The following is a 144179-nucleotide window of genomic DNA, read 5'->3' on the forward strand; positions in this document are numbered from 1 at the left end:
ATTGCCTTGTTGATTATCCCATTATAAATCTGAAAAACATATATATGTATAATGTGAAAATTTCATATACATAAATAAAGATCCAAATCTACATTTAAACCATATGGGGCAATCGTATTGAGAAAATGAATCCAGTGTACCTCTCTTTTCCTAAGGGCAAGTTCACGATCCCCCTTCTTCTATTTCTTTCAATGCCTTCTAATACCATAAATTTTAATTGTGAAATGCTATGTTCAAATTCCACAAAGTGTCGAGCAAGTGGCAGCTGTATTAGTTTATCTCTGATTGAGTATTTATGTCTTGCGATTCTATCCTTTACTTTCTGTGTAGTTTGACCAATATAAACTAATCCACATGGACACTTAATAGCATACACTACAAATGATAATTGACATGTGTAGTGTCCCTTAATGGAAATATTAAAGCCTTTGTGGGGATGTGTAAAGTATTTGCCCTTAGTCATGGAATTACATTGAGTACATGATAAACAGGGATAAGATCCTACATTTTTTGTTCCCAAAAATGTTGTTTTTGGTACAGTTATGGAAGATTGATCCGATTTAAATAATAGGTCACGTACTGTTCTGCCCTTCCTATACGATGACATAGGCAAACTCCAAAATTCTTAAACCATAGGATAACTGGTTCTAAGTAAGTTCCAATGTTTTTTAATTACATTAGAAACTGTGTGTGAGAAGGGATGGTATTGCATAAAGAAAGGAATTCTTAGTTTTTTTGGGGTTCTAGTAATGTTCAGATTGCACTGTTCTCTTTTAACCAGCGCTTCAGGATATCTTCTACTTATAAGTTTCACTTCCATTTCATCCAGTCTCTGACGACAGCGCAGCGGGTCACTAACTATCCACTGAACCCTCATCAGCTGACTTTTTGGAATGGAATTAAACACATTAGGGGGATGGAAGCTAGTACAACAATTTTGATCAGTAGTTTTAATATAAAGATCACTCATGATCTTAATATTTTCGATCCTCTACATAGTGTCAAGAAAAGAGATTTCAGTTTTACCAATTTCAATATTAAATTTGAGACTGGGGATCAGGTAGTTAATATATCTGTCAAATAGAAAAAGGGTTTCAAAGTCTCCTCCCCACACTGCGAAAATATTGTCCACAAATCTGTACCACCCCTGACAGTGTTTAAGGAACATATCATTGATAAATATATATGATGTCTCTATCATGTTCATGAACGAGTTGGCATATGGGGGTGCCACATTAGAACCCCTCGCTGCCCCTCTCAGCTGTAAAAAATGAGTATCCTTGAAAAGGAAATCATTTTCATCAAGCGCAATTTTGAGTAAATCAAGTAAAAACTCAATATGTTGCTTTTCATATGGACCAACAACAGTCGACATGCCTCAATCCCTAATTCATGAGGGATTATTGTATACAAACTAGAGACGTCCCATGTAACTAAGATGGAGTCGGCCGACAGCTTGATATTCTGAATTTTGGTTAAAAAATCAGAAGTATCTCTTATATATGATTTAGTGTGCAAAAGTAGCGGTGTTAAACATCTATCTAAATACTGTCCTAGCGGATCTGTTACTGATCCCATCTCAGATACAATGGGATGTCCCGGAGAATTGGTGGAATCCTTATGGAGCTTTGGCAGAACGTATATCACCGGTGTAATGGGATGTTCATAGTTTAAGAAATCAGCAGTTTCATTATCAATGATCTTATTTCTTATTGCAGTAGTCAAAACATCTTTGATTCTTTTTTGTACTTTAAACACTGGACATGTATCCAATTTCCTATAGGTGCTAGTATCCCCAAGTTGTTTCATCACTTCAGACTCATACTTAGAGGTGTCCATTACTACAATAGCTCCCCCCTTGTCGGCTGGTTTAATTGTTATATCGTGCCAGGCCGACAAGAAGTTCAATGCTACAATTTCATCTTTATCCAAATTCTTAGGTGTATGGTGCCTTTTGTTTTTATCACTTAAAATTTTTTTATATCATTGTCCACCTTTTAAATGAACACCTCAACCATGAAGCACGAAGTAGGAGGTACTTTAACATTCTTTGGTTTTAAACCCACGTTTTTAATAGATAACACTAGGTACTCTTTACCCGTAACATTAGGTTGACTGGAAAAATATGCCTTAAACCTTAATCGTCTATAAAACCTATAGAGGTCCTGTTTCAAAACAAAATCATTCGTTTTTTCTTTAGGACAAAAACCTAATCCCTTATTTAACACACTCAATTCAGTCTTAGTTAAAGCAATTGAAGATATATTATGTACCACATCATCTTTCATCGTCTGCAATTTTGACGTCTGGTAGTCACACCTCTGGCTGTACTTTTTCTTTGATTTTCTACCTCTTCTCCTGGTCCAGACTCGGCCATAGTTTAGGTATAAAGTAGTGGATACATTGGTTGATGATCCAGTGGATGTGGCAGATGAAGATGAATTAGTAAACTGTTTCCGCTGTCCTTTTCTATATGTTTTGGTGCGATAGTAGTTAGGATCAGACCAATTATAGACACGGTCATTATTATAGTCCTCATGGTCTCGTTCTAATTCTGTTCTTTTGCGTAATTGGATGTTTCTACAAAAACCATCCAGTTTCTCGTCATTCACCTTTTTAAAATCTGATAATTCTTCTTGATTGGAGCATTGTTCCAGTTGTTTCTCCAACTCCAAAATCTCTTGTTGCACAGTAATTCTTTCCTGTTGTAAAAATTATACTGTAAGTGTCATAATATCAAAAGAACATTTGTTTAAGATTTGTGCAAATTTAGTTTTGAAGTCCATATTTTGAGAAAATAACGTCGGGATCAGTCGGACTCTTAATCCCCTCGGTATCATCTGCATTTTGTAATATTCAGCCAATGTTACCTCATGTAGTTCCATTGTAATGGCTCTTTGGGTAAGTTTCTCCATTTTTAATGATACCGTTCTCATTACTAAAATCTTGTATATAGTCCCTTATCATCCCCTCCAAGAGTTTACATACTATTGATGTTAGGCTAACTGGTCACAGGGATGTATTTTGGGCCCTTTTTAATTATTGGTGCTATATTGGCTTTTCTCCAATCAGCTGATACCATTCCAGTCAGTAGACTGTGAAAATTAGGAACAACGGTCTGGCAATCACTTAACTGAGTTACCTAAGTACCCTTGGATACAAGCCATCTGGTCCCGGTGATTTATTAATGTGAAGTTTCTCAAGTCTAATTTTAATTCTGTCCTCTGTTAACCATGGAGGTGCTTCCTGTGTTGTGTCATGAGGATAAACACTGCAGTTTTGGTTACTGAAGCTCCCTGATTCCCTCATGAAGACTGAGGAGAAGAATAAATTCAATACCTTCGCCATCTCCCCATCCTTTGTAACCAGATGTCCTTCCTCATTCTTTATGGGGCCAATATGGTCTGTCCTCCCTTTTTTACTGTTTATATACTTAAAGAATTTCTTGGGATTTTTTTTGCTCTCCTCCTCTGTGTCTTTCATGTTCTATCTTAGCTGTCCTAATCACACCTTTACATTTCTTGTTATATTCTTTATAAAGTCTGAATGCTGATGATGATCCCTCAACCTTGAATTTTTTGAAGGCCTTCTCCTTTATATGCATTTTTACATTGGAGTTAAGCCATCCAGGACTTTTGTTCGCTCTTTTAAATTTATTACCCAATGGGATGCATTGGCTAATGCCTTTATTTAATATGCTCTTAAAGCAAACCCATCTCTCCTCCGTGTTTTTTGTTCTTAATATTTTATCCCATTTTTTGCCTTTTAGCAAGGTTTGTAATTTAGGGAAGTTGGCTCTTTTGAAATTCAGTGTCTTTGTATCCCCTTTATCTTTCCTATTTCTGTGATTTATACTAAAACTAATTGACCTGTGATCGTTGTTACCTAAATTGCCCCGTATTTCCACATCCATGATCAGGTCTGTATTGTTGGTAATCAGTAGATCCAGTAATGCTTTATTTCTAGTTGGTGCGTCTACCATCTGACCCATAAAATTGTCCTGCAAGACTTTAAGGAACTGGCCAGCCTTAAATGAATGCGCGGTTCCCTCCGCCCAGTCTATGTCTGGATAATTAAAATCCCCCACTATGATAACACTTCCCATCCTTGCTGCTAATCCAAATTGTGATAAGAGATTTGTCGCCACCTCCTCCTTCAAGTTAGGGGGCCTATAGCATGCTCCCAGTATTATTTTCCCCTTAGCTTCATCCCTTTGGAGCTCTACCCATAAGGATTCCACCTCCTCCCTAGCTCCCTCAGTGATGTCATCTCTCACATTCACTTGTACATTATTCTTGATATATAGGCATACCCCTCCCCCTTTTTTACATTCTCTATCCTTGCGGTAAAGGGTATACCCTTGAATGTTTGCCAGCCAATCATGAGAGCTGTTGAACCAGGTCTCTGAAATTCCCACAAAATCCAAATCCTCCCCATAGTGAGGAAGGGGAGATAATGCCTGTTCACAACGGAATGCAACTGCGAATCAGATGTGTTCCCATAGAAGAATATGTTCCTTCAATTTGCACCGCACTGCCTAGAAAATGCACACATTTTTTGGGCAATGTGGACATATGTGAACCAGATGCATTCAAACTAATAGATTTTAAAATGTTATGCAAATTGGAGGTGGTATAAGCCACTTCCAATTCGCATTGGTGTGAACCCAGCCTAACGCCGTATATTTCATTGCATTACTGCAAGTTTAATACCATATAGTTCTGTGCGTTACTGCAAGTTTAATGCCATATATTTCTGTGTGTTACTGCAAGTTTAACGTCGTATATTTCATTGTGTTACTGCAAGTTTAAACACTTAAGGACCTAGCCTATTTTTCAGACTCGCTGTTTACAAGTTAAAATAATTTATTTTGCTTGAAAATTATTTAGAAACAAATACATATAATGTTTAGGGGTTCTAACACCCTAGAGAATAAAATGGCAGCCATTGCAATACTCTCTGGCACTGGTACTTGCGTAGCGATCCTACAAGCGCATTGTTTTTGGAAAAAATACACTTTTTTAAATAAAAAAATTAGACAACAGTAAAGTTAGCCCAATTTTTTTTAGATTGTAAAGATAATGTTTCACTGAGTAAATTGACACCCATCATGTCACGCTTCAAAATTGCACCCGCATGTGGAATGGCAACTTTTAACCTTAAAAATCTCCATAGGTGACGTTTAAAAGTTTTTACAGGCTACCATTGTTGAGGTACAGAGGAGCTCTAGGCTAGAATTATTGCTCTTGCTATAACTATCACGGTGATACCTCACATGTTTGTTTTGAACACTGTTTTCATATATGGGCGCTATTCAAGTATGCGTTTGCTTCTGCGCACAAGCTCGTCGGGACAGAGTGCTTTATATATATATATTTTTATTTTACTTTTTTTTTTTTTTTTTACACTGTCCTTTAAAAAAAAAATGGGGTTACTTTTATTACTATTACAAGGAATGTAAACATCACTTGTAAAAGAAAAAAAGCATCACAGGAGCTCTCAAATATGAGATCTGGGGTCAAAAAGATCTCAGATCTCATATTTACACTAAAATGCAATAAAAAAATAAATGTAATTTAAAAAAATTAAAAAAGTCTCCATTAAGAGCATTGCCAGTCAATGCTATGGAGTCAAGTGGGAGCCATCTTACCCTCACTCAGCAGCCAGGCTTCCAGGAGAGTGGACACGATTGTCTCTGCCACTACCGGTGGCTCAGGTAAGAAACCGCTGCCACTTACTGCAAGTTTAATGCCATATAGTTCTTTGCCTTACTGCAAGTTTAACACTGTATATTTCATTGCATTACTGCAAGTTTAACACCATATAGTTCTGTGTGTTACTGCAAAATTAACGCTGTTTATTTCATTGCATTACTGCAAGTTTAATGCTGTATATTTCATTGCATTACTGCAAGTTTAATGACATATAGTTCTGTGCGTTACTGCAAGTTTAATGCCATATATTTTTGTGAGTTACTGCAAGTTTAATGCCATATATTTCAGTGAATTACCTTCTGTTTAACGCAGTATAGTTCAGAGCGTTACTGAAAGTTTAACGCTGTATATTTCAGTGTGTTAGTGCACATTTAACATAGTCTATTTCTGGTTATTTTCTGCACGTTTGACGCAGTATATTGCAGTATATTATAGTGTATCCGTGGAGTGGTCCAAGTGAAACTGGTCTAAGTGGTGAGTTAAAACCAAAGTTAGAGGAACTGGTCTAAGTGATGAGCTAAAACCAGAGTTAGTGGAACTGGTCTAAGTGGTGAGTTAAAACCAGAGTTAGTGGAACTGGTCTAAGTGGTGAGTTAAAACCAGAGTTAGTGGAACTGGTCTAAGTGGTGAGTTGAAACCAGAGTTTAAAACAGGAGGTTATAACAGGGGTCATAGTACCTGTGTAGTGTGAGTACCTGAGTGTTGTCTGAGTAGTGTGTGTGGATCGTTAGTACTTGTGTATTGTGTACTGTATACTTGAGTATTGCGAGTGCATGTAGGTCTGCGACTGTTCTGCGATTGCACGTAGGTCTGTGAGTAACTGTGTATTGTCTTGTTGTGTACCTGTGTACCTGTGTATTGTCTTGAGTATTAGTGCCAGGAAGCTAGCTGTTAGGTAATTTGGACAGGGTAAAATCCCCAATCCTCACTAAATTTAACAGGTACGATGCCCGGCGGGTGTGGAAAGGCGACTCTTTGTATATCTTGCTGCATGTATGCGTTACTTGATCATCCGTTAGAGGGCGAATACTGCTGTGCAAAATGTAAGCACATTGTTTCCCTGGAAGCCCAGGTTCTGAATCTGGGGAAGCAACTGTCAGCACTGTGAAGTCCCTCCATACTAAAGGAGAGCCAGGAATGTACACGGCAGGTGCCAGCAGGGGCTAGCACAGAGGCGGGTGGAGACAAAGAGGTGCAGGCACTAGCAAAGAGTAGATGGGTGACAGTCAGGAGGGGTAGAGGGGGAAGTTCCAGGGAGGCCGATCCAGGACTGGAGCATCCCAATAAGTACGCTACTTTGAGTGACATTGGTGAAACCAGTCAGGGACCAGCACTGCTGGAGCTGAGGGACTCTCCTAGCTGCTGGGGGGAAGAACTCCTCCAGTGAGAGTGGGGGGGGGCAGCAAAGGGAAAGGAAAGACAGATTCTGGTGGTAGGGGACTCAATTCTTAGAAGGACAGAGAGGGCAATCTGTAACCAAGACCTGAAGCGCCGAACAGTATGTTGTCTACCGGGCGCTCGGGTTCGGCACTTCGCGGATCTTGTGGACAGATTACTGGGAGGGGCTGGGGAAGATCCGGCTGTCATGGTGCACGTTGGCACCAATGACAAAGTCAGAGGCAGATGGAGTGTCCTAAAGAATGATTTTAGGGACTTAGGAGCTAAATTGAGGAAAAGGACCTCCAAGGTAGTATTCTCAGGAATACTACTGGTACATCGAGCCACGCCAGAAAGGCAGAGGGAGATTAGGGAAGTAAACAAGTGGCTGAAGAGCTGGTGTAGTAAGGAGGGGTTTGGGTTCCTGGAGGACTGGGCCGACTTCTCAGTTGGTAACCGGTACTATAGAAGGGACAGACTGCACCTCAATGAGGAGTGTGCAGATCTGCTGGGAATGAAGATGGCCAAAAAGTTAGCGGGGTTTTTAAACTAGGCGATGGGGGAGGGTCCAGAGGCAGAGATAGCCAGCACGGAAGATATTCCAGAGGGTAGTATTGGGGGCATTAGTGGTAGGTTAACCAAAGCACAAAAACACAAGGTGAGTATAGTAGCAAGTCCTAGTTGCAATCTGGAAATACCCAATATGATGACAATATGCGACCGGTCTAAACTATGTGGCATGTTCACCAATGCCAAGAGCATGATGGACAAGATGGGTGAACTAGAGATACTGTTGTACGAGGAGGATTTGGATTTTGTAGGAATTTCAAGGGGCCTGGTTCAACAGCTCTCATGATTGGCTGGCAAACATTCAAGGGTATACCCTATACCGCAAGGATAGAGAGGGTAAAAAAGGGGGAGGGGTATGCCTATATATCAAGAATAATGTACAAGTGAATGTGAGAGATGACATCACTGAGGGAGATAGAGAGGAGGTGGAATCCTTATGGGTAGAGCTCCAGAGGGATGAAGCTAAGGGGAAAATAATACTGGGAGTATGGTATAGGCCCTCTAACCTGAGGGAGGAAGTAGAGAGAAAGATCTCCTATCACAATTTGGATTAGCAGCAAGGATGGGAAGTGTTATCATAATGGGGATTTTTATTATCCAGACATAGACTGGGCGGAGGGAACCACGCATTCGTTTAAGGCTCGCCAGTTCCTTAATGTTTTGCAGGACAATTTTATGGGTCAGATGGTAGACGCACCAACTAGAAATGAAACATTACTGGATCTACTGATTACCAACAATACAGACCTGATCACGGATGTGGAAATACGGGGCAATTTAGGTAACAGCGATCACAGGTCAATTAATTTCAGTATAAATCACACAAATAGGAAATATAAAGGGAATACAAAGACACTGAATTTCAAAAAAGCCAACTTCCCTAAACTACAAACCTTGCTAAAAGGCATAAATTGGGATAAAATATTAGGAACAAAGAATACGGAGGAGAGATGGGTTTGCTTTAAGAGCATATTAAATAAGGGCATTAGCCAATGTGTCCCATTGGGTAATAAATTTAAAAGAGCGAACAAAAGTCCTGGATGGCTTAACTCCAATGTAAAAATGCATATAAAAACAAAGGAGAAGGCCTTCAAAAAATACAAGGTTGAGGGATCATCCTCAGCATTCACACTTTATAAAGAATGCAACAAGAAATGTAAGGGTGCAATTAGGACAGCTAAGATAGAACATGAAAGACACATAGCGGAGGAGAGCAAAAAAAAAATCCCAAGAAATTCTTTAAGTATGTAAACAGTAAAAAAGGGAGGACAGACCATATTGGCCCCATAAAGAATGAGGAAGGACATCTGGTTACAAAGGATGGGGAGATGGCAAAAGGTATTGAATTTATTCTTCTCCTCAGTCTTCACAAGTGAATCGGGGGGCTTCAGTAACCAAAACTGCAGTGTTTATCCTCATGACACAACACAGGAAGCACCTCCATGGCTAACAGAGGACAGAATTAAAATTAGACTTGAGAAACTTAACATTAATAAATCACCGGGACCAGATGGCTTGCATCCGAGGGTACTTAGGGAACTCAGTCAAGTGATTTCCAGACCGTTGTTCCTAATTTTTACAGATAGTCTACTGACTGGAATGGTACCAGCTGATTGGAGGAAAAGCCAATGAAGCACCAATATTTAAAAAGGGCCCAAAATACATCCCCGTGACCAGTTAGCCTAACATCAATAGTATGTAAACTCTTGGAGGGGATGATAAGGGACTATATACAAGATTTTAGTAATAAGAACGGTATCATTAGCAGTAATCAGCATGGATTCATGAAGAATCGTTCTTGCCAAACCAATCTATTAACCTTCTATTAGGAGGTAAGTTGCCATCTTGAAGGCCCGTGGTATATCTGGATTTTGCAAAAGCATTTGACACAGTTCCCCATAAACATTTACTGTACAAAATAAGGTCCTTTGGCATGGACCATAAAGGTGAGTACATGGATTGAAAACTGGCTACAAGGGCGAGTTTAGAGGGTGGAGATAAATGGGGAGTACTCAGAATGGTCAGGGGTGGGTAGTGGGGTTCCCCAGGGTTCTGTGCTGGGACCAATCCTATTTAATTTGTTCATTAACGATCTGGAGGATGGGATAAACAGTTCAATCTCAGTATTTGCAGACGATACTAAGCTAAGCAGGGCAATAACTTCTCTGCAGGATGTGGAAACCTTGCAAAAAGACCTGAACAAATTAATGGGGTGGGCGACTACATGGCAAATGAGGTTCAATGTAGAAAAATGTAAAATAATGCATTTGGGTAGCAAAAATATGAATGCAATCTATACACTGGGGGGCAGAACCTCTGGGGGAATCTAGGATGTAAAAGGACCTGGGGGTCCTAGTAGATGATAGGCTCAGCAATGGCATGCAACGCCAAGCTGCTGCTAACAAAGCAAACAGAATATTGGCATGCATTAAAAAGGGGATCAACTCCAGAGATAAAACAATAATTCTCCCACTCTACAAGGCTCTGGTCCGGCAGCACCTGGAGTATGCTGTCCAGTTCTGGGCACCATTCCTTAGGAAGGATCTACTGGAAATGGAGCAAGTACAAAGAATGGCAACAAAACTAATAAAGGGTCTGGAGGATCTTAGTTATGAGGAAAGGTTGCGAGCACTGAACTTATTCTCTCTGGAGAAGAGACGCTTGAGAGGGGATATGATTTCAATATACAAATACCGTACAGGTGACCCCACAATAGGGATAAAACTTTTTCGCAGAAGAGAGTTTAACAAGACTCGTGGCCACTCATTAAAATTAGAAGAAAAGAGGTTTAACCTTAAACTACGTAGAGGGTTCTTTACTGTAAGAGCGGCAAGGATGTGGAATTCCCTTCCACAGGCGGTGGTCTCAACGGGGAGCATTGATAGCTTCAAGAAGCTATTAGATAAGCACCTGAATGACCGCAACATACAGGGATATATAATGTAATACTGACACATAATCACACACATAGGTTGGACTTGATGGACTTGTTTCTTTTTTCAACCTCACCTACTATGTAACTATGTAACTATGTAACTACAAGTGTGTCTGTGTAATGAGTACTCAGATTAAAGTGCACAAAACACCACTTTCCATTGATTAGAGTGCATCCACGTGCACATTTCCACATCTTTGATACATTTTGTCAATAAGCACCACCCCCATCATGTCTGGGGGACAACAAGGAGAGGCAGACATTACCATGGCACCATAAGAGGGGCAGCAGCGTATGTGTCCACAGGCAAAGGTAGATGTGGTTATTCCTCAGGCAGGGCATCATTTCCTCTGTTTAGTGATGTTGCTTGTGCTTTCCAGCCACAGCTTGCAGAGGATGTGGTGGATGGGCCTACTAAACTATCCAAGCAGAGACTAGAGTGCAGTCCCCTGCAGCTGCCAGAGTGGCTATTCCTGGCTCCTTGTCCACAGCTATTTCTGCCATAGCCCCAGCACCAGGCATGGAAGAGTCAGCTGAGTTATTTGAACACAGCGTAATGAGGATGGAGGAGATGATGAATTGATGATGATGAGGTCACTGACACAACCTGGATGCCAGACAGAGCAGAGGAGGAAAGTGAGGGTGAGGCACAACCTCAACGAGGCAGCCACCATGGAAGAGCAAAGAGCAGCCATCCTATTTCATCACATCATGGATCTGTTATCTCCTGGCCCACTTCCCACAGCTCAGCTGTCAGGGCCTTTTTTAGTACACATGCAGCCGACTGCACTGTTGCTTTTTTCAAACTTTGCCTCAAGCACATCAAGAGTGGCAAAAACACCAGCAAATTGGGTACCACATGCGTGACAAGGCATTTAATCTCTCACCACTCAGCCCATTGGAAAGAGCACCTAAAAGCCACACAAATGGGTCACAAATCTATCCCTCCTCCTTACTCACCTCAGTTGACCCCTGCTATACCTCATGACTTCTCTGCAGCCTTCACTGACAGGGATGATGGTATAGCGCAGGGTGTCCCAGGTCCTTGCAGCACATCTGCCAGCAGCACACCACCATCTGTAGACTATAGCCGGCAAATTTATCTGCCCCATCTGCTGCAGCAGAAAAAAAATACAGTCACTGCCACCCACATGCCCAGCATCTAAATGTAAGCTTGTCAAAGCTTCTGGCTCTACAACTTCTGCCTTTTTGTCTGGTCGATTCTGCCGCCTTCTGTGAATTTGCAGAATGTGCTGTATCACAATGGCAGGTTCCCTATTTATTTTCACATAAGGCCATTCCAGCTCTCTAAAATAATGTGGAAGGCAATGTTGTGACATCATTGGGCAACACACTCAGCTGTAAAGTCCACATTACTGCTGACATGTGGTCCAGTAAGCATGGGCAGGGATGAGATATTTTGTTCACAGCACACTAGATAACTCTGCTTAACTTGGAAGGATGCAGGAAAGGGGTCAGTGCTGCAGCTTGTTGTGCCTCATGTCTCCATACAACTGGTGATGATGCAAGATTTGTCTGCTCTAAGCCATCCTCCTTCTCCTCCATGCCCTCCTCTGCTGAGTCCTATAAACCTCAAGTACCCCCTAAGCATTCAAAGGGCTATTCAATGAGTCAGGCTAAAAGGTGCCATGCAGTGCTTCAGCTAGTGTGTCTAGGGGACAAGAACCATACCAGAGCAGAGATTCTTGCAGCTATGCAGGGACAGGCCCAGAGGTGGTTCACACTATGCCAGCTGGAGCCAGGAATGGTGGTGTGCGATAATGGCACAAAACTCCTATCCGCCCTTAGACAGAGAAAGTTGACACATATGCCATGCTTGTGTTTCCTAAATAGGTACCCAGGTTTGGAAGATCTGCTAAAGCAGGCCAGAAGAGTCTGTAGCCATTTCAGGCGATCATACACAGCCAGTGCTGGGTTGGCTGAAATTCAGCGCAAATTCCACCTGCCTGTAAACCGCCTGATTTGTGACATGCCCACAAGTTGGAACTTGACTTTGGCAATGCTGCACATGCAGCAGAGGGCTGTCAATGAGTACCTGTGTCAGTATAGCACAATGACAGGCTCAGGCCGGCAAGGCTTATTTAACCCCACACCAATGGCTGCTCATAAAGGATGGTGAGCCATGAAAATGCATGCATCAGTGACACAATCTCTGTTTTGTTCCTGCTGGAGCAGACTTTGCATGGCATTATGAACAGGGCACTCGAGGCAGAGCAATGGGATGAAGAGGAGGACTTCATTTCCTCTCAAGGCCCACTTTATGCAGACACCATTGTTCCTATGCTACAGAACACACAAGAGGGGAGAGAGGAGGAGGAGGAGCAGGAGGAGGAGGATTCTGGCAGTTTGGGAGGCATTGAAGCAGAGGAAGACATACGTCAAGCAGTAAGAGATGTTTTCCATCCCCAGAACCCTTGGGAGTAGTACGTGGCTGGGAGGAGGCAGTTCCAGATACTGTAATCCTGAGTGACCCAGAGGAGTCTGCTTCTCATGCCTCTGCAAATTGTGGTGCATGGGCTCCCTCATGCCTCAAAGCCTGCAAAAGGACCCAAGAATACCTGGCATAAAGGAGAAGGATCACTATTGGTTGGCAACCCTCCTTGATGACCATTACAAGGGAAAAGAACTCATCCTGTCCCTGCAGAGCGTGCAGAAGATGAAATCTCCTGAGGACACCTTAAAGAGGAGTTTATCCAATGCTTTTCCTGACTCTGATAGGTTACAGTGTCATGGAAAACGTAGTTTTTAAGCTTTTATTGGTCAAGAGAGAAGTGAAGGTGGAGAAGTGATGCATTTCTCAATTTTTTTATTCCTCGCCACCCAGGGCTGTCAGCTTCCTCATCCCCTTTGGCAGCATCTGCATCACATTGTGGATGACTATCTAAGGACTAAAACAGAGATGGAGAGCTTTCCAGTCGATGATCCACCGGCTTACTGGGTCACGAGAATAGACCACTGACCAGAACTTGCCCAGTATGCAATTGAGCTGCTGGGCTACCCTGCAGCCAGCGTGCTTCCTGAATGGGCATTTAGTAATGCTGGAGATTTTGTTACTGATAATAGAACACGTCTGTCCACAGACTCCATGGACCGTCTGACTTTTATCAAACTGAATCAGTCCTGGATTACCAACAGCTATGAATCCCATGATGCCGATGTCGCCGATTAAGTGTTTTTGGGATGTGGAATCTCTGCAGGACTTCTAGGCTGCCTAACGCTGTGGGTGTTGATTTTATCTGGACAAATATTTTTGGTGTAGGCTTCATGGGCGCAATTAACACCCAAAGGCAGATTTTTTCGCACCTGTTTGACAGGTGCTTATCATTGCAATTTTTGACAGCAAGGCCAATTCTTGCTTTCATCAAGAGTACCTCTATAGGGCTATGGTGTGAAGGCACCACGACATCCAAAGACCAATTTTTCCACACCTGTTGGACATATGCTTATCATTGCCATTTTTGACAGAAACGCCAATTCTTGCTTTCATCAAGAGTACCTCAATAGGGTTACGGTGTGAAAGCGCCATTGACCCCCAAAGACCAATTTTTCTGCACCTGTTTGATAGGTGCATATAATTGCCATTTGACAGCAAGGCAAATTCTTGCTTTCATCAAGAGCACATCCTATAGGGTCACAGTGTTAAGGCACCATCGACACCCAAAGCTCAATTTTTCGGCACCCATTACTTCTATCCAAAGTCTGTGGAAAACACATAAGAATTTATCCAAAAAATCTCTAATCTTGTTCCCAGTGCACTACATTGTTGCTTCATCATACAGACTGGATCTCCAAGCCGTTGCTTACAAAATAAAGAAAGCTTGCAGGGAAAATGTAATTTTTGTAGAGTGCTGTGCAAACTGTTGGCTCTATATAAATCCTGTATAATAATAATCATTTTTGTGGCTTTATAAATGCAATTATTGCTATAGCAGCTTCTATTCACAGTACAGATGTGTCACTTTACAGGTAGACTAAGGCACTATATTGAAAGGAATTTTTCATTTTTATGCTTTCACTTTAAGCATCAATAAATTTCTGCTCATTTAAAAATGAGGTTCTTTACAAACTTTATTTTCATTAATACATGTCCCCCAGGGCAGTACCCAGACCCCCATAACCATTGTATGCCCAATTACTTGCATATAAGCTTTCAAAATGTGCACTTTTGATTTCTCATGTTCGGGTCCCATAGACTTCAATGGGGTTCGTTATTCGGTTCCGAACTTTTGCGATGTTCAAAACTTCTGGTGCGAACCAAACAGGGGTTCATTCAGCCCATCCCTATTGCAAACTGATCTCCTTTCACAGATTAAACAAGCCTCTGTGGGTGTTTCCAGTCCTCCTAGAGCCGCATTGGTGCCTAAAGAAGGATTGCTGTGGCAAGAAGATAAAATATACCATACCAGAAAGTGTGCAAGTGTCTGTTTTGAAGCCATTTTCGTGGTCGAGGACCGACTATCCAAAATGGCCCATTGCCATAGAGAATGCTCGGGTTTTTGTCAAAGGACTTCTGAGCCTGCATGGGGTCCCTGCAAATATAATCTCTGATCGGGGTGCAATTCATTTCACGCTTCTGGAGAGCCTTATGTGAAGTCTTGAAAATCAAATTATCCTTATCCTCTGCTTATCACCCACAGACCAATGAACAGACAAAGAGAACCAATTAGACACTTGAAAAGTACATCAGATGTTTAACATCATTCATCCAGGATGATTGGGCATCATTACTACCATTGGCAGAGTTTTCATATAACAATGCCAGCCATTTACTACTGGCCATTCCCCAGTATTTGACAACTATGGCTTTCATCTGTCTTTTTTGCCGGACTTTGTTCCTGAATCAGGGCTGGCCCAAGATATTGTGCTGCATGGGTAAAGAGTGACACGCAACAGTACCTTGTCTAAATGCAAAATGATATGACATACCATTATGTTCAATTCCAAGGGGTGGGCTAGGGTGGTATAGGGATGGGCTAGGGCAGTATAGGGGTAGGCTAGGGCAGTATATAGATAGGCTAGAGTAGTATATGGACAGGCTACGGTAGTATATAGACAGGCTAGGGTAGTATATGGACAGGCTAGGGTAGTATATGGATAGGCTTGGGTAGTATATGGACAGGCTAGGGTAGTATATAGACAGGCTAAGGTAATATATAGACAGGCTAGTGTAGTATATAGAAAAACTATGGCAGTATAGGGGTGGGCTAAGGTAGTATAAGGGCAGGGGGGGCAGTTGTCATCATGACGCACAAAACTGCTGGAAAAAATCTTGGTCGTCAATTTGCTGGACAAATAGAAGAGAAGGAGAGTCAGCTATGGTTCAATTTGCTTCCCCTCTCAAATTGCTGTCTGGGTCCAATGGACCCACTGGCACCCATGGTAGGGGCGGCCTGCCCTGAATCTACAGTTCCAGCTGTTCAGAGCATGGGGGACTTCCTCAGCTGTAATAATAAATTACTACAAGAAGCAATGTCTAAAGCCCAGGCAGATAACAAGAAAGCTTTTGACAGGAAGAGAAGGGGGGAACTGAATCTCTAGATGTGTGACCGAGTGTTGCTGTCTACATCAAACCTCACGTTGCCTTGTCCTTTGAAGAAACTTGCACCCAAGTTCGTGGGGCCATTTCGGAGAAGAAGAAACTTAACAAGGTATCATAGGAATTATCATTACCAGACTCGCTTAAAATTAACCTGGTATTCCATGTCTCGCTTTTTAAAAACCTACAGTGCCAGATTCCCTCCCAGAGGTTCTGGGCCACCTGAACCTGTACTTGTTAATTGGGATGAGGAATATGAAATAGAAGTTATTCTGGATTGTAGGAAAAGGAGAAATCAGCTACAGTACTTAAATACATGGAAGAATTACAGGCCAGAGAAGAACTCATGGGAACCTGAACAAAAAGTCCATGCCAAGGAACTTATCCATGCTTTCTTCCTCAGCCACCCACAGAAAGAAAGCCAATTGGGCATCCGGGGGTGGACCATAAGGAGGGGGCAATGCCAGGGACGTGCTGGCCATAGCACAGTAGAAGTTCCAAGGCAAAGGCAAATATGCATGCTCGGTCGGGCAGGTGCCTGTCTTTTTGGGCACAGATGTACGAATATGCGAATATCTATGCGCATGTGCACGCATGGGTCTAATATGGACTAGAGGGCGAACCCCACACCGTTTTTTGTAACTTTTTTTTATTATTCAGCTGTCAGTGGGGAAGCCCATTGACAGCTGATGATCCATCAGTTGTTAAGGACGCCTGATTTCATGTCCCGATCCTTAACAACCAGCTTTTATTGCTTCCTGATTGCCACCCAAGAGGGAAAGGAGTGACAAATTCCATTATCGGCTCGTCATTAGGGTGGCTGTGTCAGTTTCATTCTGGGACACTGTATTGTTGGCCTGGAATAAAGGCGCCTGGGCCCCGGGACAGACCTGTAAAATGCGGGGCTGTCCTGGGCAATCCGGGACACTTGGTCACGCTATGTCCAACCCCAGCTAAAGTCAAAAATCTGTCTTGCGGTCAGCTTCTATCTTTCATCTTCAAAGCTTAACTAAACAATTTGACTAAACATTGATTGCCATGCACAGATACTCCATATTCTGGCTGCTCCAATTTTTATGAATTCCTCCCTTAATGTCATATTATCAGCTTTCACTGATGGCTGTAATCATTTATGTAATAACACATTTACTGGGGGTTACAGAGAGCTCGGGCTTGTGGCGGCCCTCCCACTTTTTATTATGTTTCAATTGACATGTATTTAGTTTAGTCTTCTGAAGATGAAGTTCAGCCATTTTGTATCAAACAGCACAACAGTGTCTGTCGGTTTCCATACATTAATAACGTTTAGTGAGATGTTATATGTAAGATCTGATTTTTGGTTATTTTCTTGAAAAGATTATACTTATCTGATCAGCCTGTTTGGTTGTTGGTAGAGCCTGCAGCATGATGTGCCTCAACGTGTGCCACAGGCTCCTTTAGCAACAGAAGCGAGACTAGTTTCTTCATACTCTGCATATAATTTGTGGCTGCAGAACATGTGATTTGCTGCACAACATGTAACAAATAGCTGAAGAACTGTTTAATAAATATTGTACGTATTAGAAGTAAAAAAAAAATAATAATAATAATAATACATTTACTTTTGCATCTTTATCTTGTTTGGTGAAAAAAGGCCACTAAAATCTGCTTATAGATCTCTTGTAGACAGCTCAGATAACAATTTCTGGTTGTTGCTCTCCAAAAAAGACATCAAAACATTTTCTAAGGTGTTCATCTGTTCATTTAGATGTTAAAGGTTACACATTATTTATACAGATGGTTTTCTTTCTTTCAAGATTAGTTATGGAGCCAGAGACACCTCACTAAGTAATAAAAAGATCTATCCAAACTTTTTCCGGACAGTTCCAGATGATGAAATGCAATATGTGGCCATAGCAAAGTTACTGGAAAGGTTGAAGTGGAACTGGGTCGGGATCCTTACATCTGATGATGAATACGGAGAGAGGGAGATCCAACAACTCAGCAAACATTTATCTAATCATGGAATTTGTATTGAATTCAAGATTCTGGTGTCTAAAAAAAATTAGAATAAAATTCCTCCAGAGCTGCAGACCTCAACTACAGAAGTTCTTATTATTTGTGGCTCACTTAGTATGACTTACTACACATTTTTGCTGAACAGTGTCACTTATTACATGGAGAAAACATTTATTCTACCAGATTCTTGGTCAATGAGTGAAGTGTTTTTTTATTTCTGCAACTGCAGCTTGGTGTTTACGTACCCCCATTTCTTCATAAAGGGGTTGCTGGAATATTTTGATAGTTTTAATCCATCCAGCCGCCCAAATGACCCACTGATGGAGGATATTTTCATAACTGAATGTAGATGCTTTTCAAAAAACCAAATGAAAAATTTCCTTATTCCACTAACAACTAGATATCCTCTTAGGAACTGCAGTTTGGAGAAACTTTCAACTGGTTTATATTTTCCTGATGAGAAAACATCTTATAGAGTGTGTATTGCAGTCTTCATTTTGGCTCAAGCATTACATGACATGGATTTCACCTTTAAAATAAGTTACAAAAAACCTGAAATAAGTCCACACACACTAAAGTATAAGGTGAGCATATCTTTTTAAAATAGTTCAGTTTAGTTTTAGAACACAATGTTCCCAGACACATCTTCCAAGACAAAAATTATCTCCAGTTTAGGTTTGTGTTTAGCTTAGAGGTATTTAGCCCTTTCAAAGTTGGAGCAGTTTTTTTTATTTTTTTTTATTTTTACACATGTTTAAAAAATAATTTTAGGCCTGAAGATTATGTAAAACCCCCAGACAGTATATTTTCTGAAAGCAGATACCCTGCAGAAACAATGCTTGCAGTTTCATTTTTTTCTGTCACATGATATTAGTGCAATGGTTTACTGCTCTTGCCCCTAGATATTCCTGCACCATATAATGCAGACACTGGCGTTGGTTGCTTGAACCTATCAGACCTTGGCGATGAGGACTGAAAAATTGTTTAAACGCATTGGTCAGCCGGCCACCTTCTCCACCGCTCTTCCCCTGACTGAAAGAAGCCTCAGAAACATGTTGTCCAGCACCAGGAAATGGTAACTTCCCAGGGTCTGTAAATGCGTTACACAAACTTTCCCTCACGGCCTCCTGAAGATGTTTCATCCTCTGCGAAGTCAGGATGAGTTCTGCAACTTTAATGTAGATCAAGAAGGGATGCCAGGCAGTAATGATCCCTCTCCATGATACCACAAATTCTAGGGTCCTTTGGCAGGATTTGCAGAATCAGGGAGGTCATGCAGCGTAAGTTGCAGAGGCATTAGTTTCCGAGTCCTCTGGGTCACTAAGGATGACATTATCTCCTAAGGATGACATATCTCCTCCCAGCCACATACAACTCCTTGGGTTTCTGGGAATGAAAAACATCCCTTGAAGAATGCTGCGTGTTATACTCTACATCCATGCTGACACAATCCTCCTCCTTCTCTTCTTCCTCTGTGTTTGTCGGCCCCACAGGAATGCTATCTGGATAAAGGGGCATTGAGGAAAGGAAGTCCTCCTCTTCCTCCCGCTGTTCTGCCACAAGTACCCTGTCCATGATTCCACAAAGCGTGTGCTCCAGCAGGAAGACTAGATGAACCCCAAAAAACGGCTGAAAGATCTGAGTACAGAAAAAAAGAGTCCATTTTATGGCAATAAACTCATAACTTTCATATCCATATACCTAATTTCCATACAATCTAATTTACTGGACAAATAGTATACTAATTAATAAAAAAGAAATATTTCAAAATGAAGATAAGCACACTATGAAACAGCGCCATCTAGTGGCACTATTTCATATTCCAGTGCTCACACATGTAAACATGTTAAAAATAAAACCTAAAAAATTTTTAATTATAAATAACAGGATTTTTTACTTACCATAAAATCTGTTTCTCTGAGTTCATTGATAGACACAGCCTTCTTTATTCAGAATGGTAGGGTTATATCATCTCCGCAAGAGTATGACTAGGCAGAACAAAAAATCAACCCCTGGCTACACCCATGGGCTGTCCTCCGTCAGTATATAACCCCCTCCCTGCTCTAGGTATTCAGTTTAGTAGCAAGCAGTAATAGAAGTATCAAATAACTCCATAGAGGGGTGGGTGCTGTGTCTGTCAATGAACTCAGAGAAATGGATTTTACGATAAGTAAAAAATCCTATTTTCTCATTCATTCATTGACAGACACAGCCTTCTTTATTCAGAATGGTAGGGACGTCCCAAAGCAGTGCTGAACATGAGGGGTGGATCAGCGAAAAATCCCAAGGCTAACACAAAAGCCAACCAGGTAACATGAGCTTCATACAGGACAAGCTGAAACCCAACCTGAACGTTACCCCTTCAAGAGGGATTAGACCCTCCTAACAGCAGCCTGCAAAAAGCTTGTGGCCAAAAAAGGCACCCGCATATGCCAACCCATCCACTTTGTAGAACTTGTGAAAAATGTGCCATGAACGCCTGAAGACAGAAGGCCCAAGACGCACTAGGCACCCGAGAAGAATGCGCCATAACAGGAAAAGCAGGAACCCAATTCCTGACAGAATAGCCCAGAGTAATCTGTCTGATCCATCCAGAAGAAGGTCGCAGAAGAAGCAGACAGCCCCTTTCTTGTCCTGTCCATAAGTACAGAGAGCCTGACCTCCAAAAGACTCAGTGGCTGGCAATTACAACCGAATCCCCCAAACCATATCCCGGGCAGATAAGGCAAATTCCTTGGGATGTGTTGCCAGGGACACAAGAAAGGAAACACAATGTCCTTGTTCAAACGGAAACCCAGGGACGGAACTATAGACAAGGGCGAAGCACCGCCTAAACCTGGGTAAGGTGAATGAGAAGATAACGCCAACCTTTTAGACACCCTGTGAGCAGAGGTGAAGCCACCAAGAGGCCACTTTCCGAGTAAGCAATGGAATCTCCAGATATTTTGAGAGAGGGAGAGAGTGAGCAGCTCCTGGAGAACCGAAAACACCAAGTTCAGATGCCACGGTGGTAGAAAAAAATGTACCGGTGGAAACAGACGTCTAACCCCTTGAATAAAGGTACGCACCAGGGAGCGCGAGACCAGGGATGCTGAAGACGACCACCCAGGCTGACACCTGGCTCTCGATGGTACTCGAGGTTCATTCCTGCTAAACCCCCCATAAATGGGGGTCGGAATTGGAGCCACCTAGAAAGAACAAGGATGAATGCTCGGTGCTTCACACCAGGATATATGCTCTCTCCACACCCGGAGGTTAAAACCTCCTAAGCCATCAACAGTGTCGGAACTGCCGCACCTGGCTCAACACAGCCAGGCCGTTAAAACCAGTGACTCTAAGGCAGGATGGAAGAACGGCCCTGGGACCATAGATCCTTCCTGAGAGGCAGTCGACAAGGAACCCTGGCGCAACCGGTCGGCGTACCCAGACCGACTGGACTCATCCGGGCATAATAGAATGAACCCCCACAGCTGTGATCCTGCATAAAAGCCACAACAGAAGCTGGAGAGGAGGAAAGGCATAGGGAAACATCACTGGCCCTATGTGCCACCAGAGCTGCCAGAGTAACCCGTGACCTTACCAGAAACCTTGGTACCATCCAGTTGAACCAGGACACCAAGAGAACTACCTCATGAGTGTCCCAGCGGGAACAAACCCGAAACACGGCCCGGTGAAGGGCCCATCCATGGTCCAACCCTCGCCAACTGAGGTATCCGCCTGTCAGCATTCCACTCCTGGGATGCATACACCGGAAAAGGGCCAGACAAAACATTTTGCCCATCGGGGAATACTGGCAACAGCCAGGGCTGCCACAGCCTATTTGACCCACCCTGACGAAGGGCATAAGCCATCGTGGTTGCCTTGTCCGACTAGAACCGTACTGGGAGCTCCCAAAGTCCATCCGTCCATGATCCAGACTTAGCCTGATCATTCAAAGTTCAAGGATATTACCTGGTAGTCTGGATTCCACCAGCGTACAATGACCCTGAGCAGAGCTCAGTTCCAGGACATCCTACCCGGAAAAACTGGCATTGGTGGTCACCCTGTTTAATACAAGTGGAGAAAGGATTTATCCCACCGAAGAACCGGAGACTGAGCCACCAGTCCAGGGAACCCTGGTTTCCTAACTCAGCCGAATCCGATTGTCCCGAGACATCGGGCATTTGTCTCATGCCAGGATCTCCCCGAAGGGAGCTTGTATGGAACTGTGCAAATGGAATCGTTTGAAAAAGAAACTCTCAGACCCAACACCCACACGCAGGTCCGCAGAGCGGCTACCTGCTGGATAGAAAAATAAAAAATGCAGCATGCAACCTCTGGAGTTTGTCCAAGAGAAGAAAACACGCTGGCCAGAGCTAAAGCTCGGGCATAGATAATCCGACGTTCTGGAAGGGCCCAAGCAGACTTCAGATAGTATAGATGCCTACTGAAATCAGTCAAGGTCTGTATAGAAACTACATTGCCCTTCGGGGTAGCCGAGGAGTGGCAGAAGAAGATCGTCCAGGCAGCCAGGACTACAAACCCCCACAGATGCAACAACGCCCGATCCGGGGCCAACACCTTGCAAATACCCAAGGAGTTGTGGACAGACTATGTGTTGATCATGCGCCGCACCCACAGCAAAACGGAGGAAGTGCTCGAGTCAGGCACATAACGGAATGCGTAAACAAGCATTCATGATGTCGATAGAAACCAGAAGGTCCCCATGATGAAGAGGTGCTACCGCCGTTCTAACGGGCTACATCCTGACCTTCTGTACCCACACAAGGCAGGTCAGGGCCTTAAACTGTTCCTGACATGAGAACCGTGACAACCACACTCTGCAGCAATGGAGCTTGCACATCCCCCGCGGAGAACAGCAAGCGGTGCGGCAGTAGATGCCCATTGGAAGTATTGACATCCAGGGTAGCCCCAAAAATACCTGTCTAAGCATCACTGAGGAGACCTTAGAAGCTCAGCAACCAGGGGAACTACGGCCAAGAGGCGTAGCTGACATACTGCAGTGCCTAGACCATATGTCCAGCAATGCAGCAAAGGCAGGGCAATTCCCAAATGGGTACCTCACAGCAAGCGTTTTCTTTTTTTAGAAACTCAAATGCACTCTAGAACCTCCCAGTCTTCAAGGACAATATTGTCAAGATAAGAGGGAAAAGGGAACGTTTTTGCCGCGCAAGATGGCTTATGAGGTATTGGCTCTCCGCCGCAGCCACCGCTGCATTCCCGATCTTGAAAGGTTCTTGCACAGATGTAATAAGTGTGATAAACAGTGCTTTTTCGTGCCCTACTGCAGTCATCCTCACTCCGTGACAAGGTAGGGAGCGTGGCCACCACCCTGCAAGGTGGGCCACATCCTCACATCCTCAGAGCCAGATAGGAGACAGAGGGGGGAGGGGAGGGCAGGGGTGCCATATACTAGGCTATATGCCTAAGCGCTACCCCAAAAACATTGGGGGAGGGGGCCACCAACTGGAACCCCCCGCCCGAGGTCCACATATGTGATATCAACTGAGGCCCCTCACAGGGTGCACAGACCAAGGCCCCTTTACAGGGGGCACAAAACAGAGCCACTCACAAGGGGCACAGACCGGGGTCCCTCACAGAGGGCAAATACCGGGGCCCCTCACAGTGGGGCGCAGACCAGGGGGCCCTCACAGGGGGCAAAAAAATACTGGAGCCCCTTACAGGGGGCAAATACCAGGGCCCCTCACTGGGGGCACAGACCGGGGCCCCTCACAAATCTTATTTAGGGCATTATCAAACTGTTAACAAGATAGGCCAAAATTCTGTTGCTATTGGCTACCTCCAACCTAACCTTCTCAAGGTCACAAAGGTTGACTTTGAGAAGGTTAGGTCAGAGGTAGCCAATAGCAACAAAGGTGAACTGATAGAACAAGCTAGGAGAAAGGAGAAGAAATTTGAGTTGGCCTTCATTACTGGTTTCAATCTGGACTACTAAAAAGTTGAATAGTCTTTAAAGAAGTTCTGGCCTATCTTGTTGAGGGATAATACCCTTAATAAGATTTTGCCCCGTAAGCCATCCTTCATATACAGGAGAGCCCCAGGTCTTAGGAATATGATGGCCAAAAATGTGGTAGAGCCTCCTAAGATTAGAAAGAAAACCTTCCTTGACACCACAGGTTTTTACAGATGTCGAAGGTGTAAATTTTGCAGAACCACCGCAGATAAAAAAAGAAAAACAGATGTTTTTGTTGGGAGTAATGGCAAGGAGTACAAGATAGACAAATTTATATCCTGCAACACGAGATTTGTGGTATACTCCTCACGTGCCCTTGTGGTTTGGTATATGTGGGGAGAACCACAAGATGTCTGTATAAAAGAATTAATGAACATGTCACCAATATTGCAAACGGGTTCAGAAAACATAGTGTATCAAATCACTTCAGAACTAACCATCAGCAAAACCCATCTCTTTTAAAGTTTTATAGGATAGACAATGTAGTACCCCATTGGAGAGGAGGAGATATGAGGACCTATGTCTCCCAAGCTGAAACCCGCTGGATTTTGGAGCTAAGGTGTCTGATGCCTGCTGGGTTAAACACTGAGATAGATTTAAATTGTTTTTTAACTGATTTTTAATTTATACCACATACTATCTCTTCTGACTCATATCACTTAATATATCTCTTAGATTGTAAGCTCTAAGGAGCAGGACCCTCTGAATCCTACTGTATTAAAGTGTTTTGTATTTGTACTGTCTACCCTCAAGTTGTAAAGCGCTAAGTAAACTGTTGGCGCTATATAAATCCTGTATAATAATAATAATAATATTAATAATTATTTAATATTTTATATTGCACCATGAGAAGATTCCTAAGAGATTAGCTTATTTGATTTTTTTATAATTATATTTGTTATTGAATATAATAGTGGATATATATGTGTATGTTCTTTAAAAATAGCAGATATTTATAATTACATTTTTTTTTAGGTTTTATTTTTAACACGTTTACATGTGTGAGCACTGGAATATGAAATAGTGCCATTAGATGTTTTATAGTGTGCTCACTGATCGTATTTTAAATTATCTCCATTTTGAAATATTTCTTTTTTATTAATTAGTATATTATTTGTCCAGTAAATTAGATTGTATGGAAATTAGGTATATGGATATGAAAGTTATGAGTTGATTGCCATAAAATGGACTCTTTTTTTCTGTACTCAGATCTTTCAGCCATTTTTTGGGGTTCATATTCATGCTATTTTCTCCCATTTTTAATATTAAATGTATTTGTTTATAAATTGTATATTAATTGTCAGGCCAGTAAGGATAAGACAGAGGCTGGTCTTTTTGTATAATCTAGAGATCTATATAGAAATTTATGTTCCACTCCGTGTACGATTGCCACTGACCAATGGCGTCAAACTATATAGTATATAGGCTCCAGTGTATCATGGCGGTGGCTCCATTTTCCTGATGATGTGCGCTAGAGCATGAAATGCATCGAAATTGAGGCTTGATACACATGATACAGGAGCTCTCCACCTCCACTTTCAGCTGAGACGCACACCGTGCTTCCTGCATCACATACCGCGTGACAGATCGGCCCCTGCCTCATCCCCCAGCTGCGCTGCTATTCACTGTATCTTACATATTCATGTAAGTGCTTTTTAATTAAACACAGTATTATACTATTATTGCCTCTCTGTGGGTCGTTTATGGGGGAGCCAAATTTCACAGATTTAATGGAAATAAGCTATGGATATGCACTTCAGAGTGTAACAGTTTGAGAAATTTACCATTTATCATTCATGATTGAATTGAAGTCCAATTAATTTCTGGAAACGTTTGATTGGAGATGCATGTATCTTGGAAGATCCTAGCTAAATGAGGAAGGATCCTTTCTATTATATGCCTGGTGGTCACTCTGTGGCCAATGATATCTGGTGAGCACATTTTATAGGTCACTTTGGGTGAAGCACTTCGGTCCCTTCAAGATTTAGGCACACTGCACTTTAAAGCTGAGGTCCGTTTTTTTTTTTTTAAGTAAGAATTCACATGACATTTTTATTTAGACAGAATTTCTACATCCTGAAGTTCAGCTTTAGACATGGGTGATCCACTTACTAAGACAAAGATAAAAAGAAAGTGAAAGGATCAGAGACCTAGTGCATTACATCATAAAAATTATTCCAATAAAATCACAAATATTGCACTCACAGATAGAACAGGCAAAGCAGTAAGTGGCCAAGATATTCTATAGGATTATCTCACTATCTATGGCCAGCTCCTGTTTAGGTGTACAAGCATTGGCAAAATCACACAATTCATTTTTTTTTTTTGTTTTTTCTTCAATAATTCTTTATTTTCTTTTTCAACATAGTGAACAAGTTATATGTTTGTTACAATAAGTCAGATGTTCCGAATGAAGCAAATAAAACCGAAACTAACAAAGTAGAGTTAGGTAATGTAGAGATATTCCTACAAGTTAAACTAAACAGTCGGGAATCAAGTAGATGGGGGTGAATAGGAGAATAAATAGGAGATACAAGAATGGAAGGAAGTTACAGCAGGGATAGTACATCATGTGGTTACAGTACATTTTGGATGCATGAGCCAGGTATGCCATTCATACAGAAACTTTTCCATTCTTAGATTTTTCCTAGCAACTAATCTCTCCATTTCACATTGAAGGTTTAAATCTGTAAGTGTGTTGGTAATGGATGGGGAGTCTGTGGGTTTCCAGAGTTTGGTGATGTTTATTTTTGCCACGAGTAGTAGATGGACTATTACTACTTGTGTCTTGGGTGAGAATTTTTCTATTCCAAGGTGTAATAATGCTAGCGAGGGATCAGGGGTCATTGGGACCTGCGATATGATAGAGATTAAGGCAAATATTTGTTTCCAGAATGAGCTCAGGGATCTGCAGAACCACAGGACGTGTGCTATAGTACCAGCACTTCCACATGACCTCCAGCAGGTAGGAGGATGACCAGGGAAGAATTTAGAGAGATGGTAGGGTGTGAGATACCATTTGTGTATTGTATTTTGGTATGATTCCCAGTGATTAGAGCAGTGGGAGGCTGTAAAGGTGTGTTTAAAGGCACATGTCCACATGTCGGGGATGACAGTAATGTTTAATTCTTCTGCCCATTTTGAGAGAGATGGTTTTTGGGAGTAGGGCCGGTTGTCGTTAAGTGCAGAGTACATTTTAGAGATGCCATGTTTTGGGTATGTTGTGTGTGCGTAGAAGTTGTGGATTGGTTCAGGGATTTTGGCCGTAATAGAAATTTTAGACCGTTGAAGAAAGTGGGAGATCCTCAGGTATGTATAGGCTTCCGTGTGGGGGAGGTTGTATTCAGTTTGGAGGTTCGTAAAGGTTTTTAGAGTGTTGTTTGTGTTGTAGAGGTCTGAAATATTAGTTATCTTTTGTTTCTGCCATTTTAACAGGTTTAGATTTGGTAATTGCAACATTAGTGTTCTGAGAGGGATTTGTATTATATGACACGAGTGGTCTAAGGTGGTCGTCTGGGTGAGTTTTTTCCAGACTGTCAGAGAGGCCGTAATTGACAGGGGAGTAGGCAGTGTGTGTGGAGGAAAGCCCGCCAAGGGGACAAGGAGCATATCACACAGTGTATTTGGTTTGAAAGTCAATGTTTCTATGATTGACCAGGATTTATTGGGATTCGGGTGCTACCAGTAGTAGAGCTGGTCCAGGAATGAAGCATAGTAATAGGTTTGTATGTGGGGAAGGCTTACCCCTCCTTTTTTGTGGTGTCTAGTTAAGATGTAATGAGTGCATCTGGGTGGTTTAGTTTCCCATATATATCTGGAAAGTTGTTTTTGTATGGAAGTAAAGAAGGAATGGGGAACAGGTAAGATTACTGTGCGAAATAGGTAGATTAGCTTGGGGAGAATTAGCATTTTAAAGGAGGCGATCCTTCCTAGTTTAGATAGGCCTGTTTTTTGGAAGGCACGGTAGTTAAGGTCATAGGGTTGAGGTAGTGAGGGGGCTAATTTTATTCCTAAGTATGGGATTGAGTACTTCGTCCAAGAATAAGGAAGAGATCCTTCCAGGAGGGACTGTTGTGTGTGTGTTAGATTTAGCGGGAGGATCAGAGACTTAGAGGAATTGATTTTGTAGAAGGAGGCGGAGCTAAATTGAGTAATGATGTCTTGAATTGCAGGCATGGATTGGGCTGGGTTTGTGATCAAAAGTATGACATCATCGGCAAAAAGGCTTATTTTGTGTTCAACGTCATTGTGTTTAATGCCTGAGATGTGCTTGTCCCCTCTAATCTTTGCCGCAAGGGGTTCCATAATTAGAGCAAAAATGAGAGGGAAGAGCGGGCAGCCTTGGCGAGTGCCGTTGGAGATCTCGAATGGTTTAGACAGGGTTCCATCAGTTAAGACCCTAGCCGTTGGGTTTGAGTAAAGTGAGAGTATGGCCTTTTGGAACCACCCAGTGATTCCAAATTTGGATAGCACTGCCCTCAGAAATCCCCAGTGGACACTGTCAAATGCCTTCTTTGCATCCAGAGATAGAAGCAGAGAAGGCGTTCGTGTGTGGGTAACCTGGTGAATCAAATCAATGACTCTTCTAGAAGCATCCGGTGCCTGCCTCTCCGGCATAAAGCCAACTTGGTCCGTGTGCACTAGAGAGGGGAGACATTTCGACAATCTAGAAGCAATCGCCTTAGCAAATATTTTCACGTCCATGTTGAGGAACAAAATGGGTCTGTAATTGGTAGTGGAGGTAGGGTCTTTCTTTGGTTTGGGGATGGTGGTGATGATTGAACGCAGCATGTCAAGCAGTATAGAACCAGAGGTGGCAGCAGAGTTGAAGAGGTCAGTGAGGTGAGGGGTGACGAGTTTGTCAAATGTTTCGTAGAATTCGTTAGCGTAGCCATCTTCCCCAGGTGACTTATGGAGAGGGAGTGTTTTGATGGCTGTTAGGACTTCTGCGTCCGAGAATGGTTGGGAAAGGCCTTCTAGTTGTATATGGGTTATACGCGGAAGATCAATAGTGGATAGGAAATTTTGTATGCATTGGTCAGTTGGTTGAAGAGTAGCTGTGTCAGTTGAAAGGTTGTAGAGAGAAGAGTAATAGTCGCTAAAGGCGTTAGCGTTATCCTGTGGATTTGTCAGGAGTCGTTTGGTGGTGGGATGGTGAAGGGAAGATATTTTATGTTTAAAGCATTGAGCCTTAACCTGTCGGGCTAGTAAGGCTCCAGCTTTATTGCCTAAGGCATAGTATTTGGCTTTAGTAAATTTAAGGTTGTTTTCAAATTTAAAGAGTAGAAGTGAGCAGAGTTTTTGTCGCTGCTCTAAGAGCTCACTGGCTAGTTTGTGGGAGGGATTCAGTTTGTTTTGGTTTTCAAGAAGGGTAATTTGGGAAAGGACCCCGTCAACTTGCTTAGACCTCTGGTTTTTAAAATTACTATGGAGTTTAATTAGGGCGCCACGCATGTAGGCTTTATATGCCGACCAAAGTACAAACCTATCAATGTCCGGTTGATTGTTCGTTTGGAAATAGGAGAGGTGTTCGATATTGAGTTTTTGAACTATGCTAGGATCAGAGATGAGGGAGGCGTCAAGTCTCCATAGTCGGTGTGTTCTAGGTCTGCAGTTTCCCACAGTAAGGGAGATGGGTGCATGGTCCGACCATGTTATGGTTCCAATTTCAGAGTTAGTCATCCTGGAGGGTGAGTTTGTCAACAAGGAAGAAGTCAATACGGGAGTAGGAAAGTTGAGAAGAGGAGAAGTAGGAAAAGTCACACTCATTGCTGTGGTGGCATTTCCACGGATCGTAGAGATCATTTGCTTGGAGGAAGGGGTTCAGAACAGATTGATGGTTTCTAGTCGCGGAGGTAGTATCCAATGTGGAATTTCCAATTACATTGAAGTCACCTCCAAAAAGAAGCCTCCCCTTTCGGAGTCGTAGTATTTTTTTGTAGAGTTGTTTGTGGTATCGTATTTGCTGTTTGTTTGGTCCATAGACGTTGACCAGAGTGCAGGTGATTTGATTAATGTCACATAAGAGGATCAGGAAACGGCCATGGGGGTCTGCGATGGGTTGATGTAGTTTAAATTGTAGTGTATTCAGTATGGCAGTGAGGACTAGGGATGAGCTTCGAGTTCGAGTCAAACTCATGTTCGACTCGAACATTGGCTGTTCGCAAGTTCGCTGAACAGCGAACAATTAGGGGTGTTCGCGGCAAATTCGAATGCCGCGGAACACCCTTTAAAAGTCTATGGGAGAAATCAAAAGTGCTAATTTTAAAGGCTAATATGCAAGTTATTGTCATAAAAAGTGTTTGGGGACCCAGGTCCTGCCCCAGGGGACATGGATCAATGCAAAAAAAAGTTTTAAAAAATGGCCGTTTTTTCAGGAGCAGTGATTTTAATAATGCTTAAAGTCAAACAATAAAAGTGTAATATCCCTTTAAATTTCGTACCTAGGGGGTGTCTATAGTATGCCTGTAAAGGGGCGCATGTTTCCTGTGTTTAGAACAGTCTGACAGCAAAATGACATTTTAAAGGTAAAAACTCATTTAAAACTACCCGCGGCTATTGCATTGCCGACAATACACATTTCAGTTCATTGATAAAAACGGCATGGGAATTCCCCAAAGGGGAACCCCGAACCAAAATTTAAAAAAAAAATGACATAGGAGTCCCCCTAAATTCCATAAAAGGCCCTTCAGGTCTGATATGGATATTAAGGGGAACCCCGGCCAAAATTAAAAAAAAAAATGACGTGGGGTTCCCCCTAAATTCCATACCAGACCCTTCAGGTCTGGTATGGATTTTAAGGGGAACCCCGCGCCAAAAAAAAAAAAAAACGGCGTGGGGTTCCCCCAAAAATCCATACCAGACCCTTATCCGAGCATGCAACCTGGCAGGCCGCAGGAAAAGAGGGGGGGACGAGAGTGCGCCCCCCCTCCTGAACCGTACCAGGCCACATGCCCTCAACATTGGGAGGGTGCTTTGGGGTAGCCCCCCAAAACACCTTGTCCTCATGTTGATGAGGACAAGGGCCTCATCCCCACAACCCTGGCCGGTGGTTGTGGGGGTCTGCGGGCGGAGGGCTTATCGGAATCTGGAAGCCCCCTTTAACAAGGGGACCACCAGATCCTGGCCCCCCCCGTGTGAAATGGTAAGGGGGTACTTACCCCTACCATTTCACTAAAAAACTGTCAAAAATGTTAAAAATGACAAGAGACAGTTTTTGACAATTCCTTTATTTAAATGCTTCTTCTTTCTTCTATCTTCCTTCATCTTCTGGTTCTTCTGGTTCTTCTGGCTCTTCTGGTTCTTCCTCCGGCGTTCTCGTCCAACATCTCCTCCGCGGCGTCTTCTATCTTCTTCTCCTCGGGCCGCTCCGCACCCATGGCATGGGGGGGAGGCTCCCGCTCTTCTCTTCTTCTTTTCTTCTCTTCTTCTCTTCTTCATTTTCTTCTCCGGGCCGCTCCGCACCCATGCTGGCATGGAGGGAGGCTCCCGCTGTGTGACGGCGCTCCTCGTCTGACAGTTCTTAAATAATGGGGGGCGGGGCCACCCGGTGACCCCGCCCCCCTCTGACGCACGGTGACTTGACGGGACTTCCCTGTGATGTCACGGGGAATGCCACAGAGAAGTCCCGTCAAGTCACCGTGCGTCAGAGGGGGGCGGGGTCACCGGGTGGCCCCGCCCCCCGTTATTTAAGAACTGTCAGACGAGGAGTGCCGTCACACAGCGGGAGCCTCCCTCCATGCCAGCATGGATGCGGAGCGGCCCGGAGAAGAAAATGAAGAAGAGAAGAAGAGAAGAAGAGAAGAAAAGAAGAAGAGAAGAGCGGGAGCCTTCCCCCCATGCCATGGGTGCAGAGCGGCCTGAGGAGAAGAAGATAGAAGACGCCGCAGAGGAGATGCTGGACGAGAACGCTGGAGGAAGAACCAGAAGAACCAGAAGATGAAGGAAGAAAGAAGAAGCATTTAAATAAAGGAATTGTCAAAAACTGTCTCTTGTCATTTTTAACATTTTTGACAGTTTTTTAGTGAAATGGTAGGGGTAAGTACCCCCTTACCATTTCACACAGGGGGGGGGCCGGGATCTGGGGGTCCCCTTGTTAAAGGGGGCTTCCAGATTCCGATAAGCCCCCCGCCCGCAGACCCCCACAACCACCGGCCAGGGTTGTGGGGATGAGACCCTTGTCCTCATCAACATGGGGACAAGGTGTTTTGGGGGGCTACCCCAAAGCACCCTCCCAATGTTGAGGGCATGTGGCCTGGTACGGTTCAGGAGGGGGGCGCACTCTCGTCCCCCCCTCTTTTCCTGCGGCCTGCCAGGTTGCGTGCTCGGATAAGGGTCTGGTATGGATTTTTGGGGGGACCCCACGCCGTTTTTTTTTTTTTTTTGGTGCGGGGTTCCCCTTAAAATCCATACCAGACCTGAAGGGTCTGGTATGGAATTTAGGGGGAACCCCACGTCATTTTATTTTTAAATTTTGTCCAGGGTTCCCCTTAATATCCATATCAGACCTGAAGGGCCTTTTATGGAATTTAGGGGGACTCCTACTCATTTTTTTTTTAAATTTTGGTTCGGGGTTCCCCTTTGGGGAATTCCCATGCCGTTTTTATCAATGAACTGAAATGTGTATTGTCGACAATGCAATAGCCGCGGGTAGTTTTAAATGAGTTTTTTCCTTCAAAATGTCATTTTGCTGTCAGACTGTTCTAAACACAGGAAACATGCGCCCCTTTACAGGCATACTATAGACACCCCCTAGGTACGAAATTTAAAGGGATATTACACTTTTATTGTTTGACTTTAAGCATTATTAAAATCACTGCTCCTGAAAAAACGGCCGTTTTTAAAACTTTTTTTTTGCATTGATCCATGTCCCCTGGGGCAGGACCCGGGTCCCCAAACACTTTTTATGACAATAACTTGCATATTAGCCTTTAAAATTAGCACTTTTGATTATTCATGTTCGTGTCCCATAGACTTTAACGGTGTTCGCGTGTTCGAACAAACTTTTTTCCTGTTCGCATGTTCTGGTGCGAACCGAACAGAGGGGTGTTCGGCTCATCCCTAGTGAGGACCCTGTTTTTCTTCTTCAGGCCTGAAGCTGAGAAGACTTGGTAGTAGTTTTTCAGGATGAATCTGGGAGTTTTAGCAGAGGCAAAATGGGTCTCTTGTACTAAGAGGATATCGGCTTTTTGGGTGTTGGCTTCTTTGAGAAGTGCAGATCTTTTCTGTGGGGAGTTTAAGCCCCTGGCATTGATAGAAACTATTTTGAAAGCCATTCTGGGGGATTAAAGTTAGGGTGGATTGATCCCAGGTGAAGGTGGCAATTGGTTGGTGTGGATCAAATCGCTAGCCTTGCTCTAAGTGGTGTGGACAATGTGATTTGTCGTTTGTGTAAAGAAATAGAGACCCGGGTGTAGCTTGGCGGAAAGGTTAGTGGGGATGTGCTGGTGCTGGGTTAAGGTGAAAGGTCTTTGATTAAAAAGGGAGAGTCCAGTAACAAAGGTGCCTTGGACTCAATGTGCAGAAAATACTGCAAACAGATGGTGGGGGAAAGAGAACTTATTTCCACAACGTGGGACAGGGATCTCTTAACCACTTCAGCCCCGGAAGGTTTTACCCCCTTCCTGACCAGAGCACTTTTTACAATTCGGCACTGCGTCGCTTTAACTGCTAATTGCGCGGTCATGCAATGCTGTACCCAAACAAAATTTGCGTCCTTTTCTTCCCACAAATAGAGCTTTCTTTTGATGGTATTTGATCACCTCTGCCGTTTTTATTTTTTGCGTTATAAACAGAAAAAGACCGAAAATTTTGAAAAAAAATGATATTTTCTACTTTTTGTTATAAAAAAAATCCAATAAACTCAATTTTAGTCATACATTTAGGCCAAAATGTATTCGGCCACATGTCTTTGGTAAAAAAAAGTCAATAAGCGTATATTTATTGGTTTGCGCAAAAGTTATAGCGTCTACAAACTAGGGTACATTTTCTGGAATTTACACAGCTTTTATTTTATGACTGCCTATGTCATTTCATGAGGTGCTAAAATGGCAGGGCAGTACAAACCCCCCCCAAATGACCCCATTTTGGAAAGTAGACACCCCAAGGAAATTGCTGAGAGGCATGTTGAACCCATTGAATATTTATTTTTTTTGTCCCAAGTGATTGAATAATGACAAAAAAAAAAAAAAAATTACAAAAAGTTGTCACTAAATGATATATTGCTCACACAGGCCATGGGCATATGTGGAATTGCACCCCAAAATACATTTAGCTGCTTCTCCTGAGTACGGGGATACCACATGTGTGGGACTTTTTGGGAGCCTAGCCGCATACGGGGCCCCGAAAACCAAGCACCGCCTTCAGGATTTCAAAGGGCATAAATTTTTGATTTCACTCCTGACTACCTATCACAGTTTTGAAGGCCATAAAATGCCAAGATGGCACAAACCCCCCCAAATGACCCCATTTTGGAAAGTAGACACCCCAAGCTATTTGCTGAGAGGCATGTTGAGTCCATGGAATATTTTATTTTTTGACACAAGTTGCGGGAATGTGACAATTTTTTTTTTTTTTTGCACAAAGTTGTCACTAAATGATATATTGCTCACACAGGCCATGGGCATATGTGGAATTGCACCCCAAAATACATTCTGCTGATTCTCCTGAGTACGGGGATACCACATGTGTGGGACTTTTTGGGAGCCTAGCCGCGTACGGAGCCCCGATATCCAAGCACCGCCTTCAGGATTTCTAAGGGCATAAAGTTGTGATTTCACTCCTCACTACCTATCACATTTTTGAAGGCCATACAATGCCCAGATGGCACAAACCCCCCCCAAATTACCCCATTTTGGAAAGTAGACACCCCAAGATATTTGCTGAGAGGCATGTTGAGTCCATGGAATATTGTTTTTTTTGACACAAGTTGCGGGAAAGTGACAATTTTTTTTTTTTTTTTGCACAAAGTTGTCACTAAATGATATATTGCTCAAACATGCCATGGACATATGTGGAATTGCACCCCAAAATACATTCTGCTGCTTCTCCTGAGTACGGGGATACCACATGAGTGGCACTTTTTGGGTGCCTAGCTTCATACGGGGCCCCAAAATCCAATCACCGCCTTCAGGATTTCTAAGAGCGTTAATTTTTGATTTCACTCCTCACTACCCATCACAGTTTTGAAGGCCATAAAATGCCAAGATAGCACAAAACCCCCCAAAATGACCCCATTTTGGAAAGTAGACACCCCAAGCTATTTGCTGAGAGGCATGGTGGGTATTTTGCAGCTCTCATTTGTTTTTGAAAATGAAGAAAGACAAGAAAAACATATTTTTTTTCAAAACTTTTTTCAAAAGTTTGTGACAAAAAGTGAGGTCTGCAAAATACTCACTATACCTCTCAGCAAATAGCTTTGGGTGTCTATTTTCCAAAATGGGGTCATTGGGGGGGTTTGTGCCATCTGGGCATTCCATGGCCTCCGAAACTGTGATAGGCAGTGAAGAGTGAAATCAAAAATTTACGCCCTTAGAAAGCCTGAAGGCGGTGCTTGGTTTTCGGGGTCCCGTACGCGGCTAGGCTCCCAAAAAGTCTCACACATGTGGTGTCCCCGTACTCAGGAGAAGCAACAGAACGCATTTTGGGGTGTAATTTCACACATTCCCATGGCATGTTTGAGCAATATATCATTTAGTGACAACTTTGTGCAAAAAAAAAAAAAAAAAAATTGTCTTTTTCCCGCAACTTGTGTCACAATATAAAATATTCCATGGACTCGACATGCCTCTCAGCAAATAGCTTGGGGTGTCTACTTTCCAAAATGGGGTCATTTGGGGGGTTTTCAACTGTCCTGGCATTTTATGCACAACATTTAGAAGCTTATGTCACAGATCACCCACTCTTCTAACCACTTGAAGACAAAGCCCTTTCTGACACTTTTTGTTTACATGAAAAAATTATTTTTTTTTGCAAGAAAATTACTTTGAACCCCCAAACATTATATATTTTTTTAAAGCAAATGCCCTACAGATTAAAATGGTGGGTGTTTCATTTTTTTTTTTTCACACAGTATTTGCGCAGCGATTTTTCAAACGCATTTTTGGGGGAAAAAACACACTTTAAAAATTTTAATGCACTAAGACACACTATATTGCCCAAATGTTTGATGAAATAAAAAATATGATCTTAGGCCGAGTACATGGATACCAAACATGACATGCTTTAAAATTGCGCACAAACGTGCAGTGGCGACAAACTAAATACATTTTTAAAAGCCTTTAAAAGCCTTTACAGGTTACCACTTTAGAGTTACAGAGGAGGTCTACTGCTAAAATTACTGCCCTCGATCTGACCTTCGCGGTGATACCTCACATGCATGGGGAAATTGCTGTTTACATTTGACGCCAGACCGACGCTTGCGTTCGCCTTTGCAAGAGAGCAGGGGGGGACAGGGGTGCTTTTTTTTTTTTTTTTTTTTTTTCTTTATTAATTTTTTGATTTTTTATCTTATTTTTAAACTGTTCCTTTCATTTTTATTTTTTTTTATCATTTTTATTGTTATCTCAGGGAATGTAAATATTCCCTAGGATAGCAATCGGTAGTGACAGGTACTCTTTTTTGAAAAAATTGGGGTCTATTAGACCCTAGATCTCTCCTCTGCCCTCAAAGCATCTGACCACACCAAGATCAGTGTGATAAAATGCTTTCCCAATTTCCCAATGGCGCTGTTTACATCCGGCAAAATCTAAGTCATGAAATGCTCGTAGCTTCTGGTTTCTTAGGCCATAGAGATGATTGGAGCCATTCTGGTCTCTGATCAGCTCTATGGTCAGCTGGCCGAATCACCGGCTGCATTCTCAGGTTCCCTGTTGGGCCAGGAGAGCCAGAGAAAAACATGGAAGACGGTGGGGGGGGGAATCCCTCCCACTGCTTGTAAAAGCAGTCTAGAGGCTAATTAGCCGCTAGGATTGCTTTTACATGAAAGCCGACCGCTGGCTGAAAAGAATGATACCAAGATGATACCTAAACCTGCAGGCATCATTCTGGTATAACCACTCAAAGTCCAGCAACATACCAGTACGTTGCTGGTCCTTGTATTGTAAACTTTTTTTTCATGCAGTCTGTGGGCTGAACGAAAAAAAGATATTGATCGGTGGGTATGCCCACCATTAGAATACCTCCCTTCATCCGCCCACTTCTAATGATGGGCATACATGCACCATTTATATATGCCGAAGCATGGGGGCATCCTCCCGCAAAAGGCAGGAGCAAATTGCTCCTCCACCCACTGCTGCCTCCACGCTTCGGCATATATGCTGAAGTATGTAACTGTGGTGGTGAAATCACCTCCGACAGCGCTGGAGTCACGGCTTTATATATCGTGGGAGCAAACGCTATTGCTGTCAAGATAAATAAATCCGCGCTGCAACTAAATGGCGTACCTGCTAAGCAAATGATGGTTAACAAAAAACAAAGTAACATTACAGTATAACAGTAATACTTACCATACCTGCAAAGCAAATACAAAAAAAAAACATAGTAAAAAATAAAACATTTAACGCAACCTGTGCCTACCTAAAATATATATATGCCGAAGCATGAGGGCATCCTCCCGCAAAAGGCAGGAGCAAATTGCTCCTCCACCCACTGCTTCCCCCACGCTTTGGCATATATGCTGAAGTATGTAACTGTGGTGGTGAAATTACCTCCGACAGCGCTGGAGTCACGGCTTTATATATCGTGGGAGCAAACGCTGTTGCTGTCAAGATAAATAAATCCGCGCTGCAACTGAATGGCGTACCTGCTAAGCAAATGATGGTTAACAAAAAAACAAAGTAACATTACAGTATAACAGTAATACTTACCATACCTGCAAAGCAAATACAAAAAAAACCAGAGTAAAAAATAAAACATTTAACGCAACCTGTGCCTACCTAAAATATATATATGCCGAAGCATGGGGGCATCCTCCCGCAAAAGGCAGGAGCAAATTGCTCCTCCACCCACTGCTGCCCCCACGCTTCGGCATATATGCTGAAGTATGTAACTGTGGTGGTGAAATCACCTCCGACAGCGCTGGAGTCACGGCTTTATATATCGTGGGAGCAAACGCTGTTGCTGTCAAGATAAATAAATCCGCTCTGCAGCTGAATGGCGTACCTGAAAACAAAAAAGTGGTTAACAATAAAAAAACAAAGTATAAAAAAATTGCATACCTATAAAGCAAACATGATAAAAACATAACAATAAAACATTGCAGTATAGAATACAATAAAAAAGAGCAGAACAATAGAGAGAGAATAGAGAGAGAGAACAATAAATCGACAACTATTTTTGTTTTTTTTAATTTATATTTTTTTTGTATTTTTATTTATTTTTTTTTTTTTTTTAACACTTTTTTAGTAACTTTAACTTTTAACTGTAACTGTACCAGGTTTGGGTCTCTCAAAATGCGATGGCATCTTGGGAGACCCTGTGTTAGTGTGCCTAGTCTGTGCCGTGCTGAACCCTACGCTAATACTCCACTAGTGTATGGTAGCGTTCAAAACATTCACCAATGCATAGACCAGGATTGTCAGGACAGGAGGGACAACAATACCGGGTGTCACGCCTAAATCCGCGCTTGCTGCAGACACGACATCTTTTTTGGGGGGCTCGTTGGGTAGAGATACTCTGAAGGACATAAGGAAAATGCCTCCCATGCAGCCGGCTTACTGCATTTGGATTGGGAAGGTGAGGTGGAGCACCATCTGGAAACAGAAGGGCTCTGACGATCTCTTCCTGGAATTTAAGGAAGGATCCAGTCCATCCTGAAGCTCTGTATAGCACATGAGCATTCAGCAAAGCCAATTGAAATAAATAAACAGACACTTTTTTGTACCAGCGTCTGGCCTTACGGGCAACTAGGTACGGCGCCAACAACTGGTCGTTGAGGTCCACCCCTCCCATATTAAGGTTGTATTCGTGGACACAGAGGGGTTTCTCCACAACACCAGTCGCCGTAGTAATTTGGGTCGTCGTGTCTGCATGAAGGGAGGTAAGAACGAAAACATTCTTATTGTCCCTCCACTTCATAGCGAGCAAATTATTATACTGCAAGCAGGCTCTCTCCCCCAGCCTAAGACGGGACTCTACAAGCCGCTGAGGAAAGCCCCGGCGATTAGGTCGCACGGTGCCACATGCTCCAATCTGATGATCAAACAAGTGACTAAAAAGTGGCACGCTCGTATAATAATTGTCCACGTACAAGTGGTACCCCTTTCCGAATAAGGGTGACACCAAGTCCCACACTATCTTGCCAGCGCTTCCTATGTAGTCAGGGCAGTTTATCGGCTCTACGTGACTATCTTTGCCCTCGTAAACCATAAATCTACATGTATAGCCTGTGGCCCTGTCACAGAGCTTATACATCTTGACCCCGTATCTGGCACGCTTGCTGGGAAGGTACTGTTTGAATGACAAGCGGCCAGAAAACTTAATCAGGGACTCATCAACGCAGACAACTTGATGGGGAGTAAACAAGTCTGCAAAACGTTGGTTGAAGTGGTTTACGAGGTGCCGAATTTTGTACAGCCGATCGTATGCAGGGTCTCCACGAGGACGACAGAGTTCATTGTCGTTGAAGTGCATGAAGCGCAAAATCTGCTTGTATCGTGCCCTGGTCATGGAGGCAGAGAACACGGGCATATGGTGAATTGGGTCAGTGGACCAATATGACCGCAACTCACTCTTTTTGGTTATGCCCATGAGGAGGGAAAGGCCCAGAAAGATCTTAAATTCGGAGACCGTAATTGGTCTCCAATCTCTGGCAAGGGAGGACTGGGGAATAGTGGCGATGTGTTGACCAGCGTACAAATTGCTTTGGTCCACAATAGATCTATAGAGATCTTCAGTGAAAAACAGCGAATAAAAATCCAGTGGCGTAAAGTCAACTGTTTCCACCTGAATTCCGGGTTGGCCAGTGAAAGGGGGAAGTACGGGTGCTGCAGAAGTGGTGGGTTCCCAATTCGGATTGGCGAATGCAGCAGGAAGGGCACTATGGGCACGATGGGCCTGTGTTCGTCTTCTTCTTGGTGGCAGCGGGACACTACTTGTGCTTGCCACCTCGCCAGCTTGAACTGCACTTATGGGACTCGCCACGTCACCACGTGATACTGCAGTGCTGAATGTACGACCAGGGTGTACTAGGCCGCTGGTGCTTGCCAGTTCACCAGAAGGAGTAGCGGCACTAGTACTTCTCTGCTCCATACAAGAGCCCTGCGGTTCTTGCACTTCAAGGACAGAAGAAGATTGGGGTCTGGTACGCCTGACCCTAGCAGGGACTACAACTCCGTCGCCAGAGCTATCTGTCATGGAGCCGCTTGTCCTCTACAGGTTCATATTCTGAGCCTGAACTTGACAGATGAGTGACTTCCTCTTCACTATCTGTCATACTCAGAAACGTGTAGGCCTCTTCACTAGTGTACCTTCGATTTGCCATTTTGGCCTCTAAATTTAGGGGTACACTAGTGAGACTCACAGGCAAAAAAGCTCCTGACTGTTAGCGACTGATTCAAAACGCTACCAAAAAACTGTTAGCGATCGCAGGGATCAGGCCTGACTCTGCGAACGCTGCAGTTATGTGTGCTTAGTGTTTTGTAAGTGTCAGTTATCGATCGATACTGCACTTGGGTGGGCTGGGCCGAGGGGCAAAACGCAGGTGCTAGCAGGTATCTGGGCTGATCCCACTAACACTGTGTTTCAGGGAACCCTAAACTGCTGTCCGTTCGTTTAGAATGTGATGACGTATGACGGGACTAGAAAAAGGAAGTTCAATAGCCAGTAGCCAACAGCTGCCCTTGTGTCGTTCTTGGGTCGTCGGACTAGCATACAGACAAGCGGTTTTCCCGATAACTGAGTCCGTCGGAAGGCTTTGAAACTTGTTTGATTTCTAGGTCCATTGGAATTTAAAAAAAAAAAGGTCTGATGAAGCCCACACACAATCGCAATGTCCGACGGAATGATTCTGTCTGACCTTTTCTGCCGGAAAGTCCGGTCGTGTGTACACGGCATAACAGATCACAATGTATTGTGTGTGTTATGTTTTGTACTTTTTTGAATTTTTCGCTGGTTCTGCCCCCATACGTTGCAATGATCGCAGGGAACGGAACCCGGAACACTGATGCATCGGGCGGAGGATCCGACCAGAGGATACGCTGGGAGGTCATTGCGGGATCCTAGAGACAAGGTAAGTAACTGTACAAGCATAATGCGGTGTAATCCTGAGTGTGGCTCGGGGTTACCGCTTTTGGTACTGAAAGTTAACCCCAAGCCACACTCAGGATTACCGCCTGGGGGGTTACATTTTCAATAGATAATGCTTTAAAGGCTAAGTTCACCTTTTGGAAAATGTTACATGGCACATCCATATTTTGGGTGTAACATGCTCCAGCACATGTTCCTTAACCCCTCACCAGTGGGTAGGGGGATCCTCTCCCCTCCCCTGCAACCGCAGCCACATTTAAAATCAGCATGGCTGTGCAGGGCTCCTTTCACACAGCCATGTCATTGATTCAGAAGAATCTGTGAATTAGCAAATGACAAGTCCTGTATGGCATCGTGGCAGGCATAATTGTAGTATCAAGGGACTGCAAGTGTGCTGATCAGTGCACTCATAGTACATTCACAAGTCCTCCAGTTTTCTAACAAAAAGCATTTCTTCATTGCACCACACTCAGACCTGGGCAGGAAGCAATATATACAGTATAATGACCCAGCAGAGATCAGAATTCATACACTGCTCAGTTTATTTCCAGGTACAGCATAAGTCAGGTTATAGCCGGGCCCGCCCACCGGGCCCGGGTCATTACCAATCAAGGCTAGGCTAAACACCTTCCCAATGTATATGCATATTATTCATAACATATCTCGTCTGACAATGTACAGACAGTTCTTTAACAGTAAACAGGTTATTACATCACTTTGGGGGTTATTTATGAAAGGCAAATCCACTTTGCACTACAAGTTCAAACTACAAGTGCAAAGTGCACTTAAAATTGCACTGAAAGTGCACTTGGAAGTGCAGTCACTGTAGATCCGAGGGGGACATGCAAGGAAAATAAAAAACAGCATTTTAGCTTGCACATGATTGGATGATAAAATCAATAGCTTCCCCTCATTTCAGATCTACCCCTCAGATTTACCGGAACTGATGCATTTGGGCTAGGTTTGGGTCTTTGAGCTGGCACCTCAGATCTCTCTCATGGTGTTCACTGGAACTCTCAGGCCTTGGGTTGACATCATGGCTCCTCCTCTTAGGCATTCTCAGGAACATTTCCCCAGCAGGAGTCCCCTTTCAACCTTAAAAAGGTAGGGGGCATCATACCAGGATCTCTGATCTGACAATATACAGACAGTTCTTTAACAGTAAACAGTTTATTACATCATTTTGTCCCAGACTCTAACTTGCGGTTAGCAAAACATGCAACAAGACTAATGCTGCATACACGCTATCGGAAATTCGGCCAGCAAAAGACAGATGAGAGCTTTTTGTCAGAAAATGCGGAATTTTGCTGGTCAAATTCCAGCCAGCAAAAGATTGAGAGCATGTTCTTAATTTTTCGGTCGGAAAAAGTTCCTATCCGAAAACGCGATCGTCTGTAGCAATTCTGACGTGCAAAATTGCTACGCATGCTCGGAAACAATTTGACGCATGCTCGGAAGCATTGAACCTCATTTTCTTGGCTCGTCATAGTGTTGTACGTCACTGCGTTCTTGACGGTCGGAAGTTCAGCAAACTTTTGCGTGACCGTGTGTATGCAAGGCAAGCTTGAGCGGAATTCCGTCCGAAAAGCCATCATATCTTTTTCCGATGAGAATTCCGATCGTGTGTACGCGGCATTAGTCTTTTTCTTAGACTTGTTTCCTACTTTTAACTACAGAAGCAATAATATATTTATAGGAGTATTCTAGCCTTAGATTTCAATTATAGCACAAAACAATGTAAATATTGGTGGGGGGGGGGTTACAAGATTCTTTCAGTATATAAAGTGTAGTAAAATTGAATCTTTTGTGCGAAGGCATTCCTGCCATCTGTGTTTATTTTTGTATGTGTGTGTGTATGTGGGGGTGGGGGGTTCATATTTTTTTTTTAATTGTGAAACAATTGAGACCCCTATAATCAATACAAGGTCTCAGTTCACCACTCTTCTTCTTCACAAAGAAGAAACCAGCACCAGCAGGAAACCTCGAGAAAGTGTGCCTGCAACATACTCCTCCATGGCCTTATCCTCCAAGACCGACAAAGGGTAAACCCGGCCACGAGGGGGTATGGCCCCAGGTTGAAGGTCAATTGCGCAATCATATTACCAGTGTGGAGGCAAACTACCGGCTTGACCTTTGTCAAAGACATCGCTAAAATCGAGGTACTCCTCCAGCAGGGAGGAGAGTGAAGAGGTGCACAGGACTTTGGCTATCTTCTGGAAGCATGTCTCACTGCATTGTGGTGACCAGGAGAGATCCTCAGCATGGAGCCAATCAAAAGAGGGGTTGTGCCTCTATAACCCAGGATAACCAATAACCAGCGGAAACTTAACGGTTAACTCAACGGAACTGTCACATGAGTTACATGGGCAGGCTGTAGAGCTCTCCCATCAAGAGCCTCAATGGGAAGTGGAGTGTCACGCAGCTGCAGCGGAATCAAGTGCTTTGATACAAAGGCAGCATCAATGAACAGGCCTGCAGCCCCAGAGTCGATTAGAGCCTGTATCTCGACGGACGACTCAGCCCAAGAAAGGGTGACCAAAACTAGGGGCTTATCCTTCTGGATAACTGGGGATGAAACAACGCCACCTAATGTCTGTCTGTGACAGGACCTCAAGGTTCGGGCATTCCCTGGACAGTTAGGACAAGGCTTCAAAAAGTGACCTACCTGGCCACAATAAAGGCACAATCTCTCCCTCCTCTTAAAGGTTCTCTCATCCACAGAGAGACGCATGGAACCCAAGTGCAAGGGTTCACCTTCACCGACCGACTCGGTACCAAGAGGCATGGGAGGTGAGGGAGTCACGGGTGGAACTGCAAAGCTCAGAGACAAATGTTCAGAAGGCTTCCACAAGCGCTCCTTGAAAGAGAGTCTTTCTCTGAGTCTGGAGTCAATGAGGATGGCAAACATGATCAACTTCTCCAGCTCAGGGGGTATATCTCGGGCTGATATCTCATCCTTGATAGTTTCCGAGAGACCATAAGAAAAAGCAGCCATGAGGGCCTCATTGTTCCATGGAACCTCTGCTGCCAGAGTACGGAATTCAATGGCGTAGTCGGCAACAGTTCTTGTACTCTGTTTGATGGATATATAAGGGACTTGCCGGCAGAAGCGGAGCGTGCAGGAACATCAAATACCCTTTTAAATGAAGCCACGAACTCAGGGTAGCTCAGGTCAAGGCTCTCTCAGAAAGCAAAGATATCACAAAACCTACTTTGCTTCTGTATGTGGGAAACGCCTGGGGCAGCATCTCAAAGTATATCTCAGCCTGGTTGAGAAACCCTCTGCATTGGATTGGATCGCCCCCAAATCACTGGGGAAGCAGAGCGGAACCAGACATGCCTCTTATAGAGGTAATACTCGAGGCAGGTGCCTGAACAGAGACTGGCGCAGCAGCAGGGTTGGCCTGCAACATAGATTGTACTGGGGCGGCCACAGTGGGAGATTCCAGGTAAGCTGTGTGACTCAGGAGCATTTGTAATGCCATGGCAAACTGATCTATGTGGTGATCCAGTTCATTTAATCTGGAAACAATATTACCAACAAGTGGATTGACTGAATCTTCTGAATTCATGGCCTTCGCCTACTGTCAGAAACCATGAAATCAGGCCGAGACAGAAGTACAGTTAAATCATTCTTGTTTAATAATAAAAGTAAAAAGAACAAACGTAGTCAAAACATAGCCAAAGTTCAGTAACCGGAATGGATAGTCAGCCAAGCCAGAAATCAGGGATCAATGTAATGGAACAGCAAGCAGGATCTGGAGCCAGAAGGGATGTCAGCAAGCAAGTCTTGAACAGGATCGCAGGAGATTTCTGTGATGTGACCAAGGCGAAGGCAGAACTCCTCTGGACTGAACAGATGAAGTAGGCAGAAATGTTGAGCAGGATATCATCAACAGCTGAGTAACTGTGGAGAGATAGGAGCTGGCAATTAGCCAACAGCTGAGTGGCCATCTCAGAGAAGAAAGCCCAACCCTGACAGCTCCATGTGAAAGGGGTCTTACCAGGAGCGGCCAGTCCATTAGGAGCGCTGGGGCGCTGCCCCTCTGCAGGGTGCCGGACTCATACGTTTGCATGAGTTTTTTTTAAGCTACAATATTAGAGTCTGAGGCTCTAATTGGCTTGAGAAAGGTTGGGCTTGGGGCACAGAGCATTGCACCCCGAACTCACCCACTTGTGACAATAGGGGCGTCCCCGTAGAGGGATGAGTGCAGGTGGATCTGGGGAATCTTACTATGTCTGTGTCTGTGTCTATGTCTGATACATTGTAACACACTTGGGGTTACAATGATCAGCTGTCAGTGGATATAGCAGCGATCGCTGCCTATATCCATTGTACAGGGGGGTTGGTAAACATGTTTCAACTTCACCCCCATCTGCACTGCTCCACCCCTCCCCGCCACGATCCCCAGCCTGACAGATCACTGAGACCTGTGCAGGGAGAAGATACAAGCAGCGGGAGGGAAAGGAGATATGCTGCTCAGAGCAGCCATGGATCAGCGGTACGGGGGCAGTTGGGGGGGTGTTCTGACTGGCGGGGGGGACACATCTGGGTCCCCCCAAACCCCATGCAGCACCTGAATCAGCGGGAGCGACAGAGGAGGGATGCTGGCTAATGATGGTGGTTGCGGGGATCTGGTTTGCTGGGGGGGGTCAGATCGGGTGGGGGGGATCAGTGCTGGGGGGAAGAAGGCCGGGTGAAGGGGATAGTAAAGGAAGGGGGCAGTTTAAGATGAAAGGAAGCAGAGGGAGGGGGAGTGGCAGGTGACAGGGAAGCGGCGGCATGGGTGGGGGGGCAGTCATATTTAGGGTTAATAACTCTTATCAGCGGGTTGTAATCTGCTGATCAGAGTTATAGAATTGTTCAGCAGAATCTGCTGAACAATTCTGATATAAAACAAGTAGGAGAAAGAGATTCCCCCAAAGAAGGCAAAGAACCCAAACACAATCTGCAAAAACAATAAATTTATTGAACTACAAAACACCACACAAAAATACAAAAATTGGGCAAAATAGGGAATATATCACAGACCAAGTTAAAACAGATAACGTTATCATTAAAAACAACGGAGCCACGGCCAATCATACCCCATACACACACCAATCACCACAGCAGATTCCTACTATTTTGGGCAATATCGTGTGAAATAAAGTCCTTAGTCAATCCAGATACTGGTAGTATGATGGTATGAGGGTAAGGGTGGATGAGTGAATAATAATAACTTAGGAACTAATTCAGCACATCATGAAAATTATGACAGTCCGGGAACTAGACCCATATCGCAGGTATAACAGCAGAAAAGGTGACCGGCAGTATATACTGAAGGTTATTTTTGTGGACACAGGACATACAGGTGAAGCAGCTATGTTTGGAGAAAGTAGCGGGGGGAGCAATAACAGCTCAGGCTGTACTATGAGTATAAATCGGAGTGATACTTCTCTCACCAATTAGATGGCTCAGCAGCTCTTGAGATCGTAGGCTCTACCCCCAGGTGATAACTGTAGATGTCAGTCCAACAACCGCTTGCCGTCAGGTAGGAGATGTCCCGCTATGTCCAACGCCTACCGTCAGATGCTGTAAGCCGGCCGTCAGCTGTTAGTTCCCGGTCAAACATTCAAACACCCTGAGCGCGCGGCTCCGAGGTGACGTGCTGACGTCACGTACTGACGCATTTCACCAGCCAATCACCGCTGGTTTCTTCAGAGCAAAGGAGGGGTCCGTGGACGGAGGTTAAGTAGGCTGGATAATAGGGGATGTAATTACATCTAACGACCACCAGATGTCGTACACGGTTACCACTCATCGCAGACATTTCAGCAAAACGACATATCGCAATTGGCTTTACATGATCAGCTGTGATCTGTGCAATACACTGCACTTCAAATATACCAAGTTACAGTTCAGAAATCATTTAGTGAGGATAGGAGGTAAATAAGAGAGAGCAAAGGGAATGTATATATACAAACAAATAAAAACAAAAAACAAAAAACAAAAAAACAAAAAACAAAAGGCAGTAAATATTAAGCCAGCAGGGGACCATTATCCAAGGGCTAGGAGAAGTAGGGGTGATATAAGCTTATGGTCATTTAAGTGACCATAAGCTTATAGGAGAGGGAGAAATTAGGTCTGTACGCCGTAAGTGCAGGCACTTCTGTAGGTCCGTACAGCGTATGGACTTGGCAGTGAAAGGGTTAAGCATTATTAAAATCACTGCTCCTAAAAAAACAGCCTTTTTTAAAACTTTTTTTTGCATTTTTTTTGATTTTTCATGTTCGTGTCTCATAGACTTTAACAGTGTTCACACAAATTTTTTGCCTGTTCGCAAGTTGTGGTGCGAATTGAACGGGGGGGGGGGTTTGGGTCATCCCTAAATACTAATCCTTCAGCCAAGGTATACATCTCTAATGTGGTATCTGACAAATTTAAGTACCCACCAGGGCTGTCCTCTTTCCTTCCTTTTATTTTCTCTTATGATGGAACCCCTGGCGGATGTTTTTAGGTATGGCATGCTCATTTCAGGAATAAATAAAGTAGGATATTCCCGTAAAACTGTTTTTTTTTTACAGATGATGCGGTTCTCACTTTAACAGACCTGTGTTCTTCCATGAATAGAGTATATTATTTACATTAAAGTGTTGTAAACCCCCCTGAGACATTTTTACATATAGGTAAGTCTAGAATAAGGCTTACCTGTATGTACTAAAAACATCTCCTAAATGTGCGCTGTTTAGGAGATATTTACCTTATAGTTTGCCGATGATGTAATCGGCTTAAGCTCAGTGGAGAAATGGCCCACCGTGCCGTTTCTTCCCCAGCGTTTGCCATGACTGGTGGCTCCCATGTGCATGTGGCTCTGGCCAGTCACAGAGCCGGAGTCTGTGGCTCTGGAAGGAAGAGGAGTGAAGATGGATGCTTTCACCAGCGGGCTTCGTTTGCAGGTAAGTGCCATATCGCACACTAGCCCATTATGCTTTTACTTTGTAGGATAATAAAGAGGAAGTAAAAACCATTAGGGTTTACTTCCTCTTTAAGGAACAAATCCAGGCCCTCTTCCAGGACATGGAAATAGTGCCTCTTCCCCAGAGGGAATAATTGTAATCTGTCAGTCCTCTTGGCTGAGCTCCTGCATCCTTTTCAATTTTGTTGCCCTTTGCTGAACTCTTTCTAATTCATCAACATCTTTCTTAAATGGAACTGTATATTCAAGATGAGACTGAGTCAGTGTATTGTAAAGGGGTAGAATTATTGATTTTTCTCGTTTGTATTAGCAAAGCTAACTTTTTATAAATAGTCCAAATACAATGTATCTGATTATAAATGCTCAGAGAATAGGTAATCTAATCCTGATGGCATTCTATAATACAAGTAGATAAACAATTTATAATAAAAAATATTAAACGTTCTATATACTTGTTACCTAAAATAATTTTTCTTATTATTTTAAGCTGTCCCTCTATGTAAAAGAAGTCCAGTACAAGGATCCAAATGGCAGAGTAATGATTTTTAATGATAAAGGAGAACTGCCCATCCCACTGGAAATTGCAAATTGGATTACACAATATGAAGGTACAAATTTAACCAACTGGGTGCACGTGGGCCACTTTGATGGGTCCCTTTCAGAGGATCAACAACTTACACTAGAACCAGAGCGAATATCATGGAAAGGTGACAAGGTGAGTTACACTGGGGAAACTGACTCAGAACTTATACAAAAAAATGGTAGTTTTGACCCTAAAACCCATCTCCAGACAAAACCTAAGACCAGCCATAGACGGCTTAAATCTCAGCTGGTTCAGATTTGAAGTCTGCATTGGCAAGCGAAATGTACAACCAGCCTGCTGGATTTTACATGTGATTATTTCTTGCTGCTGGTACAGACACTAGAAACAATTATTTTCTTCTCCAGGTGTGAACACCGCTGGGAGAATACTATGGCTCAGTGGGAGGGATTCCCCTGTCAACACTGACTGTGGTTGCAGGAAAAATAATTTTGCTTCATCTATGGCTGGCCTAACCTTCTCCTCCCATCCTGTTCTTGGACAGCAAACATCTGCCATGACTTATTCCATGGTGATAAGATGAAGGCGTCAGTGCTAGCTGTGTGGATATAAATGCCGGGATATGTTCACATCACTCATTATAACTGAAGAAGTGGATGAACTACAAAACATCTTCTACATTACAGAACACATCCAGCTGAATGTGACTGACTACTACTAGCTACCCCCTCCTCATCACACAGACCGGAACATAGACACTCATAGAAGGAACCCAACTCCTGTGCACAGAAGGAGATAAATAAACTTTGGATGGGGGGGCGTGGCCTAGCACAAGAGCCAGATGGACGTGTGAGCACGGAGAACCAGAAGAAGAAGAAGATGGAGGAAGAAACTGAAGGAAGATAGAAGATAGAAGAAAGAAGAAAGAAGAAGCATTTAAATAAAGAAATTGTCAAAAACTGTCTCTTGTCATTTTTAACATTTTTGACAGTTTTTTAGTGAAATGGTAGGGGTACTTTTGTACCCCCTTACCATTTCACACAGGGGGGAGGGCCGTGATCTGAGGATCCCCTTGTTAAAGGGGGCTTCCAGATTCCGATAAGCCCTCCGCCCGCAGACACCCACAACCACCGGCCAGGGTTGTGGGGATGAGGCCCTTGTCCTCATTAACATGAGGACAAGGTGTTTTGGGGGGCTACCCCAAAGCACCATCCCAATGTTGAGGGCATGTGGCCTGGTATGGTTCAGGGGGGCGCTCTCTCATCCCCAGCCTTTTCCTGCGGCCTGCCAGGTTGCGTGCTCGGATAAGGGTCTGGTATGGATTTTTGGGGGGACCCCACGCGTTTTTTTTTATTTTGGCATGGGGTTCCCCCTAAAATCCATACCAGACCTAAAGGGTCTGGTATGGAATTTAGGGGGACCCCCACGTTATTTTTTTTTTTTAATTTGGTTCATTTCCCCTGTGGGGAATTCCCATGCCGTTTTTATCAATGAACTTCTATGTGTATTGTCAGACCAACCGAGTAGTTTTAAATTACTTTTTTTCCTTTGAAATTTCATTGTGCTGTCAGACTGTTCTAAACACGGGAAACATGCGCCCCTTTACAGGCATACTATAGACACCCCCCGGTACGTAATTTAAAGGAATATTACACTTTTATTGTTTCACTTTAAGCATTAAGCTCCCGAAAAAACGGCCGTTTTTAAAACTTTTTTTTGCATTGATCCATGTCCCCTGGGGCAGGACCCAGGTCCCCAAACACTTTTTATGACAATAATTTGCACATAAGCCTTTAAAATTAGCACTTTTGATTATACATGTTCGTGTCCCATAGACTTTAATGGTGTTCGCGTGTTCAAACAAATTTTTTTCCTGTTCGCATGTTCTGGTGTGAACCGAACAGGGAGGTGTTCAGCTCATCCCTACTCACGATCATGTCTGGGAAGCAGAGGAAGGAAAGGAAACCCCAGCACCTGATGGACTTCGCTCCAAACGGCAGAGCAGACAGGCAAAATGGTGCTGAGGCCTACTCGTCTCCGGCAGCCTCATCTCAGCTGAAAGCCTCCAAAAAAGGTAATTGATCCCAAAATAATGGATCCCCTGAGGACAATTTATACTATCCACCTACCCAATCCTCCCGCAGCCGAACCAAAACAAAAGCCAGGCTAGATGCCAATGGATTGATTATGTCAGGGAGCCCAGCCTCAGACTCATGGGAAGACACAAGGGAACTACCAGAGTCGATTGAATCTTTCCCCACACAAAACCAACCAGTTTTAGTCACGGTGCTAAAAGACATGCTTCCCCCCTAAGAAGCAAACTGCAATCTGACATGCCTGGATACATGCACCGAGTTACAAGAGATATACATGATGTGGGAAACAGAGTGAACCACATAGAGACAAAGATGGAGGAATATGCTTCCACCATTAATGACTTAGTTGATGCACATAATGAAAAAAAGGCAGACAATGACTGGATTAAAGCAAAATTAGCAGACATGGAGGACAGGTCCAGGAGGAACAACCTAAAGATTAGGGGGATCCCTGAATCAGTGCAGCAACAGGACCTGGGCCTTTATACTGCTGCCTTATTCAAGTCTCTCATACCAAGTCTCATGGATTTGGACATAACCATTGATAGGATCCACCACCTTCCTAAGTGGTCCCACATGCCAGATTAGGTACCCAGAGATGTAATCCTCAGGCAGCATTTCTTCCACATTAAAGAACAGCTAATTACCACCATGAGAAAGCAAGAACAAATTCCTTCACAGTATCAGAACATACAATTTTTTTCAGATTTAGCGCAATATACCCTGCAGAAGCGTAAGAGCCTGAATACTGTGGCGAAAATATTACACAACCACAAAATAGCGCACAGGTGGGGTTATCCAACAAAAATAGCCATTACAAAAGATAACCACACATACACAGTGACATCTCTTGAAAAAGGCATTGAGCTTCTAAAAGAATGGGGTATCTTGCCTGACCCCTATACTGAAAAAAAATCCACCGGCACTCCTCCCCAACTCACACAGGACTGGAAGAAAGTCACAGCGAAGAATGCCACCTCTCACACATAACTAAATAAGGATGGACTACATTTGCTTTTAGTCCCTAATTGCTGAAGTTTCCAACATTGAACTTAACCCCCAGTTATATTTAGCAGCGTAATGCTGTCTTTGGGTGTTCTTTACCCCCCCTTACCCATTGCACCAAATATGGTGTGAACATGTTGAACACTATTATTCTATTTTTTTCCCCTCTCGTTTCTCTCTCTGTTCCTTCTGTGTTCTTGTTTCTTGTTTTTTGGATGTAGACATTACCAAACTATCTGCAGATCCTCACCTATCCCAAGCTGAAGAAAACTGGAACCTCTATCAAGTGATCCATCGCTAGACACGGTCTCACAGGCCAAACAGTCTCCTTTCCTACATTGTGAGTACCAACCTGGGACCTATACAAGTAAGTACATTCTGATGCACACCACTTCAATTGTGCCACTTAACTGTGAATTAAGCAATGAATTGAGGAAGACTCTCTCCGTTCCAATGCATACCTCATATATAAGTAATGCCTATTAATATACTCTCCATCAACACCAAGGGGCTTAACCACCCGATGAAATGCAAATCACTGTGGCAGGAAGCACTTTCACACCACAGTGATATTCTTTGCACTCAAGAGACCCAATTTTGCAACCAAGCACCACCGAAATGTACCCACAAAAATTTTCCAAATGTTTTTACCGCCAGTGCCAACTCTAAAACTAAGGGCGTCTTAATAGCTATCCGAGACTCTGTAGCATTTACCTTACATCAAGAAATTCAAGACCCTCTTGGTAGATATCTGATTTTAATATGCAAACTAAACTCTGCAATGTATACCCTAGTGAACATTTACTCCCCCAACAAGCACAAAGTGCACTTCTTCAATAAACTACTGAAGAAGGTTAGGAAGCATCAAAAAGGTCCACTTGTGCTCTGTGGAGACTTCAATGCCACCCCGGATCCCAAAATGGACTCTACGTCTAAAACTACCCACCACATTCCTATGCTATCACCTTCCCTTCACTAGCACAATATGTATGATGCCTGGAGATGTTTCCATGCCGACGAAAAGGACTTCACATTTTTCTCTTCACCCCACCAGGTGTATACTAGAATTGACCTCTTCGTGGTAGATCAACAAGTGTTATTGAACACTAAATCTGTTACTATAAACTCCATAACATGGTCTGACCACGCTTCAATAGTTTTATCACTATTGGATTCTGCAACCCCTATACCTAGTACAATCTGGAGGATCAATACTTTTTTTGTTACAACACCAAGAAACAAGGGAAAAGATCAATAAGCATTTGACTGATTTCTTCAACGATAATGAGGGCTCAGTACAAAGCCCATTTATGCTGTGGAACGCAGAGGCAGAAGCGTATGAGCTAACAAAACAAATTTCTGACTTAGAAGCCTAAAACATAATTCCTCTTCAACTATATCACTTAAATTATCACAACTCAGATATGACCTTACACTCCACCTGTTGAACAATTTTGAAAAATCCTCCAAAAGACTTAGGATGACTTATGACTTCAATGGAAAAAAAGCAGGGAAACTCCTAGCACAGAACCTTCAAGGTCATAGATACAAAACTAGAATACCATATATTCACCCACATACCAAACAAAAAGAATTCCATCCCCAAAAAATAGCGGATGCCTTTAGCCATTATTATGGAACCCTGTATAACTTAAAAGATGACCCATCCACCTTTCAACCAACTCCCGACATAATTAACAATTTCCTAGGGAAGCTACCCATACCTAAACTATCCCCAAGCCAACTTCAATCCCTTAACCAACTATTTACTGAAGCAGAGTTATATAAAACTATAGATTCTTTACCTCTGAATAAATCCCCAAGGCCTGACGGCTTTTGTGGAGAATACTACAAAGAATTTAAAACCTTATTGTTCCCTTTCCTACTACAAATGTTTAAATCAGCAGCTGTCTCTGCCTCCTTTCCACCAGAAATGCTTGAAGCCTTAATTGTAGCCTTGTCAAAACCAGGGAAGGAGCCCACCTCTTCTTCAAATTTTAGACCAATATCTTTACTAAACATTGATCTAAAACTTTATGCCAAACTCATAGCTTTACGCCTTGCTGATATTTTACCCTTATATACCCTGACCAAACAGGCTTCACAAAACATAAACAAACCTCAGATGCGACCCAGCGACTGATTAATATCATTCATATGGCGCAACTCCACCAGGTGCCTTCTCTGCTCCTAACGTTGGATGCAGAGAAGACCTTTGACCGCATACATTGGCTATATCTAACCAAGGTGCTGGGGTCATTTGGCTTTAATGGTTCTATTTTCTCTGCCATTTTGGCTTTATACTCTAAACCATCCGCCAAGGTATATATGTCTGGTATTCTCTCAGCCCCATTCACTATATCTAATGGAACAAGGCAAGGGTGCCCCCTCTCCCCTCTAATATTTAACTTGTTGATGGGACCACTAGTCATATATATTAGAAACCACCCAAACATAAAGGGTTTTCCAATAGGCAATAACATTCATTCAATAAGTCTCTTTGCAGACAACATTATTATGATTATGACAAAGGTGGATTCTTCCCTGGCGGCAGCACATGAGGCCTTAAACATGTTTAACTGGATTTCTTACTGCAGGGTTAATGATAGTAAATCATACATATTGGGACTAGGGATCGACACCCCCACGAGCAATAGACTCAAGTCACAATTTCCTTACACTTGGACTACAGAGGGGATAAAGTACTTGAGAATAATGCTAACAGCACATACAGATGCCATGGTAGATGCCAATTACACTCCTTTTTTGCAAAAACGAACTCAGAAACTACAGGGTATAACTAAAACAGAGTTAACATGGTCTGGTTGCCTGGTAGCCTTCAAAATGATGATACTGCCTCAATTCATATACTTGTTTAGGACCCTTCCAATACCAATCCCAGATAGTTTCTTTACCAGAGCGCAATCTTTGATTAATGAATTTCGTTGGCAGGTAAAGAAAGCTAGACGGGCTTTTCAAAAACTAACAAATCTAGGACAGCAGGAGGAGTGGGACATGTTCTGTTGAAAGACTACTACACGGCAGCAATTCTAGCCTAGCTGAGGCATTGGTTCCCTTGTGAGCATGCCTCAAGGTGGCAGGAATTGGAATCATATCAATGCCCTAATCACAAGTTATATGATTTGCTATTGGCCAGTAGATATGTCGCACTCCCCCTCTAAAGTCTCAGCTACGATGGAGGCCTCTCTCCAAGCATGGAAGTTACTTCTAAATACCCCCATAATTGACACAACTTCGAAATCCATTCCCCTCCCCATTACTAGCTTACAAAATTGATACCAAACGTACACGTTAAACACTGGGAATCCAAGGGACTCACAACAACTGCAGACTTACACATAGGCCCTGCACTTAAAACCTTTAGAGCAACTCAACTCGAATACAACTTGGAGACCAAAGATTACTATGCGTATATTCAAATTTCATACCTATTAAATTCCATTGAAGACACTGACACGGTTATTCCTTGGAGGATAAACAGTATCTCACAAAAGTGAGCACACCCCCCACATTTTTGTATATATTTTATTATATCTTTTCATGTGACAAAACTGAAGAAATGATAGTTTGCTATATTGTAAAGTAGTGAGTGTACAGCTTGTATAACAGTGTAAATTTGCTGTCCCCTCAAAATAACTCAACACACAGCCATTAATGTCTAAACCGCTGGCAACAAAAGTGAGTACACCCCTAAGTGAAAATGTCCAAACTGAGCCCAATTAGCCATTTTCCCACCCAATGTCATGTGACTCCTTAGTGTTACAAGGTCTCAAGTGTGAATGGGGAGCAGGTGTGTTAAATTTGGGGTTATCGCTCTCACTCTCTCATACTGGTCACTGGAAGTTTAACATGGCACCTCATGGCAAAGAACTCTCTGAGGATCTGAAAAAAAGAATTGTTGCTCTACATAAAGATGGCCTAGGCTATAAGAAGATTGCCAAGACATTGAAACTGAGATGCAGCATGGTGACCAAGACCATACAGCAGCTTAACAGGACAGGTTCCACTCAGAACAGGCCTCGCCATGGTCAACCAAAGAAGCTGACTGCACATGCTTACCGTCAAAGCGAGAGGTTGTCTTTGGGAAATAGATGCATGAGTGCTGCCAGCATTGCTGCAGAGGTTGAAGGGGTGGGGGGTCAGCCTGTCAGTGCTCAGACCATACTCTGCACACTGCATCAAATTGGTCTGCATGGCTGTCGTCCCAGAAGGAAGCCTCTTCTAAAGATGATGCACAAGAAAGCCCGCAAACATTTTGCTGAAGACATGCAGACTAAAGACATGGGTTATTGGAACCATGTCCTGTGGTCTGAGACCAAGATAAACTTATTTGGTTCAGATGGTGTCAAGAGTGTGTGGTCAGGAGTACAAAGACAAGTGTGTCTTGCCTACAATCAAGCATAGTGGTGGGAGTGTCATGGCCTTGGGCTGCATGAGTGCTGTCAGCACTGGGGAGCTACAGTTCATTGAGGGAACCATGAATACAAACATGTACTGTGACATACTGAAGCAGAACATGATCCCTTTGGAGACTGGGCCGCAAGGCATTATTCCAACATGACAACGACCCCAAACACACCTCCAAGACGACCACTGCCTTGCTAAAGAAGTTGAGGGTAAAGGTGATAGACTGGCCAAACATGTCCCCAGACCTAAACCCTATTGAGCATCTGTGGGGCATCTTCAACTGGAAGGTGGGAGAGCGCAAGGTCTCTAACGTTCACCAGCTCCGTGATGTCATCATGGAGGAGTTGAAGAGGACTCCAGTGGCAACCTGTGAAGCTCCGGTGAACTCCATGTCTAAGAGGGTTAAGGCAGTGATGGAAAATAATGCTGGCCACACAAAATATTGACATTTTGGGCCCAATTTGGACATTTTCACTTAGGGGTGTACTCACTTTTGTTGCCAGCGGTTTAGACATTAATGGCTCTGTGTTGAGTTATTTTGAGGGGACAGCAAATTTACACTGTTATACAAGCTGTACACTCACTACTTTACATTGTAGCAAACTGTCATTTCTTCAGTGTTGTCACATGAAAAGATATAATAAAATATTTACAAAAATGTGAGGGGTGTACTCACTTTTGTGAGATACTGTATCTATATTTTACAAACCTCAACACCTCCATCAAAGGCATATCTTTGTTCTAAAAGTATCCAAGGCAAGAGAGTGCAAGCCGGCCCTAGTGTAATACTGTATTTATTGATAAAATATCATTATAAAATCAAGGGTTGCACTCACAAACATCCAATGTAAATTAGCATGAACAGCTCGATGCAAGCCTCCTCTCCTGGTCTGTGTAAATCAATTGGTTCACAGCAACTTGGTGAAGGGTTGTGACTGTTGGTACGAGAAGCCCACTTCCTTATCTCACACGTCACTCAACACTCGCACGGACCAGCCGGCGCCGCGTGACATCACTTGTAGGCAGAGAGGGAATTCATGGTGAATCTGCTAACTCCTCTGACATGCATACAAGCGGTTGCTATGACAACATGTTTCGGAGGCATGGCCTCCTTCTTCAGGTGACGCCCTCATCTCATCTAGTGTTCCTATATACGTGACACCCCGAGCCCCTACGCATAGTCAGCCAATGGCTTTATCACAAACCAGGAGCACGGAGTTCACAACAGGAAGTATCTACAAAAAGGAGGGGTTAAAAAATAGCAACAAAATCCTAAACTAACTTTTACAACTGTATATACATTAATTACAACTACCTATAATATAGAAACTAATAATGATAAGACTAATCCTATCATATATTATTTAAAATTGTTTAAAAGATTATATAAAATGTGCTATATAGAATATAAAACATAGCATACATTTATCTATATTATTATCAACAACAGAATACACTGCGAGAACATTATCATGCATTTTAATGAATTCATAATATATAATAAAACATCATGTTAGTATAGATGTAATAGATCGTGATTCATGTTTGTATACAAATTATATATAATTTATGGTAATTATAATTCATTTTTAATTTTTAAATTTAATATTAGATGGTTTTTGGTTTTATGTAAAAATATTATGTAAAAATATATTATATAGGAAATATTAAATAGAAAATGTTAACTGTAATTTATATATTTTTTTTAATTTTTGGATTTTTAACTTTTAATGTATAATTATTGTACATATCTACCTCACCAAGGGGCTGGATTGTCTCATATCTCTGCTATGTAATGATCAGGCTTTGATAGGTGTGTTTAATGTATACCTGTACCATCACAGTTCTCTCACCTGAATGACTGTACCTATTTTTTAAGGTAACCTGTATTTTTATTTACTTTAAAACCAATAAAATATTGAAAAGAAGAATTGCTTTGAAATATCTACCTCAGAAAAAAAAAAAATATATGTAATATCATATAAGGGCACCTATTTCCTTGTCAAAAGAAGTTTATTGAGTATACAAGGTTATAAAGATACATAAAGTAAGTTTACAAGGATCTATAAAGTAAGCTCATTGTTTTACAGTAGGGTTTATATAGGTAAATATCATGAAATTTCAAATATTAAACATTGGGTTCACGTAAACCTAAATTAAAGATATATATCATTTCCTTACTTTTGTAGGTATTTAAATGATTTATACCTACTATACATATTGTTTACAAGTAGAGTATATATAGGTCAAATACATTCTGATAATGAGCTTTAATCGTAAGGTGGAGAAAAGGAAAGAGAAAGAAGAAAAAGGGTTGAAAGGTAGAGGTATGGTCCACAAGGTTGTCCCGCTCGTCAGTTTATTATTCTTTTTAGTTCTCTTTGAAGCCTTAGAATGGGTGTCTCTGTAAGTCATTTAATCTGTTACCATGGCAACAGGACAGAGTCATTGAAGTTTGACAGGAACTGTTGTTTTATCCAAGGATGCCAAAGTTTTTCAAATTTTGGAATTTGATTTTGATCGATGGCTATCATCTTAGCATGGGACATTGTATTATTCATTCTGTGAATTGTTTCTGCTAGTACCAATGTAGGAGATTTCCATGCCTTGGCCACTGTTTGTTTTGCAGCCGTTATTAGTTGGATCATAAGTTTGAATTGAGAGAGTGTTAACTATTCCGGTTTTAGATTAAGTAAAGTTAAATATGGATCTGGTTGTATTATTTTTTAAAATATTTTAGATGCAATCACGAAGACTTCCTTCCAGAAGGTTTGGATTACTGGGCACGTCCACCATATGTGTAAATATGTGCCTATTTCTGGGCATCCTCGAAAACAAAGAGCTGAGGTATTAGGTGAATATTTTGCCACTCTAGCGGGTACAAGGTACCAGCGAGTTAGGACTTTATCATTTTTCTCCAGTGCTAAGATGTTGGGTGAAGATGACTTAGATGTGAGCCATATGTTAGACCAGTCCATGTCTTCTAAAGTTCGTCCCAGGTCCTCCTCCCACCTCTGAACGTAAGAGGGTCTATTAAGATTTGCTACTCCATATAATTGATTATAAAGTGATGAAATTGTACCTTTAGCAAATGGATCTTTTGTACAGATTGATTCAAAAATGGATAATTGGGATAATGGTGTATCCCCCTTTAGAAATGGTGTATAGAAATTTTTGATTTGGAGATATCTAAATATCTCAGAGTTTGGTAGATCGTATTTTTCTCTAAGCAATGGGAATGAAAGGAATGATTTAGATGCTATGAAGTCATTTAGTGTCTGAATGCCTGATGTTGTCCAAGCTTTAAAAGAATTTGGGTAGATCCATGCCAGATAAAAGGCCGGATTTCTGATAAAAGAAAGGAGAGGATTGTGTGGAGATTGTAACTGATATTTGGTTTTTAGTTTATCCCAGAGAGATAAGAAGTGTTTAGTTATGGGATTATGAATTTTAAAGCAGTCTTTGGAATCAAGCCATAATAAATTTGATATTAATAGAGGGTCATTTTCTGAAGCCTCTATAAATATCCATAATGGGATTTCCTGTTTTGCATGGTATTTGGACAGACTGGCCAAATGTGCTGCTCTGTAGTAGTTAGTAAAATTAGGGTATCCCAGGCCTCCTTTATTTTTGGGAAGATGTAGTGTGTGTATAGGTATACGTGGTTTAGAAGAACCCCATATAAACAAAGTTGCTCTTTTTTGTACTATTCTCAAAAAATAGGAAGGAATTGGAATAGGGAGGACTCTGAATAGATAAAGCAATTTGGGTAGAATAGTCATTTTGATTGCATTAATCTTCCCTATCCAGGATAAAGGAAGTTGCGACCATTGTTTTATTAGATTTGTGATCTGTCTTAATACAGGAGGATAATTGGTTGAGAATAAGTCAGAATGAGATGCTGTTAAATGAATTCCAAGATATGGGATTGATTTTTCTGCCCATGTGAATGGGAGTGCAGCCCTAGCCGGGATCAATTCCATGTTTGTGAGTGAAATATTAAGCACTAGGCATTTCTTAGGATTAGGGATGAGCTTCGAGTTCGAGTCGAACTCATGTTCGACTCGAACATTGGCTGTTCGCAAGTTCACCGAACAGCGAACAATTTGGGGTGTTCGCGGCAAATTCGAATGCCGCGGAACACCCTTTAAAAGTCTATGGGAGAAATCAAAAGTGCTAATTTTAAAGGCTAATATGCAAGTTATTGTCATAAAAAGTGTTTGGGGACCTGGGTCCTGCCCCAGGGGACATGGATCAATGCAAAAAAAAGTTTTAAAAACGGCCGTTTTTTCAGGAGCAGTGATTTTAATAATACTTAAAGTCAATCAATAAAAGTGTAATATCCCTTTAAATTTCGTACCTGGGGGGTGTCTATAGTGTGCCTGTAAAGGGGCGCATGTTTCCTGTGTTTAGAACAGTCTGACAGCAAAATGACATTTTGAAGGAAAAAACTCATTTAAAACTACCCGCGGCTATTGCATTGCCGACAATACACATAGAAGTTCATTGATAAAAACGGCATGGGAATTCCCCAAAGGGGAACCCCGAACCAAAATTAAAAAAAAAAAATGACGTGGGGGTCCCCCTAAATTCCATACCAGGCCCTTCAGGTCTGGTATGGATATTAAGGGGAACCCCGGCCAAAATTAAAAAAAAAAAAATGACGTGGGGTTCCCCCTAAATTCCATACCAGACCCTTCAGGTCTGGTATGGATTTTAAGGGGAACCCCGCGCCAAAAAAAAAAAAAAAAAACGGCGTGGGGTCCCCCAAAAATCCATACCAGACCCTTATCCGAGCACGCAACCTGGCAGGCCGCAGGAAAAGAGGGGGGGACAAGAGTGCGGCCCCCCCTCCCTCCTGAACCGTACCAGGCCACATGCCCTCAACATTGGGAGGGTGCTTTGGGGTAGCCCCCCAAAACACCTTGTCCCCATGTTGATGAGGACAAGGGCCTCATCCCCACAACCCTGGCCGGTGGTTGTGGGGGTCTGCGGGCGGGGGGCTTATCGGAATCTGGAAGCCCCCTTTAACAAGGTGACCCCCAGATCCCGGCCCCCCCCTGTGTGAAATGGTAAGGGGGTACATAAGTACCCCTACCATTTCACGAAAAAAGTGTCAAAAATGTTAAAAATGACAAGAGACAGTTTTTGACAATTCCTTTATTTAAATGCTTCTTCTTTCTTCTATCTTGCTTCATCTTCTGATTCTTCTGGCTCTTCTGGTTCTTCTGGTTCTTCCTCCGGCGTTCTCGTCCAGCATCTCCTCCGCGGCGTCTTCTGTCTTCTTCTCCTCGGGCCGCTCCGCACCCATGGCATGGGGGGGAGGCTCCCGCTCTTCTCTTCTTCTCTTCTTCTTTTCTTCTTTTCTTCTTTTCTTCTCTTCTTCTCTTCTTCTTCATTTTCTTCTCCGGGCCGCTCCGCAATCCATGCTGGCATGGAGGGAGGCTCCCGCTGTGTGACGGCGCTCCTCGTCTGACAGTTCTTAAATAACGGGGGGGGACGCACGGTGACTTGACGGGACTTCCCTGTGGCATTCCCCGTGACGTCACAGGGAAGTCCCGTCAAGTCACCGTGCGTCAGAGGGGGGCGGGGTCACCGGGTGGCCCCGCCCCCCCATTATTTAAGAACTGTCAGACGAGGAGCGCCGTCACACAGCGGGAGCCTCCCTCCATGCCAGCATGGATTGCGGAGCGGCCCGGAGAAGAAAATGAAGAAGAAGAGAAGAAGAGAAGAAAAGAAGAAAAGAAGAAAAGAAGAAGAGAAGAAGAGAAGAGCGGGAGCCTCCCCCCCATGCCATGGGTGCGGAGCGGCCCGAGGAGAAGAAGACAGAAGACGCCGCGGAGGAGATGCTGGACGAGAACCCCGGAGGAAGAACCAGAAGAACCAGAAGAGCCAGAAGAACCAGAAGATGAAGCAAGATAGAAGAAAGAAGAAGCATTTAAATAAAGGAATTGTCAAAAACTGTCTCTTGTCATTTTTAACATTTTTGACACTTTTTTCGTGAAATGGTAGGGGTACTTATGTACCCCCTTACCATTTCACACAGGGGGGGGCCGGGATCTGGGGGTCACCTTGTTAAAGGGGGCTTCCAGATTCCGATAAGCCCCCCGCCCGCAGACCCCCACAACCACCGGCCAGGGTTGTGGGGATGAGGCCCTTGTCCTCATCAACATGGGGACAAGGTGTTTTGGGGGGCTACCCCAAAGCACCCTCCCAATGTTGAGGGCATGTGGCCTGGTACGGTTCAGGAGGGAGGGGGGGCCGCACTCTCGTCCCCCCCTCTTTTCCTGCGGCCTGCCAGGTTGCGTGCTCGGATAAGGGTCTGGTATGGATTTTTGGGGGGACCCCACGCCGTTTTTTTTTTTTTTTTTGGCGCGGGGTTCCCCTTAAAATCCATACCAGACCTGAAGGGTCTGGTATGGAATTTAGGGGGAACCCCACGTCATTTTTTTTTTAAATTTTGGCCGGGGTTCCCCTTAATATCCATACCAGACCTGAAGGGCCTGGTATGGAATTTAGGGGGACCCCCACGTCATTTTTTTTTTAAATTTTGGTTCGGGGTTCCCCTTTGGGGAATTCCCATGCCGTTTTTATCAATGAACTTCTATGTGTATTGTCGGCAATGCAATAGCCGCGGGTAGTTTTAAATGAGTTTTTTCCTTCAAAATGTCATTTTGCTGTCAGACTGTTCTAAACACAGGAAACATGCGCCCCTTTACAGGCACACTATAGACACCCCCCAGGTACGAAATTTAAAGGGATATTACACTTTTATTGTTTGACTTTAAGCATTATTAAAATCACTGCTCCTGAAAAAACGGCCGTTTTTAAAACTTTTTTTTGCATTGATCCATGTCCCCTGGGGCAGGACCCAGGTCCCCAAACACTTTTTATGACAATAACTTGCATATAAGCCTTGAAAATTAGCACTTTTGATTATTCATGTTCGTGTCCCATAGACTTTAACGGTGTTCGCATGTTCGAACGAACTTTTTTCCTGTTCGCATGTTCTGGTGCGAACCGAACAGGGGGGTGTTCGGCTCATCCCTACTTAGGATTAATCATAAGGCCGGATAGGGCTGCAAATCCATCAAGAGCTGGTATTAAGTTAGGACCAGAGACCTGTGGTGATGATAGAAAAAGTAATATATTGTCTGCAAATATACATAATTTGTGTGTAATACCTCCTACTTCAATGCCAGTTATAGTTTGGTTTGTTCTGATGTATTGGGCCATGGGTTCGAGTATAAGGGCAAATAATAAGGGAGATAATGGGCAACCCTGTCGGGTACCTCTTTCGATATTAAAGGCTTCAGATTTGTATCCAGCATATTTTATATAGGCTTTGGGTTTATTATATAATGCTTTGATCCATGTTAAAAAGTGGGGTCCAAAACCCCATTTTTGTAATGAATATTGCATATATTGCCAGGATACTGTGTCAAATGCCCTCTTAATATCGAGAGATAGAAAACATAAAGGGATTTTCCGTTTTTTAGCAATATGTGCCAATAACACTGCTCTGCGTATATTATCGCCTGCCTGTCTATTTGGCATGAAGCCTACTTGATCTCTATGTATTAATTTTCCTATAATGCTATTGAGGCGTTTTGCTATTATTTTTGCTAATAATTTAATATCGAGGTTTAACAGAGAGATAGGCCGATAATTCACACAGGAAGTATCATCAGAAAGGGGTTTTGGGATCATACAAACAATTGCCATTAGTGTTTCTTGCCGAAAAGAATGTCCATCTAGAAGTTTGTTAAAAGTTTCAGTGAGAATGGGAGAGAGTATTTCTGAGAATGTTTTATAGTATAAAGCCGAGTAGCCATCTGGGCCTGGTCTTTTGTTAAGTTTTAGGTCTTTATGGCGTTAGCAACTTCATCTATAGTTATAGGCTCATCCAAACTGCTTTTTTGATTCTGAGATAACTCAGGTAAGGTTATTTTTGAGAAGAAGGATTCAGCCTCTGTAGGATTAAATTCATTGTTTGTCTTGTATAAAGTTGCTAGATGTGAGTGAAATTTATGGACTATTTTAACTGGATTACAAGTGTAAACATTTTTTGATAATTTCAAACGTATTGGTTTGAAAGATTTGTTAGTTGAATTTAATGCCCGAGCCAAATATGTACCTGGTTTGTTTGTATTCATGTAGAAATTGTGTTTGGAGCGTTTGAGGGATTTATCAACTGACTCAGTGAGAAATAGATCGTATTCCAATCTAGATTTTTCCAGATGAGATTTTGTACTCTGAGATGGATTATCTTGAAATGATATGGAGGCTGCATTAAAATTGAGTTCTAGTTTTTTTGCTAGATTTTTGCGTTCCCGTTTAAATAGTGCCATTAGTCTTTGTATTGTACCACGCAAGACAGGCTTATGAGCTTCTCACAGTGTTATTGGGGAGATGTCTGTTGTATTATTAATTGATATGTATTGCTTTAAAGCTTGTTCAATGGCCATCTGATGTAGTGGGTGTTTGAGCATTATGTCCGGTAAGTACCACGTTGGGTCATGCGCTTTTGGTATGGCTGAGGCTATAGTAGTGTATACTGCATTATGGTCAGACCACGGAATCAGAATTATATCTGATGCAATAATTTCTGGTATCATTCCAATTGTTAGAAAAATATGATCTATTCTGGTGAAGGTTTGATGAGGGTGTGCGAGAAATAAGTGAATTTCTTTTTCATTGGGTTGCTTTCTCTCCATGAATCTACCAGATTGTATTTGGAAAGAAGTTGAGAAAAAGGTAATCTAGAGGTTATTTTGGATGGTGTAAAAGGTGATTTATCTAGAAATGGGAGGAGGACCTGGTTCGAATCCCCACACATTATCACTGTTCCTATTTTGTGTGTATTAATCACTTGTAATATATGTGAGAGGAATGGTGTAGGTTGTTTGTTAGGAGCGTAGTAGGAAATCACCGTGATTGCTGTATCCATTATATAACCCATGAGTATCAGGTATCTACCTTCTGGGTCTTTAATTTCTGATGATAAGGTGAATGGTGTGGATCGGTGAAATGCAATTAGAGTTCCCCTTTGCTTGGTACAGGCAGAAGCCATGTAAATTTGTTGATAAAAAGGAGAAATATATTTTGGAGTAGAATCTTTTGTGAAGTGTGTTTCTTGGAGGCATACCATGTGAGCCTTCTTGTTATGGAAAGTACGGAAGGCTTTGGTCCTTTTTTGAGGGACATTTATTCCCTGAACATTCAGGGAAAGTATATTCAGTGGTGCCATAGCAATAGATCAAATAGTTTTTACTTACTTTTTGTTATGCAGAGCTGACTGCGCAGATCAACCTGTGTGGACTGAAGAGATGAATAGATAGAAAAGAAACCAGTGAATTCTGGAGTAAAAAGTAAACAAAAAACATGAGATTAGATGATACATTGTATAAATTATTTTTTGCAAGTAATCACAATTTACCCGTGAAAGAGAATAAATATCTCTCTCAAGGGAATAAGTGCCTTCGTCACACTCCCACATAATATGGTTGGGAGAATGAGGAGGGCTAATGGGGGTACACGGATCTTCCGCTTACAGGAGAGAAGTGCTATGTCAAAAGACCTCAAAATGATGTTTCATTAATTGGAGAGCAGAATATAGTTTTTGTTGAAATTATTTATTCCAGGGTGGTTGTATATGGTTAGTCTTGTCCTAGGCTAAATAATTCAGTTAGAAAGGTACTGTTAATAACTTCGGTTTTGATGAAGATAGTTTGAATTATTTTGGGATTTTAACCCTTTTAGAGTAAACAATTACATATTTTATTCATATGTAACTGTTTAGATATGTTAACTCATAAAATTGAGGTTGTATTGCTTCAGATTAGAATAAACAAAAAGATAATTCTGGGAACTAGTTAGGTAATAATATATTTGTTTTAACAAAAGAAAGAAAAAGCTTCCATTACTTCTGGATTATTGAACATATTTGTCCTAAAAAGTAATAAATCTATTGTTATTACCTGATAATATATAACTGAACAAGAATTTCCTTATTTCACTTATATATTCTAAGGCTATATGAATCAGAAGTAATAAGAAATATAACTGGAATGTAACATGATCCCACACAGTGTGTGACTATCAGAATGCAGTTACATTCAGTTATAAATATAGGATTTTTATAGAGAACCATCTTTTAGTATAATAAATGAAAAGATATCAGGAATTAGGATGTCAGTCCATTGAATCTTCTTGGTCCATGGATGATGTGGCATAACTGCCTCTTTTGTGAGAATGATGATTCCCATTTTGTTCTGAAATTTTCTGGGTGCTGCCTGAAGGTGAAGATGATGCCATTCTTCTGCGTGTGGGAGTGTTGCTGCTTGTGGGTTCTGTCAGATTTAATTTTAAAAGGGTTTGTTGTAGTTCATCTGCTGATCTGCTTCTGTAAATTGTACCTTGGTAGTTAAATCTGACTGAAAAGGGGAAGCCCCATTGATACATAATGTTGTGGCGTTGCAGTTCCATTAGTTGGGGTTTCATGGATCGTCTTTTAGTAATAGTAAGTTGGGATAGGTCAGCAAAAATTTGATAATTGTGTCCTTGAAAATTAAGTTCCTTTTTTTCTCTTGCAGCAATTAGTATTTGTTCTTTCGTTCTGTAATAATGAAATTTTGTGATTATATCACGTGGGGGTCCATCTTTCTTTTTGGCTGTGAGGGCTCTGTGTACTCTGTCCAGTTCTAAACGTTCAATAGGGATATCTGGCTTTAGTTCTTGTAATAGAGCAGTAATAGTAGATTGCAGGTCTGTCACAGTTTCAGGTATTCCCCTTATGCGCAAGTTTGAACGTCTGGCTCTATTTTCGTAATCTTCGAGCTTAGTTTGAAGTATTAAATTCTCTTTTTTTAATTGTTCCAATTCTGTTACATTTTCTTGGGTTGTAATTTCAATTTCATCTATTTTTATTTCTAATGCTACGTACACACGGTCGGACTTTCCGGCGGACTTGGTCCGGCACACTTTCTGACGGACCAGGTGCGCCGGACTTTAAAACGGACAGACTTGCCCACACACGACCGGACTTTTCCGGCGGGCTAAGTCCGCCCGTCTTTCCGACGGACTTTCGCCGGAGTTACGGCGGACTTTCAGAATGAACGGACTTGCCCACACACGGACAAGTCCGTTCATTTTCAACGTGACTCATGTGCGACGGGACTAGAAAAGGAAATCAATCTTGCCACTTTTATCGGCAAGATTGACACCTTGCGAGCCCCGTCGCGGGGCATACCAGGCCCTTAGGTCTGGTATAGATTATAAAGGGGAACCCCCTACGCCGAAAAAACAGCGTGGGGTTCCCCCAAAGATCCATACCAGACCCCGATCTGAGCATGCAGCCCGGCCGGTCAGGAAAGGGGGTGGGGACGAGCGAGCGCCCCCCCTCCTAAACCGTACCAGGCCGCATGCCCTCAACATGGGGGGTGCTTTGGGGGAGGGGGGCGCCCTGCGGGGCCCCCCACCCCAAAGCACCTTGTCCCCATGTTGATGAGGACAAGGGCCTCTTCCCGACAACCCTGGCCGTTGGTTGTCGGGGTCTGCGGGCGGGGGGCTTATCGGAATCCAGGAGCCCCCTTTAATAAGAGGGCCCCCCAGATCCTGGCCCCCCCACCCTATGTGAATGAGTATGGGGTACATGGTACCCCTACCCATTCACCTAGGGAAAAAGCGTCAATAATAAAACACACTACACAGGTTTTTAAAATAATTTATTAAACAGCTCCGGGGGGGTCTTCCTCCGGCTTCGGGGGTTCCTCCGGTTCCTCTTCTCCCGGCGTCCGGTTGGTTCTTCTCCGCTCTCTTCTCCTGGTGTTCCAGTTCTTCGGCCGGCTCCTCTGCTGTCTTCAGGTAGCTCTCTTGCCAGCAGAGGTCCGGGCTTCTGGGCTTCTTGGCTTCTTCCCTCTTCTCTTCTCCAGATGTTGACACGATGCTCTCTCCAGCTGGACTGCTCTCTGAGGGCTCCGTTGTGACTTATATAGGCGGAGACCCCGCCCCCTAATGATGTCACAGTCCCTGGGCATGCTGGGACTGTGACGTTTTAGGGGGCGTGGTCACCGGTCGATGTTGACCACGCCCCCTAAAACGTCACAGTCCCAGCATGCCCAGGGACTGTGACATCATTAGGGGGCGGGGTCTCCGCCTATATAAGAGAGCTACCTGACATCATTAGGGGGTGGGGTCTCCGCCTATACAAGAGAGCTACCTGAAGACAGCAGAGGAGCCGGCCGAAGAACTGGAACACCGGGAGAAGAGAGCGGAGAAGAACCAACCAGACGCCGGGAGCAGAGGAACCGGCGGAACCCCCGAAGCCGGAGGAAGACCCCCCCGGAGCTGTTTAATAAATTATTTTAAAAACCTGTGTAGTGTGTTTTATTATTGACGCTTTTTCCCTAGGTGAATGGGTAGGGGTACCATGTACCCCATACTCATTCACATAGGGTGGGGGGGCCGGGATCTGGGGGCCCTCTTATTAAAGGGGGCTCCCGGATTCCGATAAGCCCCCCGCCCGCAGACCCCGACAACCAACGGCCAGGGTTGTCGGGAAGAGGCCCTTGTCCTCATCAACATGGGGACAAGGTGCTTTGGGGTGGGGGGCCCCGCAGGGCGCCCCCCTCCCCCAAAGCACCCCCCCATGTTGAGGGCATACGGCCTGGTACGGTTTAGGAGGGGGGGCGATCGCTCGCCCCATCCCCTTTCCTGACCGGCCGGGCTGCGTGCTCGGATTGGGGTCTGGTATGGATTTTAGGGGGGACCCTACGCCGTTTTTTCGGCGTAGGGGGTTCCCCTTTATAATCCATACCAGACCTAAAGGCCTGGTATGCCCCGCACTCACCGCAATAGGAAAATCTGTTTTTCCTATTGCAGCGAGCGCGAGATGCAATACCCTGCCCTCGCGTCGTATCTGGTCCGTCGGACCAGCATACACACGAGCGGACTTTCCGTCGGACCAGCACACAGACGAGCGGACTTTCCGCCCGAAAATGAGTCCATCGGATACATTTAAAACATGTTTCAAATCTTGGTCCGGCGGACTTTGGGGAAAAAGTCCGCCGGAAAAGTCCGCTGGCGCATACACACGGGCGGATTGTCCGGCACACTCTGGTACGCCGGACCAAGTCCGCCGGAAAGTCCGACCATGTGTACGCGGCATACGGCTGCGGTGCGGTTTCCCAGCTCTCTTATTTCTTTGGTTAGGCTTTTTGTTATTTGGTCTGAGGTTTGTTTTAAAGCCTTATGGAGCATCTTTTCAAATTGTAATAATATTACTGGGGATACTGAGGAGGCTTGTGGAGAAGTTTGTGAGAGGATTTGTTCTGTATCTGACTCAAATGGAGAGTCTTGCTGTGACATTTTCTGTCTGTGAGAGCGCCCTGATGCTGTATCTTGTGAGGTGACTGGAGCTGCTTCAGCTGCAGTGAGTGCCTGTGAGCTCTTTGTGAGGTGATTTTTATTTCTGCCACGGTTTCCTCCCAGTACCATATTTCCTGCCCAAACTTTCACAGTTTGTTCCCTGGGGCAAAAAGGTTCAAATGGATACCTTTTGAGCCTGCAGGCTCCGCTTTGTCCTTCTCTTCTCTCCTTCTCTTCTCTCCTGGAGCTCTAACAATGCATGTCTGCTCTGCTAGGCTCCGCCTCCTGCCCCCCCAGGGCACCTATTTCAAGCTCCTCATTTAACCATTCCGGTTATGCTATTTAAAGTAAAAATCCAAAATGATTTGCATTTACATAGAAGAGGAAATCGTTCAACTTCCTGGATAGACATAGGTATAGATTCTATACCAAATAATTCCAGACCTTCAGTACTACCCTCATGTTTGTGTTTGAAGTGATGTGGCACACTATGCTTTTCGATCTTCTTTTCTATAAACCTACGATGTTCACCAAAGCGGGTCCTCATAGCTCGCTCCATCCTACCTACATAGAGGTACAAACATGGGCACCTCAATCCATAAACAACAAACTGAGTACTACAACATATAAATTGTTTGATGTAAAAGGTGCGGCCATCTTTACTATTTAATGACTTTTGACCATGAGAAATAAATCTACATGCTTTACATGTAGTACTTTTACACCTATAGCATCCTATGATATTAAAAAATTGAGGGATACTCTGCATTTTCAAATTTTGCTTGTCTTTAAGGCGGCTGGGAGCAATTAAACTTTTAACATTAATCACACGTCTAAAAACTACACGAGGTTTATTTGGGGGGAACTTTCCCAAGAGCTTTGTCCTGCCCCAAAATTGGCCAGTGATTTTGGACAGCTTTTTTAATGGCCCAGTGTTGGTCATTATATGTTGTAATGAAAAAGAGTGTTATATTGATCTTTGGCAGATGTGGACATGTTCTTATTCTGGATATCATCTCTATATCGGTCAATTGCCTTTTGGATATGCTGATCTGCATATCCTTTTTGTAAAAATTTTTTGGACATTATGATTGCCTGGTCATTATAATCCTTTGTACTACTAGTTTCTACGTAACCTACAAAATTGACTGTAGGGTATATTATCCTTCCACTTAGGATGGTGGCAACTCCTTTGATGTAAATAAGAGTTGTCAGCTGTTTCCTTGAAGTGGGTTTTGGATGTGATGTTGATATTGATATTTTAGAAGAACTACTTCTGGAAGGAGGATCAGAGATGGAAGTCCCCATATCCACACCATTCTCTAATGGAATTATACATTCCACATACCGTCCGAAGTCTACGTTCTACCCACATCATATCAAAAATGAATTTATCAAAACCTTTTTATGCTATGGTGTATGCAGACTTTAGAAAACTTTGTGAGTCACCACATGGGAAAGTCAATATGCGTAACCTTTCAAAGCAAGAAAAAGATGCCTTACTTGCATTCAAAGATAACTATAATCTAGTAATTTGTACAGCCGATAAAGGAGGAGGTATAGTTATTCAACATAGGGTGGAATATTTAAAGTAAGCATATAGGCTCCTGTCTGACAATGCTACTTATGATATACTGCAAAATGATCCACTACCTGAGTATAAATTGGAACTAATGGAAATGATGAATCAAGTTTTTACCCAAGGTTTAATACAGAAATTGGAGAAACAATTCTTTCTATCAAATTACTTTAAGACACCTTACTTCTACCATACTCCTAATGCCGCGTACACACGAGCAGATTTTCCGGCAGACTTGGTCCAGCGGACCGGACTCCGTCAGACAATTCGATCGTGTGTGGGCTCCAGCAGACTTTTTTTCCCAAAAGTCAGACGGACCTAGAAATAAAACATGTTTCAAATCTTTCCGATGGACTCCAGTCCGGTTGAAAAATCCACTCGTCTGTATGCTAGTCCGACAGACGAAAACCGACGCTAGGGCAGCTATTGGCTACTGGCTATCAACTGCCTTATTTCAGTCTGGTCGTACGTCATCACATAGGCAAGTCCGTTCATTTGGAAAGTCTGTTGGAAGTCTGTCGAAAGTTTGTCGGATAGTCCGTCGGACCAGTCCGGTCAAAGTCCGCTCATGTGTATGCAGCATAAGGTTCATAAGGACCCGGTATGCCCACCTGGTAGACCGATAGTGGCCAATATAGATGGCATCACTAGCTGAGTTTCTCAATATGTGGATGCCTTCCTCCAGCCTCTTGTTATTTCTCACCCTGCATACATAAAGCATTCTGTACATGTCCTGGACACTTTACAACAATATAAATGGGATCCAGGATATAATATATATATAATATATAATTTTTTTTTTTTCTTAGGAGGTAGATATTTACGATAATTATAAATTAAAAGTTAAGCGTCCAAAACATTTTTTAAAAAATGATAAATTACAATTATTTTCTATTTAATATTTCCTATATAATATATTTTTACATAATATTTTTACATAAAACAAAAAAATCTAATATTAAATCTAAAAATGAATTATAACTACCATAAATTGTATATAATTTGTATACAAATATGAATCACGATCTATTACATCTATAATAACAAGATGTTTTATAATATATTATGAATTCATTAAAATACATGATAATGTTTTCGCAGTATATTCTGTTGTTGATAATATAGATAAATGTATGCTATGTTTTATATTTTATATTCTATATAGCACATTTTATATAATCTTTTAAACAATTTTAAATAATATATGATAGGATTAGTCTTATCATTATTAGTTTCTATATTATAGATAGTTGTAATTAATGTATATACAGTTGTAAAAGTTAGTTTAGGATTTTGTTGCTATTTTTTAACCCCCTCCTCTTTGTAGACACTTCCTGCTGTAAACTCCGTGCTCCTAGTTTGTGATAAAGCCATTGGCTGACTATGAGGAGGGGCTTGGGGTGTCACGTATATAGGAACACTAGAGGAGATGAGGGCGTTACCTGAAGAAGGAAGCATGCCTCCGAAACATGTTGCCATAGCAACCGCTTGTATGTGTGTCAGAGGAGTTAGCAGATTCACCGTGAATTCCCTCTTCGCCCACGAGTGACATTACACGGCAACGTCCGTGTGAGTGTTGAGCTGCGTGTGAGATAAGAAAGTGGGCTTCTAGTACCAACAGTCACAACCATTCACCACGCGGCAAGTCGCTGTGAGCCAATTGATTTACACAGACCAGGAGAGGAGGCTTGCATTGAGCTGTTCATGCTAATTTACATTGGATGTTTGTGAGTGCAACCCTTGATTTTACAATTATATTTTATCAATAAATACAGTATTACACTAAGGCCGGCTTGTGCTCTCTCTTGCCTTGTATACTTTCAGATTTATGTCTGCCACCCAGTGGACTTGTGGGAGAGCTGCAGCACCTAGAGCAGAGAATGTTCACACAGACTGATAAATTTGGTTTGTTTTGTGTGTTTGGAATATCTTTGTTCTCCTTTTTCCTACACCAGAAATCTATGTTTATCAAATCTCCCTCTATGAGGACTTGGGAAATAGATCTGAAAACATCATACACCCCAGACCAATGGAAACAGGCTCTCTCATCCATATATAAAGCTACCAGAAGTGTAAATCTATGGGAACTATACCAAAAGATACTTTTGTGATGGTATTTAACTCCCACAAGGTTAGCGGGCTTTAACCCTCAACTGTCTCCGCTATGCTGGAGACAGTGCGGCCAGAGAGATTCATTGACACACATACTTTGGACGTGCCCACATCTGAGAAACTACTGGTCAGATATTTTTCGCCTCATAGAATATATAACTGATATCCCATGTCCAAATAACCCTGGTATGGCTCACCTCTCACTGGGAGTAGAAACTATTCCAAACCCTCTGAGACAAGTAGACACTAAAGTTCTCACCAGCACATGTCTAGAAGTGGTGAGAAGGTGGAAAAAACAGAGATCCCAACCCTTAGAGGAGTAATCAAAACTACAACCTCCACATCACATACAAACTTATGTTCACTGCTTCCCAAGGTTCCTACACTTCCAGACATAAGATCTGGAAACCCTGGTTAGACTAGTATGAAAATAATAAAAACACGTAATATACCCTCCCATAGACCAATAGTCCAATAAAATACTGAAATACAAGAAATTTACATACTCCACAAGAAGGTATTGCCCCATCCTAACTCCTTATCCTATTTCTTCACCTAATATACCCATAAGTTCTGTATACATTCATAGTTAAGAACTGTTTACATTTTATTTTTCTCTATACTAATAGTCATACACAAGGACAAACAATATCACCAAACCAATAAAACGCCATCTGTCAAGCCTAGCTTGGATCACCATGTGGGAACACTCCAAAAAGCTGAGCATAAGTCCCATGTGACCCAACCCTCCAAGGCACAGAGTGTTCCCATTGGGGCGCCAGGAGGGTAGAGGATTGCGATAATAACTACAGAAGAGATTAATCTATGTTTTATTGCTATATGTTGACATGTTCCCACTTGTAATATGAACAATGTCCTATGACTATGAATGTATTATAATGTTCAATACTGTGATATTGATTGTTATCTACATGTTTTCTTTATTCTTTGTTATCACCAAAACTTTATAATTTTCAATAAAAATCTATTGCAATAAAAAAAACTTTGGATGGGAATGACCAACAGTATGTGATGGGGTGTAGGGATGTTTTAGGAGCAAATGAACCCTCGTATGATATCCTGCCTAGAGTGTTTCTTCAAACCCAATGAGGCCTGGAGATCACTCTGATAAGAAGTTATGACACGCAGTCAATACATGCAGTTCTCAGAATGGTATGGTCATTTTATTTCCGCGTTTTCATTTATATAACCAAAATGACATCACAACAAAAGTCCAACCCTTTCATTATTATATGGTAAAGATACAGACATACAGGATGTTTTAAAACAAGCAAAAATAGAATATTAATAATTTATATAGAAACTAACCACAGGAAAAGGCTAACAGGAAAGGACTTTGTACATCATTTCGGGGAAATCAAACCATTTATTAGAAATTGAAACTTAACTTCTCATAGACGTCATATATACATATTATTCTAAAATGGATACACATTTTTACAGGGGTGTATAGCTAAAATGGTGGACAGCAAGCTAAAATATCCCTTCAGTATGATCCATGACCAGATTCTTCCCAGGCCTTCTAAATCTGACTGTAAAAAGAAAAAAAACTGTTTTGATAAGTAATTCCGCCTATCAAAAATTTGAAGTTCCTGCATATACAAAAATAACAAAAAACAAAACCCTTTAGAGTTGCCTGGATTTATGTATGAGTGGCTCCTAAAATGTGATCAAAAGAAAGAAAAATGATTGCAACAAAGTATCAAACACAGCTTTTTATATACTGTATATACTGGTGATGAACAACCAGTTGAAACAATCAAAGTCCTTCATAGAAAAACATTCAGTATGTCTGAAACTCTTAGGCCTCATGTACACTGCTACTGGTAAATGGACGTTCAGAGGCAGTTGGATGCTTTTTTCAGCTGCTCCTGAACTCATCCAATGTTATCTTATGTGTACATGTACACAAGTTCGTTTAATGTCGTTTTTAGGCAATTGAGTTTAGAGGCCTTTTTTGGAAAGCAAAATTCAGAAGCTGAGTTTAGAGGCATTTCAAGCGCCAAGCTCTTCTATATGTGTCTAACTCGCATTTAGCCGCATTTCATTTACAGGTGTTTTTGGCTATTTAAAAAAAAATGTCAATTGCTTCTAAAGACAAACGCGGCAAAACGCGGCTAAACGTGGCATGTCAACATGGTAAAACAGAAGTTTTAAACATGGGTTACTATCTGTCAAGGTAAATCATTCAGGAGAGATTGTAAAAATGTCCTGTGTACATTAAGACTTAGATAGTGAAAGCCAGAAAAGATAGTAATTAGACTCCATTGCCCCAATCAATGAGAGGCTTGAGGTGTTTAATGGAGTTGTAAAGGCATTTTTTTTTTAATCTTAATGCATTTTTAAGATAAAAAGACTTCTCTGTGTAGCAGCCTCCCCAGCACCCCCTAATACTTACCCTGAGCTCCATCTCTCCAGGATTGTCCATGATTCCCTCAGACATCCGGCTCCCATGGCTGTCAATCAAATTTAGTTAGCCAATCAGAGCAGAGAGGGGGCAGATCCAAATGGCAACTGCAAGTCTGAATGGACACAGAGAGCTGCAGCTCGGCTTGGGTGCCCCCATAGCAAGCTGCTGGGATGTGGGGGCACTTGACAGGAGGGAGGGGCCAGGAGCAGCGAAGAGTGACCTTAGAAGAGGAGGATCCGGGCTGTTCTGTGGAAATCCACTGCAACAGGGCAGGTACGTATAACATGTTTTCTATAAAAAAAAAAAAAAAAAAGAAAGCAAGACATCACTTTAATGATGTTAAAGGGATACTACATCTGACATATAACAAGTTAATGGTACACATCCATACTCCCTTATATATTACATCTATACTATCTAAAGAGTTATCCCAGATCTTAACAAGTTAACTTATCTATCTACCTAAGAGATTTATCCCTTTCTATATTACTTATCTATGTAATTACTACTAACTTTGCCGGCATATCTTTCCATTCCACACGTCCAGACTTCAAGACCCTGGAAATAACACACCCAGCTAGAGCATGTTGAATGGTCACTTGTTTTTAATTCCTCTCTTTCAGGGACTTAAACAGTGAAGGCCGGTGGTATATTTTTTGAGGGGCGGCAAACAATACACCTGACGCCACCCCCCCCAGTCAGTCACCAACTCCACACCTAACCTATCTAGGTCGTGGGCAGCGCTTCCTTCCTTCCTTCCTACAGCTTCACCCTGAGTCTCCTCCCTCCTCCTCCTCGGCTGCCAATAGGATCTCTTCTTCTCTCGGCCAATCAGGTGACGGGTCCTGATTGGCTGAAAGGAGAATCAGGAAGACATCAGTTGAGAGGAAGTCGCCGACATGTACTGATATCGGACTGTGGTTCGATATCACCATTTCATGAATGGTGGCTTCCCTGATATGTGTAAGTAGGGAAGGGGTACAAAAGAAATAATCTAACCTAGCAAAGGATTTGTGAGGGGGATCTGTGAGGGGGATTTGTGAGGGGGGAAGTAAAATGTAATCTCCTTATCTGTAGTGGGTGAAGGTCGCTAGTGATCTATTAGGTTGGCTCTCAGCGTGAATTGTTCTAAGAGTGTGATGTGTCCCTGTGGTTCTTGTGAGGAGGAGGGAACCTGGGTCGATCGGTCTTCACCATTTCTCAGGACAGTGTTGAAGTCCCCTCCTATCAAATGAGGGTAATGTGGCTTTTTTAGGACCCATCTAGTAGCGTCCTGATAGAAGGCTGCTGATGGGGAGTTGGGGGCGTTTATGTTAGTAATTAACATTTCTTTGGTGTGAAATTTAAGGTGGGCTGTGACCATTCCTCCATAATCATCACTGTCTACCACTAGAAGGTCATAAGTTAGGTGTTTATGTTAATAAAATGATCACCCAGCCTTTCTTCCCATTGCGTCTGAGCCTATTACCTTTCTTACCTATAGTTTTTACAGGCAAAAATAGTCATAGGTGTGTTTCCTGGAGAAAGGCTATATCAGTCTTTAGACACATGTGCAGGAGTGATGTCACATGGCTCCGGTGAATCACAAAAGCTGGAGTCCGCGGCCCGGAAGGAAGAGGGCCAGAAGATGGACGCTGCCCACACAGGGGACATCGCTGGATTCTTTTGCAGGTAAGTGGCACATAATGGGCTAGTATGCGATGCATACTAGCCCATTATGCTTTTCATTTGCAGGCTGCAGCAGCAAGCAAAAGAAGAAGTAAAACCCATCAGGGTTTACTTCCTATTTAAGATCTTCATGCGTTTGGAAGGGGAACAGAGGTTTTTATTATTCCACAAGACTATTCGCATATGCGTGTGTTGGGGTGATAGGATTGGCTGGTTCTAAAAGCATCCTGACAGTGTGCTGAGTATAAGTGATACTCACATTTTAGAGGATGAAGGTGCTGACATCTCTGCGAGTGAACATAAGTCCGATCCTGCAGTAAGGAGGGAGAGAGGGAATGAGGAGAACAAATATTGTAAATAAACTTAAAGTAAAAAAAATGTACAGTAATCAGTGTCGGTTTAACTTTTTTCTGCATGTGTTCGCCTAAACTACACAGTGCAACTGTGCACTATGAACCGAGTAGGAGAGGAGCCAGGTTTCAGCCCTTCAGAAGAAGGAAAATACGGTGGGATGTCCACCATGGTCAATGCAGTTCTCCCTACTCAGCTGTAGTGGCAACGTTATAACAAGTCTAGGATATATATGCTGCGCTATCAGAAGTATAAGTCTAAATACTAAAATAAAATGCTATAAAATATTTTAAAGGGATAATAGTGCAATACATGTAAATAATAATGTTATAATATAATAATAAATAATCATGCAATATTGTGATAAAATAAAATAAAGTGACAATGTGCAATCACGTAATGAATGACTGTGTGTTTAAAACGCAAAAGTCCATAGGATCATAGAAAGCAATTGATGGGGGGGAGGGTCCAGAGGTAGATATAGTCAGCGCGGAACATATTCCAGAGGGTAGTATTGGGGGCATTAGTGGTAGGTTGACCAAAGCACAAAAACCCAAGGTAAGTATAGTAGCAAGTCCTAGTTACAATCTCGGAACACCCAATATGAGGACAATATGCAACCGGTCTAAACTATGTGGCATGTTCACCAATGCCAGGAGCATGGCAGACAAGATAGGTGAACTAAAGATATTGTTGTACGAGGAGGATTTGGATTTTGTGGTAATTTCAGAAACCTGGTTCAACAGCTCTCATGATTGGCTGGCAAACATTCAAGGGTATACCCTTTACCGCAAGGATAGAGAGGGTAAAAAAGGGGGATGGGTATGCCTATATATCAATAATAATGTACAATTGAATGTGAGAGGTGACATCACTGGGGGAGCTAGGGAGGAGGTGGAATCCTTATGGGTAGAGCTCCAAAGGGATGAAGCTAAGGGGAAAATAGGGAAAATAGGAGTATGCTATAGGCCCCCTAACCTGAGGGAGGAAGTGGAGACAGATCTCCTATCACAATTTGGATTAGCAGCAAGGATGGGAAGTGTTATCATAATGGGGGATTTTAATTATCCAGACATAAACTGGGCGGAGGGAACAACGCATTCATTTAAGGCTCGCCAGCTCCTTAATGTCTTGCAGGACAATTTTATGGGTCAGATGGTAGACGCACCAACTAGAAATAAAGCATTACTGGATCTACTGATTACCAACAATACAGACCTGATCACGGATGTGGAAATACGGGGCAATTTAGGTAACAACGATCACAGGTCAATTAGTTTCAGTATAAATCACACAAATAGGAAACATAAAGGGAATACAAAGACATTGAATTTCAAAAGAGCCAACTTCCCTAAACTACAAACCTTGCTAAAAGGCATAAATTGGGATAAAATATTAGGAACAAAGAACACGAAGGAGAGATGAGTTTGCTTTAAGAGCATATTAAAGAAGGGCATTAGCCAATGCATCCCATTGGGTAATAAATTTAAAAGAGCGAACAAAAGTCCTGGATGGCTTAACTCCAATGTAAAAATGCATATAAAAGCAAAGGAGAAGGCCTTCAAAAAATACTGGGTTGAGGGATCATCATCAGCATTCAGACTTTATAAAGAATGAAAGAAGAAATGTAAAGGTGCAATTAGGACGGCTAAGATAGAACATGAAAGACACATAGCGGAGGAGAGCAAAAAAAATCCCAAGAAATTCTTTAAGTATGTAAACAGTAAAAAAGGGAGGACAGACTATATTGGCCCCATAAAGAATGAGGAAGGACATCTGGTTACAAAGGATGGGGAGATGGTGAAGGTATTGAATTTATTCTTCTCCTCAGTCTTTACAAGTGAATCGGGGGGCTTCAGTAACCAAAACTGCAGTGTTTATCCTCATGATACAACACAGGAAGCACCTCCATGGTTAACAGAGGACAAAATTAAAATTAGACTTGAGAAACTTAACATTAATAAATCACTGGGACCAGATGGCTTGCATCCGAGGTTACTAAGGGAACTCAGTCAAGTGATTGTCAGACCGTTGTTCCTAATTTTTACAGACAGTCTACTGACTGGAATGGTACCAGCTGATTGGAGAAAAGCCAATGTAGCACCAATATTTAAAAAGGACCCAAAATACATCCCTGATAATTACAGACCAGTTAGCCTAACATCAATAGTATGTAAACTTTTGGAGGGGATGATAAGGGACTATATACAAGATTTTAGTAATGAAAACGGTATCATTAGCAGTAATCAGCATGGATTCATGAAGAATCGTTGTTGCCAAACCAATCTACTAAACTTCTAGGAGGTGAGTTGCCATCTAGATAAAGGAAGGCCCGTAGACGTGGTGTATCTGGATTTTGCAAAAGCATTTGACACAGTTCCCCATAAACATTTACTGTACAAAATAAGGTCCATTGGCATGGACCATAAAGGTGAGTACATGGATTGAAAACTGGCTACAAGGGCGAGTTCAGAGGGTGGTGATAAATGAGGAGTACTCGGAATGGTCAGCAGTGGGTAGTGGGGTTCCCCAGGGTTCTGTGCTGGGACCAATCCTATTTAATTTGTTCATAAATGATCTGGAGGATGGGATAAATAGGTCAATCTCAGTATTTGCAGATGATACTAAGCTAAGCAGGGCAATAACTTCTCCGCAGGATGTGGAAACCTTGCAAAAACATCTGAACAAATTAATGGGGTGGGCAACTACATGGCAAATGAGGTTCAATGTAGAAAAATGTAAAATAATGCATTTGGGTGGCAAAAATAGGAATGCAATCTATACACTGGGGGAAGGACCTCTGGTGGAATCTAGGATGGAAAAGGACCTGGGGGTCCTAGTAGATAGGCTCAGCAATGGCATGCAATGCCAAGAAGCTGCTGCTAACAAAGCAAACAGAATATTGGCATGCATTAAAAAGGGGATCAACTCCAGAGATAAAATGATAATTCTCCCACTGTACAAGACTCTGGTCCGGCCGCACCTAGAGTATGTTGTCCAGTTCTGGGCACCAGTCCTCAGGAAGGATGTACTGGAAATGGAGCGAGTACAAAGAAGGGCAACAAAGCTAATAAAGGGTCTGGAGGATCTTAGTTATGAGGAAAGGTTGCGAGCACTGAACTTATTCTCCCTGGAGAAGAGACACTTGAGAGGGGATATGATTTCAATATACAAATACTGTACTGGTGACCCCACAATAGAAATAAAACTTTTTCGCAGAAGAGAGTTTAACAAGACTCGTGGCCACTCATTAAAATTAGAAGAAAAGAGGTTTAACCTTAAACTATGTACAGGGTTCTTTACTGTAAGAGCGGCAAGGATGTGGAATTCCCTTCCACAGGCGGTGGTCTCAGCGGGGAGCATCGACAGCTTCAAGAAACTATTAGATAAGCACCTGAATGACTGCAACATACAGGGATATACAATTTAATACTGACATATAATCACACATGGGTTGGACTTGATGGACTTGTGTCTTTTTTCAACCTCACCTACTATACTATACTATCCAAACTCCTCAAGATAAGATAATGTGAAAGTGCTTCAATTTGCTGTGCAAAGTTCAAAATGATGGCCATCTATAAGTGCTCCATAAAAATCATGCGATTCGGAAAATGCTGTGAAGGTGAACCAATAACAAGATGCTGTGTTCTCACTCAGGTGCTCCCCCCTAGGTATTAGATGCTCACCTTAGAGCGTGTGACCTTGCTGTTAAGCCTGGTCAATACACGCATTATAACCACTTCTGGGTTCAGCAGTATATCCGGAATCCTGGACTGATCACCACTTATACCTCGGTATATCAATAGAGAAAGGTGGACTTCATAGTGTAGTATGTTAAAACAATTTATTGCAACACAATAAAAAATCCTGAACAGGGTACTCACAATAGCCAGGTGCGTCAGTGCATCACTCTACAACAAGCGTGAATGTGTAGGAGAAAACTGGCTGATAACAGGATGGAGTGTGCTGATCATTCCCGGCAGATAGCCTGCCGCACATTCCATCCTGTCCCCTTCCCCAACGCGTGTCGATACAAGGGGTTTCATATGATATTGCCCCCTGAGGAAGATACGGATACAGCAAATTGAAGCACTTTCACTTTACCTTATCTTGAGGAGTTTGGATCAATTGCTTTCTATGATCCTATGGACTTTTGTGTTTTAAACAGTCATTCATCACGTGATTGCACATTGTCACTTTATTTTATTTTATCACAATATTGCTTGATTATTTATTTTTATATTATAACATTATTATTTACATGTATTGCACTATTATCACTTTAAAATATTTAATAGCATTAAATTTTAGTATTTAGGATCATACTTCTGATAGCGCAGCGTATATATACTAGATTTGATTACCCATGCATGCTGTCGGAGACATGTGTCACACTTGCAGCTGATTTATAAGATTAAAGAAATATTACTGGATTTAGAGTTAGTGGATGCTCATAGAACGTTTTTTAATTTTTTTTAGCATTATAACAAGTAACTGAATTAACCACAAGAGACAAGTAGATACTGAACCTGGACGAGCTAGTTTCTAAGTCTCACACAAGCGATCCCTGGCAGGGTAAATTGTTGGGTAAACTTAGTTATAGTAGCAGAGAGGTTTGGGCCAGCGAGATTCACTTGTTCCTTCTTGTCCTGTTAGAGTGATTAACTCAGAGGAACTTGGGGGATCCTTCCTGGGACTGTGTTGTTCCCTTTATTCTGGGTGAGATTTTTCTGCATGAGGGGAGGAGCTTCTCATGCATTGTAGTAGAGGATGAAGGTAGGATTCTGCTTCTGCCGGGGAGTAGAAAGTGAGTTGGTCACCATTTGGAGCTTGTAGCCATAGCGTGACCGGTTTAAAAAGTTCAGGGTTGAAATTCTTTCCTCCTCCGGGAGACTTCAGCTGAGTAGTCGGCAAAGATCAGAAGGCTATGTCCGTCCAATTTGATTGAGAGCATCTTGCGGAATGTTTGAAGGATAGCCAGCCTGTCAGCATAGTTTAGGTATTTAACTATAACTGGTCTGGGTGACTTACAGTTGGTGGTTGGTGCGCCCATTCTATGTGCTCATTCAGCCCCACATTGATCAGGAAGCCCCAGTGCCTCAGGTATATGAGATACACAGATGTGAAGCAGTGTGCTTGCTTGATAAGTTTCTGGCAATCCAATGATCCGTAGATTGTTCCTGCGGGATCTATTTTCTAAATCTTCCAGTTTCTTTTGGATGATGGTGTGGATTTGTGAGTGTTGTTGAAGGGTACCGTTGTTCTGGTGCACTTCATCTTCCAGCGCTGAGCTACGACATTCAGTGTCTGTCAGTCTGCGAGCCTGTTCTCCCAGTTCCTTGCGGAGTTAATCCCTACAGACACAGCAGTGTCCACTGCTGTGGTGATGGTGGGGAGGATTAGAGCCGCCACTGCCTGGGCGATTTTTTCATAAGTGTCCGCGGGTGGAGTCTGGAACATGTCAATGTTCTCTGGCTCAGGAGCGGGTGTCATGGCCATCTTGTCTTCCTCTGTGAGGAGGCTCTGCATTGTGGAACATGAGGGAGACAGAGCTAGAGTGGGAGCTGGTTAGATACCAATCCATAGTGCGGGAGGGTCGGTCCGCTTCGATTGTGCCAGTTGGCTGGGCTGTTACCCGATTTTATATGCCGTTTGGAGCTGGGCTGACACAGAGCCACTGTGTCCCACTGTTGATGGGGACAAGGACCTGGTCTCCACAACCCAGGGTATTGGTTGTGGGAGTCTGGGGGCAGGGGGGCTTATCAGAATCTGGAAGCCCCTTAAACAAGGGGACCCCCAGATCCCGCACCCCCCTATGTGAATGGGTATAGGGCATATTGTACCCCTACCCATTCACCAAAATAAGTGTCAAAAAGTAAAAACCACAATACACAGTTTTTGACAATTCCTTTATTAAAAAAAGAAGAAAAAAAAAGTGTCCTGCAATCCATCTTTATTCACGTCACCATAGGACCCAAAAAATAGAAAAAAAAAAAACAGATGGGAGGCATCCCGCCAACTGCTGTCTCTTGGCTGTGACAGCTGTTATATAGGCAAGGGCGGGGCCACCCAGTGACGTAACTGAGTGGCCCCGTCCCTATTGATGTCATGTGCCATCAGAAGGGGCGGGGTCATGCGGTTATGTCAGCGAGTGGCCCAGTCCTTGCCTATATAAGAGCTGTCACAGCAAAAAGACAGCAGTTGGTGGGACGCCTCTCATGGAGGCAGAGTATTTTCATTTTTTTAAACCACAGTAAATCAACTATAGACAATGGATGGACATCGCGGGACATTTTTTTTCTTTTAATAGAGGACTTGCCAAAAACTGTGTATTGTGGTTTTTACTTTTTGACACTTTTTGGTGAATGGGTAGGGGTACAATGTACCCCTACCCATTCACATAGGGGAGCAGGATCAGGGGGCCCCCCTTGTTAAATGGGGCTTCCAGATTCTGATAAGCCCCCCACCCGCAGACTCCCACAACCGATGGCCAGGGTTGTGGGGATGATGCCCTTGTCCCCATCAACATGGGGACAAGGTGCTTTGGGGGAGTTCCTCTTAATATCCATACCTCCATACCAGATATGAAGGTCCTGGTATGGACTGGGGGGGACCCACACAGATTTTTTCATTGATTTTTTTATACCATAGTTTTTTATTGAGATTTTCACAAAGTATCAATACAGAAGGGTGAGAAAGACAAGAAATTGGCAACATTTCTTACTGATCACTATAGCGTACGATAAATACTTACATCAAAGGTTACATTGATATAAAAGGTGTTGTGTTGAAACTTAATAAGTGTGATATTGGTACCAGAGTCGGTACTGCCTCCACGCCCGGGCACCCCATTGCGGGAGCTTGCTGTACCTTGGGGAGGGAGGCAGTCTGGATAACAATTGTGAGCCTGCATTAGTATTTTGTATACAAAAAAAAAAAATGTTTAAAGTATATCACAGAACTAAAAAGAAACTTGTAATCATGCTTATTAAATGTATAGTATGCGGTGATATTTCCTCACATGACATTGGTTAGTTGTAAGGGTAATGATAGTGTAACAATGTTAGTATCATGGGGTACATAGATGTACCCCATGGGTATGGGTATGGGTATCTATTTGTCTCAGGATGATGTTTCAGTTTCTTGGTTTGAGAATCGGGAAGGTAATGGGTTCAGCTCCATTGGAAGAATGCATCTTATTGTGCTGTACTTCGATGATCAACGATCCATGGTTCCCAGTTTTGGTAGAAAGAACTGGTAGTCAGGTTTGCTTTAGCGAAAGAGAACTCCAGTTGAAAGTGAGTGTTCAGCAGGGTAATAAGATCCAACGTCGTAGGTGGACGTGGAAGTTTCCATTTTTTCGCTAGTGCCAGACAAGCGGCTATTAGAATATGAGTTGTCAGTACTCTGAGTTGACTTGGCCATTTGAGTATTGTCAGACCCAGAAGAAGGTCCAATGGGTAATGGTGAGGAGACATTACAGACAGAGAAGATGAAGGTAGCAACTTCCTGCCAATATTTTTTAATGATAGGGCAGTCCCACCATATGTATTGTAAGGTTCCCAGTCCATTGCAATTCCTCCAAAATTGAGGTGATGTTAAAGGGGTAAATAGTAGCTAGCCTGGCCGGGGGGAAATACCACTTGTGGAACACTTTTTGTGTGGATTCCCAATGGGTGATGCAATGGGATACCCCAAGAGGCAGGGTCAAGGCCTGGTGCCACGCTGATGGTGGGGGGTGGAGAGGCTGTAAAAGAGGACCAGAAAGCGATTGATGAGGATTGATCCGAGGGAGGCGTAGTTAGTAACTTGTAGATTAATGAGATTTCTTTCATTGTTGGAGCAGGGGTGTCATAGAATTTTAGGATATTCACTATTGGGGCATCTTCCTCTGTGATATTCATTTGGGAGAGGATTCATATAATTCTAAAGGTATAAGAAGAATGTTGTGGTAGGGATATTGTATGTTTGTTGCAAATGTAGGAATGGATGTATTCCTGACGTGGACATTAATTGTCCTAGGTTGGTGAGTCCTTTTCGTGTCCAGAGTGTGAGAGGCAGGTCCGGCGATATCAGTTCTATGGCTTGGATGGGAAGTCTGGAAAGAATAGTTCTGGGCAATCCTGTGGCTCTTTGTATGGAGGCTGACCACACCCTTATGCTGCCGTTATAGAATGTAGATAATGATGTTGTGGCTTGAGATTGAGTAAAGTGGCCGTTAGAGTGTGTTTCATGTTGGCATGTAGAGCCATAGATTTGATTTGAATCCATGCTTTGTTAGAGGCAGGTGACCACCATTCTCTGAGTTGGTCCAAAACCACTGCCCTATAGCATGCCTGGACGTTGGGGGCTCCCATTCCTCCATTTTGTACTGGGGCAATGAGAGTGTCCTTCTTGAGTCTGGGTTTTTTGTATTGCTATATAAACGCGTTGATTATCCCTTGTAGAGATTTTAGTTGGGTGGGTAGAATGGGTAGAGGGATTGTGCAAAACATATATAGAATATGAGGAAGCAAATACATTTTGGATTGGGCTATTCTACCGGCCCAAGAGACCGTGAAGTGGTCCATTTCTTTGGAAATGCGCAGAAGCTTTTCTTGGAGGTCATCATAGTTCATTTTTAACAGTGTCCTGCTCGGGAAAGTCAAGTGAATTCCTAGGTACGGGAGTGACGAACTCGCAGACCACGTGAAGGGAGTGTCTCTCATTATAATATGTTTGGTCTGAGGGTCTATCCCTAGATTCAACATAGTTGATTTACTGTAGTTTATTTTGTAGAGGGAGACTGAGCTGAAATATTCTAAGTTTTTTTGAACAGCCAGGAGAGAAGATGTGGGATTGGTTAGGGTGATAATAACATCATCCATGTAAAGGCCTAATTTTTGTTCTACATGCCTTATTTTGATACCCAAAATTGCTGATGTAGACCTGATGGGTTGTGCAAGTGGTTCCATTACCATGGCAAAAATCAAGGGGGTAAGTGGGTACCCCTGTCTTGTGCCATTAGTGAATTCAAAGGAGTCTGATGTTATCCCAGATGTCCAGACTTGAGCGCTTGGGGAGGAGTATAGATTTAGTATGGCTTTTAGAATTATCCTGTCAAATTCCTTCTTTCCATCTAAAGATAAGAAGAGAGAAGGCATTTGTCTGTGCTCCACCCATTGTATTAAATCAATGAGGCGTCTGGTGCTGTCTGAGGCTTGCCTGCCTGGTACAAATCCCACCTGATATGGGTGTATTATTTGGGGGATAAATCAGAGAGGTGCTGGGCTAGGAGTTTTGCATAAAGTTTGGTGTCTGTATTTAGAAGCGAAAATGGGCGGTAGTTGGCCAGAATGTCAGGGGCTTTGCCCAGCTTCGGTAGGGTGACTATCAAGAGTTCTAAGAACTCTTTGGGAATTTCACCTGATGTGGCGTAGTGATTAAAAGTGTTACATAGATGTGGGATAATCAGGTCAGAGAATTGTTTATAATATTCGTTGGGGAATCCATCGAGGCCCAGGGCCTTATGGAGGGGTAATTGCTTTATGGCTTTAAGTATTTCTGTGGAGGAGAAGGGTGTGGAGATGGCTTCTAATTGAGAGGAAGAGATAGAAGGAAGTTGGATGGATGAAAGGAAAGAGTCAATATGTTCTTTCCTGGGGGTGGCTGCTGGATCTGAGTCTTTAAGGTTGTACAGTTTGGCATATAATGCACTAAATTAATTTGCTATCTCTAGGGGGTTAAGTAGGTGTTTACCTTGGGAGTTTGTAAGAAATTGGATCTTTTTGTTGGCTTGATGTCTTTTCATTTGTTTGGCCAGGAATGTTTCCGATTTATTGGCCGAGGAGTAGTATTGGAGTTTTAGGCGTTTTATATAGTAGTCAAATCTTTTATGGAGGTGCTCGCTTGTTGGTTTCTGAGATTTTTTAGATCAAGGGACAAATTTGTGGATTGCGATTGTTTATTAATGCGTTCTAGATCTCTTATTTGCTTGAGTAGCTTTTCAGTAATGGCAGCATGTTTTTTTCTTTTCCTGTGCTCCTAGTTTTATAAATAGGCCTCGTAGAAAAGCTTTGTGCGTATGCCAAATAATAGATTAGTCATCAACACAGTACATGTTGCTTGCAAAGTAGTTCTCAATCTCGGATCGAATTCCCGCCTCCAGTGCCGGATTGGTCAGCAGGGACATGTTTAGTCTCCATATAGTGTGTTTTGGGTATTTGTTACCGTTGGATAACGTAATTGAGATTGGCGCGTGGTCAGACCAGGTGATTAAGCCTATGCGCGCTTCAGTGACTGATTGTAAAAGAAATTAATCTGTGAGGAACAAGTCGATCTGAGAGTAAGAGTGCTGGGGATTGGAATAAAAAGTGTAGCCTCGCTCCGTGTCGTTTAAGCATCTCCAGGGATTGTATAAGTCTTCCTTTTGCAATAAAGAGGACAATGCAGATGGTCTTCTTTTGGATGGGTTTGAAGTGTCTAGGGAGTTGTCAATAACTTCATTGAAATCCCCAAATAGCATTATTGGATTGGATCTATATTATTATTATTATTATACAATATTTATATAGCGCCAACAGTTTACGTAGCGCTTTACAACTTGAGGGTAGACAGTACAAATACAATACAATTTGATACAGTAGGAATCAGAGGGCCCTGCTCACTTAGAGCTTACAATCTAAGAGGGAAGGTTAAGAGATACAAGAGGTAATAGCTGTGGGTGATGTGCTGATTGAGAAGATAAATGTACAGTTGTTAGGTGGGGGCCAGATAGGCTTCTCTGAAGAGATGAGTTTTCAGGGATCGTCTGAAAGTGGATAAGGTAGGAGAAAATCGGACGGATTGGGGAAGAGCATTCCAGAGGATGGGGGAGGCTCTGGAGAAGTCCTGAAGGCGAGCATGGGATGAGGTGACAAGGGAGTTTGAGAGCAGGAGGTCTTGGGAGGAGCGAAGAGAACGATTAGGTTGGTATTTTGTGACTAGGTTAGAGATGTAGCTAGGGGCCAGGTTGTGGATGGCTTTGTAAGTTATAGTTAGTATCTTGAATTTAATTCGGTGACTGAGTGGCAGCCAATGGAGGGATTGGCAGAGGGGTGTAGCAGACGCTGAGCGGTTTGTGTGGTGGATGAGCCTGGCCGCAGCGTTCATGATGGACTGAAGTGGGGATAGCCTATTTAGAGGTAAACCAATGAGGAGGGAGTTGCAGTAGTCAAGGCGGGAGATGACCAGGGAGTCTATAAGGGCCTAATTTAGAGATTAGGTTTGTGTAAAATTTCTTTTGCCCCGTGTTGGGCGCATACAGATTCACTATGGTAAGGCGTTGGTTCTTGATCGTTGCGGAGAGAATCAAGTACCTACCGTCCTCGTCAGCCTCACAGTGATGTAATTGGAAGGAGACAGAAGAGCTGATCGCGATCATTACTCCTCTCTTTTTTTGAAGGGCATTGGCAAAAAAACTGTGCGGGTAGCGTTTGTGTGAGCAGGTAGGGGATTTGTCTTTGGCGAAGTGCATTTCTTGCACACAAAGTATGTCTGTGTGGTGGGTTAGCGCTTCTTTCTATAGGAGATTACGCTTGAAGGGGGAATTTAGTCCTCTGGCATTTGACTCCGGCCTCTGTTAGCCATGAGGGTATGTTCTGTGATATGTCACTAACAGTACAATCACAGTCAGTAAACCCCTCCTTTTCCTGCATAAAAACTGAGTAGAAGAAGGCATTTAGTACAGTTGCCTTCTTTGTGTCATCTGTAAACATCCTCCCAGCCTCATCTTTTATGTGTGCAATGTGCTCTGATTTTGCATTTTTACTGTTAATATATTTAAAAAATGTCTCTTTTTTTTTTTACTCTGCTTGTGTGTCTCTCGTAAACTTTTTTTAGCTGCCCTGATTGCATTTTTACACTTCTTATTGCTTTCCTTTGCCTTTTTCATTTCCTTTTGACTTTACCTCTCAGTATGGGGATAGTATACTTATACAAAATACCCCTTCTTTTTTAAGGCATCGGCTTACCCCTGAATTATCTGTTTTGCCAATTGGACGCATACGTACCTGCTCTCTATACCACAACCATTGGGATTATTCTGCAGGACCTATAGTTTCCTTGTCCAAAAAAGTTTATTGAACATACAATAATATAAAGATACATGATACTGTACAAGGATCTATAAAGTAAGCTCATTGTTATACATTAGAATTTGTATAAGTATTTAACTTAAAATGATCAAATAATAAAAATTAGGTACACAAAACCTAAAATAAAGGTGGAAAGTAATACATCAATTTCTTTTAGAGTTATTTAAGAAATCTATATCACCTATAGATATTAACTGTTGGTAATATGTGTACAGATCAGATGTATTCTGATAAAGAGCTTTGATCATGAGGTGGAGGAAAGGAAAGAAAAAGAAGAAAAAGGATAGAAAGATAAAGATATAGTCCAAAAGGTTGACCCACCCGTCATTTTATCGTCCATTGGCTTCTTCCTGAAGCATTGAAATGGATGTTTCTATAAGTTACTTAATCTGCTACCATGGCAAAAGGACCGAATCATTGAAATTTGACAGAAATTGTTGTTTTATCCAAGGATGCCCAAATTTTTCAAATTTTGGGATTTGGTTATGATCGATAGCTGCCATCTTGGCATGAGACATTGTGTTATTCATTCTTTGAATTGTTTCTGCCAGAACCAACGTAGGGGATCTCCATGCCTTGGCCACTGTTTGCTTCGCTGCCGTTAATAGTTGGATCATAAGTTTGTATTGAGAAAATGTTAACCATTCCGATTTCAAGTTAAGCAAAGCTATGAATGGGTCAGGTTGTATTTTCCTTTTGAATATTTTAGACGCAATCACGAAAACTTCCTTCCAGAAAATTTGGATTAATGGGCACGTCCACCATATATGTAAATGTGTGCCTATGTCTGGACACCCTCGAAAACAAAGAGCTGAGGTATTAGGTGAATATTTAGCCACTCTGGCAGGTACAAGATACCATCAGGTAAGAACTTTATAATTTGCTTTCAATGCCAAACCATTGGGCGAGGAAGATTTAGATGTGAGCCATATACTTGACCATTCTGTGTCCTCTAAAGTTCGCCCCAGATCCTCCTCCCATTTCTGAATGTAAGTTGGTTTGTTGAAATTTGTGACTCCAAAAAATTAATTATAAATAGATGAAATTATTCCTTTAGCAAATGGGTCTTTTTCACAGGTTGATTCAAAAATGGATAATTGGGACAAGGGTATATCCACATTTAGGAATGGTGTAAAGAAGTTTTTAATTTGGAGGTATCTAAATATTTCAGAGTTTGGTAGATCATAGTTTTCTCTAAGCGTTGGAAATGGAAGGAATGATGTAGATGTAACAAAATTGTGTAGTTTCAGAACACCTGAAGTTGTCCAAGCTTTAAATGATTTTGGATAGATCCATGCTGGGTAGAAGGCCGGATTTCTGATAAAAGATAGGAGGGGATTGTGTGGAGATTGTAATTGATATTTAATTTTTAGTTTATCCCAGAGAAATAAAAAGGGTTTAGTTATGGGATTATGTATTTTAGAACGGTCTTTGGGTTCAAGCCATAACAAGTTTGATATAGATAGAGGATCACATTCTGAAGCCTCTATAAATACCCAAAATGGGATTTCCTGTTTTACGTGATACTTGGAAAGACTGGCCAAGTGAGCTGCTCTGTAATAGTTAGTAAAGTTAGGATATCCCAGGCCTCCTTTAATTTTGGGAAGATGTAATGTGTGTATTGGTATACATGGTTTGGAAGAGCCCCATATAAATGAAGTTGTTCTTTTTTGCACTAGTCTCAAAAAATAGGGAGGAACTGGAATAGGAAGAACTCTGAATAGGTATAGTAGTTTAGGTAGAATAGTCATTTTAATCTTTCCTATCCAGGATAGAGGAAGTTGCGACCATTGCTTTAATAAGTTTGTGATCTGCCTTAGTAAAGGAGGATAATTGGTTGAAAATAAGTCTGAATGAGATGCTGTTAATTGAATTCCAAGGTATGGGATTGATTTCTCTGCCCAGGTAAACGGGAGTGCAACCTTCGCCGGAATTAGTTCCAGGTTTGATAGTGAAATGTTGAGCACTTGGCATTTCTTAGGGTTTATCATAAGGCCAGAGAAGGCTACAAATCCATCAAGGACAGGCATTAGATTGGGACATGAGACCTGTGGTGATGATAAGAAAAGCAGTATGTCATCTGCAAATATACATATTTTGTGTGTAATACCTCTTACTTCAATGCCAGTTATAGTATGGTTTATTCTAACATATTGGGCGATGGGTTCGAGTAAAAGGGAAAATAAGAGGGGAGATAATGGACAACCTTGCCGGGTACCTCTTTCGATATTAAAAGCATCAGATTTGTATCCAGCATATTTTATGTAGGCTTTGGGTTTATTATTCAATGCTGTGATCCAATACCCCATTTTTTGTAAGGAATAGTGCATATATTGCCAGGATACTGTATTGAATGCCCTCTTAATATTGAGAGATAAAAAACATGAAGGGATTTTTCATTTTTGAGCAATATGTGCCAATAGCACTGCCCTGCGTATATTATTGCCTGCCTGTCTATTTGACATAAAGCCTACTTGATCTCTATGTATTAGTTTACCTATGATATTATTAAGGTGTTTTGCTAATAATTTGATATCAAGATTTAATAGAGAAATAGGCTGATAATTTATGCAGGAAGTATCGTCAGAAAGGGGTTTTGGGATCATACATACAATTGCCATTAGTGTTTCCTGCCGAAAGGAATGTCCTTCTAAAAGTTTGTTGAAAGTTTCAGCTAGAATAGGGGAAAGAATCTCTGAAAATGTTTTGTAATATAGGGCCGAATATCCGTCTGGGCCAGGTCTTTTGATCTTTAATGGCATTAGCAACTTCCTCTATAGTTATAGGTTCTTCAAGACTGTTTTTTTGGTTCTGGGACAACTCAGGTAAGGTAATTTTTGAGAAGAAAGATTCAGCTTCTGTAGGGTTAAATTCTTTATTTGACTTATATAAGTCTACAAGATGTGAATGAAATTTGTGAACTATTTTGACTGGATTGCTAGTATAAACATCTTTTGATAATTTCAAACGTATAGGTTTGAAAGATTTATTACCGTAGTAGAGTTTAATGCCCGTGCCAAATATGTGCCTGGTTTGTTTGTATTCATGTAGAAATTGTGCCTAGAGCGTTTGAGGAATTTATCTACTGATTCTGTGAGAAATAGATCGTATTCCAATCTAGTTTTTTCCAAATGAGATTTTGTACTCTGAGATGGATTATCTTGGAATGATACAGAGGCTGCGTTAAAATTTAGTTCTAGTTTCTTTGCAAGAAGTTTGCGTTCTCTTTTAAACAATGCCATTTGTCTTTGTAGAGAACCACGCAAAACAGGTTTGTGAGCTTCCCATAATGTTATCGGGGAAATGTCTGGATTATTGTTGATTGATATGTATTCCTTTAAAGCTTGTTCAATAGTCATGCGATGTGATGGGTGTTTGAGCATTATGTCCGGTAGGTACCAAGTTGGGTCATGTGCTTTTGGTATTGTTGAGGCTATGGTTGTGTATACCGCGTTATGGTCTGACCAAGGAATCAGAATTATATCTGACGCAATAATCTCTGGTATCATTCCTATTGTTAGAAAAATATGATCTATTCTGGTAAAGGATTGATGAGGATGTGAAAAATAAGTGAATTGCTTTTTTATTGGATTACTTTCTCTCCAAGAATCGACCAGATTGTATCTGGAAAGAAGTTGGGAAAAAATGGAATTTAGAGGTCGTTCTGGATGGAGTAAAAGGTGATTTATCGAAAAATGGGAGGAAGACCTGGTTTGAATCCCCGCACATAATCACTGTTCCCATTTTGTGCGTATTAATCACTTGTAATATATGTGAGAGGAAAGGTGTAGGTTGTTTATTAGGAGCGTAGTAGGAAATCACTGTGACTGCTGCATCCATTATATAACCCATGAGTATCAGGTATCGACCTTCTGGGTCTTTAATTTCTGATGATAATGTGAATGGTGTGGACCAGTGAAATGCAATTAGGGTTCCCCTTTGTTTGGTACTGGCTGAAGCTGTGAAAAATTGTGGGTAAAAAGGGGACATATATTTAGGTGTGGAATTATTGGTGAAATGTGTTTCTTGTGGGCACACAACGTGGGCCTTCTTGTTATGGAAAGTACGGAATGCTTTGGTCCTTTTCTGAGGAACATTTATGCCCTGAACATTCAGGGACAGGATATTCAATGGTGCCATGGTAACAGATCAAATAGTTTTGACTTACTTTTTATTAAGCCATGCTGACTGCGTGGATCAACCTGTGTGGACTGAAGAAATGAAAAGGTAGGAAAGAATCCAGTGGAGTCTGGAGTGAAGAATAAATAGAAAACATATAAGATTAGTTGGTACATTGTATGACGTATTATGTGTAAGTAATCGCAAGTTGCCCGTGAGAGAGAATAAATATCTCTATCAGGGGAAAAGGTGCCTTCATCAGACTCCCACATATTATGGGTGGGGGAATGAGGAAGGCTAATGGGGGTACACGGATCTTCCGCTTACAGGAGAGAAGTGCTATAATAAAAGGCATCATAAGGATGCCTCAATAATTAGAGTGCAGGATATTTAATATTTGTAGAATTAGTTGTTCTAAGGTAATTGTATATAGTTAATATCACCTTATGTTAAATAATTCAGTCAAGAAAGTACCATTCATAACTTTAGTATGGATAATGATTAATTTTAAAATTTTCGGGAATTTAAACCTATTAGAATAAACTATTACATATTTCAATCATATGTATTTGCATAAATATGATAATTCATAAATTTAAAATTGTATTGATACTGATTAGATCAACAGAAATCAAAAGTAGAGGAAGTATTTAGGTAATAATATACTTATATTGTGAAAAGAAAAGCAAAAGCTCCTATTACTTCAGTATCAGTTTTTGCACGTTTGCAACTAAAAATAATTTATCTGTTATTATTGTCTAAATTGGACAACTGAGTAAAGAGTTCCTTATTACATTTTTAGATTTTGAAGCTATTGAAACCAGTAATAATAAGAAATATAACTTGAATGTAATTTGATCTCACATAGTATGTGAATATCAAGATAAGGTTACACTCAGTTATATTTTCAAATCTCTAAGTCTCCATAGTCTCTAAGTGAGAATGTTGAAGAGATACTAGGAATTAAGTTGTCAGTCCATGGAATCTTCTTGGTCCATGGAAGCGGTTACATAACGGCTTCTTTTGTGAGAATGATGAATTCCATTTTGTTCTGAGATTTTCTGAGTGTTGTTTGAAGATGAGGATGATGCCATTCTTCTGCATGAAGAGGAATTGCTGCTTGTGAGTTCTGTCAGATTCAATTTTAAAAGGGTCTGTTGTAGTTCATCTGCAGATCTACTCCTGTAGGTTGTACCTTGGTAAGTAAATCTGACAGAAAAGGGGGATCCCCATTGATACATAATATTGTGACGTTGCAGTTCCATTAATTGGGGTTTCATGGAGCGTTGTTTTGCGATAGTAAGTTGGAATAAATCAGCAAAAATTTGATATTTGTGACCTTGAAAATTCAGTTCCTTTTTTACTCTTGCGGCTGCCAATATTTGTTCTTTTGTCCTGTAGTAATGAAATTTTATAATTATATCACAAGGGGGTCCATCCGTTTTTTTGCCTGTAAGGGCTGTGTGAACTCTGTCCAGTTCTAAACGTTCAATTGGGATATCTGGCTGCAGTTCTTGTAATAGAGCCGTAATTGTAGATAGCAAGTCTGTCACTGTTTCAGGGATTCCCCTTATGCGCAGTTTGGAACATCTGGCTCTATTTTCATAATCTTCAAGCTTAGTTTGAAGTATTAAATTCTCTTCTTTTAGGTTTTCCATTTCTGTTATATTATCTTGAGTAGTATTTTCAATTTCATCCATTTTTATTTCTAAGGCTGCGGTGTGGTTTCCCAGCTCTCTTATTTCTTTTGTTAGACTGTTTGTTATTTGCTCTGAAGTTTGTTTTAAAGCCTTATGGAGCATTCTTTCAAATTGTAACAGTAATGCTGGGGATGCTGAGGAGGTTTGTGGTGAGTTCTGTGAGAGAATTTGTTCATTTTCTGACTCAAATGGAGAGTCTTGCTGTGACATTTTCTGTCTGTGAGAGCGCACTGAAGCTGTATATGGTGAGGTGACTGGCGCTGCTTTAGTCACGGTGTGTGCCTGTGAGTTCTTTGTGAGGTGATTTTTAGTTTTGCCACGGCTTCCTCCCAGTACCATTTTTTCTGCCCAAACTTTCACAGTTTGTTCCCTGGGGCAAAGAGGTTCATCTGGGTACCTTTTGAGCCTGCAGTCTCCGCTTTATCTGTTTCTTCTCGCCTCAGCAGTGCGGAGCTCTAGCAATGCATGTCCGCCTCGCTAGACTCCGCGCATGCGTCCCAGGACCTATAGTTTCAAGTGAGTCCCTGCTTCTTAATGGCATCTTAACTATGATATGTGAACGTGTGCTATAAGTAAGTCTACATATGAGTAGCTGCAGCGATCCTTGTACCTCTTACAGGAATACATATCTTTCCCTTGAGGGTCAAGAAAATTGGATTCACGAATACATTATTTATCTCAATTCATTCATATAGGTCTTGCCCTGGCTGGGCTCTTGTTGTTTGGCTGTATCCCAGTACGCCCCCATTTTCAGCTTGCTGCACGTCTCTCTTAATTCCCTCCCATGATATGGAATAGGCACTCCATGCCCTCTGTTCTGACTTTGGTATGTACTATATGAACTCAGACACAAATGCTAGATTTATATAGTGCTCAGCATTAAATGTATGTTTATTTAAGATATCATATATGTATAAAAATATGTGTAATTGAATACAAGTTATGATATGATATGCCAATAGGATCCCTTAAAGAAGCTGTTGGTGAAACGCATAGCGATCCATTGGTGTTGATACAGTTACCCTGCATGTGGCCCCCATATATGGAAGACCACCAAACAGATACATCTATGTTTTTTTTGTGGTCCAATTTGCATAGGTTATCCTATATAAACTATTTTGTGCTATTCCTTAGCGTATATGGGAGAGATATGACTTCTATTAGCATACAGCACATGATGTTTACAGTTTTTATATTTGTCCCAATAAAATGTGAATTGCTAGACCCCTTTCACAGGGGCGGATATAATTCAGCTTTTAGCTGCGGATTGATCAAGTTATCTACCGCAGCTAAACTCACACAATGCTTTCCTATGGTCCCATTCACACACACTGCATTTAGCAACGGTTTCGTTACATGGGGTTTTGTGCGGTTAGAAAAAAGAAATTTGACTGCGTCCAGGACCGATTTTTTGCAGCTATCTGCACATAACTGCAGGTAATCGCAGTGTACTATTTCTCCTGCGGATAGCAGCAGCAACAAGGAAAGGAAAAAACAGGAAGCACATAAGAAATGACAAGAATGTTCCAACACAGCCGCATGTAAACGCACATAAACACAGCTAATCGCAATGTACAACTGCAAGTAATCGCTGTGCCTGGAGTCTTGGAATTTCAAAATAACAAAACATGCTTTTAACTGCAGCAGAACAGCCGCCTGTGTGAAAAAGGCCTTATATCTATATACTGTTGAGCATTTCTTTCTACTTGGAATATCAGTGGCCACCTTTAAAGTCCAGTTTTTTTTCCTCCGTTTTCTCCATTATATTCAATTGGTTGTGGAGCCACACAATGTGAGTTACGTCTCCATATTTTCTAAGAGCTTGAAAAGTGTTTTATGGGGAGAGAAGCTTGGGCTCATTGTAGCCATATGAGTGCACTTGCAACCATACAGTTGAGTACTTTTTTATTTGCGCAACAGTCACATTTTCAGGACAATCTATTGGGGTAATTCTCCCTTCTTCTAAGATCCAAGCAGTACAGTGGAGCAGTGAAAAAGTCACAAAAGTGAGAATGGTCATAAAACTGCGATAGTGGTTTAAAATACCATGGTCCACATTCAGACCATTACATTTTGCCAAACAGAATTATTATTCACAGTTCAAAAGGTTTTCCTTTCTCAAGTATTTTAAAAAGTCCCTTTAGGAACCAAAACTTCCATGTATACCATAGAATAGTTTGGTTGTGAAAATTGATGTCCCAGCAGTGCACAGTGATCCTCTTCTTTCCTTCTTCCTTCCTTATGCATTTAAAGTGTCTATAAAGATTAATTCAATTTAGTTGTGTACGGGTGACCCCGCCCCCCTCTGATGCAACGGGAATCCTGCGTTGCATCAGAGAGGGCAGGGTCACCCGTCACGTCACTGGGAAACCCCGACGTTTCCCCCTGTCAGTGGGGGACAGGGTTATGTGACAGGTGGCCCCGCCCTCAGCTACATAAGAGCTGTCAAGCTGGTGCCGCGTCATTGGCTGGGTGCCTCCGGTGGACATCCTCCCTATGTTGAGGGCATGTGGCCTGGTACAGTTCAGGAGGGGGGGTGCTCTCTCGTCCCCCCCTCTTTTCCAGCGGCCTGCCAGGTTGCGTGCTTGGTTAAGGGTCTGGTGTGGATTTTTGGGGGAACCCCACGCCATTTTTTTTTACATTTTGGCGCGGAGTTCCCCTTAAAATTCATACCAGACCTAAAGGGCCTGGTAATGGAATTTTGAGGGACCCCGACGCATTTTTATTTTTCAATGACTTTCAATGACTTATGTGTATTGTCGGGACCGACAATTCATTAATAGCCGGCACTAGCACTAGCACTTTTAAATGACTTTTTTTTCTTTAGAAATGTCATTTTGCTCTCGGACTGTTATAAACACAGGAAACATGCGCTACTTTACAGGCATACTATAGACACCCCCAGGTACGAAATTTAAAGTAATATTTCACTTTTATTGTTTCACTTTAAGCAATATTAAAATCACTTCTCCCGAAAAAACTGCAATTTTGGTGAACGGGCGAACAGCCAATGTTCAAGTCGAACTCATGTAGCCCATCCCTATTTAACAGTAAGAAATTATATTTTTTCCAAACTATATGAAGCCTGCCAGCACAACAAGGTGATTAGTGTAAGGTGCTCTTTTGAGCAGGACCTTATACTAACATTAACTGCACTACCTTTTCAAAGAGACAGTCCAATTCAGCAAAGAGACAGTCCCATATAGTCAACCAAGAGACAGCCCCATATATTCAGCAAAGAGATTGCCCAATCCAGCAAAGAGACACCCCAATCCAGCAAAGAGACAGCCCCTTTTATTTAGCACAGAGACATCCCAATCCAGCAAAGAGACATCCCTATAATTTCAGCAAAGAGACATCCTGATCTAGCAAAGTGACATCCCAATCCAGCAAAGTGATGACCCAATACAGCAAAGAGACACCCCCATATATTAAGCAAAGCAACAGCCCCATATACTCAGCAAAGATACAGCCCCATCCAGCAAAGAGATAGGCCAATCCAGCAAAAAGACAGCCCAGTCTAGAAAAGAGACAGTCACAGAACAATACAACAAATAGCCAAAACCCAATCCAACAAAGACAGTCACTACCCAGTCCAACAAAGAGACAGTCACTGACCAATCCAACAAAGAGAGAGTCACAGCCCAATCTAACAAAAAGACAGTAACAGCCCAATCCAACAAATAGACAGTTACAGCACACCTCAAAGCCCTGCTCAGCCTTCACAGCTATTCCTACTTCAGCAGTGCCTGCCTCTCCTCTCCACTGGGCATTGCTCTTCAGAGGCCCCATCAATCTCCTGCACTAGGTCAATGCTCAGAGGGTCCCTCTCACCAGAGTCCCAGTTCCATTCCCAGCAACAGGACAGAAGGCAGAAGCTGGGTGACGAAGCACTAGAATGAGGTGGAACAGGGAGGAGGGGGTTATATCCTCCTCCTCCTCTGTTGGGGCCTGTGAATGCATGTGATTGATTGCTAGGACACCAGGTGGTCCTAGCAACCAATCATTTTGACAGCAGCAGCCAGCAGGAGGCTGGGACTCAGAAGTCAGTGGAGCGGATAGCACTAGCTAAAGTTGTGACTAGTTATTTATCAATGTGAAATAAAGGGGAGGTACCAACTTGGGGTCAGGGCCCCTCTGGAGACCCAGGCCCCCTACATCTGTATGGGCTGTTCCCAAATGATAGCAGCCCCTTTGAGTGGTTACCTGAAGGTCAGCACTGGGGGGTGGTTGGACTATCCTTTTCAGGATTGTGTCCTCTGTTATAATGGGTTTCAGTTTAAAAATTATAACTCTTAACCTTTCTAGTGCTGGATTGTATGTGGTTACTATCATTACATGGCTATTTGTTTTCTTCTCTTTGTATTATAGGAGATTTTCTTTTTTGGTTTTTAAGACAGCATTTATACTCGTACAGATAGTTTTGTTGCTTTAACCTTTCTAATGAAAGGGTTCTGCTAGTACTCCTAGATGTCTTTTTCTGTCTTCTGGTTCAGAGCACATGCTGTGGTATTCAGACTAATGAAGGGCCACCTTCTGGAATGGTTCATGTGTTTTCACCAAGGTATGCATGCTACATCATTGTAAATACCAGAAGTTTCACTTAGTTACACTATTATATCTGTACTTCTGCTCTTGATTAGTTCTTATTGTTCTATATTATCTTAGGTCCCAAGGGGTCGGTGTTCCGAGGAATGTCTTCCAGGGTTCAGAAAATCCATAAGAGAAGGATATCACCCATGTTGTTATAATTGTGCTCCATGTTCAGAAGGAGAAATATCAAACTATTCTGGTAAGCTTTATGTTTCTTTAAAATAGACTAATATTGAAAGTTGAATTAGAAAATATTTTTTTTAAAGTCCTTTAAAGTGATCTGTAACCACTTTCCGCTTTGCTAGCCGAACATATCCCTACGTTGTATGAAATGAATGATTACCGATGCTGCCTTTCTGCTGTTTTTTTGGGGGGAAATATTGCTGCATTTCCCTTCTACCTCAGACCATTCTGGGAGTGTTGGAGGCTTTCTCAAGCAAGCAATGAGAAACAGCTTCCTCCTACTGTCTGTCTGAGAAAGCCTCCAATAATTTTGCACTTATCTAAAAGAAATTGTCTGGAAAATTATTTAACTGAAGAGACCAAAAATGGTAAAATAAGGGAATTTCATTGTTACATACATGTTGAGGTTAAAGATAGACATGTCATGGCCATCACTGAAGCTGGAGGTTCTTATATTTTTAGTAGGTCATCATCACACTTTATTCATGACTAAAGCTTTCTTGAGATATTCACCATATATATTGTTCCAACATTTTATTTTTGTTTTGCACAGCTTTTTTTTCATATTTAATATTCATCTTATCTCAAAAAAACTTTAAGGTATATTAAGGAAATTACTGAAAAAGTCAATACTGTCAAAATATATTCTTGGTATACCATGCCTAATGTAATTTTCACTTATTTTTTACTTTACAGACAGTAAAAACTGCAAGAAGTGTCCTGAAAATGAATGGCCTAACAAAGCTAAAAATATGTGTATTGGCAAAGTCAATGAGTATTTATCATATGAGGAGGATGTTCTAGTTTTTTTTTTTTCTGTAACTTCAGTCATATTTGCTACAACATCACTCCTTATACTTGGACTATTTTTTTGGTTTCGGAGCACTCCCATAGTCAGAGCCAATAACCGGAACCTCAGCTTCATTCTGCTCTTTTCCCTCATATTGAGTTTCCTGTCTGTGTTTCTGTTCCTTGGCCATCCTGTGGATATAACCTGTATGCTGCAACAAGTCACTTTTGGAATTCCCTTCACCATCTCAGCATCTTCTATCCTAGCCAAAACCATCATGGTCTTCATTGCTTTTAAAGCCACCAAACCTGGATGCTCTTGTAGAAAATGGGTGGGAGTCAAACTTCCCAATACAGTCCTGTTATTCTGCTCATCCATTCAGGTTATGAATTGCATGCTCTGGTTGTCCATCTCTCCACCATTTCAGGAGTATGACATGGACTCTTCTCCTGGGAAGATCATCATTCAGTGCAATGAAGGGTCAGGTATTGGGTTCTACTCTATGTTGGGTTATATGGGGTTTTTGGCAGCTCTGAGTTTTGTTCTGGCTTTCATGGTGAGGACATTACCGGACAGTTTTAATGAGGCCAAGTACATCACCTTCAGCATGCTGGTGTTCTGTAGTGTCTGGGTTGCCATGATCCCGGCCTATCTGAGCACCAGAGGGAAATACATGGTGGCTGTGGAGATATTCGCCATACTGACCTCCAGTGCTGGAATATTATTGTGTTTGTTTTTTCCAAAATTCTACATTTTGCTTTTAAAACCTGAGCTGAACACAAGGGGAACGATGTTGGGGAAAAGAATGTTGTAAATGTAACACATTGATTCAATGTATAATGCTGTAGACCAGATTAAACAAGTTCAGTCATATTGCTACAATCATCATCATTACCATCATCATTATGAATGACATTATTATTTGTGTATATTAACTGCCTTCTGTCTGCCTAGTGTATATACAATAAGTGAATGGAAGGTGGATGTTACAGAGAGGGAGGCTATTCTGGAGCTTAATTTTTTTCTTGATCTTACATGCCTCCTAGCATGCACAAGTAAGTACTGTAACTGCACTGTCCATTGGGCATAAAAAAAAAATTGTGACCAGTCAAAGCATTACACAATGTAACCAAGACCTGCAGTTAGGAGCTTGCTCCCACTTTGCTCTCACACACTGATTGAAGTGTGATAGGAAAGAAAGCTTCAAGATCACCAGTCAGTACAAGTTCAACCCAGTACAAGTACCAACAGGACTAGAAACAGCTTCATCCACCCCTCTGTTGTCATTCATCCCTCTACAGCACAGACATCAAACACAAGGCCTGTGGGCCAAATCCAGCCTGCCAGGCCTTGTCATGTGGCCTTTGCACCCAGTTTTGCAGTCAGAATGTGATGGAACTCCATTCCGCATCATCTTGCGCTCACCCTCGACTCCCGCTCCCCACTGTCACTTGTAAAAACAGAAGCCTTCTATGCTTACAAGAGACGGCTTTTCCCTCAGCAGCTCCTAGAACTAACAGATCCCTGCATGCTCTCACAGTGGGGCATGGTAGGGACAGATCTCCTGAATCTGAGAGAGAGAGTGATCAACCTGCAAGGTGAGGCAGAGCCACCTACACACGAAGGTACTAGAGCTGGACCAGTTAGGAGAAAAAGATGCGAGAAAGCTATGTACTCTACACTCTGTATGTAGTGTCACCTTTAACTCTGCACTCTCTGTCTAACGCACTCCTGAGCTCCACAATCTGTATGTAACGTACCTCTAAACCCTGCACTCTGTATATAGTGCACTCATGAACTCTACACTCTGTATGTAGTGTAATTCTGATCTCTGCATTCTCTATGTAACTCACTCCTGAATCCTGCACTCTGTATGTAGTGCACCCCAGATACAACCGGCCCTTTGAAGTCAACCATACTGCTGATACTGCACCCCTGCTCTACACTATATGTGAGCAATTGTTTTCTTTCAACCTTTCCTGTTCCAGCATGACTGTCCCCCTGAGCACAAATCCAGCTCTATAAAGACATGGTTTGATAAGTTTGGAGTGGAGAAACTCAAATGTCAAAAACACAGTCCTGACCTGACCATAAACTGATTAGGAGTCAGGTCTTCTCATCCAACATCAGCATCTGACCTCACTGAGGTTCCTTTGGTTGAAAGGGCACAAATTCCCACAGATACATTCCAAATCTTGTGAACAGCCTTCCCAAGAATGTGGAAAAAGTTATAGGCACAAAGGTGGGGGGGGCCCTCCATAATAATATTTTAATTCATATTTTTGAATTATATAGGTGTAAAGGTCAGCTGACTACAAATATTTGGCCATATAGCATATCTGTTGAATGCAATTCCTGATAAACTTTCATTTCAGAATATTATTACTGTAAACATTTGTATTTACAATATATCTCACTGTGCCTTCATTGCCTCTTTCACAAAGTTACATTCATATTTTTTCAATATTGAACAGTATGTCAGGTGGCCCATATCCACCGAATTCTTGTGAATGGGCTCGGAATGTTCAGATAAGTTCTTAGCCACCTCTGTAGGTGCAGAGTGCAGACACTGTGGAGTATATTATCCTCAAAGTTTCCAGCAGAAGTACTTTCATTCTGATCCACCTTCCAGGAGTTACTTGGCAGCCTGTCAGACTTCTAATCTTTAATGTAAGCACAGATCGGGTACAGAGAAAGAGGGGAGAGCAGAGTGCTAAGCCCTGAATAACGACTACATTCAATAATCAATTGCTCCATAATGCCCTCAGCTACAGAGGTCAATGAATAATTGTTTTAACCCTTTCTCTTACACCAACATAAGGCAGCATTGACATGTAAACAGACTACCGACCACTATCGCACTTGGGAATTTGTTAACATTTTCTTGTCAGCTTTCATGTGGAATTGATTTGAGTGGCTGTCAAGCTGTCCAATCATTTCCACACATACTGTAAAATGTTTACCTCCTCATCTGACCCCCCCACCCCAACTCTGTGTCTAGTAGGGATGAGTCGAACACCCCCCTGTTCGGTTCACACCAGAACATGCGAACAGACAAAAAAACTTGTGCGAACACCGTTAAAGTCTATGGGACACAAACATGAAAAACCAAAAGTGCTAATTTTAAAGGCTTATATGCAAGTTATTGCCATAAAAAGTTTATGGGGACCCGGGTCCTGCCCCAGGGGACATGTATCAATGCAAAAAAGTTTTAAAAATTGATGTTTTTTTTCAGGAGCAGTGATTTTGATAATGCTTAAAGTGAAACAATAAAAATGAAATATTCCTTTAAATATCGTGCCTTGGGGCCCCTTAGTCTGCCTTCCCATGTTTATAACAGTACTGCAGCAAAATTACATTTCTAAAGGAAAAAACATCATTTAAAATTGCTCACAGCTGTAATGTATTGCCGGATCCCAGCAATATACATAAAAAATCATTGAAAAAAACGGCGTGGGTCCCCCCCACCCCCAGTCCATATCAGGCCCTTCGGGTTTAGTATAGATATTAAGAGGAACTACACGCCAAAATTAAAAAAAAAATGGTGTGGGGATCCCCCCAAAATCCATACCAGGCCCTTCAGGTCTGGTATGGATTTTAAGGGGAACCCCGCGCCAAAAAGTTAAAAAAAAATGACGTGGGGGTCCCCCCAAAATCCATACCAGACCCTTATCCGAGCACGCAACCTGGCAGGCCGCAGGAAAAGGGGGGGGACGAGAGAGCGCCCCCCCTCCTGAACTGTACCAGGCCACATGCCCTCAACATGGGGAGGGTGCTTTGGGGTCCCCCCAAAGCACCTTGTCCCCATGTTGTTGGGGACAAGGGCCTTATTCCCACAATCCTTGCCTGGTGGTTGTGGGGGACTGATTATCATAATCTGGAAACCCCCTTTAATAAGGGGGCCCCCAGATCCCACCCCCCCTGTGAATGGGTATCGGGTACATTGTACCCCTACCCATTCACCAAAAAAGTATCAAAAAAGTAAAAACGACAGCAGACAGTTTTTGAAAATTCCTTTACTAAATAAAAAGCATCCCGCAATGTAAATCCATCTTCAATCACGGCGCCGACAGACCAAAAAAATATTTTTTTAAAAATGGAAAAACTCCACCTCCATGGGAGGCTTCCCTGTGACTGCCGTCTTTTCGCTTTCACAGCTGTTATATAGGCAAGGGTGGGGCCACCCTGTGATGTAACCAAGTGACCCGCCCCCTTCTGACGTAATGTGCCATCAGAGGGCGGTGGGGTCACCCGTTTACGTCACTAGGTGGCCCCACCCGCCCTTGCCTATATAACAACCGTCAAAGTGAAAAGACAGCAGTCGTGGGGACGCCTCCCATTGAGGCAGAGTTTTAAGGGGTTTTTTTTAGTCCGTCGGTACCGTGATTGAAGATGAATGGACATCGCGGGGCACTTTTTTTAATAAAGGAATTGTCAAAAACGGTCTGCTGTTGTTTTTACTTTTTTGCCCCTTTTTGATGAATGGGTAGGGGTACAATGTACCCAATACCCATTCACATATTTGGGGTATTATCTGTGGGCCCCCTTGTTAAAGGGGGCTTCCAGATTCTGATAAGCCCCCCGCCTGCAGACCCCCAGAATCACCGAAGGGTTGTGGAGATGAGGCCCTTGTCACCATCAATATGGGGACTTGGTGCTGTGGGGGGGACCCCAAAGCACTCTCCCCATCTCGAGGGCACGTGACCTGGTATGATTCAGGAGGGGGGAGCGCTCTCTTGTCCCCCTCTTTTCCTGCGGCCTGCCAGATTGCATGCTCTGATAAGGGTCTAGTATGGATTTTGGGGAGACCCCATGCCAATTTTTTTTTTACATTTTGGTGCGGGGTTCCCCTTAAAATCCATACCAGACATGAAGGGCCTGGTGTAGATTTTGGGGGGGAACCCACACCATTTTTTGATTTTATTTTGGCATAGGGTTCCCTTTAACCACTTGAATACACTGTGCTATATAAACTACACTGCCTGCATTGACTGAATATAGAGTCTACTCTGAATATCTAGTATACAATAAATGCAGAGTATATATATATATATATATATATATATATATATATATATATATATATATATATATATATATATATATATTATATTATATAGTATACATATATATATTATATAGTATATATATATATATATATATATATATATATATATATATATATATATATATATATATATACACACACATATACACACTATATACTATATTATATAGTTATTATATTATATAGTATACATATATATATATATATATTATATATATAGTATATATTATATTATATTATATACTATATATATCAAATACACTGCCTGCACGCCACTAACTAACCTGCCTAATCTCTTTTCATTCATAATTTCACTATATACGGCCACTGAGTAAGCAGCCTTATATAGTGTGGGGCGTGGACTTAGCCCCCTGAGTCATGATTGTCCAAAGGCACCCTGCCTTTGGCCAATTATGGCTCTCTCAGCAAAGTGCGCTGTAATTGGCCAAAGCATGCAGGTCAGGTGCATGCTTTGGCCAATCCTAAGACGCCAATGCACTGTAATATCGCAGTGCATTATGGGATGTTCCGCGGCGCTCGAATTTGCTGTGAAAGCCCCACAATGTTCACAGTGTTCCACCTGGATGTCCAGGATCTCCAAGGTAAGTCTCAGGTATAAGAGCACAGGAGATGGGGGAACATTCTCCTCATCTTCCTCTGAACAATGGACCCAGAAGTTATGTGCTCTGATCCCTTCTGGGTTCAGTGTTGTCATTCCCTGTCCTCCATGGCCAGGGAAAAAGATATTTGAGCATGATTGTGCTTTGTTTCAACAGAGTGCAAAAGTAACAATAATGCCCTGTACACACGATAGGATTTTCCAACAACAAAATCCACGTTTTTTTCCGACGGATGTTGGCTCAAACTTGTCTTGCATACACACAGTGACACAAATCTTGTTGGAAATTCCGAACGTCAAGAACGCGGTGACGTATTACACGTATGGCGAGCCATGAAAAATGAAGTTCAATAGCCAGTGCGGCTCTTCTGTTTGATTCCGAGCATGCGTGGAACTTTGTGCGTCGTAATTGTGTACACACGATCGGAATTTCCGACAACAAATTTTGTTGTTGGAAAATTTGAGAACCAGCTCTCAAATTTTGTGTGATGGAAATTCCGATGGAAAATGTCCGATGGAGCCTACACATGGTCGGAATTTCCAACAACAAGCTCCTATAGAACATTTTCTGTCTGAAAATCCTATCGCGTGTATGGAGCATAAGTGTCGAAAAGACACAAATGTCTCCGTAAATGCAATGAATTTGTAACCACTCTTATTCACTCTCATACAGTATCTCCTATTCACTCAAGGGCTTCTGTACATAAACAATATATCATATTATTATATGTCAACCTTGGATTCTAATCCCAGGACACTAAATGAGATCAGAGAAATGACTTTAAATGGATTTTAAAACCAAGGCTGACCGCAAAGAAAACTATAAATCACAACTCTGCATTATTAAATACAATCATATCACTTTTATTATTCTACATTTATTACACAATAAATAAATCTAAACCTCTAAAAACTAGCAGGGCCCTGCACCCTGAATAACAAATTATCCAAAAGCCATTTAGTAAGAAATGTATGTCTTCTCCAGAACACCAATGCGTTTTTCAGATCTATATTAGGACACATACATAATCAGAATAAATCAATAAATTGTCTAAATTCTGGAAAGGTGCAATCCACAAACTGCTTACTAAGTAGGCACCAAAGTAACATCCAACATAGGAGCCAGTCAGCATGTATGAATGAGAGAGTAAGATATTAATGAGATTTTTCAGAAGTTGGTGAATTCTATAACACAGACCCCCAGCTAGGAGTTTCTATAACACAGCTTTGGGTTTAACATTAATTTGCAAGCATTTCTCTGATCTCATCTCCTTGAAGAAAACACTTCACCTGCATTATTTTATTACATATAGGATGTATTAGCCTCATTGCGATATCAATAAATCTAAGTAAAAAAAATCTAATATTTAATAAAACAACTAAAAACAATTAAACTTTTTAGAGCACCCCATGGGGTCCTCAGTGTTGATCGTAAAGTGAATAACTCAACACCAAGTTCACTATATGGGCCCCTTATATATTTATACATGGTGATCATATCCACCCTTAATCTCCTCTTCTCAAGAGTGAATAAATTCAGTTCCTCTCATCTTTCCTCATAGCTGAGCTCCTCCATGCCTCTTATCAGTTTGGTTGCCCTTCTCTGCACTTTCTCCAGTTCCCCGATATCCTTTTTGAGAACTGGTGCCCAAAACTGAACTGCATTTTTCAGAAGAGGTCTTACTAATGATTTGTACAAGGGCAAAATTATATCTCTCTCTCTGGAGTCCATACCTCTCTTAATACAAAAAAGGACTTTGCTCGCTTTGGAAACCGCAGCTTGGCATTGCATGCTATTATTGAGCTTATGATCTACCAAAACCCCCAGATCCTTCTCCACCATTGATTCCCCCAGTTGTACCCCCCTAGTATGTGTGTTAGCCCCCAAGTGCATAACTTTACATTTATCAACATTAAACCTCATCTGCAACATAGTTGCCCAATTAGACAGTGCATTGAGGTCGGCTTGTAAATTGGAGACATCCTGTAAGGACATTATACCACTGCATAGCTTAGTGTCATCTGCAAAGACAGTAATGTTACTTTTAATCCCAGACCCTATATCATTTATAAAGATATTAAAAAGTAAGGGTCCCAGCACTGAACCTTAGGGTACACCACTGATAACCTTAGATCATTCAGAGTAATCATTAACCACTACTCTCTGAATTCTGTCTTTTAGCCAGTTTTCTATCTATTTACAAACTGATATTTCCAAGCCTGTAGACTTTACCTCACACACACGAGCTGTATAGGTTTTACTTACCTCCTCATAAAAAGAAATCAGATTTGCTTCACAACTTCTGTCTTTCATGAACCCATGCGGTCTGTTGCTTAAAATATTTTTTCCCCGCAAGAAATTGTCTATGTGGTCTTTTATTAAACTTTTCAGTATCTTCCCGACTATAGAATTTAAACTAACAGGTCTATAGTTACTTGGTAAAGACTTTGTTTCCTTTTTTCCTTTTTTAAATATAGGCACCACATTGGCCCTATGCCAATCCAGTGGTACTATTACCATCGTTAACCACCTCCCACCCGGCCACTGTACATGTACGGCCGGGTGGGAGCTTCCTCCTTCTGAGTGGACGTTCAGGAACATCCCTCAGAAGGAGGGGGGTCGCACGCACGCGTGCCCTCACAGCGGCGCGATCCCGATGCGCTCATGTCACCTGGACATGGCGCATCTCCGATCAGCAGGAGGGCTCTGTGATTGGCCCTCCTGATCATATGACGACTGTGTCCAATCGCAGCTGTCATATGATGTAAACAGAGAGCCGGTTGCTAGGCAATCAGCTCTCCTCTCCTCACACGGAAGTTGTCAGTGAGGAGAGGGGATCGCTGCAGCCAGCCGGTGATCAGTGAGTATGAGCTGTTTTTTACAGCTTTTTACACACTGATCACTAGCCCAGTGTCCCTACACAGTGTAGAATCACAATGTCCCCAAAATAGTGCCCCCAAAACACTGTCCACACACATGTCCACACACATGTCCCCACACAGTAAAAACACCTGTCCCCCACATATGTAACACTAAAATCTTATGTCCCAGTGATCATCTACACACATATGTCCGTGATCATCTGCACACATCTGTACATGATCATCTGCGTACATATGTCCGTGATCACACAAACCAATTATTAAACACTTAATGGGATTTTTTTTACCAAAGACATGTAGCAGAATACATTTTGGCTTAAATTTATGACAACATTTTTTTATGTTTTTTATATTTTTTTAAATAAATAAAAACAAATTTCGTGAGTAACTAAATAAATTTATTTTTCAGACAAAAACGAAATTCCGAAACAAAATATTTCAGTGTACACATGTCTAATGCCCAACCCCTCCCAATAATTTATCAACCCAGTCCACCACATGCCGAACCCTAGCACCAGGGAGACAGCAAAACATTTGGTTGAGGTGATCCTGGCGACAAATTATTCTATCAGTCCTTCTGATTGTAGAATCCCCTATTATCACCAACTGTCTAGGCCTACCTGCACTCCCCTCATCATCTCTACTAGATGGGCTGCTCTCCTGGCTGTTAGGGGTAGCAGTGACATCCAGGGCTGCCACCTCTGTGTTTGCCACCTCCACAACTTCACCCAACTTGGCAAAATTTGTTTTGATGCACAAATACAGGACTGGCCTTCCTTTTCTGTGAGCCCCTTCCACTCCCTCTAACTACATTAACCTATCTTCCTATTATCTTTCTACAGGAAACACACTTTAAGTCAGACGTTATCCTGAAACTCTCAAATGCCCAATACCCAACCTCCCTACATGCGTCCAATTAAGATTCAAAATCCAAAGGGGTCTCCATACTCTTCGCTAAACATTGCTCATTTCAAATATTGGACACCTACTTAGACAAGGAAGGCCGCTAAATTTTTGTGAAGGGTACAATTCATGGAAAACCTATGACAGTAGCAAATATATACGCATCAAACGCAAAATAAGTCCCCTTCTTTAGATCAGCGATACAAATACTCTCAGCCTTCCAAGAAGGAATTTTAATTTTAGGCGGAGACTTTTAAGTCCACCTTAACCCACTTCTGGACACTTTCACAGGTTTATCTACAAAGCCATACAAAGAGTTACGAGCAATCAAAACAGAACTTCAAGACCTCACATAACACGACTCCTGGCGTACGTCATACCCCAATGCTACACATGCTACTCAGTGCCTCATAACCGCTACTCCAGACTTGATTAACTATTCATCTCGCAAAGAGATCTTCCGATGCTAACTAAAGCTACCATAGACCCCATGTACTTATCAGACCACCACCCTGTATCCATATCCATAGAATTTGCAGATACACCAACTCAACTCTCAACGTGGCACCTTGACCCATCCCTACTCACAGACCACACAATAGTGCCCGAAGTGAACAGACTTATCCTTCAATATTTCCGAGAGAATAACTCTCCGGACGTATCACCAATGGTGAGCTGGGAAGCACATAAATGCATTATATGAGGAGAACTAATTGCAATCTCCACGAACAAAGACGAGAAAGACAAGCACACATAAAAAAAGCTGACAGCCCGGATCCACACTTTAGAAAAGACACATAAATTCACCCTACCTGCACGCTCCCTTCCAGAACTCATGCAGACCAGGATAGACCTCCTGGAGGAACTAGCTAAAAACACTAAAATAAACTACATTTTAACTCAAAAAATATTCTATGAATATGGAAATAAGTCTGGAAAACTCCTGGCTCAAGCCCTCCAATCTAAAATAGCGGTCACAACAGTATACTCTCTCAGCGACTCTACAGAATGTAAAATAGTAGCCATTGAAGAAATAGCTGCTTTCGCAGATGACATTCTCCTCTTTATAACGGAACCACACCTTACGATACACAATTTACTCAAAGACTTCAACACGCTCAAAACCCTGACCAACTTACAAATAAAATTCTCAAAATCACAAGGACTAAATATCTCTCTACAGCAGGACACGATCACGCAATGCAAAACAAACTTCCCATTCAGCTGGAGCCACAACTCAATTACTGTACATACCTCAGGATTCAACTGCCCTCCAAAATAGATGACCTATACACCAAAAACTACCTTCCGATCCTTCGAAACATTCAATGTGACCTGAAATCCTGGTCCACGGGTCTCTTTTCGTGGTTCGGCAAGGCATCGATAATCAAAATAAATATTATTCCAAGGATATTGTATGTTATGCGAGCTATTCCTATAAAAAAAAACCCAGACCTTCTTCACATCCTACCAAAGAGCTCGCATGGAATTTATTTGGGGTGGATCACACTCCAGACTGAGTTTTGAGAGATTGACACTACCCAAGCTGAAAGGGGTCATAGTTCTTCTGGACCTCGCTAAATATCACTGGGCCTGTCAATTAACGTGACTATTAGACTGGAACATACACTCTAATGCCACGTACACACGACCGGACTTTCCAACGGGAAATGTTGGATGTGAGCTTGTTGTCCATCGAACATTTGCTGTCGGACTTTCTGCCAACAAATGTTTGAGAGCAGGTTCTCAAATTTTCCTCTAACAAAACGTTGTTGTCGGAAAGTCTGAACGTGTGTACACAAGTCCGTTGCATAAAAGTTTACGCATGCTCGGAATCAAGTAGAAGAAGCCGCACTGGCTATTGAACTTCCATTTTCTCGGCTCGTCATACGTCTTGTACGTCACAGCGTTCCCACGTTAGTAATTGTTGGCCAACATTTGTGTGACCATGTGTATGCAAGACAAGTTTGAGCCAACAACCTTCAAACAAAAATCCACGGTTTTGTTGGCGGAAAGTCTGATCGTATGTACGCGGCATAAGACCAAAGCCTGGGTACATCTTGATAATGCGTTCTCCCCTTTACCGTTACGCCAACTCCCATGGATCACTTCAACTCACATACCACTAGAGTGCAAACATCACCCCTTATTTGACAACACGTTACAAATCTTCAGAAAAGCATGCCATAAATCTAAAATTTCATCCTCGCCTGGTCCATTAACTCCCATCCGACAAAATCCATACTTCTCGACAGGCCTAACTGACACCTTTCCTTTCAGATATTTGGCCCCACACAGGGACAGATTAACAATCATCCATCAAACTTTCACTTTATAATACTGGGTTGCAAATCCTTTGCAGTCAATTACAGCCTTAAATCTGGAACGCATAGACATCACCAGAGGCATGGTTTTATCCCTGGTGATGCTCTGCCAGGCCTCTACTGGAACTGTCTTCAGTTCCTGCTTGTTCTTGGGGCATTTTCCCTTCAGTTTTGTCTTCAGCAAGTGAAATGCATACTCAATCGGATTCAGATCAGGTGATTGACTTGGCCATTGCATAACATTCCACTTCTTTCCCTTAAAAAACTCTTTGGTTGCTTTTGCAGTATGCTTCGGTCATTCTCCATCTGCACTGTGAAGCGCCGGCTAATGAGTTCTGAAGCATTTTGCTGAATATGAGGAGATAATATTGCCTGAAACACTTCAGAATTCATCCTGCTGCTTGTGTCATTAGTCACATCATCAATAAATACAAGAGAACCAGTTCCATTGGCAGCCATACATGCCCACACCATGACACTACCACCACCATGCTTCACTGATGAGGTGGTGTGCTATGGATCATGAGCAGTTCCTTTCCTTCTCCATGCTTTTCTCTTCCCATAACGCTGGTACAAGTTGATCTTGGTCTCATCTGTCCACAGGATGTTGTTCCAGAACTGTGAAGGCTTTTTTAGAAGATGTTTCGCAAACTCTAATCTGGCCTTCCTGTTTTTGAGCCTCACCAATGGTTTACATCTTGTGGTGAACCCTCTGTATTCACTCTGGTGAAGTCTTCTCTTGGTTGTTGACTTTGACACACATACACCTACCTCCTTGAGAGTGTTCTTGATCTGGCCAACTGTTGTGAAGGGTGTTTTCTTCACCAGGGAAAGAATTCCTCAGTCATCCACCACAGTTGTTTTCCATGGTCTTCTGGGTCTTTTGGTGTTGCTGAGCTCACTGGTGCATTCTTTCTTTTTAAGGATGTTCCAAACAGTTCATTTGGCCACACCTAATATTTTTGCTATCTCTCTGATGGGTTTGTTTTGTTTTTTTCAGCCTAATGATGGCTTGCTTCACTGACAGTGACAGCTCTTTGGATCTCATATTGAGAGGTGTCAGCAACAGATTCCAAATGCAAATAGCACACTTGAAATGAACTCTGGACCTTTTATCTGCTCCTTGTAAATGGGATAATGAGGGAATAACACACACCTGGCCATGGAACAGCTGAGCAGCCAATTGTCCCATTACTTTTGGTCCCTTAAAAAGTGGGAGACACATATACAAACTATTGTAATTCCTACACCATTCACCTGATTTGGATGTAAATACCCTCAAATTAAAGCTGAAAGTCTGCAGTTAAAGCACATCTTGTTAGTTTCATTTGAAATCCATTGTGGTGGTGTATAGAGCCAAAAAGATTAGAATTGTGTTGATGTCCCAACATTTATGGACCTGACTGTATATCCTGTTTTCTAAATGACCCCCACTCGCACCCTGACTACTCCAGCCAACACAAATCATTGGAAGCAATTTGTGAAAGAAAAGACCCGCAAATACACCTAATTTCAGATATGTACTCTATCCTGTTCTCTGATCACAGTTCCAAATCCAACATAGCTAGTCATTGTTGGGAAAGGGAACTCTCATTAGACCTCTCAGAAGAAGAATAGGAAAACATATACTTTCATATACACAAATGGACAATTAACGTATCTGCACATGAGAATTATTATTATTATACAGGATTTATATAGCGCCGACAGTTTACGCAGCACTTTACAACATTAGGGCAGACAGTACAAGTACAGTACAATTCAATACAGGAGGAATCAGAGGGCCCTGCTCGTTAGAGCTTACAATCTAGAAGGGAGGGTCAGGTTATACAAAAGGGTAATAGCTGTGGGGGATGAGCTAATGGAAAAAATAGTGCAGTTGTTAGATGGAGGCAGGATAGGCTTCTCTGAAAAGGAAAGTTTTCAGGGATCGTCTAAAAGTGGATAAATTTGGAGACAATCTGACAGATTGGGGTAGGGAATTCCAGAGGATGGGCAAGGCTCAGGAGAAGTCCTGGAGGCGGATATGGGAGGAGGTGATGAGGGAGCTAGAGAGCAGGAGATCAGGTTGGTATTTTGAGACTAGGTTAGTGATGTAGCTGGGGGCAGAGTTGTGGATGGCTTTGTAACTTATTGTTAGTATTTTGAATTTAATTCGTTGGGCGAGTGGTAGCCAATGGAGGGATTGGCAGAGAGGGATAGCAGCCGCATTCATGATGGACTGAAGGGGGGATAGTCTATTTAAAGGTAAGCCAATGAGAAGGGAGTTGCAGTAGTCAAGGCGAGAGATAACCAGGGAGTGAATCAGGAGCTTTGTGGTTTCACTGGTTAGAAAGGGACGTAGGTTAGAGATGTTGCGGAGGTTGAGGCGGCAAGCTTTGGAAAGTGATTGGATATGGGGCTGAAAGGAGAGTTCAGAATCCAGGATAAAACCTAGCACCCTGACATGTGGGGACGGGTAGATGGTTTTGCCATTGCTCTTGACAGAGAAGTCAGGGGAAGAGGCACGTGGGGGAGGAAATATTATAAGCTCGGTTTTGGACAAGTTGAGTTTGAGGAAGTGGTATGACATCCATACAGATATGTTGGTTAGTAAGTTAGTGATGCATGAGGAGACTGATGGAGTGAGTTGAGGGGTGGAGAGATAGATTTGTGTGTCATCAGCATAGAAATGATATTGAAAGCCGTGAGAGGCTATCAGCTGACCCAGGGAAGAGGTGTAGATTGAAAATAAAAGAGGTCCAAAAAGATAACCTTGGGGGACCCCGACAGAGAAGGGAAGAGGAGTGGAGGAAGTAGAATTGTAAGTGACACTGAAGGTGCGTTGGGATAGGTAGGATGAGAGCCACTGAAGAGCACAGTCACGGAGACCGAGGGAGTAAAGTTTTTTGAGGAGGAGAGGGTGGTCAACTGTGTCAAAGGCAGCTGAAAGATCCAGAAGTAGGAGTACAGAATAGTGTCCATTGGTTTTTGCAGTTAGTAGGCCATTTGTGAGTTTTAACAGAGCAGTTTCTGTGGAGTGTTGAGGGTGAAATCCAGATTGAAGGGGATCAAGAAGGTTGTTTTTAATGAGGTGGTCACTCAGTTGGTTGTAAACCAGGTGTTCAAGGAGTTTAGAGGAAAAGGGGAGCAAGGACTTAGGACGTAGGTTGTTAAGATTGGTAGGGTCCAAGGACAGCTTTTTGAGTATGGGAGTGACCAGTGCATGTTTTAGAGCATTGGGGAAGACGCCAGAGGTGAGGGAGAGATTGAAGATGTGGGTTAGAGAGTGTAGGATGGGGTCAGAGGGTGACCGTAGCATTTGAGAGGGAATAGGGTCCAGGGGACAGGTGGTTAGGTGGGAAAGGAGTTTAGCAACTTCGTCTGGAGTAGCAGATTTGAATGGGGGAGTATCAGTTGTACCTGTTGACATGGGGTCTTAGCTGGGGGAGATACCTGTAGAGTGGAGATTTCATCACAGATTGTATCAATCTTATTTTTGAAGTGATTAGCGATTTCCTGTGCAGTGAGTAAGTCAGTGGGGGGAGGCGGTGGAGGATACAGTAGAGAGCTGAAGGTAGAGAAGAGTTTACAGGGATTGGATGAGAAGGTGTTAATAAGAGTTGTAAAATAGGTTTGCTTGGCAGTGTGGAGGAAAGAATGGTATTTTTGGAGGGCAGATTTGTATTGGTTGAAGTCTTTGAGAGACTTAGTCTTGTGCCACAGATGCTCAAGAGCGTGACTACGTTTTTTTAGAGAACTTTAGTGTCATCTGTTTGCCAGGGTTGTAGGGGTCGAGGCCTGATTCTGCGTGTAGTGAGGGGAGTGAGTTTGTCCAGGGTGGAGGACAGAGATTTATTGTAGATGGACATGGCTTGATTGGGGCAGGACATGGGAGAGATTTTGTCATAGAGGTGGTCAGTAGCAGAATAGAGGAGAGAGGAGTTGAAGTTGTGAAAGTTTCTACAGGTGATGGTTAGGCGATTGGAGGGAAAGGTGGTGGAAGACAGGGGGAGAGAGAAACTAATAAGGTGGTGGTCGGAGAGAGGAAAAGGATTGTTTGAGAAGTTGCAAGGAGTGCATAGGTAAGAGAATACAAGGTCAAGGGTGTTGCTATCAGAGTGAGTAGAAGCCTGTACCCATTGCTTCAGGTCAAATGAAGAGGTTAGAATAAGAAGTTTAGAAGTAGCAGGAGTGTTTGTATTAGCAGGGATGTTGAAATCACCGAGGAGGATTGTGGGAATATCCGAAGAGAGAAAGTAGGGTAGTCGATAATGGTCCAGGGGGCTGGTAGATCACAGCAATCCTTAGGGAAGTAGGAGAGAATAGACGTATACAGTGGGCTTCGAATGATGAGAGGGAAAAAGAGGGAGGAGGGTGAATAACCTGGAAGGTGCTCTGGGGGGATAGGAGGAATCCCACTCCACCTCCCTTGCGCCCATTAGGCCTAGGGGAGTGAGTCCAGTGAAGGCCACCCTGGGAGAGGGAAGCAGGAGAAGGGGTGTCATATTCGTGGAGCCAGGTTTCGGTGAAAGCAAGTAGATTAAAGAAATTAGTGACAAAGAGGTCATGAACAGCAGTGAGTTTGTTGCAGACAGAGCGAGCGTTCCAGAGGGCGCAAGAGAGAGGGATGCTGGTGTTGGTAAGAAGAGGAATGGAGACTAAATTGTGTAGATTGCGACTACTGCCAGAGGGTGTAGGGTGATGGTGATGGGTGTGTTGGGCACAGTTAAATAAGGGGGGCCCAGGGTTTGGGGAAATATCTCCAGTGGTTAGGAGAAGCAGAAGAGTGAGGGAGGTAATATGAGAATATGATTTGTATGAGGGGACATGCTTCAGTATCCTGGGGGGTATGTTAGCAAGTGGGCTTAGAGTTAGAAAGAGGTGATGAGTGCAGTAATAGGGGGAGGGGAGAAGTGAGGGTTATATGTACAGATTGTGGGGTGGAGCAGAGGGATGAAGAAAAGAGGGTTTGAGGAGAGAGGCAGTAATTGTGAAAAGGAGGAGAGGTAAAGAGTGCATGTTTCAGAGAGGAAGATGATAAAATTTGGAAATGGGGTCACCTGCAGTCTTTTATAGTTAGCTTTGTGCAAATCGCTGAAGTGCAAGAGCAGAAGTGCCACTTATATGAAAATAGCTTCAAGGTGTTCTCAAGATGGTACAAAACCCTGCTTAGATTACACAACATTTCCCCTACTATCTCCCCCAAATTTTGGAGATGCTCTGATGAGGAGGGGTCACTTTTACATATATGGTGGTCCTGCTCTTTGATCCAACCCTTCTGGAAAGAAGTACATCATCTTACTACTTAAATTACCACATACCCGATTGCTTTTCCCTGGCCCAAATGCTTTTACATCACTCCTCCATCCCTAAGAAAAAATACCATCGCTCTTTAACTCTACATCTTCTAAATGCAGCTAAGATGTGTATACCAAACCAATGGAAATCAGCCAACCCACCTACAATGGCAGATTGGATCAGACGAATAAACAAAGTAGCAGAGATGGAGGATCTCATACACCAAGCCAAAGTAATGCAATACGAGTTTCAGAAAACCTGGTCTTGTTGGCACCACTAGTAAACAACTAGTGAATACTTCCAAATACTATCTCAATGAAGAATGTTAGCATACGGTGCTAAGTCGGAGGAAGAGAAAAGGTATATATCCCCCCTCTCCTTGTCACGCCTCCTAACTCCCACCCCTTTCTTTTCTACATGTCACGATTACACCCAGTATGCCAAAACCCCTAGAATAGTAACTTGTTCGGCCAACTTGACCCTCTACCTGACTCGCCCCCTCTTACTGCCCCTTCTCTCTTCTTACCCCATTCCTATCCTACAACAGATGTCTCTGGATACCTCTTATCCTCTATTATACCCAACATCCAAACCCTACCACTTTGTGGAAATAACCTAACCTGAATCGTTGCTTTTATAGTCCAATGCAAGTTTTAGTCATTGATTCAAATGGTACAATTGTAACTTTCACAAATACAGTAAATCCTTTAAATGTTGAGATGAAATGTATCTTTCTCTGAAATACATTTTCCTTTGCAACATTGTTGCTTCTACTTTAAATATTTTGTTTTTAAGAATACTAGAATGTGGAATGTTTTGATGTTTTGGTAAAATATATTTTTCTCTGTCACTTTCATTTGTTACTCTCCATCTCACAACAATCTTTACCCCAAACTCACACAGGTGTGTTTGCAAACCACAAACAATACCATTGCTGATGCAAATTTAAAATGAGTCACAATTTTTTGTGCTTTTTATTATTTCCAAATGTTCATAATTTTATCCCAGAAAAAAGTGATACGTGTATCAACATCAGAAATCAAAATGTAATTCCCAAAAATTTGAGGGTAATATCACTATTCTACTCTCACCCACAAAAAGCCACCAAATATCACAGAATAAATCAAGAAGAATAACTCTTGAGCAATGTAATTCCATCACCTGTAGGTCCAAAGAAATGCAGTATTTATGTGTATTTATGTGTAGGAGTCTCTCACATATGGCAGCTCCGTTGCTTAGAGGTTAGACCTTCTGCTTAGCATCCCTGAGTGTCTGGGTTCAAATCCCAAACGTGCTGCTTCATGTTGAGAAGTTGTCTCATCTCCCAGGTCCTAATACTATGCCTAAATGTAGTATTTATGCGTAGGAGGGTTCCACCACCATTGTAAATCTTGCCAGATACACTATCTAGTCAAAAATATTGGGACACCTGCCTTTACACACACATGAACTTTAATGGCAGCCCAGTCTTAGTTCGTAGGGTTAAAAATTGATTTGGCCTACCCTTTGCAGCTAGAACAGCTTCTGGGAAGGCTATCCATAAGGTTTAGTGTGTCTATGGGAATGTTTGAACCTTCTTCCAGAAGTGCATTTGTGAGGCCAGGCACTGATGTTGGATGAGAAGGCCTGGTTCGCAGTCTCTGTTCTAATTCAGCCAAAAGGTGTTCTGTTGGGTTGAGGTCAGGACTCTGTGCTGCCGTCAAGTTTCTCCACCCCAAACTCACTCATCCATTTCTTTATGGATCTTGCTTTGTGCAGTCATGTTGGAACATGAAGGGGCTATCCCCAAACTGTTCCCACAAAGTTGGGAGCATGAAATTGTCCAAAATGTCTTGGTATGCTGATGCCTTAAGAGTTCCTTTCACTGGAACTAAGAGGCCAAGCTCAACACCTGAAAAACAACACCACATCATAATCCCCACTCCACCAAATGATTTGGACCAGTGCACAAAGCAAGGTCCATAAAGACATGGATGACTGAGTTTGGGGTGGAGGAACTTGACTGGCCTGGACAGAGTCCTGACCTCAACACAACAGAACACCTTGGGGATGAATTAGAGCGGAGACTGTAAGCCAGGCCGTCTAGTCCAACATCAGTGTCTGACCTCACAATTGCACTTGAAAGAATGGTCAAACAATCCCATAGACACACTACTAAATCTTGTGGACAGCCTTCCTAGAAGAGTTGAAGCCATTATAGCTGCAAAGGTTAGGCCAAATGAATTTTGAACCCTACGGACTAAGACTGGGATGTCATTACAGTTCATGTGCATTTAAAGGCAGGTGTCCCAATACTTAGGCCAATATATTGTATATTGCTTGTGACACTGAGCATGGCTGTGAACCAGCCCTAAGTCCATAGCCATGCTCAGTGTCACAAGCAAGAGATGCAGAGACCAGGCGTGAAGCTCCCTGCTGGCTAAGTGGGTAGAAATTCTGTCTAGTAGCACTGCGATTGCTGGTTCAATTCCCCAACACAAATGCTTGTGTTGAAGTTTATATACTCTCCCTGTGTGTGTTTCTCACCACAAACAAAAACATGCTGGAATTTTATTTGTCTCCTGTCAAAATAGTCTTTAATGCAAGAAAGTTAGTTTTGGACTTTAGATTGGAAGCTCATTGCAGCCAGGGACTGATGACAATCATGCCCAGGGGCTTGGACATTTAAAATTGTAGGGATTACACTGCACAGGTACATATGCTTAGAAAACTGTTGCTTTGTTTATGTGCATGCAAATGGACTTCGATCTTTGGCCTGAAGATTTGAAGATTTGATGCACATAGCCAAGGGCTAACACAGTTGCAAATAGTATTATGTGTTCCTGCCCATCAGGTGCAATCACTTTAGACATACATGAAGAGACAGATATTGGTGGGCGTGTGTCAGTGTGCTAATAATACAACCTACCTTATATAAAGGGCTGCAGTAGAGAGGGGTTCATTTTGGCCTGAGAAGGCCAGGTTTTTTGATGTGATTTGTGGGGAGAACGAATAATATTGTGTATACTGACAAATGCCCAACTAGAGCTGTTTGTTTGCTGAAATTTTTGTGCATTTTTTCAACCAAAAGTGGGTTTTTGTGGCCATGCTGTCAATGTTGTGTGTGTATTGTTCCTGTCTGACCATGCAAACAAGGTTTGTAAGCACATGCTGACCTTCTGCTCTTTGATCTCGTTGCTTAATCATGTACACAGAAATGCACCTTCCAGCAGAACATACTCACCAATGCATGTATATGTGTGGATTTATGGGGTGGTGTCGGGTGTTATATTTTGAATATGTGCTTTTTTAATATTATGTTGGAATGCTTTGTAAGAATAATGACTGTCAAGTTTGTTTCTATAATCTTGATAAAAATGTGTTGCCCGTTATACACTGAAAGTAAAGCTGTGTCCACTCTAAGGTTTAGACAAATTTTAGATTGTAAGCTCCTATGAGCAAGGCCCTTAAAGCCCAATTGCTAACTGTTTTGCTAAATGTAGCACCATATATCCTGTATAATTTTTTTTTTAAGCTAGTAAATGAATGTACATCATTTTGTTTCTGCTGGCAAAATAAAAGTACATTATTGAGCTTGTTGTGTTTTTTTTTTTCCTCTTTTCTTTGTTCTTTTTAATTAGTTTCGGGGCTGGTAGTTTTGGGGAAATGCAAGATCTTTTAAATCTTACAATTTCTATATGTATTTGTGCTGCTATCCCAGGGACACCATTTATTATCAAACTCCCTTAAGTTTACCTTCAAATATCATTATATGTAGAAATACAGATTTACATATCTGCAAATAAACAAAAATAAAAAATTCTAATCGAGGCTGCGATCAAAAGAGTGTGGTTTCACCTTCTGACCCAGAAATTAGTCATTGTAATGCTTAATGTGAAACAATAAAAATGAAATATTCCTTTAAATATTATGCCTGGGGAGTGTCGATAGTATGCCTGTAAAGTGGCACAATTTTCTTGTGTTTAGAACAGTACCACAGCAAAATGACATTTCTAAAGGAAAAATTGTCATTTAAAACTGATCGCAGCTGTAATGAATTGTCGGGTCTCGCAATATAGATAAAACTCATAAAAAGATAAGAGATAAAAAAGAGCATGGGATCCCCCCCCCCCCGTCCATTGCCAGGCCCTTTGGGTCTGGTATGAATATTAAGGGAAACCCTGCACCAAATTAAAAAAAAATGGTGTAGGGGTCCCCCTCAAAAATCCATACCAGACCCTTCAGGTCTGGTATGGATTTTAAGGGGAACCCTGCTCCAATTTTTTTTAAAAAAGGCGTAGGGGTCCACCTCAAAATCCATATCAGACCCTTATCCGAGCACGCAACCTGGCAGGCCGCAGGAAAAGAGGGGTAGTTTAAGTAAAATGTTAATTTGCATTATCTACTGCACTTGATAGGGGAAAAATGTTCAAAAGCAATATTAATATTAAACTAGAGCCGCAATGTACACATTAAAAAGCACTGTATACCATATTTATCAGCATATAACACGCACTTTTTTCCCCTTAAAATCAGGGGAAACTCGTGGGTGAGTGTTATACGCCGATTCTCGCTGTTTGTGAGGGGAAGAGGAGCGAGCGTCTCTGAAAACGACCGAGCTGAGTGTACTGTGTACTCGGCTCGGCTCTGCTCTCAGTCCCGCTTCCTAACCTTTACATCCCGCCATTGGACCATGATGTGTCCATTATAGGAGCCGGGCCAAGGGGCGGGACTGCAAGACGAGCGGCTCAATAATTTAAAAAATCTCAGCGGCGCAATCATTTAAAAAATGATAATGCTGCAATTTTGGGCAAGGCTGCAGATGGACACTGGGCAAGGCTGGACACTGGGCAAGGCTGCAGATGGACACTGGGCAAGGCTGGACGCCAGGCAAGGCTGCAGATGAACACTGGCAAGGCTGCAGATGAACACTGGCAAGGCTGCAGACACACACTTCAAATGTAAGTTTTTTTCCTTAAACTTCCCTCCTAAAAGTTTTTTTCCTTAAACTTCCCTCCTAAACTTGGGGTGCGTGTTATATGCCGGCGCTTGTTATACGCCGATAAATACAGTAATTTATCAATTGTTTGCATAATGCTAGTTATTAAAATAATAATAATATTGTTCTTACTAATATTTTTTTTATTTAATGTATATTAATTTAATTACATTTTAATCAATATAGTTTAATAATAATTTAATGTATTTACTTTATTATTTATATAATATTATTAATATTATTTTACATTTTTTATTTGTATTTTATTAATATTTGCCTAAGCTAAATGGGTCAATGAACTGTTAAAGTGAAGGAGACATAGTAAGACTTGTATGATGACAGTCTGTATTGAAAAGCAGATGGTGATCTGTAAGTTCAGCGTCTGTTTCCTGGGGGAATCCGGCAGAAACTTTCATCCAATAAACAATCAGGTTGGTTGTTCTTTGGTGACTTAGTTGTTCTATTGTTCTATTGTGAATGGAGCGGTCCCACCACTGTAATCATGTGCCGGTCTTGTGTTGTCTCTATTGAGCGCTCAGCTCAGGTGTCAGTAGTCCCGGGAGAACGGCACACAGAAGGTTTACAATCACTCTAATAATGAAGAATGATGTCACCGGCTTTACTATTCTCTACAACCTGCTGCAATGTGTGAGATATTGTCACAACATTCTAAATGTGACTCTAAACTTTCATCCAATAGAACAAACTCCGACTGTTCTATTGTACTGTTAATTATTATTGTATTTTTAGTAGTAGTGGTAGTAGTTGTAGTACTATTTGATTTTTTTATGTAATCCATAGACAAAAAAAAAAAAATATCAAGCAATAAAAAAACTAAATAAAAAAAACCCCCACTTTTTTTGATTAATGTGCTAGTTTTTTGTTTTTTCTAATAAACTGTTTATGTACATAAAGAGTATGCATTTTATTCTCAAATTTGTCCCATTTAATGTGACACAAAAAATACTGATTCTGGTGCAAAACACTTTAAGGTTATTCACAAATACAATTAAGTTGTTTTGTTTTTTTTTTCCAAATTTGTATTTTTATTTTAATGTGACACTGAAGAAAAACAAACAAACAAAATGAAGGAGTCATATCGGGCTGATTTGGGTAAACAAACTTAATGAGGTTTTATATGAGAATTTTATCTAACTTTTATTTAATTGTCAGAATGCTTTAAATTACATCAATTGCATATTAGAGCTCTTTCCTTTGATCTGCAGATGAATGAAAAAGAGTATATAAACAAGTTCCTTTGTATCCCCCTATTCTGTATCTGAACATGGTTTATAAACAAAGTGTCAGACGCAGACGGTCCATTTTTTCACATCAGCGTCTTCTATAACTGTAGTCTTTATGTAGCTAATGACTAGTGATAAGAGGAATCGCCCTAGGTTTGGTTTGAAGACGGGTCAAATGCTGAACCCAAACCCAAAATTGCTACTTTCTAGGTTAATAGGCAAGGAGTTGTCAACAAAACATCTTGGAAGTGGGCACTCCCCCGAGGAACATGTACCAATGCAACAACATTACATTCAGCTGGGAGTTGCAATTTTTTTTTTTGCATTTTGAAGGTAGCACCTTCTTCTTCAGAGGCTCTGAAGAAGAAGGTGCTACCTTCGAAACGCGTCAGCCGGCAGCAATTTGCACGTTTTCCCCGTAGGATCTGGAGACTGCCATCAGTGGATTGATCACCACTAGCCAAAAGATCATTCAAGCGTGATTTTCATCTACCTTTGTGAGTAGTAGTTTTTATGTGTTTGTTTTAATACAATTTTGTAAGGATAATGCACAAGGCTGGTGCGCCCTCTCTCTTTTGTTTGGTGTCCTAATTCTGCCTGTGACAGGGGGGCCTAATCCTGCCAGTGATGGGGGCCTAATCCTACCTGTGATAGCAGGTGTCCTAATCCTGCCTGTGACAGGGTTGTCCTAATCTTGCCTGTGTTTAAATGTGGCATTATTATCTTAAGAGATATATACCCATTTTCTCTGCATTTCAAGAGATCCACCAGGGGGACCCATCAGGTATGAGAGTGTTCTGGATAGAGTCAATAGGGGGTGATCTGGACACAGGGAGGAGACACCAGAAGCTATGTGAGTGAGAAGCTTTCTGGATCTTCACCTTTGGCAGTCTCACCCCCGGAGGCCTCAATGAAGACCTTGAAATACATAAAATAGTGTAAAACATTATAGAGTTAGATAAAGGATGGGTCTCCCACCCAGAAATAGTATACATCTTCTACTATATCATGTTTATTAGTCATCTGTGTGGGAAGCTTTGCCCTGGCTTGCCTGAGTTGGATACATCTAATGCATGCTTGTCAACAGTCCCGATTTTCCCGGGACAATCCCGTTTTTGGGACCCTCATCCTGATCATGGCTCATCCCGAATAAATTCCCTGGATTTTGCCTATGTCCCAGGAAATCAGGAATGTTTTAGGCAAAAACAACCTGCGGGCTACAAAAAGATGGCTGTTGCCGCGAGGTCTATTTCCCCATGTGTTTAGTGGAGAGGCTTCTCCACTGGCTTCTCTCTTCAGTGTACAAGTAGACAATTCTCTTACATGTGTGTGCATATGTGTACACTGAAGCCTATTGGCTGCACGGATCGATTGGAGGCCCTTCCCCTCTCCACTGCACACACAAGAAAGCCAGCAACTGTAGTTGCCACTGCTGGGGGACAGACACATGAAGAAGGGCTCTGCTGCTGGGGACACAGATGTAAGGAGGGGCTCTGCTGCTGGGGACACTGATGTAAGGAGGGACTCTGCTAATGGGGACACCAGATGTAAGGAGGGACTCCGCTGATGGGAACACCAGATGTGAGGAGGGACTCCGCTGATGGGGACACTGATGTAAGGAGGAACTCCGCTGATGGGGACACCAGAAGTAGGGGGGGCTCTGCAGCCGGGGACACTGATGTAAGGATGGGCTCCACTGCAGGGCACACCAGATGTAAAGAGGGGCTCTGCTGCTGGGGACACCAGATGTAAGGAGGGGCTCCGCTGCCAGGGACACAGATGTAAGGAGGGGCTCCTCTGATGGGGACACCAAATGTAAGGAGGGGCTCTGCTGCCAGGGACACTGGTGTGAGGGGGGGCTCTGCTGCTGGGGACACCAGATGTAAGGAGGGGCTCTGCTGCTGGGGACACCAGATGTAAGGAGGGGCTCCGCTGCTGGGGACGCTGATGTAAGGAGGGACTCCGCTGATGGGGACATCAGATGTAAGGAGGGACTCTGATGATGGTAACACTGATGTAAGGAGAAACTCCGCTGATGGGGACACCAGATGTAAGGAGAGGATCCTCTGCCGGGGACACTGATGTAAGGATGGGCTCCACTGCTGGGTACACCAGATGTAAGGAGGGGCTCCGCTGCTGGGGACATCAGATGTAAGAAGGGGTTCCACTGCCGGGGACACCAGATGTAAGGAGGGGCTCTGCTGCTGAGGACACAGATGTAAGGAGGGGCTCTGCTGCCGGGACACCAGAGATGTAAAGAGGGCTCCGCTGCCAGGGACACCAGAGATCTAAGGAGGGCTCTGTTGCCAGGGACACTGATGTAAGGAGGGCTCCGCTGCGGGGACACCAGAGGTAAGGAGGGGCTCCCCTGCCGGGGACACCAGATGTAAGGAGGGCTCCATTGCTTGTGACACCAGATGTAAGGAGGGGCTACGCTGCTGGGAACACTGATATAAGGAGGGGCTCCACTGCTGGGGACACTGTTGTAAGGAGGGGCTTCGCTGGGGGCACCTGATGTAAGGACGGGCTCCGCTGGGGGCACCTGATGTAAGGAGGGACACTGCTGGGAGCACCTGATGGCATCTGGCAGGTGACACGCTCAGGGCTCCCACTGATTCTGCATTTTGGTGAGTTGAATGATTTCATTTTATATTACAATCTAATAATAGAAAGAATGTGCTTCAATCATCCTGACACCATAACAACCATGGTGCCAGGATGATTGAAGTGCTAACACCAGGTGTTTGGAGTATCTTTATCTGCTGAGTGTTAAACTTTCTGAAATACACATATTTCTATTGTAGTGTAGGATCTGGGCCTGCTGTCCCTCCATCTCTCTCTCCCTCTCCCTCTCTCTCCCCCTCGCACTCTCTCTTTCTCCCTCCATCCCTCGTTCATCTTAGACTCTAACCACACCCCCTTTGAGCCATGCCCCTTTAAGCCACGCCCAATATTTTGCTTAAAGTGGTGTTCCACCCAAAAAAAAATTCATGAATGTGCCTGAAAAAAAAAATTGGAGATTTTTTTTTTCACTCACCTCTAAATGGCTGTTGCTAGTGGGTCACTCGTAGTCTGCCTCCTTCAGTGCCTGGGCTCCTGACATCACTTCCCCTTGGCACAGGAAGGGCTCAGCTCTGCCCCCTCCCTCTTGTCAATCATCTGGGACACGTGACAGGTCCCAGATGACTGCGCGGCCAATCACGGCGCGAGGCGCCGCTCGCGCATGCACAGTGGGTACCAGGCTGTGAAGCCACAGCCGGGTGACCACAGTTGCAATGCTGGTGCCGCCAAGCGGAGGGGGAGACGAGCGGGGCTTCGTTCCCCCGCATCGCTGGACCGTGGGACAGGTAAGTGTCCAATTATTAAAAGTCAGCAGCTGCAGTATTTGTAGCTGCTGACTTTTAATTTTTTTTTAAATGGGAACTCCTCTTTAAATCATACACAATTCTATATATATGTATATATATATATATATATATATATATATATATATATATATATATGCATACCTTTATTATTGTTTTCTATTTATAAACATATATTTTTTTTATTGATTTACATATGAGTGCATATGTGTATATGTACTCGTTCACATGTGCGTATTTATTGTAGGTTGCCAATTTCTCACTGTGGCATAATCCCAGGGGGGGTCAGGGACCCTTTGTCTCCATTTTATTTGAAGAGTGAGATGCGCCGAATGTTAGGGACATGTAGTCCCCTCTCTAGTATAAGATGGATAACCTATATGGCATCGGTTTCTTTCCCCTCTCCCCGTTCTTCCATGTGTATCTGCCAAGTAGTATAGAGTAACGGCAGACTTGTCTGCTTTGTTCTCTATAGGAAGTCTACAACAAAATGGCAGACACAATCCACAACGGCCAACGCCAATCCTGCGTCACGTCTAGACCGCACTTCCGTTTTTCTAGAAAATAAACAACATGGTGTGCGTTCCAGACATCAGTCTGATCACCATAATAACACTACCAGTGAGTCAAGTAGTACACCTAACGGCTATACATTATTATATGATATAGGGCTAATATGATTGCTATTACTGCTATTATTATTTTTGATGTCTCCTAAAACACCACCATTTTTGTAAACACTACTTCTGTTTTTGCATTGGATATGGGGATCTGCGATGTTGAATTATGAGCATGTGTAGAGTGTCAGTTATACTATACAGTGGGAATCTGGTACCTAGTGTGAGTGTGTGTATGTGCACGTGTGTGTATATGTGTGCATATGTATGTATATATATATATATATATATATATATATATATATATATATAAAAATATATATACTTTTATTTTGTAGCTCTCACTCTGGCCCTGCCCTTTTATTGGACCGCCCACAATTGTGGGAGGGACACCGGAGCCTCTCTGGGGTGTGCCCTATAGATGAGCATATGTATATAAGTAGCTGAAGGAGGTAGTACTGCTAGGCTCTGAGGAAGAAGGTATCCCTTTGAAATGCATCAGCCAGCAGTGGTTCGTATGTTCTCTCTCGTCATCTGGGGACTGCTATTATTAGACGGATTGCCACAAGTTAAAGGCTTTTATATTGCGGTTCCTTTCATATGCTTGTGAGTAATTTTTATTCTTTCCTTTAACCACTTGACAACTGGGCACTTAAACCCCCTTCCTAACCAGACCAATTTTCAGCTTTCGTTGCTCTCACACTTTGAATGACAATTACTCAGTCATGCAACACTGTACCCATATGAAATTTTCGTCCTTTTGTTCACACAAATAGAGCTTTCTTTTGGTGGTATTTGATCACCTCTGGGTTTTTTATTTTCTGTGCTATAAATGAAAAAAGACCGTAAATTTTGTAAAAAAATGCATTTTTCTTCATTTGTATTATAAAATTTTGCAAATAAGTAATTTTTCTTCATACATTTGGGCCAAAATTTATACTGCTACATATCTTTGGTAAAAATAACCCAAATTAGTGGATATTATTTAGTCTGTGTGAAAGTTATAGCGTCTACAAGCTATGGTGCCAATCACTGAAAATTGATCACATCTGATTACACCTGATATACTGAGGCCTATCTCATTTCTTGAGACCCTTACAAGCCAGGAAAGTACAAATACCCACAAAATGACCCTTTTTGGAAAGTAGACATTCCAAGGTATTTAGTAAGAGGCATGGTGAGTTTTTTGAAGTTGTCATTTTTTCCCACAATTCTTTGCAAAATTAAGATTTATTTTATTTTAATTTTTTTTCACACCAAGTTGTCATTATAACAGGTTATTTCTCTCACATGGCATGTACATTTCACAAAAGACACCCCAAAATATATTCTGCTACTCCTCCTGAGCATGGCGATACCACATGTGTGAGACTTTTACACAGCCTGGCCACATACAGAGGCCGAACATTGAAGTAGCACATTCAGGCGTTCTAGGAGAATAAATTGCATATCTAATCTCTCAACCACCTATTACACTTTTGAAGGCCCTGGAGCACCAGGACTATGGAAACGCCCACAAAGTGACCCCATTTTGGAAAGCAAACACCCCAACGTATAATATATGAGGCATAATGAGTCTTTTGAACGGTTCGTTTTTTTCCAGAAGTTTTTGGAAAATGTGGAAAAAAAATGAAAACGCATTTTTTTTACACAAAGTTGTCCATTTCTAAGATATTTCCAACACACAGCATGTACATAGCAAAAATGACACCCCAAAATATATTCTACTACTCCTCCTGAGTATGGCGATACCACATGTGTGAGACTTTTATACAGCCTGGCCACATACAGATGCCCAACATTGAAGTAGCACATTCAGGTGTTCTAGGAGCATAAATTGCATATCTAATCTCTCAACCACCTATTACACTTTTGAAGGCCCTGGAGCACCAGGACAATGGAAACACCCACAAAGTGACCCCATTTTGGAAAGCAAACACCCCAACGTATAATCTATGAGGCATGATGAGTCTTTTGAACGGTTCGTTTTTTTCCAGAAGTTTTTGGAAAATGTGGAAAAAAAATGAAAACGCATTTTTTTTTTACACAAAGTTGTCCATTTCTAAGATATTTCCAACACATAGCATGTACATAGCAAAAATGACACCCCAAAATATATTCTGCTACTCCTCCTGAGTATGGCGATACCACATGTGTGAGACTTTTACACAGCCTGGCCACATACAGATGCCCAACATTGAAGTAGCGCATTCAGGTGTTCTAGGAGCATAAATTGCATATCTAATCTCTCAACCACCTATTACACTTTTGAAGGCCCTGGAGCACCAGGACAATGGAAACTGCCATACTGCCATGCTATGTACATAGCAAAAATGACACTCCAAAATATATTCTACTACTCCTCCTGAGTATGGCGATACCACATGTGTGAGACTTTTATACAGCCTGGCCACATACAGATGCCCAACATTGAAGTAGCACATTCAGGCGTTCTAGGAGCATAAATTGCATATCTAATCTCTCAACCACCTATTACACTTTTGAAGGCCCTGGAGCACCAGGACAATGGAAACGCCCACAAAGTGACCCCATATTGGAAAGCAAACACCCCAACGTATAATCTATGAGGCATAATGAGTCTTTTGAACAGTTCATTTTTTTCCAGAAGTTTTTGGAAGATGTGGAAAAAAAAATGAAAACGCATTTTTTTTACACAAAGTTGTCCATTTCTAAGATATTTCCAACACATAGCATGTACATAGCAAAAATGACACCCCAAAATATATTCTGCTACTCCTCCTGAGTATGGCGATACCACATGTGTGAGACTTTTACACAGCCTGGCCACATACAGATGCCCAACATTGAAGTAGCGCATTCAGGTGTTCTAGGAGCATAAATTGCATATCTAATCTCTCAACCACCTATTACACTTTTGAAGGCCCTGGAGCACCAGGACAATGGAAACGCCCACAAAGTGACCCCATATTGGAAAGCAAACACCTCAACGTATAATCTATGAGGCATAATGAGTCTTTTGAACAGTTCATTTTTTTCCAGAAGTTTTTGGAAGATGTGGAAAAAAAAATGAAAACGCATTTTTTTTACACAAAGTTGTCCATTTCTAAGATATTTCCAACACATAGCATGTACATAGCAAAAATGACACCCCAAAATATATTCTGCTACTCCTCCTGAGTATGGCAATACCACATGTGTGAGACTATTACACAGCCTGGCCACGTACAGAGGCCCAACATGGAAGTAGCACATTCAGGCATTCTAGGAGCAAATTACACATCTAATTTCCTTACAATCTATCACATTTTTGAAGGCCCTTCATATTTCTAACACATAATGTTGAGCAAAGGGTAAACAAAAGATTACCTGTGGTTTTAGTAGTGCAGTTGTCCACAGGAGTAGAGCCCTGATCCAGGCAGCAGGCAGGGACGTGGTCAGCGACAGTGAATGGAATAGTCCAGGCAGCAGGCAAGAATATTGTCCATAGTGCAGGCAGGGATACTGTCCTTATACAGTCCAGGGTCAGTGCAAGTAGAGACATTGCCAGCAGTGCCAAAATATTGGTCCTGGTAGTAAGCAGGAACATGGTCCAAGTAGCAGGCCAGGAAAGAATGGGGACAGGGGTAGAGGCTTCTTCCACCCAAATCTCTTTGAAGCCTCCGAGTCTCCAGACCCTAATCTGGGAATGAGAAAACTAAAAAATTAGTTTTCTTCATCCAGAAAAACAATTCTGGAGCCCCTCACATATGTGAGACCCTTGTGTTATGAAGCCCACTACTCCAGTAGCAGAGTAAAAGACCAGTCCAAGAGGCAGGCAAAAAACATGGTCAAACAGTCCAGGGTCAGTTCCAGAGCAGGCAGAGGTAGGTACAGTTTAGTGTTAGGCAGAAGCGTGGTCAAATAACAGGCCAGGGTCAGTTCCAGAGCAGGCAGAGGTAGGTACAGTTTACAGTTAGGCAGAAGCGTGGTCGTATAACAGGCCAGGGTCAGTTCCAGAGCAGGCAGAGGTAGGTACAGTTTAGCGTTAGGCAGAAGCGTGGTCGTTTAGCAGGCCAGGGTTAGTTCCCGGAGAAGGCAGAGGTAGGTACAATTTAGCATTAGGCAGAAGCGTGGTTGTTTAGCAGGCCAGGGTCAGTTCCGGAGAAGGCAGCGGTATGTACAGTGGCATAAAGGGGTGTGGCGGTAAATGACAGTTACATTTGCCATACTTCCCTAATAATGTAGAGAAGTATGGTAACGGCGGAAACATTCATCAATACAAAGTCCTGGTTGGGAAGGACATTCAGGACAATAATACACGGTGTCTCTTCTAGTTCCTCCTCTTGAGCACACCCGGCATCTCTTCTGACGTTTCCGGCCTGTTTCATGGGGGGGGGAGTCTTTTAGGAAAGTGGCGTTCATGGAGTCTGCTCACTGAATCTGAGCGAATGCTTTCTGGTGTGCCTTCAGGGTACAAAAAGGTGGAGATAATTTGTTCTTGGTACCGAAGATAAGATACGGGGCTCTGTGTAGATTTACGGTAAATAACAAAACTATTATAAATGGCCAAACTGAAAAGATATATGGAGACTTTTTTATACCAAAAGTGGATTTTTCTTGTGGGAAGGTAGGGTTCGATCATCTGATCATTGAAGTCGACTCCCCCCATAAACAAATTATAGTCATGGACACATTTTGGTTTCTGGATTGGGCCATTTCTTCGGGGGATTTCCACGTAGGTGTCATTGTGGATCGCTGTGAGCATGTGGATGTTTCATTTGTCCCTCCACCTGAGAGCCAATATCTCTTCATTCCTCAAAGACGCCATCTACCCTTGTCGTAGTCTTTCAGTAACGAGCCTTTGCGGGAATCCCTTCCTATTGGCTCACACTGTACCACACGCTGGAGTGTCCTTGCGGTAAAGATTGCAGAAGAGGGGCAAGCTTGTATAATAATTATCCACATAAAGGTGGTAACCCTTTCCAAGAAGGGGATATACAAGCTCTCAAACAACCTTTCCGCTGACTCCGATGTACTCCGGACATTCAGGGGGATGCAGTTGGGTATCCTTCCCTTCGTACACCCGGAATGCGTAGATGTACCCCGTTTCTCGGTCACATAGCTTGTAGAACTTAACCCCATATCGAGCCCTTTTACTGGGGATAAACTGCTTGAAGCCAAGCCTGCCTGTGAAGTGGACCAATGACTCCATGGAGATATTTTGGTCAGGGATAAATAACTGGGGGAATTTCTCAGAGAAAAAATTTAGAAGTGGCCGAATTTTAAAGGAGGAAACACATTATCATGAGGTATCTTGATCTTCGCATAATGGATGAATACATTGGCATGTGGTGGATGGGGTTGGTGGACCAATAGGAGTATAATTCATTTTTTTTTTTTGAGTCCCATATTAAATGTTAGGCCTAAAAATAATTTAAATTCCTCCACTATCAATGGTCTCCACTCATAGGGACGGGCATAACTTGAACCAGGGTTGCTTGTTATAATTGTTGTGCATAGAGGTTGCACTGGGCCACGATGGAGGATAATAGGTCTTGGGTAAAAATTAAATTAAAAAAATCAATAGGGCCAAAATTCTCTGTGTTCACCTGAACACCTGGCTGGGTGGTAAAAGGGGGGAGGTTTGCTGCTCTTGAATTAGAGGGAAACCACAGAGGGTTTTCAAGGGCATAGGGAAGGCTGGCATGGGTCCTAACACTTTGGGGCCGAGATGACACCCCACTAGTTCTTGGCCTTTGCTGCAGTGGTACTTCATTTCTTCTGGATGTCACTATGCTACTGGTGGATGGCACTGAGCTGCTAGTTGATGCCACTGCATTTCTGGTGGATGGCACTGAGCTGCTGGTTGATGCCACAGCACTACTTGTGGTAGCCTGCTCCTCCATGCCAGAGCGTCTTTGTTTCATGGGCACACTTTGCTCTTCCTCCAATTCTGTATCAGATCCACTGCTTACAACGGGTTCATATTCTGAACCAGAATCAGACACAGACTCAGAGAGCTCCCCGCTGCTCTCGTCGGTCAAGCTAAGTTGTTGGTATGCCTCCTGAGCGGAAATTTTTTTTTTTTTGCCATACTGGTGACTGTGGGCTGTGGTGACAAACTGCTGTGGTAGGGACACTTGGACAGATATGGCTGCACTGATGGGTGCTGATGAGGCTGGTCTAATGAGGCTGCACTGCTGGGTTCTGATGAGGGTGCACTGCTGGGTTCTGATGAGGGTGCACTGCTGGGTTCTGATGAGGGTGCACTGCTGGGTACTGATGAGAGTGCACTGCTGGGAACTGATGAGGGTGCACTGATGGCTACTGATAAGGTTGCACTGATGTACACTAATGCACCACACTGATATGCACTGATAAGGTAGCACTGATGGGTACTAATGAGGATCCACTGATATGGTGGCACTGATGAGCACTCACTTATGGAAACTGATGTGCACTATTGGGTACTGTAGTGGCACCCATGAGCGCTGTAGTGGCACTGATTAGCGATGTAGTGGTGCAGATGAGCACTCTAGTGATGCTGATGTGGTACTGATGGCACAAATGAGCACTGTATTGTCACTAATGTGGCACTGATGAGCACTGGCGTGGCACTGATGGAGCACTGGTGTGGCATTGATGGAGCACTGACGTGGCACTGATGGAGCACTGACGTGGCACTGATAGGCACATTGGTGGCACTGATGGGCACTGGTGGCACCGATGTGGCACTGGTGGCACAGATGAGCACTGTAGTGGCACTGGGCACTGGTATGGCACTGATGGAGCACTGACGTGGCACTGACGTGGCACTGACGGAGCACTGACGTGGCACTGGTGGCACAGATGGGTACTGAAGTGGCAGAAGTGGCACTGATGAGCACTGATGGCACTGATGTGGCACTGATGAGCACTATAGTGGCACTGATGGCACAGGTGAGCACTGTAGTGGCACTGATGGACACTTTAGTGGCACTGATGGGTACTGTAGTGGCAATGGTGGCACAGATGGGTACTGTAGTGGCACTGATGGGTAGTGTAGTGGCACTGATGGCACAGATGGGTACTGTAGTGGCACTGATGGGTAGTGTAGTGGCACTGATGGCACAGATAGGTAGTGTAGTGGCACTCATGGCACTGTAGGGCACAGATTAGCAGAGTAGTGGCACTTGTGTGGCACTGGATGGCACTGCTGGGCACTGTAGTGCTTTCAAAAAGCTTGTCACTCACTGTTTTGCACTCAATCTCTCTTCTCTCCTCTCACGCTGTATCGGTGTGAGGAGAGAAGAGAGCTGGGACCTTTGCATGACCCCAGTTTGTTTACATAGTGATAGCTCCCTCATTGGAGGGAGCAATCACATGGTAAAGGGCCGCTGTCATTGGCCCTTTACCATGATCCGTGCTGCACCGGGTCCCATGAACCCGGCGAGCACGGACACTTCAGTGCACGTGCCCCACCGGGCGCGCAGGGAGCGATAGTTCCTGGATGACGTCCATGGACGTCCACCCAGAACTAGCCGACCGCGCTGTTGCCGTCTTTCGGCAATGGCCCGGTCGGCAAGTGGTTAATAAACATATCAAAGGACAATGCACAAGGCTGGTGCGCCCTCTTTTTTCTATTCTCTTTCTTCTTGTCCTAATCCTGCCTATGACAGGGGGTCCTAATACTGCCTGTGACAGGGGGCCTAATCTTGCCTGTGACTGGGGGTGTCCTAATCCTACCTGTGACAGGGGTGTCCTAATTATGCCTGTGAAAAGGAGGTGCCCTAATCCTGCCTGTTACAGGGAGGCTCTAATGCTGCCTGTGATAGGGGGTCCTAATATTGCCTGTGACAGGGGGGTCCTAATATTGCCTGTGACAGGGGGGTCCTAATCTTGCCTGTGACAGGGGTCCATGTGTGTATCCATGTGTGCCTACTGTCACTCAACAGAAGTCGCTCTAACAATCAACTTCTGTTGAACAGAAATGGTGGAAAAAAGCCACTCAATCAGCTGCAGAGTTGCCAACTGTCCACAGGGAGGAGAAAAATGCCTGTGAAAAATCCACTTGTTGCCATTCGGTGCCAGCTGATTGGTTAAATGCCAAGCTCGGCCTCAGATCAGGCAGCAGGGCAGGTCTGGGTGCTCACCTTTGCAGTGATCTCATAGCAAACATCAAGCATGGATTTTATTCACATGCCCCACTGCCTAATCTGAGGCCAACCACAGCAGTTCACTTTTTCACTGGCTCCACGACTGCACATGCGCAGTTCAGAGTCTTTTCCCACAAGCTGCCTACCACACCAAGTGGTAAGGTAAAAAGGTGTGTGTAAGGGGACACTGATGTAAGGTGGCACTCTGGGGGGCTTTGCCGCAAGGTAGCACTCCGGGGGGGCTCTGCCGCAAGGTGGAACTCCGGGGGCTCTGCCGCAAGGGGGCACTCCAGGGGGCCCTGCAGCAAGGGGACAATCCAAGGGGCTCTGCCACCAGATGGCACTCCGGGGGGCTCTGCCGAAAGGTGACACTCCGGGGGGCTCTGCAGCAAGGTGGCACACTGGGGGGCTCTGCGGTAAGGTGAACTCTGCCATAGGGTGGCACTCTGTGGGCTCTGTCATAAGGTGGCACTCTGTGGACTCTGCCATAAGGTGGGCTCTGCCGTAGGGTGGCACTCTGTGGGCTCTGCCGCAAGGTGGGCTCTGCCATAGGGTGGCACTTTGTGGGCTCTGCTGTAAGAGGGGACTCTGATGTAAGGGGGGACTCTGCAGATAGTGATGTATAGGGAGAATGTTGGAAATTTGATGTAAGGGAGGACTCTAATGTGAGCATGGCGCTCATCCTAACTGATGTACTCTATCTCCTTCCTGCCCGGCCTATAGCAGAATGATGGCTGAGCGGGGGATCAGTTATCCTGACTGGGCGTCATATGATGTCCAGCAGGATAAGCCGCTCATGCATCATCCCGGAGGCGCACAGCGCAGCGAATGTTAGTGCAGTGTGTCACTCTGTCACACCGCATCTCTGATCTCGGTAAAGAGCCTGTGATGTAGCACCTTTATCATGTGATCAGCTGTGTCCAATCAAAGCTGATCACATTGTAATGAGGTAGTTCCGGGTTTTCGGCTTTTCCTCTATTCGTGCTGACATGACACGAGTAGAGGAGAGCCGTTAAGCAGCTCTCCTGATTGGGGGGGAGGGGAGGTTGGCGCTGATTATCAGTGCAGACCCATCACTGATGCACACCAGTGCCTGCCAGCAATGCCAATCTGTGCCCACCTCTGATGCTAATAATTGCCCATCAGAAATAGCTGCTAGTGTGTCCTCATCAGTGCTGCCTATCAGTGCCATGAATCAGTGCTGCCCCTCATTGCCCCCTATCAGTGCCCATCAGTGCCGCCTCATCAGTTCTACTCAGTCAAGGGAAAAACATACTTAGTTGCAAAATGTTATAACAGAAACAAAGAAAAAATGTATTTTTTCAAAATGTGCGGTCTATAGTTATGTGTAGCACAAAAATTTTAAAAACCCAGTGGTGATCAAATACCACCGAAAGAAAGATCTATTTGCGGGGAAAAAAAGATAAAAATGTCACATGGGTACAGTTTTGTATGACCACGCAATTGTCATTCAAAGTGTGACAGCGAAAATTGGCCTGGGCAGGAAGGGGGTGAAAGTGCCCGGTTTTGAAGTGGTTATATGTTACTTTGTTTGTTACTTACTTCTGACCCCATACTCTGTACATTATACTGTACATAGACCTGACCAAGGTGTTCTTTGTCTCAACAGTTGCTAGTTATTGTTGTGGAAATTTGTATTATTGTATGTTGTCAGATGTCCCCTAGTGTCCGTTTTGCTGTAATACGCTCATGCAAGCGTATTCACACATACAGACGTTGGTGGAAGACCCACTGAGCCATGATAGAGTACGGCTCGCGTCATTGGTAGCAGTGGGAATGTGCACACGATCGTGTTCAGAGCCATGTAAGTAGTGTTCAAATTGTGAGACACATTGTGCACACGACCATCTGCCTGCGTCACTACTGGAATTCGATTTGAATATATACATGTGTGTGATTGGTTCTTTTGAAAGAATACAAGTGTCTGATTGGCTGATTCTGAAGCCACCACCTTCTTTTGTTACTCATGTTTACAGTATAAATAAAAGCGGCATATCGAGGTAGACAGGAGTTTGCTAAGCTCAGTGTGATACCAGCGTCTGTCTTTGTTACTTGGAGATAAACAATCATTATTCAAGAGTGCTATGATTGTGCTTATTAGCGCATGGAATTATTTGCTTATAGGAGAAGCTTTATTTAATCCACAACATTATACACTGAGCAAAATTATAAATGCAACACTTTTGTGTTTGCCCCTATTTATCATGAGCTGAACGCAAGGATCTATGACTTTTTCTATGTACACAAAAGGCCTATTTCTCTCAAATATTGTTCACAAATCTGTCTAAATCTGTGTTAGTGAACACTTCTCCTTTGCCGAGATAGTCCATCCACCTCACAGGTGTGGCATATCAAGATGCTGATTAGACAGCATGATTATTGCATAAGTGTGCCTTAGGCTGGCCACAATAAAAGGCCACTCTAAAATGTGCAGTTTTATCACACAGCACAATGCCACAGATGTCACAAGTTTTGAGGGAGCATGCAATTGGCATGCTGACTGCAGGAATGTCCATCAGAGCTGTTGCCCTTGAATTGAATGTTCATTTCTGTACCATAAGCCGTCTCCGAAGGCATTTCAGAGAATTTGGCAGTACATCCAACAGGCCTCACAACTGCAGACCACGTGTAACCATACCAGCCCAGGACATCCACATCCAGCATCTTCACCTCCAAGATTTTCTGAGACTAACCACCCGGACAGCTGTTGCAACAATCAGTTTGCATCTCTGCAATCTCTGCAACTCCAGAGATAAAACGATAATTCTCCTGCTCTACAAGACTCTGGTCCGGCCGCACCTGGAGTATGCTGTCCAGTTCTGGGCACCAGTCCTCAGGAGGGACGTACTGGAAATGGAGCGAATACAAAGAAGGACAACAAAGCTAATAAAGGGTCTGGAGGATCTTAGTTATGAGGAAAGGTTGCGAGCGCTGAACTTATTCTCTCTGGAGAAGAGACGCTTGAGAGGGGATATGATTTCAATTTACAAATACTGTACTGGTGACCCCACAATAGGGATAAAACTTTTTCGCAGAAGAGAGTTTAATAAGACTCGTGGCCACTCATTACAATTAGAAGAAAATAGGTTTAACCTTAAACTATGTAGAGGGTTCTTTACTGTAAGAGCGGCAAGGATGTGGAATTTCCTTCCACAGGCGGTGGTCTCAGCGGGGAGCATCGATAGCTTCAAGAAACTATTAGATAATCACCTGAATGACCGCAACATACAGGGATATGTAAGGTAATACTGACACATAATCACACACATAGGTTGGACTTGATGGACTTGTGTCTTTTTTCAACCTCACCTACTATGTAACTATGTAACAATGTAACCCAAGAATTTCTGCATAAACTGTCAGAAACCGTCTCAGGGAAGCTCATCTGCTCATCGCCACCATTGGGGTCTCAACCTGACTGCAGTTTGTCATCGTAACCGACCAAGTGGGCAAATGCTCACATTTAATGTTATCTGGCACTTTGGAGAGGTGTTCGCTTCCTGGTTTTCACTGTACAGGGCAGATGGAAGACAGCGTGTATGGCGTCGTGTGGGTGAGCGGTTTGCTGATGTAAATGAATGGAGTGGCCCATGGTGGTGGTGGGGTTATGGTATGGGCAGGCGTATGCTATGGACAACGAACACAGGTGCATTTTATTGATGGCATTTTGAATACACAGAGCTACCGTGACGACATCCTGAGGCCCATTGTTGTGCCATTCATCCACGACCATCACCTCATGTTGCAGCATGATAATGCACGGCCCCATGTTGTAGGGATCTGTACACAATTCCTGGAAGCTGAAAACATCCCAGTTCTTGCATGGCCAGCATACTCACCCACCGGACATGTCACCCATTGAGCATGTTTGGGATGCTCTGAATCGGCGTATGCGTCAGCGTATTCCAGTTCCTGCCAATATCCAGCAACTTTGCACAGCCATTGAAGAGGAATGGACCAACATTCCACAGGCCACAATCAACAACCTCATCAACTCTATGCCAAGGAGATGTGCTGCACTGCTTGAGGCAAATGATGGTCACACTAGATACTGACTGGTTTTTGGACCCCCCCTGGACCCCCCAAATACAGTAAAACTGCACATTTTAGATTGGTCTTTTATTGTGGCCAGCCTAAGGAACACCTGTGTAATAATAATGCTAATCAGCATCAGCATCTTAACCACTTCAGCCCCGAAAGATTTACCCCCTTCCTGACCAGAGCACTTTTTGCGATTTGGCACTGCGATGCTTTAACTGACAATTGCGAGGTGGTGTGACGTTGCTCCCAAACAAAATTGGCGTCCTTTTTTTCCCACAAATAGAGCTTTCTTTTAGTAGTATTTGATCACCCCTGCGTTTTTTCTTGTTTGCGCTATAAACAAAAAAAGAGCGACAATTGTGAAAAAAAATGCATTATTTTTTATATTTTGCTATAATAAATATCCCCCAAAAATATATAAAAAAACATTTTTTTTCCTCAGTTTAGGCCGATATGTATTGTTCTACATATTTTTGGTAAAAAAATCGCAATAAGCGTTTATTGATTGGTTTGCGCTAAAGTTATAGCGTTTACAAAATAGGGGATAGTTTTATGCCATTTTTATTAATATTTTATTTTTTTACTGGTAATGGTGGCGATCAGCAATTTTTATCGTGACTGTGACATTATGGCGGATACATCGGACATTTTTGACACATTTTTGAGAGCATTGTCATATACAAATGCACTGATTCCTGTGTAAATGACACTGGCAGTGAAGGGGTTAACCACTAGGTGGCAGTGTAGGGGTTAAGTGTGTCCTGGGGAGTGTTTCTAACTGTGGGGGGAGGTGCTGTGTGTGGCACATCACTGATCTCTGATCACAGGGAGCAGAGATCCAGTGACACTGTCACTAGGCAGAACGGGGAGATGCTTGTTTACACTAGCATCTCCCCTTTCTTCCTCTCTGTGAGACGATAGCGGGTATTCTAGTGGACATCGAGTCCGCGGGACCCGCGACCCGACTCACGGAGCTTGCCGCGGGCCGCCTCTTAAAGGGGGAACGTACAGGTACGTGATTCTGCCTGTACGAGCCCTTCTGCTGCAGGCGGTCCGCAAACGGTTAATGTGCCATACCTGTGAGGTGGATGGATTATCTCGGCAAAGGCGAAGTTCTCACTAACACATATTTAGACATTTGTGAACAATATTTGGGAGAAATAGGCCTTTTGTGTACACAGAAAAAGTCGTAGATCTTTGCGTTCAGCTCATGATAAATAGGGGCAAACACAAAAGTGTTGCCTTTATAATTTTGCTCACTGTAAATAAGTTCTTCTGTAAGGTAGCCTTAGTAAGACAAAAATATCCTTTTTTTTGTGCATAAAAACTTATATAATGGAAACATTTATTTTAAAAACAAATGATCCTTTGACTGTAATATATTTGTGTCTGTGAGATTATTGGTTGCGACACGGTAAGTAGAATTTTATGGGTACAAAGTCTGTGGTATGTTAACATTGTATACAGCAGATGCAGATTCTGTTCAATCCTCCTTTAAGACTCTCCCACTGGCCATGCCCATTGTTTGCCATGGTGTGCTATGCGTGCCGCAGGTCAGCATCTCCCTGGTGGGGTCCCAGTGTATTATTTTGCCCAGGGGCCCATGATGCTGTTAAGGTGGCACTGCCCATGAAAGGCTCCTGGTGCCTTTACTGGGTCGCCAGCTTTAAGCCCCCGGCCACATTGCATGTCACGGAGCATGGTGCCCCTATGCATGGGTTTGCCCACATTACTGTTGCGTCAAAAAGATGGCTGCCACATGGCAGCCATCTGTAAGCCTGGGGGCCCCCAATCTCCTATTGCCCAGGGGCCCCATAAGTTGCCAGGCCACCCCTGATTGTGGATACCGAGAAAACGGGAGAACTTTGACCTAGTTGGAGATAAGTGGTTAAAATGACCTGGTGAGAGTTTATCCTGAATGGGGCACACTGTGAACTAATACATTCACAGATCGGGGGGGGGGGGGGGGGTAATACGGAGGATAGACTGAATTATTTAGTGACATTTGCCCCGGCTACTCTTCATCAAGGTCACTGATTTGGAAGGTGATGAATGTGAAATTTTTTATTATACACACAGATTTTAGTTTTATTTATATGAAAGTTTTCTTTAATGGATTATAAGGTGTGTTCTCTCATTTTATTATTTTTATTTATGGATTGTGATTTATACAATATATTGATTGGTTTCCAGTATTATTTGGGATTAGACATGTCCACTGCCGAAAAATTTGTTCATTTTCGTTTCATTCATTTTTTTTTTCATTTTTCGGGTCATTCGTTATGATCGCAATTCATAAATTTGGAAATTCAAAAATATTAAAATAAGAAAGAAAATCCAAAAATATGAAAGAACGAAAATCCAAAAATTCTAAATAATAAATAACTAATTAATAATAACTAACTATTAAATTATAGGTATTAAATTTCCTTACAAATTTGACTGTTAGTGAACGTAACGAATAAAAATTTATCCAAAGTTACAAAATATCCGAAATAACGAATGCCGCATCTAAACAGATGGAACAGATCAAATTAATAATAAAAAATAATAATACAAAGTTTTATTGTTTTTATTGTTATTTTATTATTACTAATTCACTACATTCCTTTCATTTAGATACTGCATTCGTTATTTTGGATAATTCCTAACTTTGGATAAATTTGTTTTCGTTACGTTCACTAACAGCCAAATATGAAAGGAAATTCCAATACCTATAATTTAATAGTTAGTTATTATTATTATTATTTCAGATTTTCAAATTTTTGGGTTTTTGGATTTTCAAATTTCAAATTTACAAATCTACGAATTTTTGAATTGACAATTTTTTATTTTTTTTATACAAACTATTTTATTGAAAAATAAAGAGCAGTAACAGTAAGCATCAGTTACAGAGTACATTGAGTGATGAATGTAACAAGATGTGGGTGCAGGTACATTTAAGTAAAGTTAAACGTGAGTCCCTATGATAAGAAGGCCCAGAAAGACCAACGTGTTTCACCGTCGGTTGAGCAGTCACGAACATTGGTAAAACCAGAAAGACCGCCCAATAAGAAGAGCCAAATGATTTACTAGGAGTCTAGTGGGCGTCTTTACATCAGCCTGACTCTACCGCTGTAAACATAACACAAAACATAGTGATAAACCATAAAACTGTCACTTAAATTAAAAAGCAACATAGAAAAGTAGGTTACGGGAAACCAATCTGGATACTAATACCCTTTTAGGCTATTTACTTGAGGGGGGTTGCCTGTTGCTAACATCAGGGTCCAGGGTGAGCTAAGGGGACCACGACTTCCACTTCAACTCATAAATTGGCATGGTGTCCATGA

General features: G+C 42.5%; 1 protein-coding gene across 1 annotated transcript; it reads left to right on the forward strand.

The window, feature by feature from the left end:
* The first annotated feature begins 50804 nt into the window (after nucleotides 1-50804).
* Nucleotides 50805-102222, forward strand: LOC141138519 (vomeronasal type-2 receptor 26-like). The gene is made up of 4 exons (XM_073624675.1): nucleotides 50805-50943; nucleotides 54069-54292; nucleotides 100511-100634; nucleotides 101315-102222. The coding sequence occupies exons 1-4, from the start codon at nucleotides 50805-50807 to the stop codon at nucleotides 102220-102222; spliced, it is 1395 nt and encodes a 464-aa protein (XP_073480776.1).
* Nucleotides 102223-144179: the final 41957 nt, after the last annotated feature.

The sequence above is a fragment of the Aquarana catesbeiana genome, linkage group LG01 (assembly GCF_042186555.1).
Source record: "Aquarana catesbeiana isolate 2022-GZ linkage group LG01, ASM4218655v1, whole genome shotgun sequence".
NCBI classification, from domain to species: Eukaryota; Metazoa; Chordata; class Amphibia; order Anura; family Ranidae; genus Aquarana; species Aquarana catesbeiana.

Coding starts and splice junctions, on each gene's coding strand:
- LOC141138519 (XM_073624675.1), top strand. CDS start 50,805: ATGTCTGGGAAGCAGAGGAAGGAAAGGAAACCCCAGCACCTGATGGAC. Junction 50,944..54,068: donor GCTGAAAGCCTCCAAAAAAG/GTAATTGATCCC, acceptor CTGACCAAACAG/GCTTCACAAAACATAAACAA. Junction 100,635..101,314: donor AGAAATATCAAACTATTCTG/GTAAGCTTTATG, acceptor TTTACTTTACAG/ACAGTAAAAACTGCAAGAAG.